General features: G+C 44.3%; 1 long non-coding RNA gene across 2 annotated transcripts; it reads right to left on the bottom strand.

The window, feature by feature from the left end:
- Positions 1–57,352: 57,352 nt before the first annotated feature.
- On the bottom strand, positions 57,353–123,537 carry LOC129542394 (uncharacterized). Of its 2 annotated transcripts, none has more exons than XR_008683060.2 (3): positions 123,164–123,537; positions 104,647–104,744; positions 57,353–58,193 (listed from the first exon to the last, which is right to left on the bottom strand). It is a non-coding gene; the product is annotated as an uncharacterized LOC129542394 (long non-coding RNA). The 2 variants fall into 2 exon arrangements; XR_008683061.2 differs by lacking the exon at positions 57,353–58,193 and adding an exon at positions 103,079–103,215.
- Between the last annotated feature and the right edge of the window lie 20,642 nt (positions 123,538–144,179).

Genomic DNA, 144,179 nt, shown 5'->3' with positions numbered 1-144,179 from the left:
ATTCAGATTTCCTTTAGGGTTGACTGGTTTGATCTCCTTGCTGTCCACGGGATTCTCAAGAGTCTTCACCAGCACCACAGTTCGAAAGCACCAGTTCTTCAGCTCTCAACCTTCTTTATGGTCCAACTCTCACATTCATACAGAAAGATGTATATTACACGTACAATAGATAAATATAATTAATACTACTGTGTATTCCATATGAAAGTTAAGAGAGTAAATCCTAAGAGTTCTCATCACAAGGGAAAAAATTTTTTTTTTAAATTTCTTTAATTTTGTATCCATATGAAATGATGGACCTTCACTAAACATTATGGTGATGATTATTTCATAGAGTATGTAATGTCAAAATGTGCTGTACACCTTAAACTTATATAGCACTTAAGTCAATTATATCTCAATAAAACTGGAAGGGAAAAAAAAAAACTCAGTATATTACATACCAAGTGGGGGAAGTTTTCGGCAAGTAGTAGGTATATAACTTCAGCTAGTCCAGGGACATTGGGATGGTGGGCAGGGTTGGGGGCATTAGTGGTTATGACCATGAGATTTTCTTTAGGGTGCAGCAGAGGGTGCTTTTAAGAGCCATGCTCTCGGTGAAGGCCCAGCCAGCTGGTAATGGAAGGACTAATGACAGTACTAATCACAGCTTGTCTTTACGGCAACACTTTCATGTTGAAGAATCCTCAGGCTTTCTCCAGCCACTGGCTAAAGCCAGGAGCTGACCCACCTCTGCCCTAATAGTACTAGTTCTTTTTTTTTTTTTTATAGATTACCTTTCATCCTGGCATCAGGCAGAACTTAATAATCATGGTCTCTGTCTCCAGCCCTGCCTGAGCCTGTGGTTTAGGGACCATGTTGTTAACCTTAATTTTTTTTTTTTTTCTGCCCCAGGGGAGAAACTGTGGCACCAGAGAAGAAGGGGACTTATAAACAGAGTCTAGCCCCTCTCGGATCTGCTCTTTGGATACCAAGGCAGCTAATCTAACTCATAGGTGCCCTCCTGGGAGAAGTGACTTGGTTAGGCAACCAATTGCCCATTTTTGGTACATACATCAGCTACACACATCGTGATGACTTTTTTTTTTTTTTAAGAGGTTGAAATGACTTAATTAATTGCTTACCTGTTGATTGATCTTTGTCCTTATGGTAGATACAAAATTCCATGAGAGGGGCTTTCCTAGTGGTCCAGTGGTTAAGAATCCACCTTGCAATGCAGGAGACTTGGGTTCGATCCCTGGCTGGGGAACTAAGATCCCACAGACCTTGGGGGAACAAAGCCCCCACGGTGCAACTACTGAAGCCAGGGAGCCACAACCAGAGAGACCGTGCACCCCAAGGAAAGATCTTGCACAGTGCAATGAAGACCCACTGCGACCAAATAAATAAACATAAATATCAAAAGTAAAGTAAAATTTCATGAGATCAGGGACCTCATTTCTCTTGTTTACCTCTGGGTGCCTCCATACCTGGAACAGTGACCAGCACATAACAGGTATTTAATGAGTTCCCGGATTCATAAACAAATCAATGTCATATAGAGCTTGCTCCGGGCCAACCCATTGACCATGGAGAGGCTTCAAGGAGGAGATGGGCAGTGAAGGATGAGTTCTCCAATGAGACAGAGGCGCTCATCCTGGGCAGATCATAAAGACGATCTAAAGGTGTGGAGGAGGGACCTCCCTGGTGTTTCAGTGATTAAGAATCTGCTTGCTAATGCCGGGGACAAGGGTTTGATTCCTGGTTTAGGAAGATTCCATATGCTGAGCAGAAACCAAGCCTGCGTGCCGAAACTACTGAAGCCCCCATGCTCTAGAGCCCATGCTCGGCAACAAGAGAAGCCATCGCAACGAGAAGCCTGCACAGCGCAAGGAAGAGTAGCCCCTGTTCACCGCAACTAGAGAAAGTTCTCATGCAGCAACAAAGACCCAGGGCAGCCAAAAGTAAAGAAATAAATAAACTTAACAAGCAAACAAAAACTAACCGGTTGTCTGCAACCTTCATGAAACTTTCATCATTCTCCCCAAGTGGAGGTCCACACTTGCCTCGTCTCAGTAGCCACTTGCTCACATCACTTCTTCTTTCCACTTTCATGCTGGATTTTTAAACAATGGTTGGAAACTTTTCCAAATTTCATTGTCTCTCAAAAAGTATATTTTGTGTGTACTTTTCAGGTACCTAAACCATAGGCATTTAATGAAAAATAAAAAATATCTTCTTCACCTTTCATTTCTTGGAGCCGATCTCCAAGGTCATTGACCAAACACCTCTCTGCCATGCAGCATGGTGGAAAGAGATGGGATTCGCAAATTCTGGCGTTATCGTTGCTTGGTGTTTGACTTTAGGCAGGTTCATTTTCCTCCCTAGGTCAATGGGTCATCATTGGTTTTCTCAGGTTCATTTTCCTCCCTGGATCTCAGTTCCTCCATCTGTAAAATGAAGGAATTGGGTCATCATTGGTTTTCTTAAGTGTGTTTTATGGAATGCTTATTCTGGTAGATACTCCATCAAAAAAAGGAGGAGGTTGTTGGTCTCATATATTGAGCAAAACAGTGCATCCTCTATTCCCTCACTGAAGATTGATGAAGATCATTTGTGTGTTAAAGGCTCTGAGAGATGCTGTAGTTAAGGTTGTTGTTTAGTCACTCAGTTGTGTCTGACTCTACTACCCCGTGGACTGTAGCCCACCAGGCTCCTCTGTCCATGGGATTTCCCAGGCAAGAATACTGGAGTGGGCTGCCATTTCCTTCTCCAGGGGACCTTCCTGACCCAGGGATCAAACCCATGTCTCCTGCTTTGGCACGCATTGGCATGTGGATTCTTTACTGCTGGGCCATCCGAACCCTGTTTGATTTTTTAAGTCACTGTTACTCCAGTGATGGGACAGATAGAATCAATGCTGACAGAATTCTGAAATCTTATAGCACTCTGGCTTAGAGATTCTCTGGATTTGTCTAGAGCATTCTTTAGGTTTGAACCACCTGAGGTTCCAGGAGCAGTTGCACTGTAGTTGGTTGAGTCTTTTGCCTGCATTTTCCACAGGGAATAGACTGACCTTGGGGATCTCAGTCTCTCCCCAGACCCCTCAAACTCACCACCAACTGCAAAGAACATCTAGGCTCAAGAAGGAAGGTGCAGTTACCTCGCATAGTCCTGTTCCAGGATGTCCTGGTCTCCCTCTTTGCATCTCGAATATGAATGTCCTTATCAACCCAGATCTCAGGTTATGGTTCTGCCACCCCCATCCCTCCCTGACAGTGAGAGGTCATGTTCCAAAATGAAGTTTTCTTCAACAGAGCTCCAGCCTGACACCCCATCCATATTATTCCCAACATCTGATAAGAGCTTTCCTTTCACAGACACCTCAATCTCCAGGCTGTTACGTGGAAAATGATTCCGTGGTGAATCATGTTGGAATGATAAAGAAAATACAACACATTTAGACAATTTTTACAAGACTTTTTGGGGACTTTACTGTGCTCATGCCTCCTGTGAATCTCTAAGGGGGTATCAAGAAGGCAGGGTTGATCATGGAGCATGTCGCTCCCTCGTAGAGTACGAAAAAGCACTAGGTTCATAAATGTCCATTTTTGGAAATTCTGCCTTGTCAGGTTTCTTTAAATCTGTAATGCCTATTTCTTTTGTCTTTACACTTTTTTTATCCACCAGTACAAAAACTTGCTGAGACTCAGGAAGTCTCATAATCCTGTTGTATTGATGCTACAACACAGGGCTATTTGTTCACAAAACCACTTTTTGTTTTTGTTTTTTTTTTTTGCTGTGTCACACAGCATGTGGGGTCTTGTTTCCCCGATCAGGGCTTGCCCCATGTAGTGGAAACTCAGAGTCTTAACCACTGAACTACCAGACAGCTCCCAAAACCACTTATTAAATATGTCTTCAGTGAGTCAAGTTCAATGCTCCTATTCACTATGTGGTATGCCTATCTACATATCCATCCATCTTTGATCTGTCATTTGATCCATAGCCACGTATTATCAAAATATCTTTCTTCTTTGGAGAAATTCCAAAATAGGTGGGAAATAGCTCCTGTCTCCCTCTACAAAATCACCGGGAGAGGATGTCCTCTTTCCATTCCCTAGAAACTGGGATGTGCCAAGAGGTTAGTGCTGGGCCTAATAGATATCTGCCTAGGACAAAAGTCTTGGAGGAACATTGAAACTGTTTAGCAGTTGTCCTGGGGGCAGTGAGCAGTGGTGGTGATGTGGAGAGTAGGGCTCTTGCTGTGCTGAAGCGCTGGAATTTCAGCCTCCTAGCCTCCCTTGTCTCCTGCCCGCCAGGCTTCCTGCAGATTCTATGAGTGACCCACTATCCTGAATATTTATTTTCCGCTTCAGTTGAAGTTAGTTGTTTGGAACCAAGAATCCTGACCACTCTCGTCAAATCCTTGCCTGTCTCCATCTGTCTCCCCATCCATCCACCAGTTATTCATCCGTTGCTCTAACACAGCAGACAGTGAGCTAGGCACTAGGGTTATGCAAAGGTGCAAAGGTGAATAAACCAACAGTAACAGGAAGTAGCAGCAAACGGATGCCCTATTTAAACAAGGGAATTTGAAGAGAGAATTTCACAAAGGAACAGTGAACAAAGGCTACGTTTAGGAAAAGGAATGGTTTGGTACCCTGGAACGGGACATATTACCACTCCTAGGCATGAAGGGGTGAGGGGAGGCAAGGCGTTTTCAGAGTCCAGAGACAGTGTGTAGAGAGGCTTCCTGGCAGCAGCTGTGGCCTTGAGTGAGGGACACAGGCAACCTGTGATGACCTGGCATGGAAAGGACCAGAGGATAAACACCTTGTCCACACACACCGCCCTCCCTCTGATCTCATGCCAGAGCCAGAGAAAACACTGAGTTGGCCCATACGGGTCAGCCTCCTGGGCACAGAGCAGGTGGGAGAAAGGCAGAGGGTAGATCTGGACGGCCAGACAGAAGACACTGAGCACAACAACATCACTTTTCCTCTCAGATTTTTCATGTAGATTCTTAGTTACCTGGTCTCCTGAACACTTATTTTCCCCCTCACTTAGGGTCAGTTGTTTGCAATCAAGAATCTGGCAGGTACAAGTAAAGATCCCATATGCCACATCTCAGGCCTGCTGCTGCTGCTGTGTCGCTTCAGTTGTGTCTGACTCTGTGCGACCCCATAGGTGGCAGCCCACCAGGCTCATCCATCCATGGGATTTTCCAGGCAAGAACACTGGAGTGGGTTGCCATTGCCTTCTCCGCATCTGAGGTCTGGCACAGCCTAAATAAATAAGTACTAAAAAAAAAGAGAGAGAGAGAATTTGGCAACCATATCCATCCAAACATTATCCATCCATCCACCCATCCACTCATCCATCCAAATATCTATCTAAATGTCATCTATCCGTCTATCCATCCAAACCATCCAATATATCCATCATCCATCCATCTATCCATGCATCCATCCAAACCATCCAATATATCCAACATCCATCCATCTATCCATCCAACCATCCATCCATTCAAATGTCTATCCAAGCATCACCCACCCACTCATCCAGTATATCCAACATCTAGCCATCCATCCATTTACTACCAGTGTGTTTATACTATGCTCAGATGAAAGTCAGAGTATTAATGACCTATGAGATGTCCTGTGACTTGCAGAACACCCCTCCCCTGTTGCCCGTCTGTTTGTCTCCCTCTCCTCTTGTCCTAGTTTCCTCTACTCTGGACACACAGCTTGCCATGCTGTTCTCCAGAGAAGTCCCGCCTCCGCACCTTCACTCGTGATGTTCCCTCTTCATGGAACACTCTATCCTTACCTGTCCCCCCGGCTGCCTCCCTTCCTCCTCCCGCGTTTTTACTCAAATGTCACCTCCCCTGTCCGCCTTTCATCAAATGGCACCCCCTCTTCATCTCTCTCCCTTATTTTCCTTCTTAACACATTTCACCATCTCACAGACTCTGTATTACTTATCTTTCTTGTTTTATTGCCTGCCTTCCACTCCCATCCCACAACCTCCCAGTGGAATATACATTCTACAGTGAAGAGATTTTTGAAGTTTAGTTTATTGTGGTGTCCCAGAGACTCCCTGCCACACAGAACGTGTTTGATAAATATTTGTGGAATATAACTATCTGTATCTCTATCTGAGTAAGTGAAAGTCCCTCAGTTGTGTCTGACTCTTTGTGACCCCATGGATTATACAGTCTGTGGACCCAGAACACTGGAGTAGGTAGCCTTTCCCTTCTCCAGGGCTTCTTCCCTGGAAGATGAGCATGTATTCATTATATATATATATATATTATGTATGTATAAAATAGATAATCAACAAGGCCCTACTCTGTAGCACAGGGTACTACTCAATACTCTGTGATAACCTGTATGGGAATGAATCTGGAAAAGAAGAGATATATGAATATGTATAAAGTGAAGAGGAACTAAAAAGCCTCTTGATGGAAGTGAAAGAGGAGAGTGAAAAGGAACTAAGATCCTGGCATCCGGTCCCATCACTTCATGGGAAATAGATGGGAAAACAGTGGAAACAGTGTCAGACTTTATTTTTTTGGGCTCCAAAATCACTGCAGATGCTGATTGCAACCAGGAAATTAAAAGACACTCCTTGGAAGGAAAGTTATGACCTACCTAGACAGCATATTAAAAAGCAGAGAAATTACTTTGCCAACAAAGGTCTGTCTAGTCAAGGCTATGGTTTTTCCTGTGGTCATGTATGGATGTGAGAGTTGGACTGTGAAGAAAGCTGATCGCTGAAGAATTGATGCTTTTGAACTGTGGTGTTGGAGAAGACTCTTGAGAGTCCCTTGTACTGCAAGGAGATCCAACCAGTCCATCCTAAAGGAGATCAGTCCTGGGTGTTCATTGGAAGGACTGATGTTGAAGCTGCAACTCCAAAGCTTTGGCCACCTCATGCGACGAGTTGACTCACTGGAAAAGACTCTGATGCTGGGAGGGATTGGGGGCAGGAGGAGAAGGGGAGGACAGAGGATGAGATGGTTGGATGGCATCACCGACTCGATGGACATGAGTTTGAGTAAACTCCGGGAGTTGGTGATGGACAGGAAGGCCTGGTGTGCTGTGATTCATGGGGTCGCAAACAGTCGGACATGACTGAGTGACTGAACTGAGCTGAACTCACTTTTGCTGTACTTCTGAAACTAACACCATGTAAATAAACTACATTCCAATATAAAAAATATTTTTTTAATTGGTTGAATAAATGAATGAAGATATGGATGCAGCTCTGTGAAAGTTTCAGATTTTCCAGGACTTCCCTGATGGTCTAGTGGCTGAGACTCTGTGAGTTCCCAAAGCGGGGATCCCTGGGTTCGATACCTCCTTAGGGAAATAGATCCCGCAAGCTGCAAATAAGATCTGGTTGTGCTGCTGTGCTTCATCGCTCAGTCATGTCTAACTCTTTGTGACCCCATGGACTGTAGCCCACCAGGCTCCTCCACCCATGACATTCTCCCGGCAAGAGTACGAGAGTGGGTAGCCATTCCCTTCTCCAGGGGATCTTCCTGACACAGGGATTGAACCTGAATCTCCTACACTGCAGGCAGATTCTTTACCATCTGAGCCACCTGGGAAGTCCTAAGATCCAGCAGAACCAAATAAATATTAAAAAAAGAGAGAACATTTCAGATGTGCTTTTGGAGGGGAATTCAGCCAATCTGTGAGAGTTACTGCAGACTCAGTGCATCTCCTGTGCTTCCCAGGCTGAAACTGGAGTGAGAGTTAATATGCTACTTGTGCCCTTAGGAAGCGTCCTGAACTTTCCATGCATGCCGGGGACTTGGCTCTTAGTGACTCCTTGTCCTCCTTTGGAAAACCTGCAGGCAAGGGAGGGAAAAACTGAACACTTCACACATTGCATCTTCAAAGCACTTAATAAACACTCAAGTCATTAATTCCCTCGGCTCTCTGGGAAGCGGATTTTATTGTTTCTCTTCTGGCAACGAGGCGATGAGTGTGCTGGGGAATTCCGTCGTTTTCCCAGGACCATGGAGCGAGCTGTGAGTGGTGCCAGAATGGCATTGGCATCCTCTGAGTTTCTGGCCGGGAGGCCTGCTGTCTCCCTGTGGTGGGCAGAGGAGCGGAATTAGATGGGAAGCAGGACAGACTGCCTTAGAGGGTGTCCTCCAATTTTCAGAGGATTGTGGGAGCTGGGCGCCAGCGAGGTTGTACAGAAATGGGACTGCACCTGGACCCAGCTTTCCTCCAGGGTTCCAGGTCTAAGTCAAGGCTTAAGTGTAAACTTTACAAAGCCTGAGTATATGAACTCTCCCAATACAGTGGGTGCATGCTACGTCACTTCAGTTGCATCTCTTTGCAACCCTATGGACTGTAGCCCACCCGACTACATCCATGGGGTTTTCCAGGCAAGAATACTGGAGCAGGTTGCCATGCCCTCCTCCAGGGGATCTTTCAGACCCAGGGATCTAACCTGAATCTCTTACATCTCCTGCATTGGCAGGCGGGTTCTTTACCACTTCTGCAACCTGGAAAGCCCGAATCCCAGTGTAGACCATGACATGATGGGAACCAGATGCAGAACTGGCTTTTGTATGCCTGGCTCATCAGAGTACCTCCATAGACCTAATTCCTATGCTCCAGATTTTCCTTTATCTCTTCTCTAGCAGAACTTACCTGTCTGACTTCCCATACCATCAATACTCTACTCTCCAGGAGAATGGTTATCAAAGTACTTTATGTTAATAATATTGATGGGTGTTCCAGAGGAAATCCATATTCCTACAGGTATTATCTCCATGCTGATATTTTTCTATATATATGGACTAAAATTTGGGAGACCCGAGTTTTATTTTTGTAAATAAAAGTAAAAATAGTTGTGGCATGTGGGATCTTAGTTCCCTGACCGGGGCTCAAACCCAGGCCCCCTACATTGGGACTGCAGAGTCTTAGCCACCGGACCACCATGGAAGTCCTGAGATCTGAGTTTTAGGTTGTGCCAGTAACTTGCCAGCTATCAAGGTGGGTCTTCCTTTCCCAGCTATGGACTAAGTAAGAGTAAAGAATATAAATACTCACTATGTGTATCATCCTACTTACTGCCCACAATTCCTGAGACAGGAACTATTTTTCTTCCAGTTTTGCAGATGAGAAAACTGAGGCACAGAGAGGTTGAGAGATTCATCTCAGACTCAGAGCTGGAAGGTATCAGAATTGGGATTTTAATCCAGGCAGTCTTGGGTTCATAACACCTACAGTAAAGTGATTGATTTGAATCAGACATTGGGAACGACGTCAGCGAAAAAGTCAGTTCCATTGTAGCTTGCATTAAAATATCTTTCCTCACGAAATGTTGAGAAACGCTGACATAAATACATGTAACAACTGTTTATAAGAATTGGAATGCACCAGCACAGACAGAATTGGTGGGAATATGAAATGCTAGGGAGAAGTAAAGGAGATTCTTAAGTTGATCCTAGCCTTTTTCCTGAAGACTTTGCTAATTCCATGGTTATTTATGGAATAGAAAATGAGCAGAAACTGCCCATCTTGCTGGGCTGAGGATTCAAGAGGTTAGACTTTTCAGACTTCCAAAGTGGCTGGAAGCTGAGAAGCATATTGTAGAAAGGAGGGAACCACAGAGACATGAGCCCCAAATCTGATGGCTTCTCTTCATTTTACAAGCCATTGGTATTTTACAAAGACAATGACCGCAGCCTCCTGATGGTCTTTGTGATTCCATCTCTCCTCCTTTTCAAGTTTTCTCAGTGCAGTGCAGCCAGAGGCCTCTTTAAATAAAAACAGGAATCTTGGGATTTCCCTGCTGATTCGTGGTTTAGACTTTGCACTCTCAGACCAGGGGGCACAGGCTTGATCCCTGGTCTGGGAACTAAGATTCCACATGCTATGGCACAGCCAAGTGAAACAAAACAAATCAACCTTGAATCTTATTATATCCTACTAATTGCTCAAACTACCACACAATTGCACTCATCTCACACGCTAGTAAAGTCATGCTCAAAATTCTCCAAGCCAGGCCTCAGCAATATGTGAACCATGAACTCACAGATATTCAAGCAGGTTTTAGAAAAGGAAGAGGCACCAGAGATCAAATTGCCAACATCCGCTGGATCATGGAGAAAGCAAGAGAGTTCCAGAAAAACATCTATTTCTGCTTCATTGACTATGCCAAAGCCTTTGACTGTGTGGATCACAATACACTGTGGAAAATTCTGAAAGAGATGGGAATCCCAGACCACCTGACCTGCCTCTTGAGAAACCTGTATGCAGGTCAGGAAGCAACAGTCAGAACTGTACATGGAACAACAGACTGGTTCCAAATAGGAAGAGGGGTACGTCAAGGCTGTATATTGTCACCTTGCTTATTTAACTTCTATGCAGAGTACATCATGAGGAACGCTGGGCTGGAAGAAGCATAAGCTGGAATCAAGATTACTGGGAGAAATATCAATAACCTCAGATATGCAGATGACACTACCCTTATGGCAGAAAGTGAAGAGGAACTCAAAGGCCTCTTGATGAAAGTGAAAGAGGAGAGTGAAAAGGTTGGCTTGAAGCTCAACATTCAGAAAACAAAGATCATGGCATCTGGTCCCATCACTTCATGGGAAATGGATGGAAAAACAGTGGAAGGAAAGTTATGACCAACCTTGATAGTATATTAAAAAATAGAGACATTACTTTGCCAACAAAGTACCGTCTAGTCAAGGCTATGGTTTTTCCCGTGGTCATGTATGGATGTGAGAGTTGGACTGTGAAGAAGGCTGATCGCCGAAGAATTGATGCTTTTGAACTGTGGGGCTGGAGAAGACTCTTGAGAGTCCCTTGGACTGCAAGGAGATCCAACCAGTCCATTCTAAAGGAGATTAATCCTGGGTGTTCATTGGAAGGACTGATGCTAAAGCTGAAACTGCAATACTTTGGCCACCTCATGCGACGAGTTGACTTACTGGAAAAGAATCCAATGCTGGGAAAGGTTGGGGGTGGGAGGAGAAGGGGACGACCGAGAATGAGATGGCTGGATGGCATCACCGACTCTGTGGACATGAGTTTGAGTGAACTCTGGGAGTTGGTGATGGACAGGGAGGCCTGGCGTGCTGTGATTCATGGGGTCACAGAGAGTCGGACACGACTGAGCGACTGAACTGAATTGCCTCCCAGTATTCTTAGCCTATAATCCAAAGTCCTTTCCATGAACCACAGAGCACTGGATAATCTGACCACTGACTCACTGGCTCCTATCTCTCTTTTCTTGACCTTGACTCTGACCACTTTGCCTCCTTATTTCTCAAATACACAAACTCCTCTCTTCTTCCATGAAACCATGTATTTGCCCTTCTTTTTCCCCCTAGCACTGTTCCCTTAGATTTTCCACATGGCTTCTTGATGGTCTCTGCTCAAATGTCACCTAATCATCAGAGAGACTATCTCTGGACTACTTCACAAAAGGATCCTCGACCTTCACTCTATGCCTTTATTAATTTTTTTCCAGAGCCCTTATTCCTTTATATAATTGTTCCATAAATGTTCTATTGTATGAAAAAAAAAATCACCACTTATCGAGTGGCTTAAAGCAGCACACATTTAGGGACTTTCCTGATGGTCAAGTGGGTTTCCCTGGTGGCTCAGATGGTAAAGAAGCCCTGGGTTGGGAAGATCTCTTGGAGAAGGGAATGGCTGCCTACTGCAGTATTCTTGCCTGGAGAATCCCTTGGAGAGAGGAGCCTGGTAGGCTACAGTCCGCGGGGTTGCAAAGAGTCAGACATAATGAGAGACTAACACTTTACTTCACTTCCCTGATGGTCAAGTGGCTAAGACTCTGTGCTCTCAATGCAGAGGATTCAGGGTTTGATCGTTGGTCAGGAAACTAGATCTCACATGTCACAACTGAGAGTTCACATGCTGCAACTAAAGATCCTACATGCTTCAAAGAAGACTGAAGATCTTGCATGTCACACCTGAGACCTGGCACAGTCAGATAAATAAATATTTTTAAAAAACACACATTTCTTAGTTCATAGTTTCTTTGTGTCAAGAGTCTGAGTCTTCTTCTTTGGGTCTCAAAAGGCTGCTATCAGTGTGTTGTCTGGGCTGCATTCTCATCTGGGGGCTTGACTGGGTAAGGATCCACTTCCAAGCTCACTATGGTTATTGGAATTATTAATTTCCTTCTAGTCATAGGGACAGAAGCCCTGGGATTATTACTTAGTGTCAGCTGGAGGCCACCCAGCTCCTAGAGGCTGCCTGTAAGTTGACTGACACAACTGCTCCCTTCATCACACCAGGCAGGACAGCCTTCATAGTGAGTCAGCTAGAAAGATCGTCTTATGTGAAGGCACAGAAATAACAGCCCACCACTACTGCCACATTTTATTGGCTAGAAGCAAGTTGTGGGACTTCCCTGGGGATGTGGGTTCCATCTCTGGTCTCGGGGGACCCCACATGCTTCAGAGCAAATAAGCCCATGTACCATAACTATTGAGCCCACCTGCCTAGAACCTGTACTCCTCAACAAGAGAAGCGACTGCAAGACATCCACACACGGTAAGGAAGAGTAGCCCCTGCTCTGTAACTAGAGAAAACCCACACACAGCAGTGAAGACCCAGAACAGCCTTAAATAAAACAAATGAACTTTAAAAAAAAATTAAAAGGAAAAAAAAAAAACAAAAACAAGTCCCAAGTCCCATTCATACTAAAGTGGAGGGAATTTCACAAAGCTGTGAACACTGGGTAGCAGGAATGATGGAAGGGGGAATCTGTCCGTCACAATTATATTCTGTATTTCTTCATTTATTGGTATATTATATGTCCCACTAGTTAGGAACCTCCAAGAGTACAGGACTTTATGTGTCTTGTTGGTGACTCTATCTCCAGCACCTGGAAACATTATTGGCGCATAGTAAGTGCTTAAAATATATTTCTTGACTGAATAAATGAAATAAAGAAGTCCACCAGTTGTCTTGTAAAATGTAGTTTTCCAAGAAAACCAGCTTTCGGTTAATTAAGAGCTGTCATTCGAAGTGGCTAGAATCAGCAGATCTCACAAGCATATTCTGTTTTTTAATGTATCTGATCCAAAACACCAGAGAAAACATGCCCATTGTTAGTCTGGTTGGGTGTTGGAGACCTGCTTGGTGAGGAAGAGGGTGTGTGTATGAGGCTTTGGCCTCGGTTGGGATAAGTCAACCCCAAAGTCATCTGAAAGCTCATCATGGGGGCTGGTTTTGGCTTCAGAATGGCCTTTTCTCACTGTGACCTTTGTGATTAATACACCAGATTCATAAATACACATATGCATTATCCACACATCCATTTTTATATCAATAGAAAATTCATTCCAGATGTGTGTTGGAGGTGATAGGCTTTGTGCTGCTGACTTTTTATTTTCTGTTAGGTCTCAGCCCGGCCAGGCACACAGTCTATTGTTTTTATATCAAAAAAGGCAGGTCGTACCTGCTTAATAAGACGAAGGAATTTGCCGCAACCTGGGGGAACCGTAGGAATGTGGTTTTCAGATCCGATTAGAGAGATGCGGCAGGTCCCCAGGGTTCTCAGGTTCAGCTGCCTCAGCCTACAATGTCATGCATTGTCTCCCAGGCCTTGTGCTAAAAGATCCCGGTTTTTGTCACCTTTCTTTTGTAGCCTGTGTGTCCAGCCCCAGAGTACACCCAGAGGGGAATTTACCACCGAGCTTTCTGTTAGCTTTCTTGTTGTTCATTCGCTGAGTCATGTCTGACTTTTCGTGACTGTGTGGACTGCAGAACGCCAGGCTTCCCTGCCCTTAACCATATCCTGGAACTTGCTCAAACTCATGCCCATTGAGTTGGTGATGCCATCCAGCTATCTCATCCTTGGTTGCCCTCTTCTCCTCCTGCGCTCAATCTTTCCCAGCCAATGAGTTGGCTCTTTGCATCAGGTGGCCAAAGTATTAGAGCTTTGGCATCAGTCCTTCCAATGAATATTCAGGGTTCACTTTCTAGTAGTCAATTGTTTCCATCAATGTTCTTTGTGATGCCTCTTGTAGGGTTTTAGAAAAGGGAAGAGAAGTTCAAATCTCCCTCAAAGTTGAGGAGTCTTTACTCTTTGACTTTGGAGTGGCAGAGAGCTCTCTGGAGCATGGAATTCAGGGTCAGGATCCTGATCTGACCATTTACTTGCTGCGTGACCTCAGGCAAGCCCCTTGACCTCTCTGAGCCTCTGATGGCTCATCTGTATATTGTAGATCTTAACACTTCATATCTTTTGGTTTATTTACTTTTTTAAAACTTGTGGCTGCTCTAGATCTTTGTTGAGTCATGTGGGCATCTTTAGTGGTGTCACACGGGCTTAGTTGCGGTATACGGGGTCTTAGTTCCCTGGCCAGGGATCGAACCCAGGCCCCCTGCATTGAGAGCGCAAAGTCTTATCCACTGGGCCACCAGGGAAGCCCCGCTCTTGGCTTCTTTTGAAAATAAAATGAGATGATGGCCTGGAAAACTCTTAGCACAGGGTCTGGTACATAGCAAACTCCTAATAAGGGCTAATATTAGTACAACTACTATCAATATTATTATAATTTAACTTAAACCTGGGCCCTGCTCTGATTTCCCTCTGCAGGTTCATTGGTTTAGAAGTGAGTGTGAGCAAAATGCATTCTGGAAGTGTTCCCTTAAATTTTCTCTTGAAATATCCCTGTTCAGAGCCCTGGAAACAAAGACCATGTCCTAATATTCTGGAACCACATTAGTGACTTTGAACTCTAGGTACAATTATTATTATTATTTTTCTTTTCTCTTTGGAAGGGCCCTGCTGATTTAGGACAGCCCCAGATCAGAGGTGTAAAGTGAAATCCTGGGCTCTGGAGCCAAAGTTGACTCAAGTTTTCCCTTTGATGTGTGCCTTTCTCCTTGTGCTGGGTGGACCCCAGCTGGACACACGCTAGACACTCAATTAACACGTGTTGAGTGAGTGGCTGGAGGAGAGGGCGCTTAGCCAATAGTCATCCCGGAGGAGGTAATAATATGCTAATGACAATGACACTCACATGCATCATTTTCCTGGTGCTTGGGTTCTCTTGACCAGGCCACAGCCTGGTTGCTCTGTATGGGTCTTTCATTTACTTCTCACGGAATATTCTATGAGGGGGACGCAATGATGCCCTCTTAAGAGATCAGAACATTGAGATTTATCCTGACATCCCGTGATGGTAAAGGACTGAGTCTGGATTCAAGCCCAGGGGTCTGATTAAAGAGCTCCTGGGGACTTCTCTGGTGGTCCAGTGGTTAGGACGCCACACTTCCAAGGGGATTTGGTCTCTGGTTGGGGAATTAAGATTCCACATGTTATGTAGCGTGGCCAAAGAAAAGAGCTTTTTTTTTTTTTTTTTTTTACCTCTGTGTGCCACATCATAGGCCCCCTGACACAGTTGTCCAAACGTTCGAGCCTTGAGCTGGCCTCGTGTTGAAGTTCCCAGGGAGGTACTGTGCTTCCTTTCAGTCTGGAATGACCCGTGTAGAAACATGCAACCCGAACAGCCACGTTTCAATCCTCTCTCTTTTATAGAAAGGAAATAGATTAAAACAGATCATGCTCTTAAGGAATTCCGCCAAACCTTTAAAAAGAATGAGACAGATTTGAATCATTGAACAATTGTATAGGTGATGTATCTATGTTTCTATATACAAAGAGAAAAAAAGTTCTGTAAGAGACATAGTCGCCAATTTAAGAGATGGTTAGATTTTATGTGTATAATACATATTTTTATATAGCTTATGTATGGTTTTAAATGAAACAAGAAATCAGAGCATATTAAAGGGTATACAGTGAAGACACCTTCCTTCCCTTGTCCAGAAAGACTTGATCTCCCAAGGGGCAAGAAAAGCTTTCAATTCCTTGTGTGTCTTTTTAGAAAAAATTAATTATCAGAGGCTTTGATTAATAGGAGGGGAATTTTCCTTCAAGTGCATATCTGTTTTGCATCCATTGTTGAAGCTTTTGAGAGCTTGGTATAAAGAAAATTAAGGTGGTAAACAGCAATCATTTTGCTGAGGGTACAGGTTCAATCCCTAATCAGGAACTAAGATCCTGAAGCCCAAGACAGGCTGCACACACAGGAAAACAAAACAGGAGTAATCATCGAAGGACACAAACACTCCCCTTTCAGCCTTACCTTATGTCCCAGCTTCAGAAATAGACGCTCAGAGATGGTCCTCTACCTGGGGTATCTAGCTGAGTTCTCTGGTTCTCCAGGAGGTACGACAGTTGATCCTTCAACTCCAACAGAGGAGAAGATGGTGGGGAGGCCTTTAAGCTCTGGTCCCATCACCTTGATATTTCTCCATGGCAACCACCCTACCTCAAGTTATGAAGCATGGGCCCCATTGTTCCACTATTCCCATCTTCATTCCACCTTAATTACTAGTGGGGTTTCCATCCCAGACTTCATTTGCATTAATGAGCCAGGAAGACGTGCTTGTGGATAAAGAGACTCACTTTCCTCTGTTCCTTTCTTTGCCTGCCCTCTTGCGCTACAAGATACCTGTTTCTCTCATGGGCCTGGGTTCACATCTCAGTTGTCTGTGTGCGTGGGTCCTGTGAACCCTGTTCAAAGTTAGTCCCATGGAACCTCAGTTGGCTTACCTGCACACTGGGGAGAAAAGTTGGACCCACAGTTTAGCGCTGAAAAGTAAATACCTTCATAGTGCAGGGTCTGGTACACAGTAAGTGATTCTTAAAGGTCCTTATTAAGCAAGAACACCTAGGGATCTGGTTCACTTGGTTATTAGAGATTTGGTTATTGGAGTTGAACTGTTAATAGTGATTGAATTTTATTGTCAGTCTTGCCCTTTCTCTATCTACCTACCTACCTACCTTTCTATCCATCAACCCATTTATCCATCCATTCACTTCTCTGACCATTCATCCATCCATCTACCCATCCATCCATCCTTCTTATTATCTGTCTGTCTATTTACCTAACTTTCTATCCATCCATCCAATCCACCCATCCATCATTCTTTCTTTTCATCTATCTAATGATCTATCCATCCGTCTATCTTCTGTGTTCTGATTCGCTGACTTTTCTCCGTGACATCTACACCTGATGGCTGTCTGTCTCCATTGGTCACGTCCTCTCCTGCTTTTTCTCACCCCTAAACCTTTGTCTGTGCTGATCCCGCTGCCTTGAGTGCCTCTTCCTGTCCCCTCGCTTCTGGTTAACCCTGCTGAGATGTTACTCTCTCCAGGATTCTTATTTCATTCACCAAACCATCCACCCGGGCGGCTTCCATCCGTTCCGTTCTGTTCCGTTGCTCAGTCGTGTCCGACTCTATGCGACCCCGTGGACTGTAGCCTACCAGGCTTCTCCGTCCATGGGATTCTCCAGGCAAGAATACTGGAGTGGGTTACCGTTTCCTTCTCCAGGGGATCTTCACGACCCAGGGATTGAACCCGGGTCTCCCGCATTGGAGGCAGACGCTTTAACCTCTGAGCCACCAGGGAAGCTTAGTTTTTATCACATTGTATGGCAATCGCCCATTTCCTTATCTGTAATCCCCGCCCCCAGAACCTGAGCACCTGGAGAACGGGACCTGTGTCCTGTCCAGTGTTAACTCTCTCGTGGAGTGTATTGTCAACATAGAGGAGATCTGTGGACACATTCACGTAACACATTTATTGAGCAGCCACTCTGTGTCAAGCATTATAGTCACGAACCAAATGAGAGGATTCTTACCCTCAGAGAGCTTCTGTTCTAACGTGAGTGGCTGAACAGACACCAGGCTCTAGAACGCCTGCCCATCAGCATTGTGGAATGTCTTGTGGTGGTCCAGGCACCACTGTCATTTCCATCTCTGTGCACTTGGGCGTCCTCTTCCTGTGCTTCTAGTACCCTTTCTCTCCTCTCTGCTTAACTCCCAACCAGGGCTGGGGCAGAAATCACTGTGGTAGGTCCCTCTGTCGGTGATCCTCTTGTACCTTGAAAATTTCATCAAAGCAGGGTCTTGGGTGTGTGGGCACCTTTCAGAACATCGGCCCCCAGCGAACCAGGAGACTGTCTCTCACTTTCCCTCCAGCAGCTGTAGGATCCAGGTCCAGGCTGGGCAGATGAGAAGGCCGTTAGCAAACATACGCTAGAGAAGGAAAAGAATCATGTTCTCGGTCAATCTGCTTCTGGCCGAGGAAGGATTGTGTTTTTGAGGGCCCTTTTGCACAATTCTGATCTCATCCTCTGCTTGACGATGTGATTACTTTAACTCTCAGAGACTGCTGGGTGAGGCCTGGCCAGGCGCTCTGCGATTATCCAGAAACGTATTTCTAGAGAAGTGCCAAGTGACCTGCTGGGACTTGCAGGGTCCAGCGATGTTAAATAACATGTACTTTGTTTATTAACAACATTGATGGATTCTTCTGTTAAAAGAGCCATTCCTTCCCCACATAGAGAATGTTTAAATGAAGTTTTGTCCAAAAAACAAACATTTATGCCATAGATGCACAACTGGAAATCTTTTCGTGGGGTAAGGGGGGTTTATCCAGGCTTGAGGAGAGGTCAGAGATGGGTATGGAACAGGGAAACAGAAGAGAAAGAAAAATCTGGACAGGCTGCCTTCCTCCCAGGGCAGGACTTGGAAAGATCCCGTCTGTGGCTGTAATATTTTGCACAGTTGAGTCTGGTGAAGTCCCAGTTGGCTCTTCTGCAGAGTGACTGTGTTTCTGAAAAGGGGCATTCTGCCTAGAATGCATGGCTCCTAACTTCTGTCCAGTGGTCTTTCTCTACCCCATATGGCCTCTCAATCCAAGGGCATGATTCTAGACATAGCTTTTTTTTTGAATCAAAGACGGTGGTGGAAAAAAAAGTTCATTTTCTGAGAGTCACAGGTAAGCTTACTGGACTCTGCTTGCATGCTCTATAAAATTAAATCTAGTACAGGAGTAGCCAATTCAAATAAGTTCTAGGGCCAGACAGGTAGCACAAAGGAGTGATGCGGATCAAAGGTGCAACAGACAGGACTGGCAAGAAACAGAAGATGCTTTCCAGTTGGGTCGTCTGATGGAAGGTTCCTCAAGCAACTGCTTATAGGTGTCCGGGAAGGATGAAGGGAACTAAAGAGGTAGAAGAAAACCAAGAAGAATAGTGAGGGACTTCCCTGGTGATCCAGGGGTTAGGGCTGTGTTCCCAATGCGGGGGGCTTGAGTTCAATCCCTGATCAGGGAACTAGATCCCACATGCAACAACTAAGATCAGGCACAGCCAAATAAATAAAGAAAAAAGAAAAAAGGGGAATAGTGAGGTACCCTGAGACTAGTAACATTTGGGCACACTTACCTCCCCTAGGCTGAAAGGGAAGTTACTGGAGACGGTGATTCTATGGAAGAGGCCCTCAGAGGACTGGAGCCCTGACCTTGGGTAGAGTCTAGTGCAGGGCAGAGTCTAGATCGTGGGTAGATTGGAGTGTAGTCGAGTGCAGTCCGCCTTCCAAGACTCTCTGACACCACAGGGAGGTATATACGGGGGAGTATATACCACAGGTTCTCCACACCCATATTTCTTCCCCATTTCTCCTGTTGGCCAAGTCTAACTTGAAGCCAAAGAAGGGACCCACACAGATCCATCAAGATCCATCTCCAGGGGAACAGAGTAGGGTGGGGAAGGGTGGAGAGTGACTACAAAGGGACAGATGAAAGATCTTGAAGATGGTACGTAGGATGTTTCATTTCCGCAGGAAAAATGGATACCTTTTCCCCTGTAAATCATGGCCTTCTTTGCTCACCTTAATTTCTCTTATTCTCTAAAAGGGTAATGACAGCAACATCAACAACAACAAACTAACATCCACTGTGGGACTTCCCTGATAGTCCAGTGCTTAATATTGTGCTTCCACCACAGAGGGCGCAGGCGCAACCCCTGGTCAGGGAACTAAAATCCTGCGTGCCATGCAGCAAAACAAACAACAAAAGCCAGACCAAACAAGCAACAGAAGAACAAAACCACTCGAAACATCCATTGACCAACCCTTAGAGAGTTGTTGTGAGGATTAAATGAATCAGTTCATATAATGAGCTTAGAATATTTCATAATTATTTAGTCTCTCAGTCGTGTCTAACTCTTTTGTGACCCCATGGCCTGTCAGGCTCCTCTGTCCATGGGATAGCCAAGGAAGAATACTGGAGTGGGTTGCCATTTCCTTCTCTAGGGGATCTTCCTGACCTAGGGATTGAACCTAGAGAATCCTTAGTGGGTGGATTCTTTACCACTGAGCCACCTGGGAAGCCCTCAAGTAAGTGTTAAGTTTTGGTTTTGTTGTTACACCACCCTGATCCTTCTTGGTTTCTTTACTTTTGAAAGAGAGGTGGGTATGAACCCTATTTTCCGGTCCCTTTACTTCTTCTGTAAGTAAAACAACCCCAAGAAGTCAATGGTGAAGAGCAACAGGCTCTGATGCACGATGTGAGGATACACCAGGGAGTGGTGGGGACTGTGGCAAAGTCCAGCACCCCTTCTCAAGGGACCACCCAGCGCTCAGCTCCAGCCAAGATAACCTCATAGGGATGTAGGCTGAGGTTGCCAGAACTTTCACGGTTTCAAGAAAAGCTGAAAAATTGAAATTTTTCTGTGAAAGCGTCTGATTTTTCAGTGTTGGCGAGCAATTCAAAATTGTAAAAAAATATGTAGTCTGTGCCAACTCTCTGTGAGCCAAGTAAAACAGGTCTGGGGGCTGGATCCGGCTTACACATAGCCAGTTGTGGTCTTCTGCTAAGTTTATGCCCCATGGACCAGAGTAAGCTGTTGGCTTCTCCAAGGAGCGGGAGTGTGACCTTGGCTCTGGGCAGAAGGCTCTTTAATGAGGTCTGAACTGAAAGCTCAGAGATAGGACTAAAGCATCCTTGACCTAAAACATAAGAGCTGGAAAGATGCAGAGGAAGGGGACGACACTTAGCGGGCAGCAAGGGTGGGGTGGGGTTTTTCAAGAGAAGGACATGTGGGTTGAATTTTACTGGAAGCCTGATCAGTTTTGGTACCACGTTCTTACGCCAACTTCTGGTTTCATCTAGATGACTCCATGAAGTGATTTTCATTCTGTTCAGTATTTTTTTTTATTTTTTCCGAACGTCCTTTTGGGGGCAAGGAGAGTTAAAATCCAACTCCGTGATTTTACATAAATCAAGGAATTAACATCAGCACGCATCCCCTGATTCTTCTCCGGAGAAACTGGGTTTCAGGCGAGGCTGCCCCATGCTTCGAAGCTGTTCAACTTAATACACCCCTGGAGTGGGTTCAAGCTCTCTTCCTGCTTCCTTCCCTTAAAAGAAGAAAAAGAAAAGTGCCGTTTTGAATGCCCCATCTTGGAGAGACGGGAGCGCGCAGTTGTGAGTGGAAGCCCTCGCCCTGCCCACACATCTGCTATGCACATTGCCACGATGTGCTCTGCTTGTTCAACAGTGAACAAAATGATTTCCTCTCATTACTTCCGTGTTGCTTCAAAACCGCACTCGGAAAAATAAAACCCCGACGGGAGCTCCGCCAATCAAACCTCCTTGCTGGCCCCAACTTTTCCAATTTAGGGGCTTGGGGGTGGCCCGCAAGGGGGAGGCACGGGGGTGCAGGGAGCTGTGGTAACCTGCGGACGAGGGAACAGAGCTGTGGCTGTGATGGATTGCTGTCGCTTCCTGGGTGTCTTTGTGTGTGTCTGTGTGTATGGGTCCAGGGATCAGTTCAGTTCAGTCGCTCAGTCGTGGTCCAGGGATATGTCTATACAAATGTCTGTGTGGCTGTCTGGGTGTCTATGTCTGATTATCTGTTTGTTGTGTCAATTTATTGTATTTTTATTACTGTTTTCCAGCTTTATTGAGATATTACTGACATGTGCCCCGGGTTAGTTTAAGGTGTACCACGTGACGATTTGATGCCTGGGTGTGCTGGGAAATGATTACCACACTAAGGTTAGTTAGCACCTCCATCTCCTCATATAATTGCCTTTTTTTTTTTTTAATGTGTGATGATTAACACTTAAGATCCACTCTCTTAACTACTTTCAAGTATGTAATACAGCAGTGTTTTGTTTTGTTCTGTTTTTGGCCACGCCATGCGGCATGCAGGATCTTAGTTCCCCGACCAGGGATTGAACCTGTGCTCCCTGCATTGAGAGGAAGTCCTAATATAATATTGTTAAGTATAGTCACTGTGCTGTACGTTAGATCCTCAGGTTAGATCCACTCGTTCCTTTTCATATGCTGTATCCCTCTGAGGAATAAGGTCATTTTGTGGTGGTTCAGACGGTAAAGAATCCACTTGCAATGCGGGAGACCTGGGTTTGATCCCTCGGTTGGGAAGATCCCCTGGAGGAGGTTGCAGCAACCCACTCCAGTATTCTTGCCTGGAGAATCCCCAGGGACAGAGGAGCCTGTTGGGCTACAGTCCATGGGGTCGCAAAGAATTGGACCCGACTGAGTGACTTAGCACAGCGCAGCAACAGTGAATGAAGAAACAGAGGCTCAGATGGCTTAGATGTTTGTCCAAGGTCACATGGCTAGTAAGCCATAAACGTGGGATGCAAACATAGGTCCCTCTGGCTTCAGGGACAATACTTATTACCACTACAGTTTTGCTGTGGTAGGTATGTGGGTTCTAAGGGGCTGTGAAAGGGGCTGAGTATGAATAGAAGTGAGGTAGTCTTGGCTGAAAAATGAGGACTCTGGCCGTGGGCGAGGTCCTATGAACTCCTGCGTGTCCAGTACTCAAGCACCAGTGAAAGAAGACCAAGGAAGAGGAAGGCCCTTAGAGGCTGCTTGTGTATTTCCTTAGAACTTTAGAGACTTTCCCCTCTCCTTTCCAGAATGCACCATGGCACCTGCCATCTTGTTATGCTTTTGCAGAGTTAAGGATTATGGAGCTGGGAGTAGCAGCATGTGGAGACTTGAAGCTGCAGGAATCCTCAGTGAATTCTGATATCTTTTTTTTTTTTGACCCAATGAGAGGCCCGTGGGATTTTAGTTCCTGGACCAGGGATTGAATCCATGCTCCCTGTAGTGATAGCGTGGATTCGTAACTGCTGGACTGCCAGGGAAGTTTCATTCTGATAGAACTTCATCTGTCTCTCCAGGGGACAAACCACAGTGTTCACTTAGGCAGACAGATCTGTATTTCTTATGAATCACCAGGAATTAGGCAACAATTTCTTGCTTAGGCCTGAAAGGTTTTGAAATGGTAATCTGTCCTTTAGGAAGGGCTTGAAGCTACTTGAGGTGGTGAGCCTCCCATCCCTGGAGGGATACAAGCGGAGGCTGTACTGTTTCATGGAAGGGAGTCTTCTATTGGGTTAGATAATGAACTAAATGATCTTTGAAGTTCTTTTCAATGCCTGATTCCAAGTTTCTGAGACATTAAGGAGTTGGTTATATTCTAGGCAAAGCAACTGAAATATATAAGTATCTACCACTCCCTCTAGGTGAGTGATCACATCATCGTGAATATCTTGGTCGTGAAGATCTTTTTTGTACAGTTCTTCTGTGTATTCTTGCCACCTCTTCTTAGAGCCAGACATCTTGGAATGTGAAGTCAAGTGGGCCTTAGAAAGCATCACTACGAACAAAGCTAGTGGAGGTGATGGAATTCCAGTTGAGCTATTTCAAATCCTGAAAGATGATGCTGTGAAAGTGCTGCACTCAATAATGCCAGCAAATTTGGAAAACTCAGCAGTGGCCACAGGACTAGAAAAAGTCAGTCTTCATGCCGATCCCAAAGAAAGGCAATGCCAAAGAATGCTCAGACTATTGCACAATTGCACTCATCTCACATGCTAGTAAAGTCATGCTCAAAATTCTCCAAGCCAGGCTTCAGCAATACGTGAACCATGAACTTCCAGATGTTCAAGCTGTTTTTGGAAAAGGCAGAGGCACCAGAGATCAAATTGCCAACATCCGCTGGATCATGGAGAAAGCAAGAGAGTTCCAGAAAAACATCTATTTCTGCTTCATTGACTATGCCAAAGGCTTTGACTGTGTGGATCACAACAAACTGTGGAAAATTCTGAAAGAGATGGGAATACCAGACCACCTGACCTGACTCTTGAGAAACCTGTATGCAGGTCAGGAAGCAACAGTTAGAACTGGACATGGAACAATGGACTGGTTCCAAATAGGAAAAGGAGTACGTCAAGGTTGTATACTGTCACTCTGCTTATTTAACTTCTATGCAGAGTATATCATGAGGAATGCTGGGCTGGAGGAGGTACAGACTGGAATTAAGGTTGCTGGGAGAAATATCAATAACCTCAGATATGCAGATGACACCACCCTTATGGCAGAAAGTGAAGAGGAACTCAAAAGCCTCTTGATGAAAGTGAAAGAGGAGAGTGAAAAAGTTGGCTTAACGCTCAACATTCAGAAAACTAAGATCATGGCATCCGGTCCCATCACTTCATGGGAAATAGATGGGGAAACAGTGGAAACAGTGTCAGACTTTATTTGTTGAGGCTCCAAAATCACTACAGATGCTGATTGCAGCCATGAAATTAAAAGACGCTTACTCCTTGGAAGGAAAGTTATGACCAACCTAGATAGCATATTAAAAAGCAGAGAAATCACTTTGCCAACAAAGGTCTGTCTAGTCAAGGCTATGGTTTTTCCTGTGGTCATGTATGGTTGTGAGAGTTGAACTGTGAAGAAAGCTGATCGCCGAAGAATTGATGCTTTTGAACTGTGTGGTGTTGGAGAAGACTCTTGAGAGTCCCTTGGACTGCAAGGAGATCCAACCAGTCCATTCTAAAGGAGATCGATCCTGGGTGTTCATTGGAAGGGCTGATGCTAAAGCTGAAACTCCAATACTTTGGCTGCCTCATGTGACGAGTTGACTCACTGGAAAAACTCTGATGCTGGGAGGGATTGGGGGCAAGAGGAGAAGGGGACGACAGAGAATGAGATGGCTGGATGGCATCACCGACTCGATGGACATGAGTTTGAGTGAACTCCGGGAGTTGGTGATGGACAGGGAGGCCTGGTGTGCAGTGATTCATGGGGTCGCAGAGTCAGACACGACTGAGCGACTGAACTGAACTGAACTGAACCACTCCCTCTGAGGCTTAACCTCTCAAGAATCATTTGGCAAGGTGTATTTATTTATTTGGGCTTCTCTGGTGTCTTAGTCGATAAAGAATCTGCCTGAAATGCAGGGTTTGTCTGAAGAATTCATAGACAGAGGAGCCTGGCGGGCTATAGTCCATGGGCTCACAAAGAGTCAGACATGACTCAGGAACTAAGTACACACACACACACACACACACACACACACAGACACACATTTATTTATTTATTTATTACCTTGAATTTCAGTCATTCCTTTTTTTGATCTAAACTCAGGCACAGATGAAGAAGGCAATGGCAAGCCACTCCAGTACTCTTGCCTAGAAAATCGCATGGACAGAGGAGCCTGGTGGGCTGCAGTCCATGGGGTCACTACTAGTCGGACACGACTGAGCGACTTCACTTTCACTTTTCACTTTCACACATTGGAGAAGGAAATGGCAACCCACTCCAGTGTTCTTGCCTGGAGAATCCCAGGGACGGCAGAGCCTGGTGGGCTTCCATCTATGGGGTCACACAGAGTCGGACACGACTGAACGACTTAGCAGCAGCAGCAGCAGCAGCAGGCACAGAAGTTGGCATATTCAATTGACGAGGCATGTGATTTGCAGAGATACTCCAGTGGAGTGGTTGTGAGGTCAAGTTAAAATCCTGCCATACCATTCGCTGGCTGGATGACCTTGAGCAACTGACTAAACTTTTCTGAACCTCTATTTCCCCATCCGTAAAATGGGGTCAGTAATAGAACCTACCCCATAGGGTCGACTTGATGGTTGAATGAGATCTGCCCTGTAAAAGCCTTATCATAGTGCTTGACACACTAAATAAGTGATTCATACATACATAAAATATTATTATTATTTATTCAATAGCTATTAACTGAAAACCAGTTAGCTGTCAAACCTAGCAACATGTAGAAAGAAAAAAAGATCCTTCTGCTGTTGCAGAAAACCCTTATCTTCCTACACTAAGGTGGATCAATATGGACAGGAAATTCAAGACAACATGCACCTCCCTCATCTCAGTTTTCAAAAAGTCTTCCCACGAGGTCACATTTGGATGAAATCCAAGGCTTGGGTGATGCTTGGACCTTGATTTTTATCAGAATCGGCTTTTCCCAACTAGACTGCACTTGCTATTGATATAGAATATGGCGTTATTTATTACTTGTTGAATACCCACAGTCTGTTCAGCCCTTTACAAGAGATAAAGAAGATAAGTCCTGGGCCCCCCCCGGGGGTTTGCGATTTAAGTTCCTCAGACTCAAAGTGCACCAGCTCAGAAAGACTTTGGATGCCCTCGGCACACTGACTCTGAAGTCATTTATTCCTCCCATAAAGAAGATGATTAAGTGAGAGGCTGAGCTTGGATCTTTGCAGAGTTCTTCTAGATAGAAAAACACAGTAACAGCAGATGCTATTAAAAATTAATTAAAAAAAACCCTCTTTCTAAACTCAAAACCCTGGAAGAGGAAGTCATCACAAACCATGGAATAGAGGTGGTTTTGATTTCCTGTCCTCTTTTATAAGTCTCCAACTTTTTTTTTTTCAAGTCTCCAACTTTAAAACTTTACCATCGAGACTGTTTACCATGTGGAGGAGGGGAAGGGAGGATGACAGTTTTTTAAAGGTGGAGAAAGAAATACAAATGGATGCTGTTTTGCCTGGAAGTTTGGCATATTTATGGACATTCTTTTGGTTCCAGCAAAATATGCCAAGATCCTATTAAATTAAACCCTGGTTCTCTCACTGTGGTCCTTGCTCAGTGAAATCATGAAGTTACGTCCATAAAATACCACGAGTTCATCACTGTTCTATTTCCAGAAGGGAGGCCGATTCCCATGGACCCAATGAAAGAAGAGTCTGGATGTTTGGTAGCAAGGTAGTGAACTTGCTCCCATGTTGGTCGATTCTGCCCAGAGTTGCAGGGAACTTACACAGATGTGAAACATGAAGAGGTTTGTCTGAAATGGGAGCATCTTATCGTGATGTTGGTCCAATCCCTCATCCCAGAGAGAAACTTAAGAATTACTCTGGACCCTTAATCCCTCAGTTTTCCTCCGTCAATCACATCATGGCACTCTACATTCCAGGTAGCTCTCTAATCCATTCTGCTTACACCCTGGTCCAGGCCACCATCGTCTTTGTTTTCTTTTTGGGTGAGGGGTGGTTGAAGTATATTTATTATTGAAGTATAGTTGATTTACAATGTTTTAGGTGTATAGCAAAGTGATTCAGTAGTTATATATATATGTGTGTGTGTGTGTGTGTGACTTTCCAGATCCTTTTCCATTATAGGCTATTACAAGAAATTGAATCTAGCTTCCTCTGCTATACAGTAGGTCCCTGTTTATTTGTTTTATATATAGTAGTGTTCATTGGAAGGACTGATGCTGAAGCTGAAGCTCCAATACTTTGGCCACCTGATGCAAAGAGCCGATTCACTGGAAAAGACCCTGATATTGGGAAAGATTGATGGCAGGAGGAGAAGGGACTGACAGAGGGTGAGATGGTTGGCTGGCATCACAGCCTCAGTGGACATGAGTTTGCGCAAACTCCGGGGAAAGTGAAGGACAGGGAAGCCTGGCGTGCTGCAGTCCATGGGGTCGCAAAGAGTCGGACACGACTGAGCCATTGGACAACAACAACATATATGTGTATCTGTTAATCCCCAGTTCCCAACTTGTCTCCCACCTTTCCCTTTGGGTAACCATAAATGTGTCTTCTATGTCTGCATCATTATCTTTTATCTAGAAGACAGACCATTTCCCAACTAGCCTTCTTTTCTGCTGCTTGCTTAGATTCTCTCTCTCTCTTTTCATTCATTCTGCCTTTAAAAAAAAAAGTATTATTTGTTTATTTGGCTGAGCTGGATCCTAGGTGTGGCACTGGGGATCTTTAGTTGTGGCTTTCAAACTCAGTTGTGACATGCAGGATCTTCGTTCCCCAACCAGAGATTGAACCCATGCCCTCTGCATTGGGAGCACAGAGTCTTAACCACTGGACCACCAGGGAAATCCCTCTCTGACCCTCTGAACACAAAGTTAGGATTAGAGTTAGTTGTTCAGTTCAGTTCAGTTCAGTCGCTCAGTCGTGTCTGACTCTTTGCGACCCCATGAATCACAGCACGCCAGGCCTCCCTGTCCATCACCAACTCCCGGAGTTCACTCAAACTCATGTCCATCGAGTCGGTGATGCCATCCAGCCATCTCATTGTCTGTTGTCCCCGTCTCCTCCCACCTCCAATCCTTCCCAGCATCAGAGTCTTTTCCAGTGAGTCAACTCGTCTCATGAGGTGGCCAAAGTATTGGAGTTTCAGCTTTAGCATCAGTCCTCCCAATGAACACCCAGGATTGATCTCCTTTAGAATGGACTGGTTGGATCTCCTTGCAGTCCAAGGGACTCTCAAGAGTCTTCTCCAACACCACAGTTCAAAAGCATCAATTCTTCGGCGATCAGCTTTCTTCACAGTCCAACTCTCACATCCATACATGACCGCGGGAAAAACATAGCCTTGACTAGACGGACCTTGGTTGGCAAAGTAATGTCTCTGCTTTTTAATATGCTATCTAGATTGGTCATAAGTAAGTGGAAATGTTTGTGATGCCTTGGGAAGACTAAGAAAGTTGACAACTGCTAAGTGTATCTTTTTGTTCCCCACCTTCCCTCTCCATCACTCCAACTCCCTCATTTCTGCACCTGTAATCTGGAATGTTTATGTGATGGCTAGAGCTCCAGCAGCTGCTTTAAACTATGAGATAACTTGGAAATGGAGGACAAAGAGAGAAGGAGCATGCCTCTGCCTCCCTGAAATTTTGATGGAATTGCCATATTTCCCTGATTGCTCTCTTCAGGGATTCTTTGATGAGAAGAAAAAGTGAAATCTTAAGTGTTTAAGTGACCGTAGTTGGGCTTAAATACCTAGCTAATATACTTTGACGTCTTATTTCCTTTGACTTACCTCTCTTTCTATCCCCCAATGTGGCCCTCTCCTTTTGGTTAGAACAATCTAAGCACGTCCTTCCTTTTGTGATAATTTTCCCAGACTTTCATCTTGGTCTGATGTATCTGAGCTCTGATGTTGCAATGCACCTCTGTCCAAGATTTATTTTCATTTCCTGTATTTGACTTAATTTTTCAGTTTTGACACCTGCCTTCTATCTTTCTTCTGGAATACTTAGAGCTCAGAGAAAGGAGTGTTGATACTATTTTTAGAATGGGAACCAAATTCTCTTCTCTTTGACCTTTATCTGTTCATTTATCTGAGAGAAGCTTATTAACTTCCATTGTATGCTAGGAACTGTGCCAAGCACAGCCCTCCAGGGGTTTGTATTCTAATACCCTGAACAACATTACAACCATTTCTTTTGCTTACAAATTTCTAATTATTGACATATCATCTAGCGATCATCAACTTTCTGCCTGTCTATCCATCTGTCTGTTAAGACACTACATGTAGTAAAAGGGAGGTTTCAAACTAGAAATATATTTTAAACCAAAAACATAAATGACAAGGTGATTTAGGCAGGGGTTGGCAAACTAGGTCCCATGAGCCAAGTTCAGCCCCACCACCTGTTTTTGTAAGGCTTGAGAACGAAGAATGCTTTTTATGGTTTTCAGTGGTTGAAATTTTTTTTTAAAAATCAAGAGCAAAAGAAGATTAATATTTCGCAGCACCTGAAATTTATATGAAATTTAAATTGCGGTGTTATTAATGAAGTTTTATTGAGATACAGTCACATTTAGTCATTTAGCTATTGTCCTTGGCTGCTTTTGCGCTGCAATGGCAGAGTTGAGTAGTTGTGACAAAGACCGCAGGACCCACAAAGATGAAAATATTTACTCTCTGACCCTTTACAGGAAAATTTTGCTGGCCCCTGATTTAATAGAATCCCTTCCTGTCACATTAAGTGAGAAAATAATCACAGGATTTGGCAAAGTTAATAAGATGCCTGGTGATCTGTTGTTAGGGATTTTCATAGTAAGTTTTCCTCTCATCCTTTGATTTTCCACTTCCAAATTAAAACTTCCTAAGAAGCAATTCGATGAGACCAAGGTTCCTAGAACCTTCACCTGGAAAAATTCAAGGGAACTTCAGGGAGAGATATAATTCTCTCCAGGGTTGGGGAGGAGCAATGGCCGCGGGGACTCAAGGACTTACTGGCTTTCATCCTCTTTTTCTATAACCCAGGTCGCTCAAGCAAATCTTTGGGTTCACCAAGGTTGATGAGTTCAACAACACAGGAATATCTAATTGCTCAGTTCTAGGAGTGGGCCACGGAGGAAAGCCAGCCCTTGGTCAGCGCAGGGTGTACAGGCTCCCAGGGCAGCCTCAGAGGCTAAGTGTTGCAAGCACACTAGGTATTTGCAAAGTCAAAGTCCCCGATCCTAGCTTCGTTCCAAAGGAACTCGGTGTTTTTTCACTGTAATTGAAGTTGATTCGTTTTATATTTACCCTCTAAGGTCAGGGAGACCTGGATTCAACATCAATCCATCTGCTCTTCCCCTAAGCGTTTCTAATCCCTCCTCCATGGTGTAAATGGTTGATGATTTCTTCATCCTTTTTTCTTCCCAATTTTGTTCCTGTCACTGGGCCAACTCAGAGTAAACCTTCCCTAAGCATATGATATTCTTGTTCATCAGGTCTGCCCCTGGGTGAAATCAGCCAATTTCTTTCCTTTTTAATTGCTGTCATTATTTTGGTAACATCGTGCACAAGTAGAATCTATCACCCAGCATTTTTTTTTTTTTTTTCCTTTGAAGAATGGCATTGCCTCGAATCTAGTAAAACCAATGAATGGTCGGTACCCATCTCAGTTAATTAGTTTTCTTGGAACAATCTGTGTATGTCAAAGAAGGGAGAGAGCTGGGTAGGGGATACTTTGAGAGGATTATGGAGTGAGACACGTTTGCATTGTATTATTTATTACAGTGGGAGTTCTGATCTTCCCTGGTGGCTCAGTGGTAAAGAATCCACCTGCCAATACAGGGGACGGGGTTCGATCCCTGGTCCGGGAAGATCGCACATGCCAAGGAGCCACTAAGCCCATGCACCACAACTACTGAGCCTGTGTGCTAGAGCCTGAGAGCCACGACTACTGAAGCCTGAGCGCCTAGAGCCCCTGCCCTGCAACAAGAGAAGCCACTGCAGTGAGAAGCCTGCACACTGTACTAGAACAGCCCCCACTCTGCACAACCAGAGAGCCCGCAACTAGGGCAAGCCCACAAAGCAATGAAGCCCCAGTACAGCCAAAAGTAAATAAATCATAAATTTTTTAAAAATGGGGGTTCTGACCCCAGGGTTAAGCAATATTACACAATGTATGAATTCATTCTCCGTGTAAAAATTGAAATGAACAGAAAAATATTGAGTAAAATTTGCTATTTCTTTAATTCCCACCCCTGCCTCTTCTCCACCCTCAATGTAAAGACAAGAACATTTGGGTGTATATTTTTGAGCTCCTGTTTCTGTGATGGATTCTTTTCTTTGTGGGTTGCTTCTTATTTTGGGCTGTGATAAACAACACTGCTATGGACATGTTCATAAATATGCAAGTAGTTTTGCAGGACAGATTCTTAGAAATAAAAATGCTGAGTCCAAAAAATGTATATTTCATATTTTGATAGAGAACTGCCAATTTGCTTTCCAGCAAGACATTCCTAATTTAAACACCTGATTCACTTTGCTGTACAGTAGGAGCTAACACCACATTGTAAAGCAACTATACTCCAATCAAAATTCATTAAACATTTTTTACCCCTTATACAAAGAAAGATAGCTCATTATTTTTTAAGCTTATTGAAATACAATTAATGTGCAATAAAACATCCTTTATAGAATACATTTTGATGAATTTAACATGAATCCATCATGGAAATCAAGAAATAGAACATTTCCATTGCCTCATAATGTTCCCTTGTGTTCTTTTATAATCAAGTCCCTTCTCCCATCTCCAGCCCCCTGGTAACCACTGATCTGTTTTCTGTCCATTTAGATTGGACTTTTCCAGTGGGTCCTATAAATGGAAATTATTTTACATAATTTTTGGTGTCTGATTCTTACCACTTAATACAATGAATGCTCTTGAGATTCATCCATGTGTTGGTATATGTCAGTGGTTTGTTCCTTTTTATTGCTGTGTAATATCCCATTGTATGGATATACCATATTTGTTTAGTCATTCCTCAGTTGATGGGTACTTGGGTTCTTTCAATTTTTTGTGCTATTGTAAATAATTATGTTAAGCCTGGTGGACTGCTGTCTATGTGGTCACACAGAGTTGGACATGACTGAAGTGACTTAGCAGCAGCAGCATGTTAAAAATATTCATTTTTAGGTCACATTTTTAGGTGTGAAAATGTTTTAATTTCTCTTGGGTAAATACTTAGGAATGGAATATTCAGTTCAGTTCAGTTCAGTTCAGTCGCTCAGTCGTGTCTGACTCTTTGCGACCCCATGAATCACAGCACGCCAGGCCTCCCTGTCCATCACCAACTCCCGGAGTTCACTCAAACTCATGTCCATCGAGTCGGTGATGCCATCCAGCCATCTCATTGTCTGTCGTCCCCGTCTCCTTCCACCTCCAATCCTTCCCAGCGTCAGAGTCTTTTCCAGTGAGTCAACTCGTCGCCAAAAGGTGGCCAAAGTATTGGAGTTTCAGCTTTAGCATCAGTCCTTCCAATGAACACCCAGGATTGATCTCCCTTAGAATGGACTGGTTGGATCTCCTTGCAGTCCAAGGGACTCTCAAGAGTCTTCTCCAACACCACAGTTCAAAAGCATCAATTCTTCGGCAATCAGCTTTCTTCACAGTCCAACTCTCACATCCATACATGACCACAGGAAAAACCATAGCCTTGACTAGACGGACCTTGGTTGGCAAAGTAATGTCTCTGCTTTTCAATATGCTATCTAGGTTGGTCATAACTTTCCTTCCAAGGAGTAAGTGTCTTTGTCAGTCAGTCAGTCGTGTCTAGTTCTTTGCGAGCTTATGGACTGTAGCCTGCCAGGTTCCTCTGTCCATGGAATTCTCCATGCAAGAATACTGGAGTGGGTTGCCATGCCCTCCTCCAGGAGATCTTCCCTACCTAGGGATTGAACCCAAGTATCCTGCAGTGCAGGCAGATTATTAGAAAATGGTTACGTTTATAATAAGTGGTGAACTATTTTCTAAAGTGGCTGTACCATTTTGCATCCTCATTGTATTAGTTTATTGAGCTACCATGACAAAGTACCACAGACTGGGTGGCTTCAGCAACAGAAATTTATTGTTTCACAATTCTGGAGGCTAGAATCCAAGTCCAAGATCAAGGTGCTGGTAGGGCTGGTTTTTGCCGAGGCCTGCTATGGGGTAACACAGAGTCGGACACGACTGAAGTGACTTAGCAGCAGCAGCAGCAGCTTTCTCCATGGCTTGTAGGCTGTGTTCTCCCTATCACTTGACATGATCTTCCCTCTGTGTTTGTTCATGTCCTAGTCTCTTCTTATAAGGACACCAGTCATATTGGATTAGCCCCCATCCTAATGACCTCATTTCAACTCATTATTATTTTTTTTAATATTTATTTATTTGACTTTGCTGGGTCTTACTTGTGGCACGTGTGATTTTCTGTCTTCCTTGCAGCTTGCAGTATCTTTTTAGCTATGGCATGTGAATACATAGTTGAGGCATGTGGGATCTAGTTTCCTGACCAGGGGTCGAACCTGGGCCCCCTGCATTGGGAGCGAAGAGCCTTCACCACTGAATCACTAGGGAAATCCCTATTCAGTCACCTTTTTAAAGAACCTATCTCCAAATACCCTCCCATTCTGAGTTGCTGAGAGTTAGAACTTGAACATGTGAATTTCGGGGGACATAACTTAGTGCACTAGACTCATCAACAAGGTATGAGGGCTTCAGTCATTTCACATCCTTATCAACACTTGGACTCATCACTCTTTTAAATTTTTGTCATTCTGGTAGTATGTAGAACACATTGTTGTTTTCATGTGCCAGTTTTCTTTTTAAGCAAAGAAAAGCCCCGGGATGTCCCTGGCTATCCAGTGGTTAGGACTCCGTGATTTCACTGCAGGGAGCAAGGGTTCGATCCCTGGTTGGGGAACTAAAATCCAGCATGTGGCATGGCTCAGCCATGAAAAAAAAAAAAAAAAAACACCTCAGTTCTGTGGCTGAGTAGATCAGGGTCCTCATGGTAACCAACCAATATGCCAGCCATTCCAAAAGACTGTGTCACTATTTAGTGTCTAAGAAAGTATGGATGGCTCAATGCAAAACTTTGACCACTCTTTGCAAATGACCTTTGTCTGACTGATGTTGTGAGGTATTCAGACATTTTGAAAGTCAAGAGGAATTGTGAAAAGTCTTGAAGTCAGATGCAGCCAGCACTTGGCAGAGGCCGATGGTTTCCATTTTCTCAAGATAACCCTACAAAGGGAGATATGGCTAATGGGACACTCTAGAAAAACAGAACTAAATAAAATGAAGGACAGATTTATGATACAAATAAGCTGCTCTTTTGGTAGAGTGGGGCAAGGTAATTTATCAACTTATTGGATTGATTATGATCAAAGTTGCTTAACTTGACACAAATGTCATTGTAGATGAAATTGGACATTTTCCTGGGACACTGGGCTTCAACCAAGCAGAATGAATTGATAAGTGACATACTTCTTAATAATTAGCCTCTCAAGTGATGGAGGACATAAGTACATATATAGATATAATTCAGCCTATCTATCTATCTCCTCTAAGTGTATGGATATATGTAGATATTTATTTACTGATAGATGGATATCTTTTGTAATATAATCTATTCTGTTTGCGTAAATGGTTCCATTTCAGATTCAATGCACAATAATATTCATCCGTTTCTTCATCTTCCCGTTTTCCTCTCTCTGATCTATGCCTATACCCAAGCCCACAAAAGCACCTCTGATAGATGTAGAGTGATATTACAATTGATTGGCCTGCCCCTGATGGTGCATCCGTGTTTGGTCATGAGTGGGGAGGCTGAAAGGGGGACGGGGAATAGAATGACTCGGCCTACAAGACAGCTCCTCTTTGATGAACAATCAGACACAGATGTCAATAACAATTAGATTGTCTGTAAACTCCAGTCACTTAGGGCTCCCGGAGCCTGTCCACAGGGCCTGGATTGAAACCCTCAGCCTTGTGAACTCCAAATCAGGTTTGGCATCGGGAATGAAAAGCCATCAGCAGTAATAGTATTACGAAGCTGTTGGTCGAAGAAGTACAAAGGGCTTGGAATCGTGCTTGGGCTCTCGCATGCTGCAGGGCAAAGAATGAGCCATGGAAGCAATGAGATGAGAGGGAAGGCAAGATGGGGGCTGGGGGCACCGAGGGGCACCTGGGAATGAATGGGCACTTTGCTTACAAGCGTGGACTTCATTGCAGCAGTATCCTGAGTGTGTGTCCTGGCTTTGCCATTTGTAAGTTGTGTGACCTTGGACCTATGCTATCCCCGCCTCAGTTTTGTCATCATGAAATAGGGATGTCACAGGACCTAAAACCTAATATCATAAGAGGCATTATCTTATACGGTGGTTGTAATAAGTAATCATCCTAATGAATTACTATTATCGGCGGAGCCACAGGTGGTCAATAAAGTTAGCTTTTGAGTGTCTGACATGGGACTGTTTCATGCGTCATGGGTCATTTAATCTCCACCATGGCCCATTCTGAAGTGGAGCAGATATAATCATAGATGTCAAGCACTTAACCCAGTGCCTGGCATTGAATAAATCATGATTATCTTTATAAAACATCTCCATTGGGTGGTGCAGGGGACACTCAGGAAGGTGAAAACCAGGAAGTATTGCCCAGAATATGAAAGATTCTCATTTTCTCAGTCCCTGCTGAGGGGCCCATCTTTCAAGCAAGAGGGAGAGAGAAGTGGAGTGTCGCCGGAAGGAAGGCGTTCTTAACATCTGCTTCCTCAGCGTCTCATCCACGTGAATCAGGTGCTGCGTGTCTGAGGGAGGAAACTCGGGTGTGGGGAGAGCAGGAAGAAGTGGGACTCCAAGGACAAGCCCCCGATCCCTCTTGAAAGAAGAGGTGGGAAGATGGAAAAGAACCCTCCCAGTCCCTCTGACTTGGGTATCGAGGGCCGAGCCATGGATTCTCCTCTGGTATGTGCACAGTAGGAAGCATTCCTAGCTGTTCCAGGTAGAGGTTGACCTTGAATGATTTTAATTCCAGTGGCAAGTCTGCTTATTTTTTCCAGCTTGCTCTGCTTTTTCTCTAAGCTCATTTCCTGGCCTATCTCTTCCATCACTTCCTCCCCTGTTTTTTCCCAACTCAAACATTCTACACCCTTTAGATTGACCTGCTGACCCATCACATCAACAAAGAATGTGGATTCTGAGAAGACAGGCTTTGGTTCAAATTCTGTGTTGCTGGTTGTCTGTGTGAAGTGGGATGAGTGGCTTTGCGTTGCTAAGCCTGAGTTTTCTCATCTGTCAAAAGGCAGAAATTGTGCATTTCTCGTAGGGTTGTGGAGCTCTTGTGGGCTTATCTTATAGTTACCTACTGCTGTGTAACAAACCGCCCTGAATCTTAGTGGGTTAAAAGAGGGAGTTATCCAAGGACCTACCGTACAGTGCAGGGAACTCTGCTCAATGTTATGTGGCAGCCTAGATGTGAGGGGAGTTTGGGGAAGAATGGGTACATGGATGTATATGGCTGAGTCCCTTTGCTGTCCACCCGAAACTATAACAACATTGTTAATTGACTATGTGAAGTGAAAGTCACTCTGTCGTGTCTGACTCTTTGCGACCCCACGGATTACACAGCCCATGGAATTCTCCAGACCAGAATACTGGAGTGGGTAGCCATTTCCTTCTCCAGGGGATCTTCCCAACCCAGGGATCGGACCCAGGTCTCCTGCATTACAGGTGGATTCTTTACCTGCTGAGCCACCAGGGTATGCCAATATAAAATGAAATGTTTAAAAAAGCGTATCTGATTAAAAAAAAAAAGAGGAAGTTATACTGGTTTTCTAATAAATCTACAACTTGGGTCCAGCTCAGTGGGGGCAACCTCTAAGTTCCACTTGGTAACAGGTGGAAGGCTGGATGCTGTAATCAGCTGCAGGCTTGTCCATTCTTGTGTTTGGTGACTGGCCAGGCCTCTATTAGGACAGACAGCCAGAGCACTACATGTGGCATCTTCCTGTGGCTACTTGGCCTCCTTACAAGGTGGTGCTTAGGTTCTAAGGATGAGCATCCCAAGAGAGAGAAGACCAAGTGGAAGAAATACTTATTTCCTTTTATGATCTGACTTGGCTGCCTCAGAGGGTCACTGCTTCTACTTCCTGCTCATGGGGAAGTAAAGACATTTTCCCCCAGTTTCAGGGGAACAGAAAGACTCCACTGGCTGACGGGCGAGTGGCAAAATTCTGGAAAGGCATTAGGAACTGGCAACGTGCCGTGGTCTTTTTTGTGGAAATCCAAGGCGCCACAGTTAATATACACACCACTCTCTAATAGGAACCGGCACGTGGGGAGCTGATGTTATCTCAAGGTCAAGTTCTTTCTACAATCTGAAATTGTAGGATCCCAGAGGGCTGAGACCTCATCATTTTCTGTTACCCTGAACTGGGCAAGACCTAGAGGGGATATTTGGCAAGTGTTTGTTGAATGATCAATGCCTAATTTTCAATTGTTCAATTGAGTGGCTCTTAAACCTGGCCCCTGATCAAAATCACTGAGGAGGTAAGTTCAGATTATCCCCAAGCTCTGCACCTGACCTACTGAATCAGACTCTCTGAGGCTGGAGTTTGGGGACGAGTGCTTTTTAATGACCTTTTCCAGTGGTTCCCATGTAGCCAGGTGAGAACTAGCATTTCTAAGCCATAGGCTTAACTCAGGAGAATCTGATATTCCTACTAGGAAAGAAAGTGTTAGGCACCCAGTCATGTACCATTCTTTGCAACCCCATGGACTATAGCCCACCAGGCTCCTCTGTCCATGGGATTCTCTAACAATACTAGAGTGGGTTGCCATTCCCTTCTCAGGGGATCTTCCTGACCCAGGGATCAAACCTGGGTCTCCCATACTGCAGGCAGATTCTTTACAATCTGAGCCACCAGGGAAGCCCACTAGGAAAGAGCTGACCCATTTTATAGATGGACAAACTGAGGCTCAGGAGGTAAAGGGACTTGCCCAAAGGGACATAGTGAATTAGACTACCTTCTGAGAAGCAGCAGTGCAAGAACTCTAGGCACTGTGGCTCGTTGGTGAAGGTAATATTTTTTGATCAGAGGTTTGGTGGTAGTGGGGAGAAAGCTTTAGCGGTTCTTTAAGTGGGCAAATCTCAAATTTGGTTTTTCACTTGCTCACCTCCCTTTGATTCTTTTGCCACATTAGAGTAGCATATGAGGTTAACTCACATCCTATTTTCCTTTATTAAATAGACTCACTTTTAAAAAAATATTGTTTTAAATTTTTATTATTATTTATTCAGCTACACCGGATCTTAGTTGTGTCACACAGTATCTTTGTTGCATTATACAAGATCTTTTGATGCGTCACACAGATTCTCTAGTGTGCCCTGTGGGTTCAGTAGTAGTGACTCTGCAGCATGTGGGATCTTAGTTCACTGACCAGGGATCAAACCCGTGTCTCCTGCATTGGCAGGCGGATTCTGTACCACTGAGCCACCAGGAAAGCCCTATTTATTTTTTTTAAATTAAAAAAATTTTTTGGCTGTGCCATGCAGCATGTGGGATCTTAGTTCTCCAACCAGGGATCAAACCCACACCTCCTGCATTGAGAGCACGAAGACTTAATCACCGGACTATCAGGGAAGTCCCAGGATTTGCTGCTTTAAATAAGACCAATCAGCCAGTCCAGTCCAGGTTCCTGGTGCAAAGGACATGGGGAATCCGCTCCCCACCATCATTCAGGGGGCACCCAGGACTCCAAAGACTGGATGGGAAGTCCGGGGTCTTCATGGATTCAAGAACACACAGGAATCCTGAACCCAGGTGAGCCAAAAAACATGTTCTAGAAACAGTTTCTTGGATCAGGAGGAATGGAAGAGAGGAAATGTTTTCCAAAGTGGAATCGAGAGCGATGCGCTTCTCTGTTTGTTTGGTGATGAGTTCTGTGTGGTTCATACTCACGTATGGGAATAAATATTTTCCTTCCATTGTCATGGAAGAGGGAGGAGTATAGAGAACTAAAAGAACAGAGGGGGGTTGTGGGGGGCAGGGGAGATGGGATGGATCAAAAAAAAAAAAAAAAGCAAAAAATGTTACTGTGGATTTATAGAATCCTGGAAATAGTTTTAACATCCTTTCTGGCCTGGCTGCTGCTGTATTACCTTCAGGTGGCTGCCAATATCTGTGAAAAACTCATGCTCTTGGCTTGGGGGTTCAGAATACTGGGCGTATGTAGTTCTGAGAGAAGATGTCAAGGGACCCGTATGTTCTTTGGATTTTGTGTTATAGAATATCGGCAGCAATTTCAGAAGTGTTGCTATTTCAACCGGTTTGGTATTTCACACTGAGTTTTTTTTTTTTTAAATAGAGTCAGCTGAGCCCAGAGCATCGAAATACCCCTGGAAGGGCCAGCTATCCCTCCAAAAAGCCATGAGGTCGGCAGCAATTGTGTCTGCTGCTTGGAAGGGAACCAGTTCAAGCCGTTTTCAATTCACCGTGGAGAGTCTGTAGGAAAATCACGTTTTGTTGTAAAGGACACCAGCTCTTACAAAAAATCTTGTCTTCATATTTTTTTGGTGTGCTCCAAGTGTTGAACACGTAAATCTGGAAAACTGCTATTGCATGAAAAGTCAAGCTAAACTGCCCAATGGGGAGGGAGTGGGATACATTTTTATAAAGAATGCCATCCAGGGACTTTTTCCCTGGTGGTCCAGTGGCTGGGGCTCTGAGCTCCCAATGCAGGGGGCCTCGGGTTTGATCCCTGGTCAGGGAACTAGATCCCACATGTCACAACTAAGAGTTTGAGTGCCACAGCTAAAGATCCCGCATGCTGCAACTAAGACCCAGTGTAGTTAAACAGATAAATATTAAAAATAAATAAATAAATAAATAAAGAGCACCATCCACTCTCTGCCACAGATGGGACAGCAGTCTGGGGTCCCAGCACCATTCCAGATATTTCTGAGAGGTTATTTAATTCCATTCTCAACAACAGGAGATAGGCCTGTTATTTCCCCTTTATAGAGGCTAAAACTGAGATTCTGATGGATGAAGTGATGTCTCCTAGTTGAACAACTTGGAGGTGCTGACACTGAGATTTTAATCCATGCTGGTTTGACCCTTGAACCTTGTGATGAAGCAGGAACATTTTCATATTCTTACAAGACATATTGCTCTCATTCCCAAATGTGTTCCTTTGACAACTGTTTATTGAGCACTTACTATATACCTGGCACTGTCTCAGGCACTCCTGATGCAGAGTGAGCAAACCCAAATGCAGGTGGTAGAACCCTTTGCTTTTCTTGCATCCATTCCCATGGACGGTGCTCTAGAGAATTCACCTGGAAACAGGGTCCCTTTCTGCTTTCCTCTGCGGTAGCTGTTGTGCACTGGGCTTTAGCTGGGTGTTGGTTTAGTTGCTTCTTTTCATCAAATGTTGAACTCCAAGAAAGTGAAGGGCTGTATCCCAGAGTTTTGGAAACAGCATCTGCCCAACTCCGAGTAAACATGGGGCTCTGGACTTAGTATCGTCATATTTCACCCTCGGCCACAGTGATTGGTCCAGGCAGGAGCATGTGACTCAGACACAGCCAGTCAAATTGCTTCCCTAGGATTTTTTACAAGGGAACTGATAGGAAAGACTATGTTTGTGATGTTTACTCAGGTGTGGCTATAATTCCAGCTTCTTGGTGGGAGCTGGCTTTGAAAAAGCGGAGACAGAGGACTGCCAGGTCTGAGTCCTTGATTCTGGGCATCCCTAGAGCCTGTTTCCTGCCTGCCTTTTTCTGTGGTTCAACAGGATAATTACTGTCTCTCTACTTGCCTACTTTGATGAATGTCAGTTGGAGTTGATTTTCTGTCACTTACACCCAGAGTCCTGCTGAGTGTATCCTGAGTAATTATCATGACAAATAGGTGGAAAATAACTAGATACTGTGCTAAGGCCATTTATATCAGCAAGTGTGGGAATCAGGTCAGACTTAGGTGGGCAGGGGTAGTGGCACTGCTAGAGGGATTGAATATCACAGTAGGTGAAAGTCTGGGCTTTTAGAGACTAAAGGTCTTAGGTTTAAATTCAGGCTGCAGTTCCCGACTAGCTGGATAACACTGTGCAAGTTACTTAACCTTTCTGAGCTCATGACTGTGAATCTGGTCAGCAATGGAAAGGGCCCTGCAAGATGATATATGTCTGAGTCAGAATAGCTGGAGCCGGAAAGTATCTAAAATATCCCTGGATTCTCCTTTGTGCTGGACACTTGCCCCCATCACCTTTTACTTCACATTCATCAGCAACACTGGTTGAAAGTCCTCTCTGTTTGTAAGGCACTGGGGAACAGCATCAAATAAAATAGACAACACCCCAGCTCTTTTGGTGCTTACACTTACACGTTATGGGTGGACTTGTAGGTAACACTGCCTTGAGGCAGGAGATATTCTGGGTGCTGTGGGTGCATTTGGGAGGGACCTGAGAGTTCCAGAAAGGCTACCAAGGGAAAGTGATATGTAAGCGGAGATGTGAACAAAACGTGTAGAGATAGGCCAGGTAAGCAGGGAATTGAGGGAAAAAGCATGCTGCTGGTGGAGAAGCCAGCACAGGCAAAGGCTTAGAAGTGAGCCTAAGTGGGGCTCCTTTCAGGAAAGCGATGGTGAGCATGGCTGGAGTATGAAGCAGGCGGGGTTGGAAATGGGGCTGGAGAAGAACGTAGGAAGATGATGTCGAGTTTGGGGTCTTATGTTAAGATGTTAGGACTTTACCTTTAGAGCCATGGGAACCCTTAGAAGAGCTTATGCAAGATCCTTCCAGGTGTCCTCTGGGGGTCAGAGCAGAAGACAAATCAAGACTACAATCCTGGATCCAAGATGGAAAATTCTTAGGACTGCCCTGGCGGCCCAGTGATTAAGAATCTGCCTTGCAATGTGGGTTCAGTCCCTGGGTTGGGAGACTAAGACCCCACATTAGCCCAAGCCTGCAACTACTGAGCCCAAATGCCACAACTAGAGTCCCTGAGCCCCAAGTCTGAGTGTTGCAACTACGACCGAACACAGAGAAATACGTTAAAAAAAAAAAAAAAGATGGAAAAGTCTTGAAGAGTCCAGCCTCCCATTTTCCAGAGGGACAAACTGAGTTCCCAAGAGGCGAAGTGACAGGTCCGGTGCCACTAAGTTGGTGAGCAGAGGGGCTGGAACCAGAGTCCAGGTCTCTGGATCTCAAACCAGTGCTTTCTTCTGCCCCTGGAGTTCCTCCCCTCCAAGCGCCAACCTGGGCCAAATCCGGCCCCTCGTAGCTCTTCTGAACTCGAGAAATCTTCCATTCCTCACGTACACACAGCCACGCTGTCTCAGGAAGCTCGCAATAAATTTTTTTTTTCAGGCAACGCCTTGCTCCCATCCCTGCAAAACAATGTATTTATTATTGCTAAGCCTTTTCCATCTTTGAGGAGAAAATGCATACCACATGACTCCCCAAAGCCGAGCTGTCCCGGTTTACAAATACAGTACGTTAATAGCTTTGTAAACATTTATTCGGGATGACAGCTGAGGGAAACATGTGGCATTAATTAGAAGGCTCAGCAACTCAGCCTATTAAGAGGGAGTTTAAATCTGAATTAGCTGGCTTTGCTGAGACGAGAGGCTCTGGGGAAAAAAACTTCGCTCTAATGCGTCCTGACTCTGTGGATGTGGGTGTGTGTTGAGGTCCACGGGAGTCTCTTAGGGAGGAAGCCTGTGTCATGGTGAGACGATCTCGGAGTCATGGGGCTGGAAAATGATCAGGGTTAGCCTCCCCAATGACCTGCCCTCCTGGCTTGTCCTGAAACTCACTGTGGCTTCAGAGGATAGGAGCATGCCAGTGCAGGAGACATAAGAGATGCGGGTTTGATCCCTGGGTTGGGAAGATCCCCTGAAGGAGGAAATGGCAACCCACTCCACTATTCTTGCCTGGAGAATCCCATGGACAGAGGAGCCTGGTGGGCTACAGTCCCTGGGGTCGCAAAGAGCAGGACATGACTTAGCAACTGAGCGCGCATGTTCCGCACAGAGTTCTCCCCTCAGAGCATCCCGATTGTCTCTGCCTCATGGTACCCATGAGCCTCCTCAGTAAACTGGGTGCTCAGGGAGCCCAGAAGTTGGCCACTTCCTCCTTGTCTAGCAAGGCTTGGTTTAAAGTAGATACTGGAAGGGGTGATTTAATCTCAGCCTCAAGTTCATTAAAGGTTGCAAATTTTGATGTTTGAGATTATCCCCCAATGGTTGTATATCTGCACATGGAAGTGTCCTGAGAACATTGAAAGGAGGTGACATTTGTCTCATGACTCTGAACTTATGTCCTATGCTTGGAACTTATCTCCTGTTGATATATGAACATCCTTTTATTATTTATTTTTTAAATAAATCTTTCAATTGGGCTATTCATGAATAATCCAATGACATTGTTTTGCTACACCTGGAATGGTGTTCAATATGTTCATTTGTTACATGCATTAAGCATTAACTCACACCCCGGTTTGTGTGTGATACTGTTTTGACTTTTCTTCATCTGTAAATGTTCCCAAGAACTTCTAAATACAGAAGGGACTCAGGTCTGCTGTGAACTCTTAGAATCTGGATGGTACTCTGTGACTGTATGTTGAGTGCATCTATAGAAGAAGGAATGACCTCGGGAAGTCATGTATCTTCTCTGGGGCTCAGTTTTATCATCTGTAAAATGGGACGGTAGACACGGAAGGAGGGCTGGGTAGTCTAGGGCTGAGGATGCAATGAGTTGACTCACAGCATGCTATGCAGTTCTGGTTTCTTTTTTTTTCTTCTTCTTTTTTTTGCAGTCTTTAGTTTCTTTCATTTATTTATTTGGCTGTGCTGGGTCTTAATTGAGGCACATGGGATCTTTAGTTGTGGCACGTGGGATCTAGTTCCCTGACCAAGGATCAAACCTGGGCCTCCTGCATTGGGAGCTCAGAGTTTAACCACTGGACCACCAGGGAAGTCCTTACACAGTTCAGGCTTCTGCTTTGTTGCCTCTGCCCTCTGGCCCCTCTGCCCTGATGCCATCACCTTTGTCTCCCTGCTCACCCCTTCCTGGTTGAGCCAGGCTCCCATCTTCCCAAAACTCAAAGCAAAGCCTCACCTGGTATCTGACTTGGCTGGATGACCCAGAAGCTGATCTGATCCTCTTCCGTTTTGGCTTCATCTCCAAGCCACAACCTTCTCCCTCTCTTCTCCACTCACTGCGCAGGCACTGGAAATTCGAAGAATTGGTGGTTTTCAAAGATTTTTTTTTTTTCCTCCTAGGTAACAAGATTGATAACACAAAGAGTGTCTGTTTTGCAGACACTCTGGAAGTGGCCCTGGATGAAGTGGGGGTCAGGATCTTTCCTCTCCCTCTCTGGATTCTGGGATGTTGTAGAGCCTTGATATTATCCGTATTCTCATTTAATGGATAGAGAGCCAGTGGTCTGAGAGGGGCAGTGCCTCGCTGGGCTGAGAAGTGGCAGAGCTGGGGCTAGAACATGGCTCTTTTCACTGCATCTTGTCTAAGAGTGCAAGAGTTTAGAAGAGCCTAGAAGTAACTCTGGTAGGGATCATGGGAGATATATACAGGTAGATAGAGGGTAAGAGTGGGTGGCCAGGAGTTAGACTTTCTGGATTCCCATCTTGCCCTCAGCATTTAGAAACCGTGTGCCTGGGCTAGTCCAGTCACCGTGCATGGCTGATGGCTACCATATTGGGTCACATGGCTCTTGAACCCAGGCTGGAACCTAGGAGTACCTGGTTTACAATTCTAGCTCTGTTGCTCATTTGCTATGAAATTTGGACAAGTTACTTAATTTCTCTAAAGCTCAGTATCTTTACCTGTAGAGTGAGGCTTGAAATTGAAGTCACGGCACCTGTCCAGATCATAGTCTCTGAAGCCACCAAGGTCCCCACCTCTGAAACACGGTCTATCACAGGCCGCATCAGGAAGATGGTGACGCCTTCCAGAGACTCTTCAGGCATTTTCTGACAGTTCACTGAGCACTCACCCCATCCCTGGGTCAAGGTAAAGAGGGGGCTCACGCGGATTCTTTGTTGTTGATTCTCTGCCATGTGGACCGCAAGTGTTTTTGCTTGGTCCTTGGAGTGTGCCGTTTCCTGTCGGCTGGCTGGCTGCATGGAGGGTGAGGCAGGGGATGGGGGTGGGCTGGGAGGGAAGAGATGGGCGCAGAGGCCGCCCAGCCTCCCCAGCACTCACAGTCTGTCCATCTGATAACAAAGGCCAAGTTCTGGGTCTCTCTTGGCCTTTCAGGTATAGATAATAAACAGTAGCTAAACGCAAGGACAGAGAAGCCAGTGAATGGAGGACAAGGCCAACCCACGCCAGGGAAATAACTGAGACTAGCGGGCTGTACGGAGAAGGCAACGGCAGCCACTCCAGTACTCTTGCCTGGAAAATCCCATGGATGGAGGAGCCTGGTAGGCTGCAGTCCGTGGGGTCACTAAGGGTCGGACACGACTGAGCGACTTCATTTTCACTTTTCACTTTCACACATTGGAGAAGGAAATGGCAACCCACTCCAGTGTTCTTGCCTGGAGAATCCCAGGGATGGGGGAGCCTGGTGGGCTGCCGTCTATGGGGTCACACAGAGTCGGACACGACTGAAGTGACTTAGCAGCAGCAGCAGCAGCAGCAGCGGGTTGTAGGTCTGAAGGGCAGCTTTTATAAACCCTCCCTGGCCTTTTCCTTGCCTTTCCCGCCGCCCCACCCTCTTTGTTTTCTTCCCTCCCCCTCCCCCCTCCCCGCAGTGTAGGAAGGAGGAGGTTGCTTTATTTATTCTGCGTGTTTAGGCATTTCTGTGGGTCCTCGTTGTAAGCACTTCACAGTCTCCTCTACCCCAACACCCTCCAGCATCCCATGGATCCCTGCAGATAAGAGTTAAGATTTAGAAGTCTTCAATCTTTCCCCAAAGAAAGCAGGGATGTTTCTCAGAGTTTGGAAGATCTCCCAGGTTTGCCAGACTCACAGTGAAGTGGGCATCTCAGAGCAGTGCAGGGAGTGGGAAGCTCGGAGATGTCTCTCCAGAGCTGACTTGGACCACAATCCACCCGTCACACTTTCCTGCTGATGGGAGAGTGACCTTGAGAAAAAAAAATGAGAAAGCGAAGGAAAAGGGCTACTTCTAGACTAGTGCTCTTTCTAGATGGTTCTTGGTTTGATAAAATGGCAGAACTGAGTTTTCCTTCCATTTTCTCTGCCAGGGCTTAGCTTTTCCAAGTATGTCCACAGCAGATTCATGTGTTGGCTCTCTGCTTTCCCAACTCCTTGATGCTAAAGAGGAAGGGTTGGGTGTTCCCTGGTGGTCCAGTGGTTAAGGCACCAAGTTTTCACTGCTGAGAGCCCTGATTCAGTATCTGGTCAGGAACCTAAGATCCCACAAGCCATGCATGTATAAATGCTAAGCCACTTCAGTCATGTCTGACTCTTTGTGACCCCATGGACTGTAGCCCACCAGGCTCCTCTGTCCATGGGGATTCTCCAGGCAAGAATACTAGAGTGGGTTGCCAGCCCCTCCTCCAGGGGATCTTTCTGACCCAGGGATCGAACCCACATCTCTTATGTCTCCTGCATTGACAGGTGGGTTCTACAGCATGGTCAAAAAAAAAAAGGGACTTCCTTGGCAGTCCAGTGGTTAAGACTCTGCCTTCCAATGCAGGTGGTGTGAGTTTGATCTCTCGTCGGGGAGCCAAGATCCCACATGCCTTGCAGCCAAGAAAAACCAGACCATAAAACAGAAGCAGTATTGTAACAAATTCAATAAAGACTTAAAAAATGGTCTATATCAAAAAAATCTTTAAAAACAAATGAAAAGGAATAGAGAGGAAGGGTCATGTTGAAGAGAATGTTTGAAGCACACAGGAGAGCAGATAATTTCATAGGACATGCACCAGACGAGCAGAGGTCCTGACTCCAGTTCAGATCCTGCTGCTGACTGCAGTGTGACTAGGGTCAAAGACATCACCCCATTCCTGGCCTCCATTTCTTCATCTCTAAACTGGTAAAAGAGTATTTCTCCGACGTGGAAAGATAACACTCCGTCTCTATTTAGTAATGTCGAACCCTGTGTATTTGCAGATGACGCAGGCCTCCTCTTCAGTTTTCTTTCCCCTGTAACTTGGGAGCTTTGAGGTTCTCCTTTGTGGTAGGATGGAAAGACCAAAAGTAATGGCCGTGTAAAGGGCTCTTGGTTAAAAGATGGTAGGAGAGATGTGGAAAGTGTTGTGAACAATCACAGCTCAGACCACATCGTTCACGGCCAGGTTCCTAGCTGGGTTCATGGCCGGGTTGATAGCTGGGTTCATAGCCAGGTTCACGGTCAAGTTCATGGCCGCATTCTGCAGTTTGCCTCCAAGTCCTACTCTTTAAAAGAAGAAATCATTATCGGAGCTGCCAAATCAATATTAAAACCAGTGACTTATGAAAGGACCTGGCAGTCAGCACAGGGAATCTTTTTGCACCTCTTAATTTTGCAGAAGGAAAGGGGCATCTGATCCGGGGCTGGTCTTTCAGTAACACCAAACCCAGAGATGGAAAAAGAGTTTTCCCCAGTCAACTGGTCTCATTTCTCGAAGTCTGAGATGATTCACATTGGAAATGTTCCAATGAGGAGGAAGGATCAGAAACTCTGGTTCCCTGTCTTCTATGTGGGAAAAGATGCCCACATGACTGAGTGAAATAAGATGAACTTACAGAAAACAAGAGCTTTCAGCAATCCAGTGATGCTCAGTAAACCCATCCTGTTTTTTGTTTTTGTTTTCTTTCGTAAGCGACACTTTACTCAGAACCCTCAGACGCTGCCAATGGGAGGGCATGTCGATCAATCTTTCTGGAGGGCACATTCTTTAAAAAAAAACCGGATATGCTGTTGGTCTCAGGAATCCCACTTCTGGGAGATTATCCTGAGGATGTGGTTGGAGAAGTATCTTGAGGTGTGAAGATGAGATGGTGATGTCACGGCAGCATCGCTGATGGCAATGAAAAACCAGAAACTCCCTAAACGCCCGCAGAAGGAGAGGACGGCTTGTGAAATTACTCTGTAATCTCTCGCTGGAAGATGAAGCAGCTGTTAGAAATTATTTCCTCCTCTTTCTCTTCTTCCCTTCCTCCTTCTTTTCTTCCTTTTTTTTCCTTTTAGTCTTTCCTTTTACAAATATTTGTTGAGTGCCTAGTCTGTCCCAGACGCTGTGTCCAAGTGAACTCAGTGTAATAGCTAAGTGGACAGGCATGGAAAGATGTTTATGATGCATTAAGTAATAAACACACAATAAAATAAAATAAAAGGCTAGTTTCATGGACTTATTACATGATCCTACTCTTGTAAGTATGTATATATATATATATTTTTTTTTTTTTTTCTTTTTTTTGGTTGTGCCATGTGGCATGTGGGATCTTAGTTCCCTGACACGGGATTGAACACATACCCCTGCAGTGGAAGCGCAGAGTCCTAGCCACTGGACGACCAGGGAAGTCCCCTATATATTTATATGATAGGATATGAAATAGAATGTTTGAAAAGGCATGCACCAAAATATCACTGGTCAGTTTTCTCTAGAAGTTGAGATAATGAATGACCATGATCTCTTTAAATCTTTTATGTTATCTCTTTGTTAAATTGCTTATGGTGAGATTACGTTTCTTAGGTCATTCAAGTTCACTGAGGTTCTGCATGATTTGGCCTCAAACCTGCCCATTGTCTCCCGACCCCCAGCCTGTCCCACCCTTGCCACATAACGTCTCTGTCGCTTAAACGTGTCAGGTTTGTCCTGACCTCAGGGCCCTTGCCCGTGAGGTTCACTCTGCCTGGAATACTCTTTCCTCAGGTCATTGCCAGCTCCTTCTACTTATTTCAGTCTCTACTTAAATACCCCTTCCTTAGAGAGAATATCCCTGCTCACCGAACTAAAATTAGCCTGCCCTGCACATTTTATTACATTTCCCCATTTTAGTGACTTCACAGTGCTTATAAATCCGAAATCCTCTGGATTTTTCTCTAACCTAATTTCTCTCTTTTCCACTTGAATGTAAGTTTTCTATGCACAATTGTGTTGTTGTGCAGTCACTCGGTCATGTCCGACTTTGACCCCATAGACTGAAGCATGCCAGGCTTCCCTGTCCTCCACTGCTTCCTTGTCCTTCACCATGTCCTGGAGTTTGCTGTAACTCACAGGGATCTTGTGTACTTGGTTTCTGGAAGAAAACTTGACCTATAGCAAGAAATCAATAAATATTTGTGGAGTGAACAAATTCTGGCAAATATATGTATTCTAAAAATAATTATTTTTAACAGTCCTCCTTTGTTGCTTACCAGAAACATGTAGGAAAGTGGTAACTTACAGCTGGAAGACTCTTTCTACTCAGCCAGTGTACTGTTTCTGACCTTGCAAGTGACCTTGTGTTGCAAGGTACCTGTACCACCGAGCATGCCGTGCCCAAGAGTTGGCATCTACCCATCTGGAAGGAGGCACTTGAATCCTCACCCACATATGGTACCCCAGTGCCTCGTCTATAGCTTTGGAGCTTTAGTCTCCCAAGTTGTAACTCTTGCTCTGTGGGTATATTTGCGGTGTGACATCTCTTAAGTTTTAGAACCTCTCTGGGCTGCAGTTTTCCCCTGTGTGTAGTGATCTTATCCGTTTCCAGCTCTATCAGGATGATACAGCCTCAGTAAGCTAAAGTCACACCATCCGTGCCCTTTCACAGCTGTTTTATTCCTAATTGGGCATCATTATTCCCATTGTAAGCCTCTCAGACCAGGCTAGGATAGCAGAAAGGGAAAAGAATAATATTATTTGAGCAACTCCTGAATGAATGCTATGTTAACTTCATGACAACATCCTACGGCTTGGTTATGCCCATCTTACTATTGTTTAGTTGCAGAGTTGTGTCTGACTCTTTTGCAATCCCGTGGACTGTAGCCCGCCAGTCTCCTCTGACCATGGGATTTCCCAGGCAAAAATACTGGAGTGGGTTGCCATACCCTTCTCCAGGGAATCTTCCTGACCCAGGGATCAAACCCATATCTCCTGCATTGCAGGAGGATTCTTTACTGCTGAGCCACCAGGGAAGCCCTATGCCCATCTTAGAGATAAGGAAAATGGAGGTAATGTCTTGCCCAGGGACTCAGAATGAGCAAAGGTCAAGGAAAGACTTGACTCTATATCTATTACTATGATAACATTGAGACAGGCCACCTCCAAGTTATAATAACACACAATTCTTAATGGATGCTAATTTCCTTGACGACCAAGCTAGGTTGCTGAGCAACAGAGACTGACAAAGCCCTAAACAGCCAGCTCCCTCTATATCTGCTAGAATTATTTTTCTATTAATTCTAATAACAAAGGAAAAGATTTAAGGAAAAAAATTTGCAATAATCCATGTCTTAGGCAGCCTTGGGCAGATATTGAATCAAAACCCTTCTGTGAATCAAGTCAGTTTGTTTACTTATCATCAGAGTTCATCCAGCTTAGTTCTAAGAGGGGAGTTATAGTTCGAAGGAGGCCAACTCTGGGGAGGCTAGCGCTATTGGCATTGAACCGGAGGCCCAGATCTTTCATTGCAAGGTCAAGGGTTCTTGGTCTCAGAAGACAGTGAGCGCTAGCCTTTATTTTTATTTGCCTATTTATTTATATTGGGGTGAAATTGACATAACATAAAATTAACCGTTAAAATATTTTTCCTAGTTTTTTTATTGGATTATAATTGCTTTAAAATGTTGTGTTAGTTTCTGCTGTATCACAAAATGAATCAGCTATATATATATATATATATATCCCCTCCTTCCTACCACCACATTCCACCCCTCTAGGCCCTCACAGAGCACCAAACTGAGCTCCCTGTTTTCAACTCCTTTGGGCATATACCCAGGAGTGGAATTGGTGGGCCACATGGGGAGGAGCCTGGTGGGCTATAGTCCATGGGGTCACAAACAGTCAGACACAACTGAGCGACTGATACATGCACACACACACACACACACGGCGATGCTATGCTTAACTTTTTGAGGATCTGCTACATCGCTTTCCAGAGTGACTGCTACACCTTCCATTCCCATATACAAGCATCCCAATTTCTCCACATCTTCACCAGCTTGTCATGTTTTATTTTCTTACCTACAACCATCCTAATGGGTGTGAAGTGGTGTCTTATTATGGTCGTGATGTGTATTTCCGTAGTGCATAGTAATGTGGAGCATCATTTCATGTGCTTATTGGCCATTTGTGTATCTTCTTTGTGGAAATGTTCATTCAAAAGTCCCTGGCCCAACTGCTAATCAGGTTGTTCGTGTTTTTGTTGTCAGGCTCTAAGCTTTCCTGACCTCATCAGCTGTGTTGCTGCGGGGCCTATTGGTGAAGCTGCCAGATGCAAAGGAGACCTGCCTAGATAATCCCCGGACAAAACAGACTCAGGAAATGAAGAGAGGCTGCCTGGGTGAGTCTAACATTTTGAGTTTGGCCAAACTTGCAAAAAGTTAAGAAGCCTGCCCTTTATAGAATGCTAGAAAGACTTCTGCAATTCTGGCTAAACAAAAAAACCACTCTCATCCGAGGACACAAGCAGTTCTCATTATGAGAACATTCTACACCCTTAAGTCCCTTTAATCACTTCTAACACTCTCTCTTTATCTCTCATATGGAAACAATATGCCCTATTTTCCATACGCTGTAATTATCCCCTTTGATAAAACCATGTGCAGAAACATGTACAACATGCCAAGTATTATCCACCTGGCCCATTTACATAGACTTCCCCCTCCCTTTAGACTTTGCTTCATGTATTTTTACAGCCATATTACACAGCCTCAGTCAGAGACACAGTGAACGGAAAATGTAGCGTGATTCCAAATTTCTCCCTCTCCTTTCATCTTCTGCTTCTTGCCTGTAATTCCATTAACCCGTCACACCAAGCAAACAAAACTTTGGAGCCAGGGAGATCTCTCAACACCTCTGATGGAGGGTGTAGGTCTCATTCTGTCTTGGCACCGGAAAGTCCTTGGAAGTCTGGGAGGAAGACTCATCTTAGTTCACCTCCAGCCATGCCATGAGGCTGGAGTGAGGCTCCCGGCACCGACCTTATTGGAAAATGAATTCCAGTCTCTGGAGTTTGATCTGTGCTGCTAGACTCTTGAGTCTTTTCGGAAAGCCGTGGATTGCAGTGACAAGACCTCTGGTTTTGGAATTATGAGGCTCTATGCTAAATCATGAGTCTACTATTTTAATGTATTTGGGACCTGGGATGAATGAATCATTCTTGGACCCAGGTTCTTGGTCTTTAAAATGGTGATAAAAATCCATGCCCACTCTACAGTGTTTGTGTATTATAATGATGGCCAGTCTTTTATTTCATTTTTTTAAAGATTATTATTATTATTATTTGGATGTGGATCATTTTTAAAGTCTTTCCCTTCTCCAGGGGATCTTCCTAACCCAGGGATTGAACCCAGGTCTCCTGTACTGCAGGTAGATTCTTTACCAGCTGAGCCATCAGTGAAACCCTTTTTAAAAGTCTTTATTGAATTCACGATAGTATTGCTTCTGTTTTATGTTTTGTTTTTTTATTGGCCATGAGGCATGTGGGAGCTTAGCTCCCCAACCAGGGATCAAGCCCACACCCCTGCATTGGAAAGCAAAATCTTAACCTCTGGACCAGAAGGGAAGTCCCATGATGGCCAGTCTTGATCAAGTACTTATGTGCTGAGCACTGGATGAAATGTTTCATAATTTGAAAATGTAACTCTTGCCGCAGCTTTACCCACATGTCCCTTTCAGATCCCTTTTACAGATGGGGAGACTGAGACTTAGGGACATTACTTTAACTTGGCCAGATGGACAAAGCTGGCCCTTGGGGGAACGGGGATGAGCACCCCGTCTGCTTGGTGTCACTATCCTCTGTGGCCGCCTCTCTCTCTGGTAACATAAAGTATGTCCCCTTCCTGGAGGGGTTCAGCCCATGGTAGCTGGGAAGCTCAGAGTTCTGAGCACGTAGTAAATGGGCTCTGTTTACCCCTTTCCTTCCCTTTCTTCCTCAGAATGAATCTTCCATCGGGGGCCTTTCTTGAAGACCGAAGTTCAGGAGGGCAAGGCAGAGTTCTGTATGGGATTTGCTTAACGTTGCCAAAGGCTTTCAAAGGTTTCGGGGGTCTACAAAGCCCCTGAAGAATTTGGCTTGGAGCAGTTTTCCCCTTCGTTTCTAAATCCACGAGCAGATTAGGCAAAATGGAATCCGTATGTTTCTGATTCATTTACACTTAACTCATCAAAATGTTCCTTTTTATGAGCTATTTGATGTCCAGAAAGCCTTTTGAGTAGATTTTATAAGCCTTTTAAAGACTTTGCTCTTAGAAACAGGCGGTTGCATTTTGCCAAGAATAAACAAACTTGAACCTCAAAAGTGCTGAGCTCGCCAAGGATCCTGATGCCAGAGGGCAAATTTGCGAAGTCACCCCTTCCTCACTCCTGACACCTTCTTGCATTTCTTCAGCTTGCCCCCCTGCCCCCCAATCTTGGCCTCTCTGCTTTACTTGCAGAACTTTTTTATCCCAGTTCCAAACATTTGCACTTCCTTGCAACATACTTCTTTTGTAGCCACTTATCCTAGCTGGGGCAGCCCCCAAGCATTTCTTCCCTACCTACCTGGGTGCAATTGAGAACACATGAAAAGATGCAGTTAATCCCCAGTAGCTTGGAAATCAGTTCTGATATGCTTAGAAGCTCCCACTGACAACAGTGTGTAGCTGGAATAAAATAGCCTTGTTTTGCTTTCCTTGTGTTTCTTTTTTTAAGGTGGTGGTTGTTGTTCAGTCACTAAGTCGTGTCTGACTCTTTGCAGCCCCATGGACTGCCGCGTGCCAGGCTTCCCTGTCCCTCACCATCTCCTGGAGTTTGCTCAAACTCATGTCCATTGAGTCGGTGATGCCCATCCAACCATCTCACCCTCTGTCAGCCCCTTCTCCTGCCCTCAATCTTTCCCAGCATCAGGGTCTTTTCCAGTGAGTCAGCTCTTCGAATCAGGTGGACAAAGTATTGGGGCTTCAGCTTCAGTATCAGTCCTTCCAGTGAATATTCAGGGTTGATTTCCCTTACGATTGACTGGTTTGATCTCCTTGCGATCCAAGGGACCTTCAGGAGTCTTATCCAGCAACACAGTTCGAGAGCCTCAATTTTTCAGTTTTCAGCCTTTATGGTCCACCTCTCACATCCGTATATGACTACTGGGAAAAAGCTTTGACTCTACAGACCTTTGCCTTTCATTTATGGAGGTGATACTGGATATATGTATAGAAGAGTGGTGTGCAATTTCCTTTGGAGAGTAAATAAAGATTTATGAAAGAATATATTTTTGGGGGCTCCAAAATCACTGCGGATGCTGATTGCAGCCATGAAATTAAAAGACGCTTACTCCTTGGAAGGAAAGTTATGACCAGCCTAGATAGCATATTAAAAAACAGAGACATTACTTTGCCAACAAAGGTCCGTCTAGTCAAGGCTATTGTTTTTCCAGTGGTCATGTATGGATGTGAGAGTTGGACTGTGAAGAAAGCTGATCACTGAAGAATTGATGCTTTTGAACTGTGGTGCTGGATAAGACTCTTGAGAGTCCCTTGGACTGCAAGGAGATCCAACCAGTCCATTCTAGAGGAGATCAATCCTGGGTGTTCATTGGAAGGACTGATGCTAAAGCTGAAATGCAATACTTTGGCCACCTCATGCGACGAGTTGACTCACTGGAAAAGAGTCTGATGTTAGGAGGGATTGGGGGTAGGAGGAGACGGGGACGACAGAGAATGAGATGGCTGGATGGCATCAGCGACTCGATGGACATGCATTTGAGTGAATTCCGGGAGTTGGTGATGAACAGGGAGGCCTGGCGTGCTATGGTTCATGGGGTCGCAAAGAGTCGGACACGACTAAGTGACTGAACTAACTAACTAATCAATAGTAAGCAAATGATTATAGAGATGCTGAAGTTGGCAAAACTTTTGAAGGTAGTATCCAAAGGATTGATGTTTGGGAGACATACATCAAATTCATTTTACAGGTGATGAAATTGAGTCTTAGCAAAAAGTCACAGGTTCAAGAGATAGGCCAGGGTCAAGTTTAGACCTCAAGTGTACTGGTGAGCTTTGGTTGTTCAGATCATGTCCTGGATGGTATTTTCTTGGACATCTTTCATGTGTTTAGTGGTTTTGTTCTGGGCCTGGGCCATGCCTCCAAATGGCCACCACCCTCTACCAGTGGAGGGAGGAGGGAGTGAATAAGCAAGTGAAGGAATGAATGAAATATATGCCGGCTTCTTTCCAAATCCTGACTTGAGGAAAGAAAGATATCTTAGAAGGGACCAGGCCAGGCTAAACTAGATCCTAAGTGCATGTTAACTGCTCCAAAATATAGAGGTGCTTTTAGTCTTAGATCAATGGTTGTCAACTGATGGGTGTTTTGGGGACACTCTCTTGCCTGGGGATGTTTGGAAATTTCTGGAGATGTTATTTTAAAAAAAATTTATTTTATTTATTTGGCTGTTCGGAGTCTTAGCTGTGGCACACAGGATCTTCAATCTTCCTTGTGGCATATGGAATCAATTGATAGTTCCCAGACCAGGGATCCAACCTGGGCCCCATGTATTGGAAGCATGGAGTCCTAGCCACTGGACTACTAGGGGATGTTATTAGTTGTCATCATGGAGGGGGTGTTTGGATCTGGCGGATATGTCATGGATGCTTCTAAATATTCTATAGTGCACAGAGCATCCCCCAGAATGAAGAATTATCCAGAATGTTAATAGGGCCCAGGCTGAGAAACTGTTTTAAGTAACTGATGGAATCATGAAGGCTTGAAAATAGAGAGGATCTGAGGATATTTTGAAGAGTCTAGTTTTGCTGAGAAATACCTTTTTTTTCTTACTGGCTGGCTGTCATGTTTGAGCTTGCTCACATTTTAGTTTGCTGACTGGTGCAGGGATGTCTTTATAAACAAAGATATTGATCGACAACAGCAGTATCATAATCTCTGTTCATCACTGTGATAGTCCAAAAGCATATTTGACTCCTGTATCCACAGTTTATAACCTCAACTGCCTGATAGAAGCCATGTGGATTTCTACAAGTGTTTTCTCTTTCTTTGGTTTTGTTCTTAAATTTTTATTGTTTTTTGGCCATACCACATGGCATGTGGGACCCTTCGTTCCTCAACCAGAGATTGAACCCTTGCCCCCCTGCAGTGGAAGCATTGAGTCTTAACCACTGGACTGCCAGAGAAGTCCCTGTTTTGTTTTTATAAGGGAGTATCTGTGATGAAATATTTCTGGATAACTTTGAAATTATTTTGCCTGTTAGTGCTTTGCATGCTGGCTAGAAACTTAAAGACAATTAGGTACCTACATCAAAGAACCTCAGAGACAATAGTATTGGTCTCCTTGCATGTTTATCTCTTGCACCAAGCCATATGCATCTAGAGAGCAGGGGTTATATTCTTTTCATGGCTATTCCCTCAGCACCTGATATCTTGTCAGTCATCTAAGAAGGGCTGAGTGAATATTATTTAAATTAATGTATCATATTTCTTGGGCTTCCGTGGCAGCTCAGCTGGTAAAAAATCCACCTGTAATACAGGAGACCTCGATTGGATTCCTGGGTTGGGAAGATCCCCTGGAGAAGGGATAGGCTACCCTCTCCAAGATTCATGGCCTTTCCTGGTGACTCAGATGGTAAAGAACCCGCCTGCAATGTAGGAGACCTGGGTTTGATCCCTGGTTGTAAAGATCCCCTGGAGAAGGGAATGGCAGCCCACTCCAGTATTCTTGCCTGGAGGATCCCCATGGACAGAAGAGCCTGGCAGGCTATAGTCCATGGGGTCTCAAAGAGTTGGCCATGACTGAGCGACTAAGCATAGTATAACACATCATATTTCTTTTTATTTTTTCTTTATTTTTATTTTAATTAATTTATTTTAATTGGAGGCTAATTACACTATTATAGTAGTTTTTGCCATACATTGACATGAGTCAGCCATGGGTGTACATGTGTCCCCCATCCTGAACCCACCTCCCACCTCCCTCCCCTTCCCATCCTTCAGGGTTGCCCCAGTGCACTGGCTTTGAGTGCCCTGTTTCATGCATCGAGCTTGGACTGGTGATCTGTTTCACATATGGTAATATACATGTTTCAATGCTATTCTCTCAAATCATCCCACCCTCGTCTTCTCCCACAGAGTCCAAAAGTCTGTTCTTTATATCTGTGTCTCTTTTGCTGTCTCGCATATAGGGTCATCGCTACCATCTTTCTAAATTCCATTTATATGCGTTAATATGCTGTATTGGTGTTTTTCTTTCTGACTTACTTCATTCTGTATAACAGGCTCCAGTTTCATCCACCTCATTAGAACTGATTCAAATGCATTCTTTTTAATGGCTGAGTAATACTCCATTGTGTATAAGTACCACAGCTTTCTTATCCATTCATCTGCAGATGGACATCTAGGTTGCTTCCATGCCCTGGCTATTATAAACAGTGCTGCGATGAACATTGGAGTACATGTGTCTCTTTCAATTCTGGTTTCCTTGGTGTGTATGCCTAGCAGTGGGATTGCTGGGTCATATGGCAGTTCTATTTCCAGTTTTTTAAGGAATCTCCACACTGTTCTCCATAGTGGCTGCACTAGTTTGCATTCCCACCAACAGTGTAAGAGGGTCCCCTTTCTCTGCACCCTCTCCAGCATTTATTGCTTGTAGATATTTTGATAGCAGCCATTCTGACCAGGGTGAGACGATACCTCACTGTGGTTTTGATTTGCGTTTCTCTGATAATGAGTGAGCACATCAGATTTCTTAAGCTCACATTCTGTGTCGATACTGGGGTGTGATTTTCTCTCTTTTAAGAAAACTGATGTCCAGGAGGGTTAAGTTACTTATTCAGGTTCATACAACTGGATCTGTGGAAGAAGACACCAAGAAGTATTATTGATGGAAGTTAGCTGCCTTTGCACCCCATTGAAAAAGACTATGTTCTATGCGCCACAGACATATAGAACAAATGTATGGATAATAAGGGGGAGAGGAGCGGTGGAATGGATTGGGAGATTGGGATTTACATATACACACCATCAGTAACTAATGAGAACCTACTGTATCAGCATTGAGCCTACTCAGTGCTCTGTGGTGACCTAAATGGGAGGAAAATCCAAAAAAGAGGGGCTAGATGTAAGCATCTAGCTGATTTGCTTTGCTGTACAGGAGAAACCAACACAACATTGTAAAGCTACCATACTCCAACAAAAATTAATTACAAAATAAAAAAATAATAAAAAGATAAAGTCAATGAATAAACAACCAAAAAGAAAAAAAAAAGAGTAAGTGTCTTGTTAAAAGTTTTGTGACACTGAGTTCTCTGCTGCCAGTTAGAATACTTATCCATCATAATAAATGAAAATCTTAACAGTGAGAGAAAACAAAAGGACAGAAAAGCAGAAGAGTGTCACCCAGAGCACTGACTTTTTAAAAAGTATTAATTTGCTTATTTTTAAGTGGAGGGTAATTGCTTTACAATAGTGTGTTGGTTTCTTCAAACATCAACATGAATCAGCCACAGGCATACCCAGGGCCCCTCTGGCCTGAATCTCCCGCCCCACCCCACGCCTCTAGGTTGTTACAGAGCCTTGGTCTGAGCTCCCTGAGTCATGCAGCAGATTCCCACTGGCTATCTTTTACATCTGGTGATCGGCATGTTTCCATGCTGCTCTCTCCATGACATCCCAGCCTCTGCAGGGCATTGACTTTGAGGGGCCCGAGTCCTGGATCATTCTGAGTGTCTTTGGGGGAAATGAAGAATCTCCATCTCTTCATCCCTAAAAGGGATACCCTCAGAGTACTTGGCTCAGAAGCTTGTCCTGAAGTGATATGTGTAAAACCCAGGTGCTGGGTAGGTAGGAAGAACTATGTGACAGTGCAAGCTCTTGTAATATGTATGTGTGTGTGTGTGAGAGACTTTTTATTTTTTTAAAGGAACGACATTTTGCCTCGTGAAGACTAATAGGAAAAGAGCAGTCGAGTGAAGAAAGAGAGAAAGCCAACTTTCCTTCCCCTCTAATACTGTGAAAAATTAGCTCTTTTGCTTAAGAGCCCACAGACCCTTGAGGAAAGTAAGACATAAAACATGAGCAGAGGGCAGATGCTGGGAAAATGCCATCTTTTTATTGGCACTATTAGAGGGAAATATATGAACTGTATAATACCATCATAAATACAGTTATTTGTAACGTCAAAGTAACAATGCTGGCCACAGTGCTTGTCTCTGTCATTGCCTCTCCTTGAAATGCTTCATAACCAAGCATAAAATCACAGGAAAATGTGAATAATATTTTCATTCATTAGGGGTTCATAATGATATATTAGTAATGTTATTTTGTGTTCTTTAGTACGAGGTTCTTTGCTTCTCTGCAAGCATATTAATTCCTCTTTTTGTCTAAGCAGCAAAGCTTTTTCATTTAAAAACATTTTTAGAAGAATGAGGTGCTGGAGTGCATATCTTGACAAACCATCAAATGGCTGTCACTCCCTCCCCTTCCCCCATTCCAGTTGGCATGGGAACCTACCATTCCCACCAAGGAAGCCGGCTGAGAGGAAGCCATAACTTATTGGAACAGAAAATTATCAAAGTTTGCTTTGAAAAGGAAAAAAAATTGTTAGTGAACTTTGCTCTTTTGTTTTTCTCTCTTTTTCTGCATGTTATACACACACACACACATATGATGTTCAGACATCTGGTCAGCTCAGCATTTCATAGACACAATGCATGCATCTCAGAACATCTGGTTGACCCAGAGAAGAAGCTATACACACATATACCACTTCACCCCACTCTTCTAAACAACACATTAAGGGATGTCTGAGTTCCTGAGAGATGCTGTGTGTTGATCAGGTAATAATTTCTAAGAATAGGGATAATACTCTAAAATCTTTGGATTAAAATTATTTGTTTGCCTCCATTTAAAAAGTTTAATGTGTGTTTGTGCCCTGTGACCAAATCTGTTTTGGATTTCATTCTAAGCTGGAGCAGACTATGATATTTCCCCCTAACCTCAAGGTTTCTTTATTCTAGGAGAGGAGTTTGGTGAATTATTTTAGCTTGTGGGGGGAAATCATTTTTTCTTTAAGTTTTCAGTAAAGACCAGAATTGAACTATTGTTTTCATGAATGGGGAGGTGGGATGGGACTTGGTGGCAATTGTGTGTGTGTGACTTGGGAGTGAATTTTTTGTTTGGTTTTGTTTTAATTTTTATTTGTTTATTTTCTAGTCATGCCGTGCAGCTTATGGGATCTTAGTTTCCAGACCAGACGTAGAACCCGAGCCCTGGCAGTGAAAGCTCAGAGTCCTAGCCACTGGACTGCCAAGGAATTTCCGAGAAGTGAGTTTTTAATACCAGAACATTTACATTTGAAGCAAAAAAAGAAAGGAAGCACGTTTCCCTTTCTGTCTCCCCTTCTGCCTTATATGAGAGGTATACATATTGACTCTATAACGTTTGGAAAAATAGGCAAAGTAGGAAGAAAAAAAAAATCGGCTATAATCTAACAGCCCTCTCTAACAGAGAGATCACCATTGGCAAACATTTTGATTTATTTCCTTCAGGTTGAGATAATGCTGTACATACAATTTCAAGTCATTTTTCATGTACTGTCACATCATAAGCATTTTCTCCTGTCATTAAATATTCATTAGAGTCATAATTTAAAATGTTTTTGAAATGCATGATTATACTACGATTTTACTTAAGCATTTTTAATTGATGGATATTTAGCTTTAAAACAACTTTATGATAAACATCACTGTGATGACCATCTTCATGCATAAATAATTGCCTCTGCAGTGAATTAAAAAAACAAAGAAGTTAAGAATGGCTGGTGCATAGAATGGAAGGGTTGAGTGAATGGGCTTCCCTGGTGGTCCAGTGGCTAAGACTCTGTACTCCCAACGTAGGAGGCCTGGGTTTGATCCCTGGTCAGGGAACTAGATCCCACATGCTACAGCTAAGAGTTCCCATGCCACAACTAAGACCTTGCACAGTCAAATAAATTAATTAATTAAAAAAGAAGAAGAAGAATGTAAGGCATGAGACCAGAGTTGGAGTTGCATAGATAGACAAAAAGTAGATCTTGCCAACCTCTGTATCCTACGCTGAGGGCTTGTTATTCAAATATAAGAATACTAGTAATGAGGACTTCCCTGGTGGTCCAGTGGTTAAGACTCTGCACTTCCACTGCAGCGTGTGCAGGTTCCACCCCAGTCCAGCAAGTTCCATAAGCCGCCTGGGTGGCCAAAAAAAAAAAGAATAGTAATAATGATGATGAAGATGAATAATGATGATGAACAAAATAAGTATAATTTAATAAGTCTTTACCGTTCACCAGATACTTTTCCAAGTAGCTTTTCTTTATTAACTCATTTCTTCGTGACAACCACCCTGAGCCATAGGTGCAGAGTGCTAAACCAAAGCACAGACAAGGTGAGCCGTCTGGCCAAGGTCATAAGGCTGGTAAGAAACTGGAGGGTGGAGCTGACGTGGTTCCTCATGTTGGCCAGTTAATTTATAGCAGTAGAAGCCATGAGAAAACCATAATTCAAAAAGACACATGTACCCCGGTGTTCATTGCAGCATTATTTACAGTAGCCAGAAATTGGAAGGCACCTAAATGTCTATCAACGGATGAATGAATAAATAAGATGTGGTATATATATACAATGGAATATTACTCAGCCACAAAAAGGAATGAAATTGGGTCATTTTTAGTGACATGGATGGACTTAGAGTCTCATACAGAGTGAAGTAAATCAGACAGAGGGAAACAAATACTGGATATTAAGGCATATGTATGAAATCTAGAAATCTAGAAAGATGGTACAGATAAGTCTGTTTGCAAGGAGGGATAGAGATGCAGATGTAGAGAATGGACATGTGGACACAGTTCGGGGAAGGGGAGGGTGAGACGGATTGGGAGAGTAGGATTGACGTAGGTACACTACCATGTGTGAAATAGCTAGTGGGAACCTGCTGTCTGGCACAGGGAGCTCAGCTTGGTGCTCTGTGATGACTCAGAGGGGTGGGGTGGGGGAGGCTGAGAGAGAGATTGAAGAAGCAAGGGCTGTATGTACACACATTGCTGATTCATTTCATTCTATGACAGAGACTAACAGCATCGTACAGCAGTTGTCCTCCAATAAAAGAAAACTGAAAAAAATTTATAGCCTTAGGGAGCCATGGAAAGATTTTTGGAAGGGAGGTAGGGGCACAATGGATGAATCTGCATATTTAAAAGGCATGCTCTGTCTGCAGTGCGGAGAAGGGATGAAGGCCAGAGTGGAAGCAGTGAGACCAAAGCCAAGGGCAAGATGGACATGGTGAAAGCCGGTGAGAATGGAGAGAAGCGAATGGATTTGAGGACTGTTGGGGAGTATGGGTTGGTAGGACTTAGATCTGAAGAGAGAGGGACAGGAGCTTCGAGATGGCTTTGCAGACTTGGGCAGCTGGGTGGAGGGTGGGGCCGTGTGTTGAGAGCAGGGGCGGTTGGATGACCTGCCCCTGGTCCCTCACCTTCTCAGTGGAGGAGGGCAGGGTCTTGAGACTGAAGGCAGGAATCTATGGGTCTGGAGACAGTCTGAGAGAAGCAGGCTGTGCTTTTCAATCAGTGGAGGAGTGGAAAACAGAGTCAGAATTTGAAGATGGAGTCCAAACAACACACACAGGAATACGCTATCGAGTACTCCGTCATGTCATGTCATGTCATGTCGAGTACGGCATCGCTTCCCTAGAGGGGCTGGGCTACAGAACCGGGGTACAGCAAGAGGTGCCTCATATTCATAACCCTCTGCAGAGCCCCTGGGAACCCCCTATATATGAAGAAAAGCAAGGCGACGGGAAGAGAGGGAGGGTCAGGAGGCGGTCACTTCATTCATTGCCTGACTCCGGGCAGCCACTCAGACAGAGGTGACTAAGTCCATGCAGGGGCTTCTGTAAATGGCCTGACTGAGGCCTGGGGGTCTGTTTATTTTGAGGAGACAGGTAATGAAGACAGGTTAGGCCTTTAAATGTAAATCCAGTTGAGTAAGTTGTTTTTTTAGGGAGTAGTTTGCACAAACGAGGTGACAAAGTAGGAGGGAAAATCTGGGTTTTAGTGAGTTTTTTGGTGGTTCAAAACAAAAAATTGGGGTTTTGACAATTCTACATTTGAAAAGCAATACTTTCATTATTATTATTATTTTCTTTTTTGTCTGGTGATAATGGGAACACGGCTTTGCCTCCTTGAACATTTATTTATTCATAAAATGAGGATAGTATGGTTACCCCAAATGATATCATGTCAAATGCAGGACTTACCATATATCAGATATGTCAATGTGAGCCCTATTTTTTTTCTCCCACAATCTTTTTTTTTAAAATCATAACTCATTAATTTTTCAAATTTTTTAAAATTTTTATTTATTTTAAAATTCTGGTGTGTTGGGTCTTTGTCATGGAGTAGGAGTTTCCCTAGTTGTGGTACCCAAGCTTTCTAGGTGTGGTGTGCAGGCTTCGTTGCCCCGTTGGCATCTCAGTTCTCCTACTAGGAATTGAAACTACATCCCCTGCATTGGAAGGCAGATTCTTAGCCACTAGACCACCGGGGAAGTCCCTCTTCTACAATCTTGACTTAACATTCTTCTCCAACTTGAAGACCTTGAGTCTCCTCTCAGTGTTGCCAGCCTTGTAATTTTGTAGTCCATAAAATGAGGGTTGGCTCCTGCCAGGCTGGTGGATTATCTAGTAGTCATGTAGCTCTTTATAATGCGCCAAGTACTTTCCATAAGTATTCTCATTTAACACTCCTTATCACAGCTCTGTCACTTAGGTGTTATGAACATTCCCATGTAATTGATGAAGAAACTGAGTCTCAGAGAGGCAAAATGACCAACCTAAGCTCCAGAAAATGTGCCATGGGGACTTGGACCCTGGTCTCTTAAGCTTGGCTTGCTCTTTGTATAACCCATCCTTCTCTTCTGCAGTCCTAGGAGGGAGGGAAGCCCTTTGCAAACTGTCTCCAGTTTAAAAATAAAGTACTGTGTTTTCCATGACGACAGCTGTCTCTGGCTTGGGATTGGACTCTACCAGCCAGGATTTCACTCTTATTCCTTCTCTCATGCTGGCAATGACTCTGGGATCGCAGACATGCCAGCTCTCACCTAGCCAGGGATGGAACCTCTATCTCATTCCCTCCATCAGTCCTTTCTTTCTGGCCTCGCAACCTCCATCCCTCCATAAATGTATCTGGGCCTGCAGGACTATTTGTGTTTACATCTGATGGCAAGCAGCAGGCATCTGAGGCAGAGTTGCTGATATTGAAAACAAAACCCAGAAAACCAAAGTCAGTATATCCTGAAAGGACACGAGTGACTTTTAAAAAGGAAGGACAGGTAGTTGGTACAATCATGGCTGTGCATATGTTTTGTTTTTGATTAAAAAAAAATTTTTTTAGCCTTCAATAGCTTAATTTTTTTTTCTTTTTTACTAAGCTTTTTATTTTGTACCAGGAAGCAACAGTCAGAACTGTACATGGAACAACAGACTGGTTCCAAATAGGAAAAGGAGTACGTCAAGGCTGTATATTGTCACCTTGCTTATTTAACTTCTATGCAGAGTACATCATGAGGAACGCTAGGCTGGAAGAAGCACAAGCTGGAATCAAGACTGCTGGGAGAAATATCAATAACCTCAGATATGCAGATGACACTACCCTTATGGCAGAAAGTGAAGAGGAACTCAAAAGCCTCTTGATGAAAGTGAAAGAGGAGAGTGAAAAGGTTGCCTTGAAGCTCTACATTCAGAAAACAAAGATCATGGCATCTGGTCCCATCACTTCATGGGAAATAGATGGAAAAACAGTGGAAACAGTGTCAGATTTTATTTTTTTTGGGCTCCAAATTCACTGCAGATGCTGATTGCAGCCATGAAATTAAAAGACGCTTACTCCTTGGAAGGAAAGTTATGACCAACCTTGATAGTATATTAAAAAGCAGAGACATTACTTTGCCAACAAAGGTCCGTCTAGTCAAGGCTATGGTTTTTCCCGTGGTCATGTAGGATGTGAGAGTTGGACTGTGAAGAAAGCTGATCACCAAAGAATTGATGCTTTTGAACTGTGGTGTTGGAGAAGACTCTTGAGAGTCCCTTGGACTGCAAGGAGATCCAACCAGTCCATTCTAAAGGAGATCAATCCTGGATGTTCATTGGAAGGACTGATGCTAAAGCTGAAACTGCAATACTTTGGCCACCTCATGCGATGAGTTGACTCACTGGAAAAGACTCTGATGCTAGGAAAGGTTGGGGGCGGGAGGAGAAGGGGACGACAGAGAATGAGATGGCTGGATGGCATCACTGACTCTGTGGACATGAGTTTGGGTGAACTCTGGGAGTTGGTGATGGACAGGGAGGCCTGGCGTGCTGTGATTCATGGGGTCGCGGAGAGTTGGACACGACTGAGCGACTGAACTGAACTGAACTGATGGCTGATTAACAATGTTGTGATCGTTTCAGATGAACAAGCAAAGGGACTCAGCCATATGTATACATGTATCCATTCTCCTCTAAACTCCCTCCCATCCAAGCTGCCACACAGACTCACAGAGAAAGAACTTATGGTTCTTGGGGTGGGGGTGGGGGAAGATTTGGGGGAGAGTTTAGGTAGGAAGTTTGGGATGGACGTGTACACACTTCTGTATTTAAAATGGATGACCAACAAGCCCCTACTATAGAGCACAGGGAACTCTGCTCAATGTTATGTGTTTGCTTTTTGTTTTCTTGGAGTCAGGCGATTCTGCGGCAGAGTCTGAGCTTTGCTCTTCACAGCTGTGTGACTTTGTGCAACTGTCTTAACTTCTCTGAGACTCACCTTTCCCCGGCACTAGGTCAGAATCTACAGGCTAGCAAAGATTTTCCACTCTTGTTCGCTGCTGTATCCCCAGGTCCAAGAATACTGCCTGAAACATAGTAGTTGTTCTGAAAATATTTGTTGAATGAATCCACCAAACAAAGTGAGCAAAGTTCCTTCCCGGGGGCTCTTAAGAGGACGTAGAGAGAAGAGGCCTGTGCAGTGCTTAGCTTAGCTTCTGGCCCACCGGGAGCTGCTCATTCATACGAGCTGCTCTTATGATGGGTGCTGTCCTCTTTGGAAGTGGAACAACTTGGTTCCATTATAAAAACAAGGTTGGAAACGTATGACTGCTCAGAATAAGGTGCTCTGCTGCCAGTCACTTTGGATGAGGGAGGAAACTGTCTGCTGATGATCAGAAACAAGAGTTCTTGTGAAAGAAGGGAGAGGTCACATTCAGTCACCTCCAGCTCTCGTGGCTGAATCACCTCTGCCCCAAGTTCAAGGGAGTTTAGGAGACGTTTTCCAAGTGCATGAAGGAAGAGGTAGGACTGGAGAAGCTCTTGGCTGGAGGCGCCATGTGGTTAGAGGAGTGACTTGTAGTGAAGGAAACCTGGGAGGGTGGTAATGAAAGACCCCATTGCACTTTGTAGAGGAATCCTGGGCATTTGGAGTTGGTGTTCAGCCAATGGTCAGTTTGGGTCATTGGGCTGTGATGACCTTGGGGTCCCTGTTGGGATTTCAGGAGACAGAATTCTGTCTCGTGTCTACTGAAAGCCGTCAGCTTCTGTGCAAAGAGACCATGTGGCAACCTCAGGTTTTTTTACTGGGACAGTCAGTTGTGTTGGTGAACTAAACCAATGCTTGATGGTCACATGACATGGCTTTCCCAACATGATACCACAGTCCAGTGGTCCATCATAGTCCAACTTAACACCCCTAAATGAACACAGCGTTGCACACCAATGTGTCTTCTGAAATCATGTCACGTCCAACATGGCACCAGGGGTCAAGGTAATAGATGGCAATACAAGATTCCATGCCAGTATTCCACTCTGATATTACAACACCAACCAACAATGTCTTCAACCCTGCCCAGCGCAACACAGAGTCTCATTCAAATCCAATGGAACTCATAAATCACTCTTCACCCCCTCATGGCTCCCCAAGACAACTATGGCTCAACAAACCCCCGAGCTGTCCAGTGCTGATTCAGCGAAGCATAATTGGCCCAGAGAAATAGAAAGAGAACACCAAATAGAATGATTTCTTTGGAAAACCCAGCCTCACTCCTAACCAAACTCTGTGGCAATGTAGGACTGGGGTTTTCCCAGCCTTGGGGGAATGAAGAAACCCAAATCTATCCTTTCAAACTTGCCAACATGCAATATTTCCTCTGACTTTGACCATTGTCTCCCCTTTATCTTGTTCCCTCAGCCACCATTAGGCTTGGCTAACCATGGTTGGGATATTGGTGCCAGATTGGGTGTTGGACACAGCTCTGAGAGAGAGAGAGAAAGTGGAGGGAGCGTGCCAGGCCCTGGGAAGTGCTGTGGATGGCAATTCTCAGCCTCGCTCGAAAGGGGGCTTTCCACTGGCAGCTTTGTGTGGTCTGCTTGTCCATCCAAGACAAACCTCAAACCCAACACGCGATTTGGCAGACACGGGGCAAAAAAGAGAGAGAGAGAACAAAGTTTGCTCCCTTTTTCAAAACGTGGACCCAGGGATCCCAGGCTGTGTTCCACTTCTCTTGGTCTTTTTCCTTTTTAAACAAACCGCCTGGCTTTTAAGATCTTCAAAATCCCATTAAAGGCTTTTACCCCTTCATATATTGGAGGCGTTTGATGAAAGGAGGTAAGGGAAGGAAAGAGATAATGGGGCCTCAGAGAACAGAGACCAGAGGCCTTAATTTCGCCTGTCTCCCCTGCCGGTAATGGTGTTGGATGTAAACACTCCTCTGGTGAACGCTGGAGCGTGATTACAGGATGGCTGGGGAGAGAGGAAGTGTTTGCAAACCACAGGGAGGAATGTCGCCTTTGAAGGCGTTTGGCATTTATTTTTTGCCCCCACCCCCGTCCCTCTCCCCAGCCCCCAACAACCCCAACCCTAGTACTTTTCTCCACGGCTTTCTTCTCTGGGTTCCTTGTACTGTAAACACAGTGACAGAAATTAGATGTGGGTAGATCTGTTAAACATTTTAAGTCGAAGTGGGCTTGGCAGTTGTCTCTCTCCGCGGGATATGCGAGACGCAGCTAATAACTCCGTAATGGGTCTTTTGTTTTTGTCTGGGGACCAGTGGGAGGGAAGCGGAGGGGCCGGGGCTGAGGAAGGGGCTGCAGGATGGAAAGGGGAGGGGGCGGCCAGCTGCTGTTATGGAAGCCACCCAAGCTTCCGATGCCGTGGGGCCAAGGAGGCAGAGCAAGCTCTCAGCCCTCTGTGCATTCTAGAAGGCTGGCCAGTGACCACCGCTCAGTCTGCCTGCTCTCTGCCCTTCATGGTGGGGGCATACTCACTGGCCTCCTGGTCACAGAGTGTCTTTTCTTGACAGCTTCGTGCTGCAAACCTCTACTGCTGTCTTGCCTCTTCATTTGTTCCATCCGTGAAATTCCCAGTTACGTCAATGGGGGTTCCATATGCAAAGCACGTGTGATCTGTGAGACTGAGGAGCTACACCAGGGAGCTAAAGTGTTGGCCTGGTGGGTTTTCTGCCGACATGTTTTGCTGTCTGAAAACCTCTGCTTGGGATCAAGTTCATGTTCTTAATTCTGGTCAGATGGTTGGAATGGGAGCCTAGAAACCCACAGCTGGAAGCTCCATCCAGTGATCACTTAATTAATTCAACTAATACGTGACAGAGTGCATGCTATGTGGCAAGTGGGGCAAGATGTTGGGGATGTGACGGGGAATAAGACCAGTTTGTCAATTTTGCATTCTTGAGGAGCTGGAGTCTAGTGTGTGGTATCAATTTCTTATTTCACAATAAGAAATTTTCACCAGTGGTAGGAGGTACAAGGAAAGAGGAAGCCATAGGGTATAAAATGGGGTGCCTAATCTAGACTGGGGCATGGGGGAGGTTCAGTGGTCCGGTCTTTATCTTTAACGGGATGAAAGTTTAATGCAGAGATTTGTAACCTGAAGTCTAAGGGTTTTTGGTTTTCAAGGGTTCCATGAATTCCAGTGCATCTACCATTCTCTAAACTATCCAGAGTAGATGTTTCCATCTCTTCCTAGACCTTTCCAAGGATGGAAATAGCACACCTTTTCACAAAGCCCCTCCTGGCCACAAGCCAAGCATCATTTTTAGTGTGTGTGTGTGTTCGTCACTCAGTCATATCTGACTATTTGTGACCCCATGGACTGTAGCCCACCAGGCTCCTCTATCCATGGGAATTCTCCAGGCAAAAATACTGGAGCGGGTAGCCATTCCCTTCTCCAGGGAATCTTCCCAACCAGGGAGCGAACCCAGGTCTCCTGCCTCTCCTGCATTGCAGGCAGATTCTTTACTGTCTGAACCACCAGGGTGCTTTATCATAATATCCACAATTCACAATAGTGGAAACATTTATTGGATGTCTACTTAAAATAAAAAGCTCCTGATGCTGGGAAATAAAGTAAAAAGATGCTGATGCTAGAAAAGATTGAAGGCAAAAGGAGAAGGGGATGGCAGAGGATGAGATGGTTAGATAGCATCACTGACTCAACAGACATGAATTGGAGCAAACTCTGGAAGATAGTGGAGGACAGAGGAGCCTGGAGTGCTGCAGTCCACAGGGTCACAGAATTGGACACAACTTAGCAACTAAACAACAACAACTTTAAATAAGTTTCTGTGCTAAGTAGGCTTGTTACCTTACATGATATGCCTTTTCATTGGAGACTTTAATAGAGGAATTGCAGCTCAGAGAGGTTAAGTCAGTTCTCCAAGGTTACACAGCTACCAAGTGATGAAATCAGGGTTCCAACCCAGGTCTTCAAACTCTTAGGCCATTATTCTTCCCAAGAAATATCCTATCTTTCATAGCCCTTTTGGTCCGTCGGTAGCTGAAACTGCAATACTTTGGCTACCTCATGCGATGAGTTGACTCACTGGAAAAGACTCTGATGCTGGGAAAGGTTGGGGGTGGGAGGAGAAGGGGACGACAGAGAATGAGATGGCTGGATGGCATCACCGACTCTATGGACATGAGTTTGAGTGAACTCCGGGAGTTGGTGATGGACAGGGAGGCCTGGCGTGCTGTGATTCATGGGGTCGTGGAGAGTCGGACACGACTGAGCGACTGAACTGAACTGAACTGTCTTTCATGTAGGATTATAAATCCCTCAAAGTCAAGGAATATATTCTTTAACTGCTTTGTAATCAACATCCTCAAAAAAATAGACATATACTTTATTGTATGGATGGCTCTGATCTGTCACTGGGGTTACTTAATTCTTCCTTATGTGCAATTATAATCCCTCCTCTATTTTTGTTCATTATAATTCCATGTGTTGTGGGCCATCCAGTCATAAACCATGAGCACCCAGCTTTTATCTTCCTTGGATTTTTGCCCATGGTTGTTTTTTTCTCTTTCAGTTTTTCTCAGGACTATCACCTCCCTGACGATTTCTGCTCCTCTAGTATATTTCACTGGATACTCTACTGACCATCTGCACAGAACTGGACAAGGCGATTCCAAAGGAGCTATTGTAGAATTTTCCAAAGGGGTTAACATTAAAAAGAGATATTTTCTAGTATTAGCAGAGCTGAAATGAAAACTGCTCATGGGCTACAAGGGCTCCTGGGGTCTCTTGCTTTGTCCAGAGAATTGATGCTCTTAAAACAGTTCTCTATACGGTTTTTCCATAAGCTTCAATCGGAATCCAAAAGACTTTCTGCTAAAATAAAAGCCCCCTGTGATTATACTTAGTATTTTTTAATATTAAAATGTATTTAATATTTATTGTGCTTGTGCTCAGTTGCTTCAGTCATGTCTGACTGTGATGCCATGGCCTATAGCCCACCAGGCTCCTCTGTGTGTGGGATTTTCCAGGCAAGCATACTGAAGTGGGTTGCCATTTCCTTCTCCAGGGCATCTTTCCAACTCAGGGATTGAACCTGTGTCTCCTGCATCTCCTGCATCACAGGCAGATTCTTTACCGCTGAGCCACTGGGGAAGACCTTAATATTTATTAAGCATTATTATGTATTTATTTAAGTATTAAGTATTTGTCTGATATTTAGTAAATATTTCTATGGCTTTCACAGCACTAAAGATGAGGTTCAAAGATAAATGGATTATTAATTACAGTGAGGTGTTATGCTAAATGCTTCTCGCTAAAATACTGTGATCTCTTGATTTTCACAATGATTATGTAGGGTAAGCACTATTTTTATGCCCATGTTATAGATGAGGAAATCAAGGCTTCGAGAAATGGAGGAACTTGCTTGAGAACAGACGGTTGGTCTGGCCACAGAGTCTGTGCCCTTTTTAACATTTAAAAAATTTTTGTATTAATTAGTTAGTGAATTTAATTGTATTAATAGCTGCAATGTGTCTCCACTGCATCACAAGTGCTTCTCTCTAGCTGTGGTGCAGCATGTGGGATCTTAGTTTTCCAACCAGGGATCAAACCCATGTCCCCTGTGTTGGAAGACAGATTCTTAACCGCTGGCCCAGGGAAATCCCAAGTCTGTCGTCTTCATGGCATTGTGCCTGGTTGTCTGTCACCTTCTGATTTTTCAATCTAGTGGGGGAGACACACTAACAAATGGATGCCATATGATAACATATATGTTCTTGATCAGGGGTGTTATAAGGTGCTGGGCTGGGAGGGATTGGAGGAGAAAACACTCTAATTTGCCCAGGGAAACAGGGGAAGGCTTTTATTTTTTAGAGGTGGTGTCAACTTGGAGACTCTTAGAGTCACAAGACAGAGGAGAGAGACATCATTCCAGGTGTGGGTGCAGATGAGCCGCTTTTTACAGCAAGTGAAAAGGTAAAGAAACTAGAAAGAAACGACACATAAGGGAAAACAGCATCAGACTTGCATTACTGTGAGAATCACGGGGCGAAGACGCTGAACAGGCCAGGCAGATGGAGAAGGGAGTTTTACCTCAAGTGTTTTGGGCTCATCTCTGCCCAAATGGCAATGCTTTCAAGGGAGTGAACACTGACTCAAAAAGAAAGGGCCATCACCCCGAGCTTCTTTTCCCGACATTTTACTTCCAGCCCCTACCCACTGTTTAAAAGCAGCATCTGCAGAAAGCAGAGGCCTCTGCAATTCATATGAGCCTGTCTCCCACCCTGAGAACACATCATTTATTTCCTATAAGTGCCTGTCTCCCTCTTCCTCAAATATGCTCAGGGTTACAACTTTCTCTGCATCCTGGGGGAGTTGCCCACTCTACACAGCCATTACTCACTCCATAAAGGCTGTCTCCAAACCCGCTTCTCAGCCCTTCTCTCCTGACCCTTTGCAACTGACCAGTGAAGGGCGAGAAGGCCGCCCCTCTGCGTTCGCAGCAGCCGCCATCTTGGATTTCATCTGGAAATGGATGATGACGCTGGGGGAAAGTCTCCTTTCCTTCTCTCTCCTTTTCTCGGCTGGAAGTCAGTATAATTTATTTAGGGGCCTTCCTACTTCTTTTCTACACATCCAACCAGGAGAAGGGAGATTTATTTCCTTCTAACCTAATTATAACATTGATTTCATGCCCACATCTTGTGGTGCTGAGGTGGATCAGGGGTGGATCAGAAGCTGAATACGTGGGTCAGAAGCTTCTCAGTATGACTACAACTTCATTTAACCTCTCTGGGTGTTATTTTTCTCCTTGGCAAAATGAAGACATGATTTCTGCTCAATTTATTTCTGTCACGTTCAGTGAGGTAGAGGGGATAGGTATACAAAAACATCTCATATGCTGTAAGGCAAGCTACACATAGAAAGTATCAAGAAGCATATAGGAGCAGAAGCAAAATCAGTGATCATGAAGGTATTTGGATATTGAGTCTAAGAATCCTTAGACCATATTGCACGGGCTTGTATTGTTATCTCCTCTATTTGCTAACTGTGTAGTCTTGGGCAAGTTGCTTAGCCTGTCTGTTCTCTGGTTTCCTCAACTGAAAAAAGATGATGGCGGCTTCCTCAAAAGGTCCTTATAACAAGACACGAACACAGAGTGCTCAGAGAACCTCCTGGCACATCATAAGCAGGGTATAAATGTGTTCTTGTTACTATTATTATTGTCGGTATTATTACAAGTACAACTTGTTTCTACTTTTGTATGTAGAAATCTGGACTTCGGCATACAAAAGCTCACATTCTGTAATTTTATTCTCGTTTATGATAAAAACGAATAATATCAAGAACTTGGTGGTAAATGGACCCCTCTAACCTCACTGACTCAATGGACATGAATTTGAGCAAACTCCGAGAGATAGTGAAGGACAGGGGAGCCTGGCGTGTTGCAGTCCGTGGGGTCGCAAAGAGTCGGGCACGACTGAGCAACAATAGCAGCAACAACTTCCACAAAGACTGTTATTTACAAAAAGGGGGTTTGCGACTAGGGCCTTATCACACCAGGCTCTTTCTAGATTCTTTGTCACGTGGCTTTAAGGTCTGTAGAGAGTGGAAATTGAAGCAATGCATTTTAATACAGTTCAGTTATACGCTCTTAATAGGTAGTTGATAGATCCTGTTCACACATTCATGGTGAGAAGCCCCCTTTGTGGTTTTTGTGTTCTTTTTTATTCATTAGAACCCTGTTAGCAATAGCTCTGATAAAGTTTGCTGATAAGATTCAGACTTGGACTCGTGATGAACTCTAACACATTGAGAACTCTGGTTCTTGGGGGCCATGCACTGCTTAACTATCACTATATTTAACTTCACCCCAGGGATAGTGAAACTTTAAAAAAATGAAAAAGAGGCAAAATGTATGAAAGAGATTAAGGCCCGGTATGAAAACTATTTTTATAGGCAGTTTGGCCTCAGCTTTGAAGTTCAATAGGGAGTGATGTATTGCTATCAGCTTGGATTTCACACCTATTCAATTCTGTAGCCAGGTAGTGATGAACAACCTCCTTCGGGTATAGAAGAATGAAACAAAATTAAGGCAAGCTGTGAAACGGTCTCCTTGCTGCAATTTCATCTCTGGGAGAGATTTGGATTTTCCAGAGTGTGTTTAAACTTTTTCTTTTTTTACTTTAAATTAGAATGATGGTGTGAGAGTATTAAAAAAATTTTTGCAAAAATAAAAGAAAAAACCGGTCACTCCTAATGCTTACACCCAGACAAAAATGTTTTCATTTCTACACACTACTTGCTAGTCTTGATCCATAGGCAGACTTAGAACTACAGTGTTGTATGTAGAATTTACTTTTAAATGAGCTTCCCCGCCCCCCACATTCTTAATTAGACCGCTTATCCTCCTTTCTACCTCACTTTCCAAGTGAAAAAACAAACAAATGTGAAATGTCAGCATTATTATCTTGCTTGGAGCGTGACAGTTACTGCATCCTGTCTGCGACAGTGTCCTTTCTCAAATGGTACCCAGCTCGTGGGGTATGGCTTTACATTGTTGTCGTCCAAGGTTTTAAAACAGAGCAAGCGCTCTGTGGTGTTTCTTTAACAAATGGTGTTAATTCAGATTCTTTGCCCGTGTGGGAAGCCATCGTGCCCAAGATTGGAAATGAAGTTTTTTGTTGGTCTTCCGGTCTTACAGGGTGCATCATCCAACGTCCTAGATCCAGCTCAGACCCAGTGGGGTACCCAGCCTGCCCTGAGGTTGCCCTGGGAGCAAGGTCACCGCTGTCAGCCCCTGACTCAGGAATTACTCAGGGCTCCCCTTCCTTCGCCCCATGTGTCCCTTGGACATGCCAAGCTTGTTCTGATCTCAGGACTTGTACTTCTGCCACCCTCGCTGCCTGTCATCCCCTTCCTAGCTCTTGTATGTGTGGGCTCAGTCGCTCAGTTGTGTCCGACTCTTTGCAATCTCTTTGTAGCCCGCCAGGCTCCTCTATCCATGGAATTTTCAAGACAAGAATACTGGAGCGGGTTGCCATTTCCTTCTTCAGGGGATCTTTCCAACCCAGGGATCGAACCCACGTCTCTTATGTCTTCTGCATTGGCGGGCAGGATTTCTTTACCACTGGCACCACCTGGGAAGCAGCTCTTGTATGGCCAACTATTTTTCATCACCTGGGTCTTTGCTGCAATATCACTTCTTCGGAGGCCCTCCCTGGAGTGAGAGGGAGGTGACACCCCACCTGGTCACCATTCTCTGCCACCATCGCCCTATTGTGCCCTCCACAGTGCTTGCAACTCTCTCCATTAACCCCGCTTGTTTATTTGTGAATGTCTGAGCATCTGCCTGCGCCCCAGCCCCTACATTTGATGCCTTCTGTACATCCACATTGGACACCATGCCTGGCCAGGGTAGGTTTTCAGTTAACGAATGCCCAGCGTATGAATGAGAGTGTAGCTCACTCAGATCTCCGATCCTACCTGTTCCATTTCAACCTTCCTCCATTAAAAAAACAAAAAAGATGTTTTATTTTTTAGAGTAGTTTTAGGTTCATAGCAAAAGAGCAAAAAGTACAGAGGATTCCCCTAGGTTCCTTGCTCCCCTCCTTCCTACACACAGCCTTCCCACCATCTACATCCCCACCAGAGTGGGGTGTTTGTGATAATCAGTGAACCTATACTGACATGTCACTATCACCCAGGGTTTCCATTTTGGCTTAAACCTGTTGTACATTCTGTAGGTTTTGGCCAATGCATCATGACCTGTATCTATCATTGTAGTATCATTTCACTGCCCTGAAACTCCTGTGTGCTTGGCCTGTGCTCCCTCAACTACCTTTTAATGTCCCTTTAGCTTTTACTCTGGCTGCGGCAGCAATGGGACACTAAGCTGTCACTCCAGTACCAACAGTTATTAGTGTTTATGTTAGGCTACTGGGCTTCTCAACTGGCACAGTGGTAAAGAATCCACCTACCAGTGCAGGAGACGTGTGCTCGATCCCTGGGTTGGGTAGATCCTCTGGAGAAGGAAATTGCAACCCACTCCAGTATTCTTACCTGGAGAATTCCATGGACAGAGAAGCCTGGTGGGCTCTACGGTTCATGGGGTCACAAAAAGTTGGACATGACTGAGCACACTCACATGTTATGCTACTAGTTATTAGCATAAACTAGTAGCAAGCAGCGGAGAAGGTGATGGCACCCCACTCCAGTACTCTTGCCTGGAAAATCCCATGGACGGAGGAGACTGGTAGGCTTCAGTCCATGGGGTCTCGAAGAGTCGGACACGACTGAGCGACTTCACTCTCACTTTTCACTTTCCTGCGTTGGAGAAGGAAATGGCCACCCACTCCAGTGTTCTTGCCTGGAGAATCCCAGGGATGGGGGAGCCTGGTGGGCTGCTGTCTCTGGGGTCGCACAGAGTCGGACACGACTGAAGCGACTTAGCAGCAGCAGCAGCAGCGGTAGCCGCAGACCTTGCAATAAAGACACTGCAAGCATTGTCTTATTTCGTTCTCGTAACAGTCTTCTGTTATGTGTCAGGACACTTTCCCCCTCTTTCTGCTTTCCTGCTTCTCATGCACTGCTCTCATAATCACATCCCAGCTGACCTTGCTGTTTACCTTCTTCTCCTTAGCAGCTTCCTTTGTCTTTCACATCTTTTCCCCATTGTTTTTAGCTGCTCCTTTTGGCTTTGAGTTTTCTTTTTTTCAATGTGTACCATCTTTCAAAGTCTTTGCTGAATTTGTTACGATATTGCTTCTGTTGTTTATGTTCTGGTTTTCTGGACGCGAGGCATGTGGGATCGTTGCTTCTCCACCAGGGATGGAACCCAAAACCTCGGTATTGGAAGGTGAGGTACTAACCACTGGACTGCCAGGGGAGTCCCGTGACTTTGCTTTTCTGCTTTCAGTTCCTTTAGTACTCCACTGGCTCTGAAGATCTGCCTGGAGAGATTTCCTAGACCAGTTCTTGAAGGTAGTGGAGCAAGGGATCTTTTTATAAACTCAATATAGTTTAATGATCATTTATTGAAATCTGCCCTGTGAAGGTGCTGGTGATCTGGGTCTCTTCTGAAACTTATGTGGCCTTTACCTTCTCCCTTCCCTCCCTCCTTCCATGCTCCATGGAGTCTGGGAACTGCTGATGCATGTGGTTCTCTGGAAATGGGGATATGGGAGATGGGAGGTGGCTGCTGTGAGCACCCAGGGGACGGGCACTCGCTGCACAGAGAAATGGGAGAGAGAAGGAGCCTATTTTTAAGAGTCTGAGTGGAAAGTTCACTGTGTACAGTGATCAAGAGGAAGGTGTCCCAAGCCACCATGCACTTCACTGTCGCCTGGATAGAAAATGTCTGAAACCAGCCCTGGGGCATGAGCATTTGTCCTGGAGAAGAGCTTCCACCTTGCCCTTGTTTTTGACTGCTTAAAACTAGCTGGAATGAATGGATAAGGAAGCTGTGGTACATATACGCAATGGAATATTACTCAACTATAAAAAGGAACGCGTTTGAGTCAGTTCTAATGAGGTGGAGGAACATAGAGCCTATTATACAGGGTGAAGTAAGTCAGAAAGAGGAGGACAGATACTGTGCATTAACGCATATATGGAATCTAGAAGGATGGTACCAGTGATCCATGTGCAGGGCAGCAAAGGAGACACAGATGTAAAGAACAGACTTTTGGACTCAGTGGGAGAAGGAGAGGGTGAGATGATTTGAGAGAATAGCATTGAAGCATATACATTACCTTATGTAAAATAGGAAATTACTGAGTTTGATGCATGAAGCAGGGCACCCAAAGCTGGTGCTCTATGACAACCTGGAGGGGTAGGGTGGGGAGGCAGGTGGTGGGGGGTTCAGGATGGAGGGGACCTATGGCCGATTCATGTTGATGTGTGGCAGAAAACCATCACAATACTGTAGTTATCTCTAATCAAATAAATAAATTTTAAAAAGTTATAATGTAAGAAACCGAAAAATATAAACAACTCATTGGAGCACGTATGGGTCCTTGCATTAGGGGTGTGTGTGTGAATTGATACCAAATGAACCCCTCTTTCCTCTCAACAGCTGCCCTTTAGAATCTCCTCATGGTGGAATCATTCCCAGAGTTCCCCTCTTTACTCATGTCTGTGGGCTTGATCAAACCTTACCTGATCTCCCTTAACTGTTCCTAAAACTCTGTTCCTCAGATTTACCACTCGTGCCCCATACCACAGAACTTGTACCAGGAGCACTGTATCTCCCTGCCCCTCAGTTGCATGCTTAAAGCTCAAGCGAGGTTCCCAGACATCAAATTCCAGTAGAAATCTCATTTTTCCACCTGTCCCCAGTTGGCTCTATCTCTGCTGTCCTCTGAGTCCTGCCCCAGCCCTCTGTAAGGCACTGTGTACTCTCCAGTTCACGTTTGGGGGAATGGAGGCGTATGGAGGTTACGCATCTTCCCTGTAGTCACACAACATGTGAACGGCCAAGTCACAGTCCCCAAAGCCAAATCTGTCTGAATCCAAAACCTCTTTGTTCCACTGTGTCTTCTACGAGACTCTCCAGGCGGTGGGGAAACTGAGTGCCTAGCTGTCCCCCTCCTGGACTTTACTTCCTTCCTCCCAAATAGAGCCTGCCATTTGGTTGAGGATTGAACCACCAACTCATTGCTCAACTGACATCATGGGGTGTTTTTTTCTTCATCTGTAAAATGGGCTTAATAATAGCAGGGGTGTTGTGGGACAGATTAATTAATGTTTGGACAAGTTCTTTGTGATTCCTTGGATGAAAGATGCTACGGCAATGCCAAGGGCTGTTCAGAGGCCTGTGCTATGCCGTACCTAATTTAGTCTTCTTCCCTCTTGAGGTTCCACGGTGATTGTTGACTCAGGAAATATTTACCAGGGCAGGCGAAACCCCAAAAGCAAGTCTAACTAGTGATGGCAGAGGGAATGGCTCATGATGTCTTTGCGAGGATTTGTGGCCTCATTCCAGTTTTCAAAATTAATTAATTTATGTTCTTATTTTTGGCTGCGCTGGGTTTTCCTTGCAGCACGTGGCCTCTTCGTTGTCGTGTGCAGGCTACTGTGTAGTTGCAGTGCAAGGCTTTCTCATTGTGGTCCTTCTCATTATTTATTTATTTATTTGGTTGTTTCAGGTCTTAGTTGTGGCACGTGGGACCACTGTTGGGGGGTGCAGGGTTCTCTCTAGTTGCAGTGTGTGCGATTAGTTGCTTTGAGGCGTGTGGGATCTTAGTTCCCAGAGCAGGGAACGAGCCTGTGTCCCCTGCATTGGGAGGTGGATTCTTAGCCACTGGACCACCAGGGAAATCCCAGTCTCATTCCTTGTTGGTGGTCTGTCCTTCCATGTTGGGATCCCACTGATGCACAGCCCTTGGCTGGGGCTTAAGGATTTAAGAGGAGGGGCATAATAGGATGGGCTAAGGATACCCAGAATGGCTTCACCCCAACACAGTACTCTTGCCTCAGTTGGAAAGTTGATGATGGTCAACAGTTTAGGTATCCCAAGATCTTGGAGATCAAGCAAATGCGAAACAGAAAATATTCAATAGCTGCCTACAAAGGAAATGAACGGGTGATGGATGGGCTTCCCTGGAGGTTCAGTGGTAAAGAATCTGCCTGCAATGTAGGAGTCACAGGAGACACAGGTTTGATCCCTGGGTCAGGAAGATCCCCTGGAAGCGGGCATGGCAACCCACTCCAGTAGTCTTGCCTGGAGAATCCCATGGACAGAGAAGCTTGGTAGGCTACCATCCATAAGGTTGCAAAGAGTCAGACACAGCTGAAGCAACTTAGCATGCTTGTGTGGGTGATAGGTAGATTTTACACAGCCATGTCTACCAAGTCTCAGAAAGGCATAATCTGTATAACTGAAAGTCAAAAAGCAATCCCTCCCTCGTGGCTCTGCTTCTCTTTTCATTGATTCTGCTTCTCTTTTCATTACTCTTTTCAATGACATGCATGATTGCTTCAAGTTTTAATCTTTTATCAATTTGTATTGGAGTATAGTCACTTTACAATATTGTGTTAGTTTCTGCTGTACAGCAAAGCGAATCAGTTATACATATACATATGTTCCCTCTTTTTTGGATTTCCTTCCCATTTAGGTTACCGCAGAGCCTTGGGTAGAGTTCCCTGTGCTGCACAGTAGGTTCTCATTAATTATCCATTTTATATAGTGGTTGTATATATAAGGTGGTTTTTATATGCAGATGATTGTTTTTTAATCAATATTTAATTTTAGAATCATTTCACATTAATAGCAGAAAATTTGTGACGATAGTACAGAGGGTTCCTATAGACCCCACACCCAGTATTAACGTCTTATGTGAGTGTGATACCTTTGTTTCGATTAATGAACCATTTTCTGTCCCAAGATTCCACCTAGGATACCACATTACATTTAGTCACCATGTGTCCTTAGACTGTCCTTGGATGTGACGGTTTTCCAGACTTTCCTTGTTTTTCATGATCTTGACAGTTCTGAGGAGTACCGCTCAGGCGTTTTGTAGAATGCCCCTCAGTGTGAGTCTGCTGGATGTTTTTCTTGTGATTAGACTAGGGGTATGGATTTTGGGTGATGAAGGCCTTGCAAAATGTGAATTGCTGTTCTCATCACAACCTATCAAGACCGCATCTATACATGTTTTTAAGGCTACGCATTTATTACTGTTGATGTGAAGTTTTATTCTGTGACTTAGGTAGTGTTTGTCAGGAGCTGATAATTTTTAAAGTTTATTTTAATATCATGGAACATTTCAAAACTATGGAGAAGGATGAATGAATGGACGAATAAATGGGAGGATGGATAGATGGATGAGTAAAGGATGGAAGGAAGAGATGAGGGACAGACAGACTGAATGGATAGATAAATGAGTGATGAGTCAGTGAATGACAATAGTGGTAATCAGGGGCCCCTCCAACGCAGTTCCTTATGATCAGGAAATGATATAGTTTAACTACTCCTTCAGTATATGTTTTAAACTTCCTTAGGACTTGTTTGGGAAGTTTCTCTCTAGCCCTTAGCTCTGTGCTTACCAAATACCTAAATGAAAGCAGGAAAGGAGCCTTTTTTTTTTTTTAATACTTGAAGGAAGATAGATTGTCCACATTGAACTTAGAAAAAGTCATCTGTCCTCCAGCCGTACTTGATGGTTTAACTCATACATCTGAATGCCCTAGTCATTTTCATCAGACTTGTTTTTCTGGTATAAAGCTTTATTTTCATGCTCGCATGAAAGTCCAATCCAGTATTTTCATCAATCTAGCTATTTCATTAGCCAACTCAAAGGTTATTGGTAAGAGGCCCTTTTGCTGGATAAGCAAAGCCCTTCACCTAATCAAGGCCCTATGGGGATTTTTCCCAGGAACTAGGAAGACTAGCTTAATAAGGATGCTGCAGAATACAGAAGGGATCCAGGAACACCGGCTCTAGACCTTAGTTCTGCAGAGTGGAATGGCCTGCCTAGGTCTTAGTTTCTTCATCTGGGAAATTGAAATAAACACCTTTGTTTCACAGAATCTGTGAAAGAAAATATATTTGTGGGCTATAAAGTCTTGTAGGAATGGAAAATAAAATATTTGGAGAGCTTCTAGATGGTAGTGGGTACTTCGTCTTGGTTATGGTTTTAGTCCGCAGCCCTTTGTACAGTGCCGGCACATGGCAGGGTGTCAGTCGAGGCTTGCCAGATGAATTGAATGAGTGAATGGAGATGGGCGGATGAGTGGATGGATGAATAAAGGGGTGGAAGAGGGACTGATGGAGTGACGGACGAATGAATGGGTGGATGGAGGGATGGGGAATGAATGATGCGTGAATGAATGACGAAAAGTGGTAATCAGGGCCCCTCCAACAAATGAATCTTTTCTTTCCTGTTCCTTGTGATCAGAGGAAGGCAATCATCCCAAATTTGGCTTCTGCCTTACAACTGTTTTGTGGCCTTGAGCCAGCCAGCTAACCTCTCAGTTGCCTGGCTCATAAAAGAACGATAATGACACCTTTGAGGGGTGGGGCTGATGGTGTAGTGGATGTTGAGAAAATTAATTGGGTGGTGGTAAATGGCTTTGAAAGCGCCAGATGAAAGGTGCTGCAGAGGTGAGCTGTTATTACCCATGTTACCTGGGGTTTCCTCTGCCCCCTTCTGCCTCCCCCAAGAATGGCTTCTCTCCTGGTGCCCCAGAAGCGAGTTTTCCTTGGAGAGGGAGCCTGCCTTTCATTGGACTGACTCTTCCCTGGGGTCATTTGGCAGAAGGCTCCCAGGTGAAAGAGAGCTATAATCCCAGAAACCTGGCTGTCCTGCTTTATTTCCTTCCAGAAGGATTGATTTTCCCAGATGCCAACCAGGCCCTGCAGTGCACGGCAGCCTGAAAACAGACTCTTTTTCCTCTTCCTGGAATGATAAAAGAGGGACGTCCCTCCAGATACTAATTTTAAGGGTCCCACTTGTTGGCACGACCTCAGCACTAGAGGCCAGGTATGTAGCATCTGGTGTCCAGAGAGACCTGGGAATTCACTGACATCCAAGAGTTTTGCAGGCTCCCTCCTTTCCATAGGTGGCATCCCAGGTTGAAGGCATGGACTACATGTATCTTTCAGTTTATGTTTTTCTCACAGAGGACAAAGGTCCCAGGCTTTGGGGTTGGGAGATGGTTTAGATCTGCAATTGTGTGCCCTTGGACAAGTTGCGTAACCTCTCTGGAAATTTCTGAATTTTGAAACACATCTGGTTCTGGGGTTTGGGATTAGGGATGGTGGGCCCATATTCTTTTTTATGGTTACCTCTTATTTCTGGCAAGCATTTAAGAGTGGATAAAGTGAGTTAATTTAAACAAACAAAAACAGCAAGTAAATAATAATAAGAGAAGTGCTCAGATCTGGCTTAAATTGTCGAGCGGTACAGAAGGGACGAAAGTTCAGGAAAAGCTGTCCTGAGGGGGATTTTCCATCCCTTTAATGACCCGTTCACGCTTTTCTCTTGTTCCCTTCCTTATGCCGCTCCGTGATCACCAAGCCGCCCTCTTATTGCCTCCAAACTCAGACCATCTCTGCATGGATGGTGAGTTAATGAACAATCCTGTCTAACCCATAAAACCAGACGGGGCGCCAGGAGCTCATTTGACATTCCCGACACTTTTGAGAGACCAACTTCGAGGTTGCCGAGGACCCCTCGCAGGAAGACGTTCCCTGGAGATGTGGGGTTGGGGAAGGAACTGTGACTCTCAGGGTTCAGGGTCCCAAGGATGGTCTTGGGGTGAAGGCTGTGGCTTCTAGACCAGGCTCGCTAGAGGGCTGTGTTCTGAAAGGGGCTGCTTCAAGCCTTTCAAGGGGTAATCTCCCTGGCCTTAAGTAGTTCTTAAAACACCAAACAACATTAGTGCCCACAAATGAGGGACATTTAAACCTAAACCCGATTACAGCCAAGAGTGGCGAGGCGGCCAAGGTGCTATAAAGAAATGATGTTATTATGTCCAAGGGATGCCATTAAAACTCTGTTTACAAACCAAATGTGCCAGAGAATGGGTCAGGGAAAGAATTATTAGCAACAGAGCTATTTGATCTCTTTTATGATCCAATGAGTCATATTGCTCCATGCTCTAGAAGGTGAATAATGAAAACCTCAAGCCTGTTGATTTATAAACAGGCCCAGAATTCCCTGTTCTTTAACCTCAAATGCCCTCTTAAGTGTGACTTACCCTAAATCACACGTGACATCCGATGCCACCGGGCCTCTCCCTCCACCCCCCCCCATAAGAGGTAACTGAAGAGGTGATTGGCGTAGAGGGTGCGTAAAATTCCCGTTCACGATAATGGATAGCTGGGGGAAGGGTCAATGGCCAGGGCTTAGAGCCATGACTTTGTTTCTACATGCCCCTCTCTGCAGGGCTTGCAGTTCCAAAGCCGTCTTTGTTCACGCTCCAGGATTCTCCACAGACCAAGTAAAGTGAGGCTTGGGGTGCACATAACCCTTTGTCCGAGTGGCCACAGTCTTGCCTCTCTGCCCCACCCCCACTCCCCAAAAGATGTTCTGAGGAGTAGGACCAGTGAAGTGTTCCACCTGAACTCCACCCATTACTGAATGCAACCTTGGGAAGTTTCCTTGGGGTCTCTGAGTCTCAGTTTCCACCTCTGTACAATGACACAGCCATCTTCAAGTGCTTCCTTACTATATGAAGATGCTTTGCACATGCTATGAGCCAGCTTAGTCCAAACCTCATAATAACTAACAGACTAACTTAATCATGACTTGGTTATGCGGTAGACACTGCTTTAAGAACTTCGCATCTATTCATGTATTTCATCCTCACAAGATCTCCGTGAGGTAGTGCTGAGAACCTGGATCCTACAGACGCCCCTGTGACGCCCCAGTCTGAGCGGTTAATTTGGGAGATTGCAAGAGGCTGTGTAGGGAGGTAAGAAAGTAAGACTAGAAAGGGAAGAAGTTGGGCAAGCCACCCCCTTGCTCAGTAATATCAGTATCTCTACAGCGGGCAACTGGGGTGAAGTTTCCATGGGGGATCTTCAGGAAGATAGCGTTGGACACACCCCAGTGGTCTCACTGGAGAGGCAGGAAGTTGGGGGTAGTTATGTCAACTCCAGCCCATCCTAGTGGATGGAGGGCTCCTCCAGGGGTCTTAACTCCTGGTACCCCTCACCTGTGCCATGTGCAGGCCAAGTGGGTCCCTGGGACTAAGGAAATTCCGTGGGCAGAGAATTGCAGGTGCTTGCAGTTGGACGCATTGGGTTGACCTGCATGGGAGTGGTGTGGAGAGGGTATGGGTGTGTCCCCATCGTGTCTACCACAGGTCCGAGCCAGGGATAAGAAGACTGGGCCACAGAGAGCTGGGAATATTCCCAAAGCTTCTCCAGCTGGTAGGAGGGGGAAGTGTTAGTCGCTCAGTCATGTCCGACTCTTTGCAACCACATGGACTGTAGCCTGCCAGGCTCCTCTGTGCATGGGATTCTCCAGGCAAGAAAACTAGCGTGCCATTTCCTTCTCCAGGGGAATTTCTAGACACAGGGCAGGAGAGGGGAGCCTGCATCTATATCCCCTGGTGGATATTTTTTGTCTTTTTTTAAAGATTTTTTTTTTTTTTTAACGTGGACCATTTTTAAAGTCTTTTATTGAACTTGTTACGATATTGCTTCTGTTTTATGTTTTGGTTTTCTGATCATGAGGCATGTGGAATCTTAACTCCCCAAGCAGGGATTGAATCTGCACCCTTTGCTTTCAGAGTCGAAGTCTTAACCCCTGGATTGCCAAGGAGGTCCCCAGTGGTGGTCTTAGATTTAAAAAATTTTTTGGCTGCACCATGCAGTATGAGAGATCTTAGTTCCTCAACCAGAGATTGAACCCATGACCCCTGCAGTGGAAGTGTGGAGTCCTAACCTCTGGACCACCAGGGAATTCTTTCTCCTCGTGGTCTGATTTCAGGGTCCACAGTGAAAGTTCCTGGGCTACACATTACAACCCTTTGAGGAAGGTATCACTATCCCATTTATAAATGCAGCATCCGAAGTTTAAAGGGGTGAACTAACTTGGTCCCACAGCACATTGGCCACTGATCTAGGATTGCAGTTTGGCCCCCGTTGACTTCAAAGTCAAGGTCAGCTTCAGCACACCCACTACCTTTTGCCTGCCAGGGGAACCCCCGAATTGTTCTGAATTAGAGCAGTGCCCCAGAGTCTCCAACCAAAGGCTCAGGCTACAAGGATGCGAAGAAGGTTCACGCTGTCTCGTTTCCTTAAGGGTAACCTCGTGGCTGGAGGTCCACCTCCAGGCTGTCTCCAAGGGACTGACTCATAGCTCTAGTCTCTTTCAGTCTGGTTCTGGCCCCTAGAGACTGCCGGATTCAGCTCGGTCTTGATTCCATCTCCCGTTGTCCCCCAGGTTATCTGCCTTCATGCTTTGGGGGCATGTCAAAAATTCTGCACCTTTGAGTTGGAACTGGCATGAAAAGCTGTAATTATATATCCTAAAATGGAATCTTGGAGGCCTTTAAGCAGAAATTCAACTCTCCCCTTCCTCCTCCTCCCCCCCTCCTCCCCTTCAAAGAATGATACAGAGGCTTTGAAAGTCCCACTGGGCTGGCAGGCACCCTGGCAGAGAGTTGCATTAGGAAACCACACGGTGCTTGTAGACACTCTCGGCACGCTGTGGTTTTCTAGTCCACTTTGCTAGACTGTGCCCATTGCTGTTCCCGGAGTAGTCTGTCATTGTACTTAAAACTCACATCACAACCCGAGTCAGCCCATCACCCTGCGGAGCCAACGGCCTGGCTGTTCTCATGCAAAGCCAGCAAAAACAGACTGCCTGGTGGACTTGGAAAACACACAGGCTCCCAAGCCTCTTCTTTCTTGCAGAAATAATAAATGATAGCAGCATTAAGACCGACTGGGGCCAGGTGATGACAAGAAGAAAAAGGAAAAAAAAAAAAAGAAACCCAGTATCTTCCAAGCTGGGGACTGGGAGATCAGGCCTGGCTTGGGCACACATTTCCTGGGTGACCTTGGGTTTTGTGCCTTCCTATCTCTGGGTCTCCTCTGTTTTCTCATTAGTGAGATGGAAATAGTGGGTGAAAAATCAATCTCAACCTCTTTTCCAAAATTTGGGTATCGTATTTGTTTCCTGGGGCTCCTGTGACAAAGAACCACATACTGGGGGACTGCAAAGAACTGAAATGTATGCTCTCCCAGTGTGGAGGCTATAGTCTGGGGTCGAGGGGTCGGAGGACGGTGCCCCCTCCCAGGGCTCCAGGGAACGATCCTCCCGTGCCTCTTCCAGCTTCCCGTGGCGGCTGCCCATCCTCATCACTGCTCAGTTGGCAGCCGCACCTCAATCTCTGCTCCCGTCTTCTCACGCCTTCTTGCCTTGTGTCCAAAGTTCCCTGCTCTTATAGGGACACCCGTCGTATTGAGTTACAGCCCATCCCACTTGAGTATGACCTCGTCTTGACCTGATTGTATCTGCCAAGACCCTATTTCATAGGCTCCAGGGGTTAGGACATCAACATGTAGTTTTTGGATGACACAATTCAACTCATAACAGGTATCACTGAGTGTTCTCTTACCGAATAGAATTTAAGGAGGCTCACTTTATTTTTTTTTTGCGTGGCATGTGGGATCTTAATTCCCCAGCCAGGGATCAAACCCATGCCGCCCACCCGCCCCCCCCCCCCCCCCACAGTGGAAGCTTGGAGTCCTAACCACTGGACCACTGGGGAAATGCCTAGGGAGATTCATTTTTGAATTTTGAGCTAGGAAATGTTCATGGCTTGACCTTAGTGGGGAAGAAATTGAGGAAACAAGAGCAGGGACCAGGATTCATCAGGGCTGAGATTAAGGTAGGATGTGTGGCTCCCTGACAGTTTGTTAAAATATCAGGGGACTGACCCATTGCCCTGAGATGTCCCTGCCCATGCATTCCTCTGTCCCTTGGCTGCCATGGGGGCAAAGTGATTTGTCCAGGGTTTTTCCATTGCTGGAGTTTCTGATTGGTTTTGCGACTCTGCTGAGCAATACAGGGGATCCACTGTGATGTCAGGACACCCTCAGTGAAAACCTTGACCACGTTGGCTGAGTCTCATCTTCCACCATATGCTGGTGGCTGTCCCATAGATCATAACCTCCACAAGGGTGGGGATGTCTGTTTGTCTTGCTCACTCATGTAGTTCCTGGCTCAGGGAATTAGGGGTCAGATCACATAACACATGCATGAATGCTCAGTCGCTAAGTCATGCCCAACTCTTGTGACCCCATGGATTGTAGCCCATCAGGCTCCTCTCTCCATGGGATTCTCTAGGCAAGAATACTGGAGTGGGTTGCCATGTCCTTCCCTGGGGGATCTTTCCGATCCAGGGATGGAACCTGTGTCTCCCACGTCTCCTGATTTGGCAGGCAAATTCTTTACAACTGAGCAACCATATGGGAAGTCCATGTCACATAATAGGTGCTCAATAAATATTTGTTGAATGAATACACAAGATCTTTGACAAATGCGATGACAAATGTTAGCAAAGGAAGCCTTAAGAAAGAATCTGTCTGCACCAAAATACTCTCTTGAAATGTTCAGAGTTTCTTAATTTGGTATCCATGCATCCCAGGAATAGCTATCTGGGAACCTGGAGTCCTCTAATATTCTTGTAGCCATTAACCTTGTCCTCATTTTCCAGAGGAGCCTAATGACACTAAAAGAGGTTGAATTCTTTCTCAAAGGCACATAGAAAATAAGTGGCAGAAGCTAAAACCCTGGTCACACCTGACTAGCAGGGCTGATCTGTTTCCTATTCCACGCTCTAAGAGAATCATAATTTGCTCCAAGGCTCATGCATGATCACATACTTCTTTGTGTGATTGTGTAAGTAATGCCTGTCACCTCCACTAGACTGGGAGCTCTGTAGTTTTTAAATTAATTAACTTAAAATATTTATTTGCTTATTAATTTGACTGTGTTGTCAAGTCTTGATTGTGGCATTTGGTATCTTTTGTTTTGGCCCTCAGGCTTAATTGCCCCAAGGCATGTGGGATCTTAGTTCCCTGACAGGGATTGAACCCGCACCCTCTGCAATGGAAGGCAAAGTCTTAACCACTGGACCACCAGGGAAGTCCCTAGGAAATGCCTACAACTGTTGGTGGCACAGAGTAGGTGTGTGCTATCGGCATCTACCGAGATGGGCCCCATGATCTTTGCCTTCTGGGGTTCATGCTCATGGGTTGTCCCTGGATACACAAGTTGACCTATGGGTCCAGTAGTGTATTGTGAAAATAACTAGGGTTTGCAATATAAGAGACGCTGCAACTTCCAACCTCTTCTCTCTTGGGTCCCTTCAGGGAGCACCTGGCACTCAACAAAGATGTGTCTTTTCATAGACTATACCAGGGCATCCCTGGTAGCTCAGATGGTAAAGAATCTACCTGTAATACAGGAGAGGTGAGTTCTATCCCTGGGTCAGGAAGATTCCCCTGGAGAAGGGAATGGCAACCTACTCCAGTATTCTTGCCTAGAGAATTCCATGGGCAGAGGAGCCTGGTGGGTTACAATCTATGGGGTTGCAAAGAGTCAGAGACAACTGAGCGACTAACACCCACACCCACACACACACATGCCTAGTGAAAGTGCAGACTATGCCTCTGTACTCTTTTTGGAGGTTCCATCCTATCTGGCAGGGCTTGACCTTGTGTTGTGTGTCTTCATTGCCCTGCCTGCAACCCCCAACTTTCCTTCTCTTGAGCTGATGTAGTGAACTTGAACTCCATGGGGTCGTGCAGCTGCCAGGGCACAGACCCTGCCTCCCCACCGTCAGCACATGTCTGCCTTGCTTGGAGAGGTGAGACTGACATTGGAACTTCACATTTCTTCCAGTCTCTGCTCTCCAGGCCAGGGAGACCTCTTGAAGAACTCATTCTTTGCCCCTCGGTTGGCCAAGAAAACTATTCTTGCTCCAGTTTTGGGACTAAGAAATCAGTCCTGGGCCAAACTATAACCCAAGTTCACCGTTCACCTCCCTTGGGACATCTAACATGTCACTTAGCCTCTCTGAGCCTCAGTTTTCCCATCTGTAGAAAGGGAACCATTGTGGTTCTTACCTTCTAGTAAGCGCTGAAGCCAGACAGTTTCTAGCACCATGCTTGACACTAGTAAAAGCTTTATAAGCACCGTGCGGGTTACTGCTGTTCCTGCTTTTATTATTTGACGTGCTAAATGATACCTCTTCTTCCTGGAAGTTTCAGTTCTCATGGAAAGGATGCTCTCCATGAGAGACAAATCTGTTTTCCTTCCCACACATACTGTACACACTGCTCCCTTGAACTTCAAAGAGAACCCCCACCCCTCACCCCCGCCAGGAAGCTCAACTTGTTATAAGTACAGCAGGAGAAATATGGGCGCTGCTGCCACAGCCTGGGAGCAGCTGTTTGATATCACACCGGGGTGGCCAAGACTTCAGGACGGGCCTGTTTACTCCTCATAGATAATATCTGGAATGAACCGCGGGGAAGGACGCTCAGGGTCAACCTTCACCTTTGTAGTTGTTTAAATATCGATTATAATGCATCTGAGGCTGAGCTGGACGAGGGTGAGGAGTGAGCGATGTGTTTGCAGACCTTCCATCCGTCCACTTGCAAACTTCATTTAGAGAATCTTAAATCTCTTAACTGGGCAGGAGATTCCCAGCACTTGTTTTTCCAGTTAAGAAAGAGTTAAGCAACTCCTCGTTAAGGACTGATTGTTGAAAACTCTAAGATGCTAGAGGCCTCCCCCATCTTAATTACATTTGCCAGGGAACATATAAGACAAGATGGAGCTTTCTCGATGATTTAGAATGGGAGCAGGATGGTAATTGGATTTCAGGAAATAAGGAGTCCACGGACAGAGATGTTTGGGAAGAAACTTGTTTTTAAAAATGCAATGATTTTTCTTAACTGCAGAACTTCCCAGAGTCTCTCAGATGTTCATGTGCATCTTGTGATTTTTTCCCCCTGAGATGGATCCAGTAGGTCACATTTCTGCAAACTCTTTTGGACCATGGAGTCTTCAACTTATGCAGTATATTGTGAGACCAGCATTCTATGGAACACTTTGGTCAAGGCTACGGTGTGAAATAAAACAGGCAAAGGACTTAGAACAGGGCATACAGCCCTGTTTATGCCCTTGGTAAATACCAAATATTGTTGTTAATATTATAGAGGGGGTTGAACTTCAAAGGCACCTCCAAGTCTAAAAATCCATGATTCTAGTTATAGTGCTATCACACAAAGAAATGATTCTAGTTACAGTGTTACCACAAAATAAGTGGGCTTGTTGGCTTGGGAAAAATGAAAAAAAAAATCAAATAATTAGTAAGGCAAATCAACCTCCAAAAAACACTCTAGGTTACTCGTTTCAGCATTTGGAAGAAAGGCATTGTCTTGGGAAGGTGACATAGTTCGGTGAAATATGGGTTGGATCCATGTCCAACTTGGACCTGCATGAGCCAGGGCCATATGGAAACCACCTCATTGCTTAGGTCCTGGGCTTCCTAACTGTCAAATATAAACAAGAGATGAAAATATCCCCTTGCCACTTGTAGCGTGGTCCACAGAGATTAGCAGCGTTGACACTGCCTGGGAGTTCTTCCCTTTCTTGGAGAGTGTTCAACCTACCTACTACTTCCAGGTTCTGTTTGGAGACTTGGTAAAGTGGCCACTTGCTTGGCCAGATGTGACGACACAATTTGGAATTCCAGGTTAAGAGGGCAGTTCCTGTTTTAGGGAGAGGACTGGTGCTGATTGTAAGGTACATCTGTGGTTCTGGCTCTCTGTGAAAAAAACCTCATCAACCTGGAAGACTAACTCTGGGTTTCCTGTCACCTCCATGATCCTTTGCTCTTTCTCTCTTTCTCTCTTCTCTTTTCCGTAATAAAACAGAAATGTAATCAGACTCTGGAATGTGCCTTGGCGGAAGGAATAAACTCAGGCAGCTTAGTTTATTAGCTGTTTCCATGGGAGAGAACTCTCGGGGCCAAACAGATATTTACAAATATTGAAATACTGTGCTGATCCCCAGTAGTGTCTGGAGATAAATAGCTTCTCAGAGAGGTGGTACTTTTTTTTTTTTTCCTGTACCCTCTCCTCCATCCCATTTATCTATTCTGCTTTCAGCTGGATCATCCAACACGGAGAAGGTCTCCGGAAGAAAATTCTTCCCTGTCTTTGCAAATTCAGGACCCGAGGGCATGGAGTTTAGTACTTCAGGGGATGAGACTATCAGTGGGTTTTGAAAGATGAATGTTTGGTTACTTTCAGTGATTTAACCAGCTGGGAGCCTTTGTGAGCAGAGGTGAGCATCCTGTAAGAGGTGTTCTCAGCCAAAGCGCTCCTCAGAGTGGTCAGAGGACCAAATTCAGGGATTATGTTAGCATCCTCCTCCTCTGAGTATGTATTCATTCAACAAATATGCATTGACTCTCCTACACATACAAGGCAATGTATTCAGCAGTGGAGTTACCATGTTGTATCCATGAGGGTCTGGACTGAAAGTAGACATCATGAAAGGTCCTTCAAGCAGAGAGCATTTAATGCAGGGGATTCAATTCCTAGGGGATGGAAGAGTCAAGGAGGCAAACGGGGAAATGAGGCAACTCAGAGATTACCAAGAGCAGGAAGTCATTACTCTCTTTAGGGAAAATGGACAGAAAGAGAAGCTTGTGTTGTGAGAGCCCAAGTGCCAGGACCTCCATGTGGAGCCAAGGTTGGTTAGCTGCTGCCAAAGCAGGATGGATGAGTGGAGTGAGAAATACCGTGGCTTCTTTCTCCTCCTTCTCTCCAGCCTGCCACCATTGACTGAGCCTACCAGGAAACCGGAAAGCAAAGCAGCTTGGGAAATGTAGTTCTCTGTGATTTGGAGCTGCTCATGTCTGGCACAGGTGGTAGATGGGACCTGCATAGTCCCTACTCTCTTGGAAGGATGTGGGTGCTGACTATTGCCTGGCCCTACCCATACTCTTGACACCCATTTCCCAAATTAAAACTGAATCTAAAGGGTAAGAAACCAGTCTTCTAATTTTTTTTTAATCTGAAAATATGGGGATTTGCCAAGGAGAAAGCAAGTTCACATTTCAGAAGGAAATCCACTTAGTGGATGAGCAAAAATGTGGCTGAAGGTGTCCACAGTGGCATCACCTTCACTTCTGATCCCCAGACTGAACTCAGTGTCAGGTCTTCTTCCAGCCCTGAAAACATCTTGCCCTGTAGTTAAGAACTAACATTTTGTGGATGCTGGGTGTGTCTTGGTCCTAGAGGCTTTCCATGCATTATCTCGTTATGCCTTATATCATTAAAACTTATGCCAATCCCATGAGGTAGCTAGGCTTATTACACCCAATTTATAGATTAGCAATCCACAGCTTAGCTAAGCAAATCACTTTCACTTATCCCATTGTCAGGAAGTGGAAGAGCTGAATTTGGAGAAAGTTAACCTTATTTCAGAACCCATTTTCTTTTTTTAAACTTTTTATTTTTTATCTGAGTGTAGCTAATTAACAATGTCATGTTAGTTTCAGACGTACAGCAAAATGATTATTATACATATACCTGTGTCTATTCTTTCCGAATCCATATTCTCTTTTTTTTTAACTTTTTGTTTTATATTGAAATATAGCCAATTAACAATGCTGTGATGGTTTCAGGTGATCGGTGAAGGGACTCAGCCATACATATACATGTATTCATTCTCCCCCAAACTCTTCTCCCGTTCAGGCTGCCTCCTAACATTGAGCAGAGTTCCCTGTGCTGTACAGTAGGACCTTGTTGGTTATCTGCTTGAAATGTAGCAGGTTGTACATGTTGATCCCAAACTCCTTGACTATCCTTTACCCCTACCCTTCCCATGAGTCAGAGTCCTGTGTTCCAAGCCTTGTCTCAACACCGTCTCTCATGTCTTGTGCATAGGAGATGCGTAATGATGGTGTGTTTGTGTGGCAGAGAAAAGGAGAATGCTACTACCTTGCGTAGGACATAGTTCAGCTGCTTGAGGAGCAATTCCCGATACCTATGGCTTAAATGAGGTAGATACTTCATTCTTGTGCACATAAAAAACTGTGCTGGCTGCTACGACAACTCTGAACCTTGGAGTTTTTTCCCCCTCGGGTTTCTTCTTTTTTCTTTATCATCCTTCAGGTGTTTTCACTGTCAACACTTTTTTAGGTAGTTTAGCACCAAGTCTATAGTCTAGCCTGTAAAACGAGGACAATGAAGATGGAAAAGAAATGCCCCTTCTCCTTAAGGGCTTGGCTGGAAAATTGCACACATTTGTCTCCATCTCCATGGTTATAAATTCCCACCTAGTTGCAAGGGAGCTAGGAAAAACCCACCTAAAATCCAGTCGTTCTATCAATATAGTAGAAAAGAAAAACTGGTATTGGAAGATAACTGTGGTTCTCCTTTCTTCTTTAATTTTCTGATTGCAAAATTTTACCATGATTCATCTCAGCTCATGTACGAATCTTCAGTTCAGTTCAGTTCAGTTCAGTCGCTCAGTCGTGTCCGACTCTTTGCAACCCCATGAATCACAGCACGCCAGGCCTCCCTGTCCATCACCAACTCCCGGAGTTCACTCAACCTCATGTCCATCGAGTCAGTGATGCCATCCAGCCATCTCATTCTCTGTCGTCCCCGTCTCCTCCCGCCCCCAATCCCTCCTAGCATCAGATTCTTTTCCAGTGAGTCAACTCGTCGCATGAGGTGGCCAAAGTATTGGAGTTTCAGCTTTAGCATCAGTCCTTCTAATGAACACCTAGGATTGATCTCCTCTAGAATGGACTGGTTGGATCTCCTTGCAGTCCAAGGGACTCTCAAGAGTCTTCTCCAGCACCACAGTTCAAAAGCATCAATTCTTCGGCGATCAGCTTTCTTCACGAATCTTCAACATAGGCTAATTTTGTCTGCAATTTACACACGAGGTGACGGAGGACAAAAGAGGTGAAATTATTTGCTCTAGGTCACCAACTGTGTCAATTATGTGGGGAATGAGGTTTTCATGGAAATTAATTTTATAAGTGGCCATCCACTTATGAATTCTTCTTTATATTATAAATGGCTTTTTGCTTCCAGATATAACCTCGTTACTGTGTTAGAGTTGGATAATAAATTCTTATGTAATGAAGACCCCATGCCTATAAACACCCTTTTGTTTTGTGCTCAGAGCTGTTCAACTATTAAGAATTATTACTGAGAATATTACCAAACTCAATTTTTGGACATTTACACAATTCCAGCAAGTCTGAGCTAAGTACTTCATATGAAACAATAAAAAAAAAATTAGTGTCAGAGCTCAAGTGTCTGGAGGATTTAGTTAAGAATATTTGTTTTTGTGGACAGAAACTTAGTCTAGCTCACGCCAAGAGGATTAAGTGTAGCATACACCAGATCGTATCCTGTGTACTCAAGGGTTAGAAATAAAGTTTAGGAGATCTCATTAACTGGGAATTCATTGTCTGAGCTCATGTTGTACAGAGTTATGCAGAGAATCAAACGTTGTCATGATATGGTAAATAACCAATAAGCTCATTGTGCATGCTAAGTTACTGCTGTTGTGCCCAACTCTTTGTGACGCCATGGACTATAGCCTGCCAGGCTCCTCTGTCCATGGAGATTCTCCAGGCAAGAATACTGGAGTGGGTAGCCATGCCCTCCTCCAGAGGATCTTCCCAACCCAGGGATCAAACCTGTGTCTCTTATGTCTCATGCATTGGCAGATGGGTTCTTTACCATTAACCACCACCTGGGAAGCCCATAAGCTCATCACTTATGCACATAGTCCCTCCTTCCACTTCACACAAGCCTAATTGTCCACCAGGGCACCAACATCTTTGTGGGGCACCCCCCCAAAGGTTGCCGGATGCTAGAGATATCCGACAGTATGATGCAAATATGATGCAAACGCTTGCAAAGTGGAATTGCAAATCTTGCAAAAGATGCAGGTTTTCATAAAATGGATGAAAATCTTGCTGGAGAGCGGCTCTAATTACAAGCAAAGCATTTGATGAATGAGCGTGTAGTAGCATCAGGCCAGTTGACACGACAGGTGCTTCAAAAGAGAGTGATTTGTGAATCAAAGGATTAAGAGAGTCTCTTTGGAAAATTGATGGAGCCCTCCAGTATTTCTGAAAACTTATCTTCTTTATGCTCCTGCTGCAGAAAGCTATATGTGAAGGGAATGTGTCACCTTAACTATCTATCTACCTATCTATCTGTACAGATAGTCTCTGAAGACGTGCCAAAACTTGATTCAAGCTTCGTTTGTTCTAAGAACAAACGAACAAGCACATTTGACATTACAGCTGGACTGTTGTTAGAGATGATAAAATAAAACCTGTTTTGATGATTCTCGGTTTGAAGAGTTTTCAACCCCCAAGGATCCCTTGCATGTTTTATTAGATTGTGGAGTTGATTGACTGTACCTTCTTGCAAGGTGGGAATGGAGATCTTGACTTGCCTGTCAATCGTATAGATTTAGATGGCTGGAAGGGACACAAGGAAGTAGTATGTGATGGGGGAACAGCAGTTCCTGGCAGCTTGTCTGGGCACTAGAGTAATAAGCATGTTTCTGCTGATGATAACAAAAACAATAACAAACATTAATTGGGTCGTTATTATGTTCTAGGCAGGGAGCCAAATACTTTGCATGGGTTATGTCATTCCATCTTCAGATAACTCTGTAGGTAATTACGGTTTTATCCCCTTTTAACAGTTGAAGTGATAAGGATTTAGCAGAGTTCAATGCTCTGCCACTCATGTTCAAGATTTAGTCCTTTGGGAGACTAAATTATCCCCTTTTTTAGTTGTAGTAAGAACATTGAATATGACATTGAACAACTTTTTAAGTGTACGATACTGTATTGTTGACTACAGATAGGATGTTATGCAGCAGATTCCTAGAACTTATTCATCTTGGATAACTGAACATTTATACCCATTAAACAGCATCTCAGGGACTTCCCTGGTGGTCCAGTGGCTGAGATTCTGTGCTCCCAATGCAGGGGACTCAGGTTTGGTCCCTAGTCGGGGAACTGGATCCCACATTCCACATGTAAAAGTTTGCATACCACAACTAAAGATCCTGCACGCAGCAAAGATTAAAGATCCCGTGTGCCTCATGTAAGACCTGGCACAGTCAAATAAATTAAAAAAAAAGAAAACCCTCCCCATTCCCCATTCCCTCCAGCCCACGGCACCTAGCATGCTACTCTCTACTTCCAAGTGGCTATGTTAGATACCTTATTTAAGTGCAATCATACAGGATTCATCTTTTGGGGACTGGTTTATTTCACTTAGTGTAATGTCCTTCAGGTTCATCCATGTTTCCCTTTAAGGGAAAGGATTTCCTTCTTCCTTTTTTAAGGCTAGATAATATTTCATTGTATGTATATAGCACATTTTCTTTATGCTAAATTCCCTTTTGATTCCTGAAAGTTGATCAAAAATAGGAAAGTAACTGGGAGACCTGGTAGAGTGAGTTTGAGACCCTAATCAAGCAGAATTCACATCTTAGCTTCCTACTAATCTTGGGGAAGTGACTTAATCTACATCATATATTTCCATTACTTTTTTGTGTGTGTTGATAACATTTAAGATCTATACTCTTGACAACTTTCAAGTATTGGGTTGGCCAAAAATTTCATTTGGGTTTTTCCATAGCATTTTACATCTTACAGAAAAGCCCAAATGAACATTTTGGCCAACCCAATATACAGTCCAGGATTATGAACTATAACCACTTTGTTGCACATTAGATCCCAAGAACTTATTCATATTATAACTAGAGGTTTGTGCCCTTAGAATACATTTTTAAAAATAATTTTATTTATTTCTTTATTTTTGACTGTGCTGGGTCTTTGTTGTTGCCCTAACTTTTCTCTAGTTGCAGAGAGTAGGGGCTACTCTCTAGTTGCGGTGCCTAGGGCACAAGCTCTAGGGCACTTGGGTCTCAGGAGTTGTGGCACGTGGGCTCAGCTGTTGCAGCTCCCGGGCTCTAGAGCACAGGCTTAATAGTTGTGGAGCATGGGATTAGTTGCTCCTTGGCATGTGGGATCCTCCCTGACCAGGAATTGAATCCATGTCCCCAGCATTGGCAGGCGGATTCTTTACTAACTGCTAAGTCACTTCAGTCGTTTCTGACTCTGTGTGACCCCATAGACGGAAGCCCACCAGGGATTCTCCAGGCAAGAACACTGGAGTGGGTTGCCATTTCCTTCTCCAATGTGTGAAAGTGAAAAGTGAAAGTGAAGTCGCTCAGTCGTTTCCGACCCTTAGCGACCCCACGGACTGCAGCCTACCAGGCTCCTCCATCCATGGGATTTTCTAGGCAAGAGTACTGGAGTGGCTTGCCATTGCCTTCTCTACTGAGCCACCAGGAAAGCCCCAGAATAATTTTGAAGACTTTCTTAGAAACTTGTAACCAAGTCTAACCAAATCTCCCCACCTCTCACCGCCACTGTGTTTTGCACACAATAACTCTGATATGCACTGCACTTTGCACAATAGAAAGAAATTTGTACCTTTACTCTCTTATGTCAGACTCACAGTGACTCTGCAATATAGAAATGAATGATTAACGCCATTCTCAGATATAGAAAGTGAAGCTCAGAGAGGTTGAGTGACTGGCTTAAGGTCACATAGCTGGTAAACCTTATTCCCCACAGCAGTAATATTACTCCCAACCCTAAACTGTCGCTCTGCCTTCCTAGCCTGGTCTCAGCATCCCACAGTCGTCATAAGCTTGCCGATGCGTGTCTTACAGTCCTGTTGATAGAGACAGTCATTTTTTTATTCGTGCATATTTCCCTATCAGTTGAAAAGTTAGCAATGTGAATAAAGTGATGGTTAAGTTCAGGCTACAGTCCACAGGGTCGTAGAGAGTCGGGTATGACGGAAGCGACCTAGCATGCACGCACTCACAGGTTGGTTTTATCAGTAAGTATACCCTTAGGTCACTTAGATGCCAGGCTGTCAGGAAAAGCTAGCCAGGTCTCTGCAAGCTCAACGATCCCACTGTTGATGGTTTCCTTATGTATCACCCAAGCATGGCAAATGCAGTTACCCAATGACATCTGCGCCCAAACTTGAACTTATTTACAGTAACTCCACCTGCTTCTCCAGTAAGGAGGTCCTGCGTAATTGAGTGGACCGGGCGGGAATTAGATCTGGGTCCATGATCTATACAGCCTGCCCATAGCTTAATCTATGTCAATTATTTCCACTGATCGCTGTTCTGTAGCAAAATTGAACCATGTGGCTTTTGGAAGGCCAAGAGAAGGGGCAGCAGCCAATACATTCAGAAGAGGGTCCTCAGGATAGCACGACTCGTCAGTTCTAAGACGAGAATAGCTTTGGGAGTGGGCTTGGCTATTTTTTTCCCATAAACTCCAAAAGCTCTTTTCCCGGCACCCTGGGCATCTTCTTCTCCAGGAAGCTTTTCCTTCCCCTCCTAACAGTATCCACCCTGTTTTGAGATATTCTTTACTTGTCTGTCTCTCTGACTGGCATTTCCTGGACATCAGGATTGTGTCTTGTTTATTTCTGTATCGCTAGTATGTCATCCAGTGCTGGGCACATGGCAGACACAGAGGGATTGCTAAATTGTTGAACTGGAGGTAACGGGAAAAAAAAAGAAAGGAGAAGAATGTCTCACTCCACCCTAAGGCTCCGTGGCCTTCCTCCCCATAGGCTACCTCTTCCTTCTCACTAATGTCAGCGGAGGGTAAAGCATGGTTTGTTGTAAATAATGCGTTTGGCATTCTGGAATTGAGACAGGATGTGAGAGTAACCTGAAATGGCTCGAAATAAACTTCTTTTTAAAAAATTGAAGTATAATTGATTTGCAAAGTTGAGTTACAGGTGAGTGGCAGAGTGATTCACTTATGCATATATATATCTATTCTTTTTCAGATTCTTTTCCACTATAGGCTAGTATATTAAATATAATTCCCCATGCTGTACAGTAGGGCCTTGTTTATCTCTTTTATATATAGTGGTGTGTATCTGTTAATCCCCAATTGCAAATTTATCCCTCCCCTCTACAAATTCTCAACTAGTATCCAAAGCTTTCTTTTCTTTTCTTTCTTTCTCCTCCCTCCCCTTCCCTCCTTTCCTCTCTCTCTTTCTCTAGGACCCTGAATATTACATTTGATCATATTTTTCTTTTGAAGGGTCCCCTTGTATAATTAACACATAGAAGGTTCTGAGAAGCCCTATCATAATAAAGAAACTAGAATCATTTTCTTCAACTCAATATTTTACTGATTATTTTGACCCTGGGACCATTTTTTTTTTTATAGTCCCTTCCTCCTCCCTCGACAAAGTTCCTCTAGAAGTGTTCCCTCACACTCCTTCTTTTATGGTGGAGGGTTGTACGTCAGGCCGGATGAGGGGGGATTGATTTCTTTGGAGACCTTTATTGTAATAGTATCTTATAATATTACATTATTGTAAACATGTAGTTGACAATTCATCCCTGGGTTCTTTCATTCACGTATTCTCAGACTCATGCTGTATTTTTCATGACTGTTTTGGGCAGCAAGTGGCAGAAACCCAACTAAAGAAGAGGAAAAAAAGGGAACTTCCCCGGCAGTCCAGCAGTTAGGCTTCCATGCTTCCACTGCAGGGGGCCTGGGTTCAATTCATGTGGGAGTATGTGCTGCCCCACTAACCCCGCCCCCCCAAAAAAAGAAGGAAAAAGAACCAAAATTAATTTGTTGGATCATCTGACTGTGAAGTTCAGAGATGGACCTGGTTTTAGGACTATAAAGACTCTATGAATTGCCCTTTCTCTCTTTTTATTTTTTTCTTTCTTTCCATTTTTAGCTCCATTTCTCCTTCTATTTATACTGGTCTCATTTTCTTCTACAGCAACTGAATTTCCTTCTTTGGTGAGGGAGTGGAGAAGGAGAGGTGTGGTCAGAGGCAGTTTCAAGCTGATATTATCCTAACTTGGTCACTCCAGAGTGAAAAGCTCTTTTTTTCTCTAGTATCTTTGTAAAAACTCCAGGCAAGGAATATGGTTGGTTGGTTTGTGTTTACCCCTCCTCCTTTTTATGCCACTCATTCTGGTCATTGGGATGAGAGTCTACGATACCCAGTTTGAGTGGCATGCCTACACCTGTGGACAGGAGGCTGGGATAGTTTGTGATTTTCAGCCCATCAAAACCTCACAGAATGGGTTCCTCAAAGAAACAGAGAATGTTGTTTCTAGAAGACAGCTGGATGTGGAGTACCAGGTAGACAGAAATAAGATTCCATTATACCTTCTTCTACTATCACCTTGTAATCTTGGACTTTTGTTTAGCAGCCATTCAAGAATTCATATTATATGCAAGATGGCAGAGATAATCATTTGGTCCCTAGAGGGGCCATACTAAATTAGGGTGTCTCATTTGGGGGGCATGAAATGAACCAATATTACTTACATCCGAAGATTAACTATCTCATAGAATTGAGGCCTGTTAGGAGAAGGGAGAACGTTAAGTATGTTACAACCTAACCCTTTTTGGAAATGCTCTTCAGGTTAGTGCAACAGTTTACCACCTTGGGGGTGCCCAATATGGGTTTTCAGCTACTTATCATTCCCACAATCCCCTCCCCTGAAGATTGAATGACCTTCTTCCGTGGTGGTACCTACCTGGACAGCTACATTAATCAGGGTTCTTTGGGGTCTGAGGAATCTATGCTCACTCAAATAGATCCGAGTTAAAAGGATTTTTATTGTAAGCTTATTCTCAATAATAGGGAATATTATTATCATTATTGATAACAGACTATAATACAAGAAGGAAAAGGGTACTTTGAGGGATCTGGAGCTGAGAACTGGGAAGTAAAGGCCATCATTCCTCCTCCTGCGGGGGCGGGTGACCCTGTGGTCCCTCTCATCTTTGCTCCCTTTTGGAGTCTTCTCCATTCTCATTTAAAAATAAAAATAAATTGTTTTTTCATTCTTTTTCGATTTTTTCCCCTATTTAGATTATTATATGTTGAGCAGAATTCCCTGTGCTCTACAGTAGGTCCTTGTTGGTTAACTGTTTTAAATACACACTGCTGGTGGCTCAGATAGTAAATATCTGCCTGCAATGTGGAGACCTGGTTTCGATCCTTGGGTTGGGAGGATCCCTGGAGGAGGGCATGGTAACCTACTCCAGTATTCTTGCCTGGAGAATCCCCAAGGACAGAGGAGTCTGGCGGGCTGCAGTCCATGGGGTCTGAGTCAGACATGACTGAGTGACTAAGTAGGAGCAGGAGGAACATATTTAAGAGAGATAACACATTCTCCTTCTTGCCCCGACCTGTCACTGCTGGGGGTGGCTAGGCCTATGGCTTCATCACTCCCGTCATGACCTCTCTACTCCTGGTGACCCCCATCAACTAGCAGGTTGGTTTACTGATTCTAAATTCTTGGAGCAGGATTTATGGCTGAATCATGTCTTGGTGGACAGAGCCTTATCTAACAGCATATGGATGGTCTCCTGTAGATCAGGTTACCTCCTCTGGACCAGCCTGGGGCTGGGAGCACCAGACCCACAGGCTTCTCACTGAGGGCTCTGGACCAGGATACATCTCCAGCCTCTTTCTTACCCCAGACAATTCGAGTAAGACACTGGGCTAGTGTGACCCACATTTTTAATAAAATAAAGACACCATGGCAACCAAAAATATCTTTAGACATTGTCAAGTATCCTCCGGAGAACTAAATTATCTTCCCCAGTTGAGAAACCACGTCCTAGAGTAAGAAGATGACAAAATAGGTGCTGACTCAGTTTCGGCCGAGACCACAGATTTCAAAGGACCTCCGTGTTTCAAAGCAAAATGCTAAATCACCTTAGCGAGATTTTCAAAAGAAGTATCTAAAAACCAAATGATTGTCCCAGTGGCGTAAACCCATGGATGCTTCAGGGCGAGCCTCCTTCACCCCCACTTCCAGCCCAAGTCTTGACTTCTCTGATTTCTCCTTCCCACTCGTTCTTGGCCTGTTCAGGAAGGGGATGGCAGTGTCCGTGGTCCACTCATTTATCATCTTAGTCATTTTGTTTTTCACTCCACAGGCTACCCTGTCCCTATCTAATCAGGGGGCTGCTTCCTGTTTTTGTTCACTGCCATTCGTCCTGCGGGAGCGATTTTTATCATCAAACAATATGAAAATAGAATGCTAGGAATTGGCACCCCTCTCCTGTTGGGAGGCCATGGGCCTGGCCAGTTGGCTTGGGCAGAAGATACGGAAACAGCAGGAGACCCAGCCATGTATTGTGTGCGGGACAAATACCAAAGCATGCCTCTAGTTCCCTTCACATGCAGGCCCCTCAAAAAAAGAAAAATAATGATGCAATTTGTTTAAACCTAAAGACATGTATTTACAAGCACTTCATGATCCTTCTTCCTGGGGAGCGGGGGGCAGTTTTCATAGTTTGATGAATGGGTTCCTTCTGCCATCCGGAATGTGCACAAAGTGGGCATTCCCATTCAAGGGTGGGTCTTAGCTTCCTCCCTGGTCAATGTCTGCCGCCGGGAAGGAGCCATGGTTCTCAGTGCTGTGGGAGAATGGCAGCATATGGGTGAGATATCGGGGTGAATATCAATGACATGATGTTCTCAAAAAAGCAGGTTTCTCTATAGGTTCATCAGTTTTTGCCATTGGATGAACTTAGGGGACTCATGATCTGCCTGGTGGGAGGAAAGGTGAAGTGTTGGGCGTGGGCTCATGGGTCAAGCACCTACAGGGTGCCCAACATCAGTTGTTATTTTTGTTTAGTTCCTCAGTTGTGTCTGACTTTTTGCATCCCCATGGACTCTACCCCACCAGGCTCCTTCCTCTGTCCATGGGATTCTCCAGGCAAGAATATTGGAATGAGTTGCGTTTTCTGCTCCAGGGGATCTTCCTGACCCAGGGATCAAACTCGTGTCTCCTGCTTGGCAGGAGGATTCTTTACTGCTGAGCCACCAGGGCGGCCCACCGTGTATCAATAAAGCTGCTTCAAGGGAAGAGCAAGAATCAGAAGATCAAGAAGGAGAAAGCATGGTCACTATGTTCCTTTAAAAAAGGTTACCACTTCCTTAAAATAATCAGCCACATTTCTATTTCTTTTGCACATTCATTGATAAACCCTGCTTCTTCTCCTCTTTTTTTTCCCATTAAAAAAAAAAAAAGACCCGAATTCAACACCCCAACGATCCCATTAATTATACATCATTACAAATCTGACCTGTGGTTGTAAATATGTGGCTTGCATGCCTTTATTCTCCGTCCCAGACCCACAGCAGACATTGCTGATCAATCATGACATTCTTTCTCCCATTTGTTGCTGTGGCTTTAGAATCATTCCTAGAACATCCTTCCAAAGTAAAAAACATCCCCTCCTATCCCTCTTGGAAGATCCCTTTCCTCCAGAAACTATCATAAGCTCAACAGGCAGCAAATCGGTTGAACTGATTCACGCACATGCCAACAGCTCTTAACCTTTTCCTCTCTGGTGGCTTAGTCAGGAAAGAATCCACCTGCAATGCAGGAGACCCAGGTTCAGTCCTGGGTTAGGAAGATCCTCCGGAAAAGGAAATGGCAACCCATTTCAGTATTCTTGCCTGGGAAGTCCCATGGACCGAGGACAGAGGAACCTAGTGGGCTACAGTCCCTGGGGTCACGAGAGTTGGACATGACTCAGCCGCTGAGCCACCAGAGTTGCCAAATAAAATACAGGACACTCAGTGCAACTAGAATTTCAGATAAATATCTAAGAACTTTTACTTTAAGTATATCCTCACGTATTGCACAGGACGTTCTTATACTTAAAAATAGTTATTGTTCTTCTGAAATTCAGATTTTCCTGGGAGTCCTATATTTTTAATTGTGAAATCCATGTCCACTACCTAACACCCACTTCTAGAAACAGAGTTGGAAGGCTCTAACCTGTATAAATCTGTAAGGTCATCATTTCAGGCCCGAACCAAGAAGAGGTGAGACTTACAATAGTAGACCTTGGGAGGGGAACTGCTTTGCCGCCAGCTATGGTGGGAGGTGAGAGTCTTCTTTGTCTTGATATTACACTCCATCTTCCTACTCAGCCTATAAAACAAATAGTGGATACTGAGACATATTGGGCTCACAAAACTCAGTAGTTTTGCACAGTTAGACCCTTCGGCATTGCCTTGGGAGTGGGAGTTGGCTAGACAACCTGATTCTAGCCAACCAAGGCTCCCCGGAACCGGTTGTTTTTGATGATGTGGAGTTTTAGCTCGAGGGCATAGTGGGAAGGATCAGAGAGGAGAAACAGAGGCAGAGTCCCTGAGGGATCTGATTTCTGTGCAGGATTTAAGATGTTGAAAGCCAGGATTAAAACACTCCACCGTGGCTTCATTGGCTATATTCACAGCACTTTCTCCGACAGAGCTGGTCTTCACCGAGCACATCCAGGCATGGCCTCCCTACTTGTTTCCAGCAGGCAGACATTTCAATGGAGTCACCACGCTCTGCAAGATGTGACCTATTTTATGGACCACCCTTGATTTCAAAGGGTGCCAAGGTGGCAGATGGGCACGGAGAGTTGAGAACAAGTTTTCTGCCTCACCAGTAGTCCCCCAATTTTCTGCACATTTGAGTCACGTGCAGAGATTTTACCAGTCCTGCTGTCCTGATGTCATGGCTCAGACCCATCAGATCAGAAGGTCTGGGGATGGGGACCAGGCATTGTTAGATGATCTCCAGGAGATTCCCATGTGCAGCCACGTTTGCGAACCACCAGTCTATGCTCAATGTGCTTCTCCTGCTCCAGCCAATGAGATCTCAGCTAGACATCCATGGATCTGACGGGGCGGGTGGCGGTGGCGGTGGCGGGGGGATATGGAAAGTCACCCTGCCTTGTCCGTCCAGGGGGAGGAAGAGGGAGGGGGGTCCCCTCAGGATAGAGTGGCGTTGTTTTGTATCAGTTTCTGGCTTTCTAGCTTGGCTGGGTTGGCAGAACAAAGAAGGCTTCATGCGGGACAAAAGCACACTGTTTCTCCTAATGAGGAACAGTTGAGAGGCCTGGTGACAGCGCCCCATCAGTGAGGGACAGAGGGCGGCAGAAGAGAGAGGCTGTCGGGCCGCCTAATGAAGACCAGTTGAGAGGTGCCGGGCAGACACCAGACGCAGCTTTCTTTGTGAGGCCCCAACACTCACCCCCCAACCTCCCCTGTCTCAAGAGGCTTGGCCCTGCTTCCAGAGACAGAGACAGCCTTAGATTCATCTGTCACGGTGACGGGTCCTGACCTCATGACCTCTTGAGCCGTGCCCTCCGGCCCCTGGATTTGACCTTTCCAAAGAGCCCCCGGTCCTCAGCCAGAAGGTCCCTATTGACTACCTGCTAGTGGCCACCTGCTGAAGCAGCCCCTGAGAAATGAAAGCCAGCAAATGGTCCACCCGGGACCCTTTGAGGCTTTGCTGGGTGGAGTGCTGTGTGCGGAGCCCCTGAACCAATCTCTCTAATTGTGTTGCAAGATGCCTTTCTACTTCTTTTTAAGGGCTTGGAGCTTTGTTGAACTTGGGGGCTTGTAAAGAACAGCACCGTGAGACCGAGAAAGAGACAGAGTTGTTGGGAGGAACTCTGAAGTCCTCCTGCTTGCCTGAGGGTCTGGGTGGGAAGAGGGAAGCAAGTGCAGGCAGGTGATCTGGAAGGATGTTCCTCTCACAGGGCACTGGCTTCTAGAAACACAGCCACTCCGCAGTCTTTATTGGAACAGTGTGCATCACTCCATAAACAGGCTGGTGTTTATCCAGACCCTTGAGTCCTTCCCTCAGTCATTGTAGAGATTGTCCCACATGGAACTGCCATTTTTTTTTTTTTTTTGTGGTTAAGATGGTCAAACATTGGCAATTTCATAGCATTTAAGCTAATGAGGGGGCTTCCTTGATAGCTCAGCTGGTAAAGAATCCACCTGCAATGCAGGAGACCTGGGTTCGATTTCTGGGTTGGGAAGATCCCCTGGAGAAGGGAAAGACCCACTCCAGTATTCTGGCCTGGAGAATTCCATGGACTTCCATGGGGTCACAAAGAGTCAGACACAACTGAGCAATTTTCAGTTTCAAGCTAATGAATGAAATTGGATAAATTGGATCTTCTCTAAAAAAAGAAGTGATGATATAACAGTTACCTATTACCCCCCATGATTATATTCTTTGCAACCAAAGATGGAGAAGCTGTATACAGTTAGTGAAAACAAGACCAGGAGCTGACTGTGGCTCAGATCATGAACTCCTTATTGCGAAGTTCAGACTTAAATTGAAGAAAGTAGGGAAAACCACTAGACCATTCAGATATGACCTCAATCAAATCCCTTATGATTATACAGTGGAAGTGAGAAATAGATTTAAGGGACTAGATCTGATTGATAGAGTGCCTGATGAACTCTGGACGGAGGTTCGTGACATTGTACAGGAGACAGGGACCAAGACCATCCCCATGGAAAAGAAATGCAAAAGAGCGAAATGGCTGTCTGAGGAGGCCTTACAAATAGCTGTGAAAAGAAGAGAGGCGAAAAGCAAAAGAGAAAAGGAAAGATATAAGCATCTGAATGCAGAGTTCCAAAGAATAGCAAGGAGAGATAAGAAAGCCTTCCTCAGTGATCAATGCAAAGAAATAGAGGAAAACAACAGAATAGGAAAAACAAGAGATCTCTTCCAGAAAATTAGAGATTCCAAGGGAACATTTCATGCAAAGATGGGCTCGATAAAGGACAGAAATGGTATGGACCTAACAGAAGCAGAAGATATTAAGAAGAGGTGGCAGGAATACACAGAAGAACTGTACAAAAAAGATCTTCACGACCAAGATAGTCACGATAACGTGATCACTGACCTAGAGCCAGACATCTTGGAATGTGAAGTCAAGTGGGCCTTAGAAAGCATCACTACGAACAAAACTAGTGGAGGTGATGGAATTCCAGTTGAGCTATTTCAAGTCTTGAAAGATGATGCTGTGAAAGTGCTGCACTCAATATGCCAGCAGATTTGGAAAACTCAGCATTGGCCACAGGACTGGAAGAAGTCAGTCTTCATTCCAATCCCAAAGAAAGGCAATGCCAAAGAATGCTCAAACTACCGCACAACTGCACTCATCTCACACGCTAGTAAAGTCATGCTCAAAATTCTCCAAGCCAGGCTTCAGCAGTATGTAAACTGTGAACTCCCAGATGTTCAAGCAGGTTTTAGAAAAGGCAGAGGCACCAGAGATCAAATTGCCAACATCCGCTGGATCATGGAGAAAGCAAGAGAGTTTCAGAAAAACATCTATTTCTGCTTTATTGACTATGCCAAAGCCTTTGACTGTGTCGATCACAATAAACTGTGGAACATTCTGAAAGAGATGGGAATCCCAGACCACCTGACCTGCCTCTTGAGAAACCTGTATGCAGGTCAGGAAGCAACTGTTAGAACTGGACATGGAACAACAGACTGGTTCCAAATAGGAAAAGGTGTACGTCAAGGTTGTATATTGTCACCTTGCTTATTTAACTTCTATGCAGAGTACATCATGAGGAACGCTGGGCTGGAAGAAGCACAAGCTGGAATCAAGATTGCCGGGAGAAATATCAATAACCTCAGATATGCAGATGACACTACCCTTATGGCAGAAAGTGAAGAGGAACTCAAAAGCCTCTTGATGAAAGTGAAAGAGGAGAGTGAAAAGGTTGGCTTGAAGCTCAACATTCAGAAAACTAAGATCATGGCATCTGGTCCCATCACTTCATGGGAAATAGATGGAAAAACAGTGGAAACAGTGTCAGACTTTGTTTTTTTGGGCTCCAAAATCACTGCAGATGCTGATTGCAGCCATGAAATTAAAAGACGCTTGCTCCTTGGAAGGAAAGTTATGACCAACCTTGATAGTATATTAAAAAGCAGAGACATTACTTTGCCAACCAAGGTCCGTCTAGTCAAGGCAATGGTTTTTCCCGTGGTCATGTATGGATGTGAGAGTTGGACTGTGAAGAAGGCTGACCGCCGAAGAATCGATGCTTTTGAACTGTGGTGTTGGAGAAGACTCTTGAGAGTCCCTTATACTGCAAGGAGATCCAACCAGTCCATTCTAGAGGAGATCAATCCTGGATGTTCATTGGAGGGACTGATGCTAAAGCTGAAACTGCAATACTTTGGCCACCTCATGCGACGAGTTGACTCACTGGAAAAGACTCTGATGCTGGGAAAGGTTGGGGGCGGGAGGAGAAGGGGACGACGGAGAATGAGATGGCTGGATGGCATCACCGACTCTGTGGACATGAGTTTGAGTGAACTCCGGGAGTTGGTGATGGACAGGGAGGCCTGGCGTGCTGTGATTCATGGGGTCGCGGAGAGTCGGACACGACTGAGCGACTGAACTGAACTGAACTGATTACCCCCCAAATTAGAGGCTTAAAAGGGCAAACATTTATCATCTGAGAGTTTCTGTCAGTTAGGACTTTGGGTTGCTTAGCTGGGTGAGTCTGGCTCAAGTTCTCTTTCGGGGGTGTTGTCAAGATGTCAGCTGGGGCTGCAGTTTCATGTGAAGGCTTGACTATGGTCAGAGGAGCCACTTCCAAGATGGTTCATTCACATGGCTGTTGGCAGGAGTTTTCTTGCCACAAGTGGACCCCTCCACGGAGCTGCTTGAGTATCTTCATAACATGGCAGCTGGCTTCCTTCCAAATGAATGATCCGAGAGACAGTGTGATGAGGAAGCAGTATGACCTTGTCTAGCTTTGGAAGTCACCCTCTGATGCTTCCACAATATCCTATTGGTTATGAAAGCCAGCCATATTCAACAGAGAAGGGGAGCATACAAGTATGTGAATGGCAAAGGCCAAGAGTCTTGGGGGCCCATCTTGGAGGTTGGCTATCACAGAGGGACCTTGTTTCCTACCTTCCTCTGCAATGTAATGATTTACTGCTCCCCTGGTCACTTCCTGTCCCCACTTCCTGATGCATCTTCACGGTATTTGAAGGTTTAATCTCTCTGTCAGCTCTCTTCCTGCCTCCACTATGCTAAATGGGAGTCTGGGTTACCCAAGAGCTTTTAAAACTTGTAGCTGGAGAAGTAGCAGGAATAGACAGGGTTGGCAAGCATGGACATCCTTTTCTGTTCAGCTGCCAGGATTTTTGTGCCCAAATCCTCTTTTAAGAGAATTTCAAATCTGACAAAGAGGAGGATTGGTATGGCATTTATTGTGTGATTAATTTATCAAATATAGTTAAGCCTCCCAAGAAACTCTAGCTTACACATTTTCCCACCAGCAGGCACAGAACAAGGTAGTGAAAGACACTAATATTTATTGGGTGTTTACTCTGTGCTGGACCCTTGACTGAAGGCTTTGCCTGCCTTATCTCATTTAGTTCTCATCATAACCCTGGACTGTCGTCAGTACTATTATCTTAGTTTATAGAAAATGAGATTCAGAAAAGTTGGACTTGTCCACTGTCACATGGCTGTTTGGAGCGGTAGGATCTGAAAGCCCGTGCATGACTTTGGAGTCTGAGCTTAGAACCGTGATAATGAACCAGTTTGAATGAAGGGGCGGGAGGCTGAATTGGATGACCCTTCACATCCATTCCATACTATGACTCAGTGATTTCAGACTTTGGTTCCTGCTGTGTCATGGCAGATGAGCTTCTCCAGATGAGCTGACTCTGAGATGGAGATTAGCATGCAGGAAGTTTATTAAGGAGACAACTTGGGGCCAATAACTGTAAAGGGAGGGTAGGAAACCAAGATTAGGTGGAGGAAGAAATTGAGCTTTGACATGAGCCCAGGAAGGGCCTCAGCCAGCCCACAGGGCATCTGGAGCTCAGATGGGTCCTTCACAGATGTCCCAGGTTGGGGTGAGGAGTCTGGTCTCTTATACCCTGATGTTAGTTACCTAGTGTGGGCTCTAGACCCTCTTCCATCTTGGAAATATCCAAAGAGGGCTGACTGCAGAGGACCATCTTTCAGCATCACTCCCAAGCAACAGTGACAATAAAATCCTTCCTTTATGAAGGGGGATCTAGGGGCTATGTCCCAGTGTTTGGTGTCAGTTTCTAGTATAACTAAGAAAGTTCAAGTGAATAGAGCCAGATTCACAGATGCACATACAGGCACATACATATACACACATGCACTTGTAACGGGCAATTCTAGGCAGCAGTAAAAAATAAATTCAGCTATAAGAACTCATTTGTGTGTTCAGAAGAAAGGGCAACATACATTTGAGAGCTTTGCAAGAATTTCTGTCCTTTGCAGTGTCCCACTATCTGTGTTAAATCCATCCACTTCTGCCCTTAGCATAGATATACCCAGTCACCAAACAAAATATCTGTGTACAACACTGCTATGTTTAAAATGGATACCCAACAAGGTCCTACTGAGTAGCACAGGGAACTCTGCTCAATGTTATATGGCAGCCTGGATGGGAGGGGAGTTTGGGGGAGAATGGATAGATGTACATGTATGGCTGAGTTTCTTCACTGTTCACCTGCAACTATCACAACATTGTTAATTGGTTAAACCTCAAAGAAAATAAAAAGTTAAAAAAAAGAATATATACATGGTACATAATGCAGCAACATATATGAAACACACACCTACTTACAGACACAATTTATTCACACACTACACTAACAAGTACCTGCAATATCCACACATGTGTTTGTAGATATTCACAGCATGTATATGCCCATTCAGGGCTTCCCAAGAGGCTCAGTGGGTAAAGAATCCGCCTGCAATGCAGGAGATGCAGGAGATATGGGTTCAGTCCTTGGGTCAGGAAGATCCCCTGGAGGAGGGCATGGCAATCCACTCCAGTATTCTTGCCTGGAGAATCCTGTGGACAGAGGAGCCTGGAGGGCTATTGTCCATAAAGTTGCAAAGAGTCTGACACGACTGAAATGACTGAGTGTGCCTGCACATATGCCCATTTAAACACAATACACAGCTGCATGCCCCCAACAAACATACAGATGGTGGGGTTGGTCTGAAGTCAGTGAGAAATAGCTCTTAAAGATGAAATTATCTTTTTATAAAAATAAGAATATAGTTGATTTACAATGTTGTATTCGTTTTAGGTGTATAACAAAGTGATTCAGTTATACATATATATAGTTATACATATACATATGTAAATATGTATATATATTCTTTTTCAGATTCTTTTCCCTTGTAGGTTATCACAAGACATTGAGTGCAGTTCCCTGTGCTTATCTATTTTACACATAGTAGTATGTATATGTTAATCCCAAACTCTTATCCAAAATTATCTTTGACAAATTGATTAAATTACCACATTTTGAGAGACACAGGGGAACTAGATCAGTTTGGGGAACAACAGAAGCACATTTCACACCTGAAGCCCTCCCTGGGTGATAAGATGTTCATGGAGTAAAATGGGCGCATAGAGTTCAGTTTGTATTATTTACTTTATCCCTGTATGTCTCTGTGTCGTCTCTCTCCTTTCCCTTATGTCTCATCCTCTCTCTCAGTAGTTGAATTAGTGTCAGATGAGGATGAGATGGCTAGATAGCATCACTGATTCAATGGCCATGAACTTGAGCAAACTCTGGGAGATAGTGGGGGACAGAGGAGCCTGGTGTATTGCAGTCCATGGGGTTGCAAAGAGTCGGACATGACTGAGCAACTGAACAACAACAAAATAGACACATGATGTTTCTGCACAACATCATGTTATCTACACACACACACACACCAGCGATGGAAGAGAATTCCAGTAAAGACGGAAAGTCAAGAATTCCTGCCTTTCTGAGCCCACACTAGCGAATCAGTGGAGAAGCACCCATAGCTGTGGACCAAAGGTCTGCCGTTGTCCTCATCACCTTCGTATCAGGGTGCTGTGTCTACCAGCCTCACTGTCAAAAAGAGGGCAACGTGGAAAGAGATGACTAGACAGGTCTGGCAAAGGTCTCTGGAGTGATTGGCAGTCGGTCTCTTATCACGGGAGCAAACACTTTGTAAGTTTGGAGGGCCCCCATCAGATCTTGTAAGGTTACCTCTCACCATCACCCATACTTGGAACAGAGCTTTCTCTTTCTGTTCTTTTCCTTAAGCAGTCCACTCCTTCTCTCCCTTTCCCACTGCCCTGAACCTTCTCTCTCTCTGCCTGTTCGCCTTACATTGCTTTGAACTGACCATTCCTGTTCCCACCTGTCCGAGATCAACCCTCTTCTCTCTGGAAGACCCATCCTGATGGTGGGCTGCCCATCTGTGAGTTCACCCTTCGTTTCTCATCCAAGGTTTCCTTCTGTTCCCAAGTCCCATTTCAGCATCCCCCTTCTGCATTCCCACAGCCCATAACTCTCAGGCCAGGGGATTAACGTGGTGATTTATCTGCAAAATTCCTTGAGTGAGAGAAGAGGAGGGAGGAAAGCCCAGAGAGACCTTTGTCCCTGAATATTGAGTGGCGATTCTGTACATTTAGCAAATGATAAAATAAGCTCTGGGGGTCTGGAATGGGGGGAGGTGACTGGATGGTTTGAGTCCAGTTAGAGGGTATTGTCAGTCTGGAAAGTTCCAAGATTTCCTCTCCATCCTCTGCCCAACCTGTATGTATAGCCTGGTCTGTTTTTGTTAGCAACGTAACTTTCAGATATACATCCCCCTTCTGCATTCTTATATCCCATAACTCTCAGGCCAACTCATCTACCTTCTTTCAAGATCCCTCAGCCCCATGGAAATACCTGGTGGTTCCATTAGTAACCACTTGACCATACTTATAAACAGTCATGGACAAAAAGACCAAATAAACTGTCTTCTTGTATCACTGATCAAGGAAGGGGTAAGGAAAAAAATAGGAAGAAGGGATAGAAACAGAAAGTGTGATTGGGACTTCCTTGGTTATCCAGGAGTTAAGAATCCATCTTCCAATGCAGAGGACGAGGGTTCAATCCCTGGTCAGGGAACAAAGACCCCACATACCATGGAGCAACTAAACCTGCATGCCACAACTAAGACCCAGTTCAGCCCCAACTAAAATAAAAAATATATATATTCTTTAAAGTGTGATCAAAGTCTCTTTCCCACCCAGCTTTGGCCGTGATGGTTGCCATTTGTGATGAATATCCCTAAAGATTTCCACAAGGATAACTCCATTCACTACCTGCTGTTGGTCCTGCCGTAGGTGCCTTTTCTACTTGTTGGGAAGTGCTAATGCAGCAGCATACCTTCTCTTCTGGCTGTCTTAGGATCCCATGCCATCTGTAAGTCAACCAGCCTAGACCAGAGGCATAGTTTGTTGATGTAACATAAAAAAAAAGGAGCCCAAAGAATGTTTCCTTTTTATTTCTCTTTAGTTCTTCTCTTAATAATGGCATTTCAAGGATGGAGGAGGTGGCAATGCCCCTAAGATATGGTAAAAATGCATAGGGAATGCTTGGAGGGAGATTGTGGCACCTGAATTGTGTGGTTCCTGTATTAATGTATATGTAGAGAATCTAGAAAAATGGTACAGATGAACCTATTTGTAGGGAAGGAACAGAGATGCAGACAAAGAGAACTGAAGTGTGGACATCGGGAGGGGACAGGAGGGTGGGGTGAACCAGGAGAATAGGATTGACATATATTTACACACTACCATGTGTAAACTAGACAGCTAGTGGGAACTTGCTGTAGTGCGGGGAGCTTAGCTTGGTGCTCTGTGATGGCCTAGAGGGGTGGGGTGGGGAAGGGTGGGAGGGAGGCTTATGAGGGAGGGGTTATATGTATACATATAGCTGATTCACTTCATTGTACAGTAGAAACTAACACAATATTGTAAGGCAACTATACCCCAATTAAAAAAAATAACAAATGTACCAACATTGGTTTCTTACCTTGTGATAAAGGTACCAAGGTTGAGTTAGGTGACAACAGTAGGGGAAACTGGTGAGGGGGACATAGAGAATGCTCTGCATTATCTTTTCAACTTTTCTGTAAATCTAAAATGATTATAAAATGTAAAATGTAACATAAAAGCATTTGCGTGCATTGGTATCAATAAAAAAAGGCACCACATAGAGACCCGGAGAAGGCAATGGCAAGCCACTCCAGTACTCTTGCCTGGAAAATCCCATGGACAGAGGAGCCTGATGGGCTGCAGTCCATGGGGTTGCTGCTAGTCGGACACCACTGAGCGACTTCACTTTCACTTTTCACTTTCACACATTGGAGAAGGAAATGGCAACCCACTCCAGTGTTCTTGCCTGGAGAATCCCAGGGATGGGGGAGCCTGGTGGACTTCCGTCTATGGGGTCGCACAGAGTTGGACACGACTGAAGTGACTTAGCAGCAGCAGCAGCAAGAAAAGGTAAAGATCCCCTAGCGAAGGGAATGGCTCCCACTCTAGTATTCTTGCCTGGAGAATTCCATGGACAGAGGAGCCTGGTGGGACTACAGTCCATGGGATTGCAAAGAGTCAGACAGGACTGAGTGACTCACACACACACAAACACACAAGAAAAGGTAAAGTGGATTTATTGGGAGGAGGGCTGAGACTGCCCAAATCACCTGTGAGAACAGGGTTATTCTGTTACTGCTGTCATCTATCCAGAGGCTGGGGAGCTGGGGAGGCTGAGACAATGAAAGAGTACAAATAAACATGTGAGAGCAGAGAAATTGGTAAGGTGGTGATGGAAACACCCTCTCCCTCCCCCAGGCATCTTTGCTTCCTTCCAGCTGTTGGCTAAAAAAGACTTGAGGGTGACATTCTATATTGAAGCTCAGCGTTCACTAAAGAGTCCTTGCCCCAGCTATTCAAATCCCCCACGGTTTACCCCTCTCACCACTTAAAGCACTCCCCCAGTGCCCTTATTGCTTCTTTTTTCAAAAGGGTGTCAACAGCCATTGGAGATCAATACACATTAGTCCATCTGTTTTCACTTTGAGGCGCTACATTCAGCATATGTCTTGCAGTTCTTCTGATTGATTACTTTGAGCACCTCCATATTGCTTCTGAGTCAGAGTTCATTCTCTTGCCTTTTCTGCAGTCGAAATTTCATTTGTAACCCACCAAATTTTTCATCAGATTTCTGGTAGAACACTGCTTTTCTTTGATGTTGCCCAGAACAGAGAAGAAGGTAGCATGCTCCAATCTTAAAAGCTCAAACCAGGAATATGTTCCGTGGTCCGTGACTTGGTTCAGCCTTTTGGGTACCACTAGTGGAGCCTGGTGGGCTGCCATCTATGGGGTCGCACAGAGTTGGACACGACTGAAGCGACTTAGCAGCAGCAGCAGCAACAGCAGGATCATAAAGTCCATCCCAATGTACATCCATTTATTCACACGAGTCTGCAGAGCTGTTTTACTTTTTCAAACCAGATGCTAAAGCAACTAGCTGCATTTGGAAAATGAACTTGTGTATAATGAAATCGGAAGGAGACTAATTCAGGTGTGGCCCCAACCCCCATCCTGGGCCAATGCATTACTAGTTTTGTTTCTTTTTTTTTTTTTTTGCCTCATAGCATATGTGATGTTTGTTCCCTGACCAGGGATCAAACCCAGGGCCATTGGATTGGAAGCACGGTCTCTAACTTTAGTCTTCACTGGACCAGCAGAGAAGTCCCACGTTGTGAGTTATAGACGAGCCAACTCTGGAGGGCACCAGCAACTGTGTTCTGATAAATGATATTTTAAATAGAAAATATAACAGCATTTGTAATAGGGACTGTCTCTTAGTGCTCTAGCCAATAATTCCTCACATCTGATATGAGGTCAGATGACTGGGAACTGGGATATTTCCATGGTTGAGGTTATGAATGCAAAAGTACAAATTACTGAAGGCTGACCAAAACCACATCATGAAACCCCTAATTACCCATGTCCACTGAGAGAGGCATTTTAGCACAGATAATACAAAAATGAGTACCCAAGGTGTCATTTATCTTTGGTTTTGGATTATGTGCAATGACTGCTTATTTTTGCATCAGATTTTCCGTATTCAGTATTGTTATGATTATCATTATTAATTTTACATAAAATCATAATATTTCAGAATTGCAGAGCTGGAAAGAATTTGGGGATTTGATAGTTTCAGGATTTTCAGACTGTGTTCAGTGAGGGTCCAGAGTTCTGGAGAGGATCCCTGGGAAGTAAGGGGAGGGAAAACAGGATGCAGGTCTCCCACAGATCACAAAACTGAGTCCCACAGAAAGGGTGAGAACTTTCTAGCTGATTGGTGCTGGAGTTGCCCAGACCTGTGATCTTCTCTCACTGCAAAGAGAGAAATTCTTTTTTTATTCATCTTTCGGATTTGGCTTATTAAAATAATGTTCATCAAGTTGTTCTTATTGGTTAATAAGAATTTGTTTTTCTTTTTACACAAGTAGCTCTTTTTAGCATTATTATATTTTACTTAAAATTTTTTTTTTTGGCCACACCATGCAGCATATGGGATCTTAGTTCCCTGAACAGGGATCAAACCTGTGCCCCCTGCATTGGAAGCCTGGAGTCTTAACCACTGGACCACCAAGAAAGCCCAGGAGAAAAGTGGATTTAAGGCAGGAACCGAGGAAAAAAGAAGGAAACGAATACGTATTTTCTTCCTTATATCAGACCCTTTAGATAATTCATTTCCTTAAATCTTTGAAACAATCCAGCGATTCTGGGATTATCACCTGCCTGCATGTTATAGATAGGAACAGTGGAACTTCAAGAAATGACAGAGTTTCTTGCCTAACGTAGAATAATCTGACAGTGTCAGAGAGTGGATGTCATGGTGCTTGTGCCAACTCAAGAGTCTGATCTTCCCGAGAGGGAACATGAAGAAAAAGAACAGCCCAGAGAGGTGGCTCAATCCAATCCAGTGACAATGGTGGCACATGAAAGTCCAGGATGGATCTGTCAGCTGTGGCTCTGTGAGCGTCTTGGTAAACAGAATGCACTGGCTGCCCAAAGTGGTTTCCTTTGCTTTCCTTGTCTTTTCTTTTTTTTCAAGATTTTTTTTTTTTTTTTGGATGTGGGCAATTTTAAAAGTCTTTATTGAATTTGTTGCTTTTTCTTTCTTTTTTAAAAAATGTTTTGGCTTAATGGCTGCAGGGCAGGTGGAATCTTAGCTCCCAGACCAGGGATTGAAGCAGTATCCCCTGCCCTGGAAGGTGAAGCCTTATAATCCCTGGACCGCCAGACAGGTCCCTTGCTCATCTTCTTTACAGACCAACAGAGCCCCCAGCAGAGATAAAACTCGCTATGTACCAACCCTAAATTTACCCAGCTAAGGAGCATCCAAAGACTAGTAAATTTCCTATCTCCCAATTTGGCTGGGAATGTTTTTCTTAGATAATCACCCTATTTTTTTTTTTTTCACTTCTTTTTCTTTTTCTCCCCTTGTAGCCCTTGGCATACTTCCATGCCACCCAGAGAATACAATAGAAGCGATATAAGATTTTCCCCTGAAGCCAAATTCCTTGGGTGTTAAAGTTGCATTGTTTTAAAAAGGTTGATGATGGCTTAGCCTCAGAAAAATGAATAGGACACTATTCTTTGCTTCTTGCTGGGGAGGCGCCTGTGGGGTGGTGTCACCTGTCACTGGGAGACACAGAAAGTCACGTTGTTACTCTTTGAATGGCATCTCTGTAAGAGTCACTGACCTTGTTTTTGAGGTCCTGCCTCTTGTCTAGCAGGTTGCAGCCTTTTTTTTTTTTTTCTTAAAGGCTCTGTTCCAGATTTCCTTTGTGAATGCCACCTTCTGAGATTTGGGTATCTAAGAGACCTCTTTCTAGTGGCTTCCATGATTTCATCTTTCTGCCAGTTTCTCCTAAGAAAATGAGCTTCACCTAGTAGAATGATTTCTGATTCTGCCTAGCAGCTTTCACAGAAACAGGTGGCAGAGTGGATGAGGACACATCTTTTCTCTTTTCACCTGGATCAGAAATTTGGGGCTAAGGAAACCATGAACTTTTTGGTTTATCTGTTACCTTCTGTGAACTCTCAGTAAATGAGAACTAGCGTTATACAAACCAAGAAAATGATGTTGATTGTGAAGAATCTGATAAAGTTTTTTTAAAAGCACTACTGCTCAACAAAAGGCCAGAATTAAAATTGTGGAGGAGAAAATTCTATAATCCTCCCTGGTGATGCCCTTCGATTCATGTGTAATCCTCATAGGTATTTGGTCTTGAATATTACAGATATTTATGGATTACCTGGTACATGTTAGGGCTTCCGTGGTGGCCCATACAGTAAAGACTCTTCTTGCAACGTGGGAGACCCGGGTTTGATCCCTGGGTTGTGAAGATCCCCTGGAGAAGGGAATGGCTACCCACTCCAGTATTCTTGCCTGGAGAATTCCACGGACAGAGGAGCCTAGCGAGGTACATAGGATTGCAAAGAGTCAGACATGATTGAGTGACTAACACATACCCACTACATATTCGATTCAGTTAGTCACTCAGTTGTGTTTGACTCACTGCGACCCCATGGACTGCAGCACACCAGGCTTCCCTGTCCGTCACAACTCCAGCACTACTCACAGTAGCCAAGACATGGAAACAACCTAAATGTCCATCAGGTGAATGGGTAAAGAAGATGTGGTACATATATACAATGGAGTGCTCAGTTCAGTTCAGTCAGGTCTGACTCTTTGCGACCCCATGGACTGCAGCACACCAGGTTTCCCTGTCCATCAGCAACTCCCAGAGCTTGCTCAAACTCATGTCCATTGAGTTGGTGATGCCATCCAACCATCTCATCCTCTGTTGTCCACTTCTTCTCCTGCCTTCAATCTTTCCTAGCATCAGGGTCTTTTCAAATGAGTCAGTTCTTCGTATCAGGTGGCCAAAGTATTGGAGTTTCAGCTTCAACATCAGTCCTTCCAATGAATATTCAGGACTGATTTCCCTTAAGATTGACTGGTTTGATCTCCTTGCAGTCCAAGGGATGCTCAAGAGTCTTCTCCAACACCACAGTTTGAAAGCATCAGTTCTTCGGCGCTCAGCTTTCTTGATGGTCCAACTCTCACATCCATACATGACTACTGGAAAAACAATAGCTTTAAATAGATGGACCTTTTTCAGCAAAGTGATGTCTCTGCTTTTTAATATGCTGTCATAGCTTTTCTTTCAAGGAGCAAGCATCTTTTAATTTCATGGCTACAGTCACCATCTACAGTGATTTTGGAGCCCAAGAAAATAAAGTCTGTAACTGTTTCCATTGTTCGCTGTCTATTTGCCATGAAGTGACGGGACCAGATGCCATGATCTTAGGTTTTTTAATGTTGGGTTTTAAGCCAGCTTTTTCACTCTCCTCTTTCACTTTCATCAAGAGGCTCTTTAGTTCCTCTTCGCTTTCTGTCATAAGGGTGGTGTCATCTGCATATCTAAGGTTATTGATATTTCTCCTTGCAATCTTGATTCCAGCTCGTGCTTCATCCAGCTTGGCATTTCACATGATGTACCCAGGCCTGGCGTGCTGTGATTCATGGGGTCGCGGAGAGTCAGACAAGACTGAGCAACTGAACTGAACTGAACTGAACTGAACCCTGTGTATAAGTTAGATAAGCTGGGTTGCAATATACAGGCTTGATGTACTCCTTTCCCAATTTGGCACCAGCCCCTTGTTCCATGCCCGTTTTACTGTTACTTCTTAACTTGCATACAGATTTCACTACCTACTAGGCAGCGTGATAGAAGTACATGAGCAAACCATACAGACATTGTTTCTTAGGGAATTGGGAAGTTGACAGGTCATTGGGAAGGATAAACATCAAGAGAGTATTTAATAAATAGAGTCCAATGAAGAAGGGTGTATCATTGGAAGGGAGCTTGTAAGAGGGAGTCTTAACTTTGGGGATCAGGGAAAACGCCCTGTGTGAAGTAACTCCGAATTCCTCGGCACCATGTCCTATTTCTCCAGTCTGCTAGACCCAAGCTTAAGTGGTGTCATCTGAAAGTTTAATTCTCTAACCTAGAAGATTCCATGACCACGATAAACCCTGTTAGCTCCGGATCATCCATCATATCTTGACACTCAGAGGTGATGTCAAATCTCTGATAACAAATCTTCTTTGAAGTTTGCTTTCCATCCTAACATGATTGTTGAGTCTAGATGTATCCTTCTATTCTTTGTGCGAGTATTCAGTGATGGAGGGAGGCATGTGTCCTTTTTTTTTTTTCTGTAGAAAAAATCTCAGATCTTCATTACAAAATGATAGCTATGATGTAGCCTATTAACTACTCTGTCTCGTAGTAGGTTTAGGAGCTATTAGAATCTCTTAACAGTTTTCTCACATTTCTACAGACTTATGAGAAGAAAGGGAGAAGGAAATGGCAACGCACTCCAGTATTCTTGCCTGGAGAATCCCAGGGATGGGGGAGCCTGGTGGGCTGCCATCTATGGGGTCGGACAGAGTCGGACACCACTGAAGTGACTTAGCAGTGGCAGCAGCAGCAACATGAGAAGAAAAGATGGAGACTTTTATCATCACTGTTATCAAAAAAGAAAAATAAAAAGACTTAGCTCCTCATTCTCTAAAACATTTAAGAGTTTGAATAGTCATAATTAGGTTATTTTAAAACCAAGAATTAGTTGATTATGACCAAATGTGTCCCAGGTATCATATGACAAACATTTGTATCAAACATCGTATGTTTTTAGGAAAGGTGCCTCTTTGTTTTTATACTTTAATTCTTTAATTTGTGAAACCAGAAGGTGAACTAGAAGATAAACTCAAAGTTCATTTCTACTCCTAAAATTTGTAATTGATGTCTTAGACCTTAAAACATCTTATGATATTCAGATTTTATAAGGTCTAGCCCATGGTGCGGGGTTGGGCTTCCCTGGTAGCTCACTGATAAAAAATCCACCTGCAATGCAAGAGATCCTGGTTCCATTCCTGGGTCGGGAAGATCCCCTGGAGGAGGGCATAGCAACCCACTCCAGTATTCTTGCCTGGAGAATCCCCACGGACAGAAGAGCCTGGCAGGCTACAGTCCATGGGGTCACAGAGAGTCAAACTTGACTAACCACAGCACAGCACAGCCCATAAGGACTTCCAACATGGTCTTTGCTATCTAACACCAGTTAAAGCAACTGGGTGAACTTTGAAACATGACCCGAAATAGAGCTGCAGAGAAAATCCTTCAGCTCTGAGGTAGGTACCATCTTGTTTTCGAAGACTGGGGTAGTCTCTGATCATCTGGAGTGTGAGAATATTCTGGAAGCCAGTTTGAGAGATTGGCAAGGCGATGTAGAACAAGAGAGATGAGAATCTGCCAGTGAATGTGCAAATAATGGACTGATTATATCAATGAGTGGCGGGATGGATGAGGAAGTCTTCATCTCTGACCAGGGGGGTGATTCAACCTCCCAAGTGGACCTCAGTGAGGAAATCCATCTCTACTAAAATAGACTGAGTGCTGTAAATGGTAGAAGCTCTAGGTTCAAGTCCTGCACCCTCCTGCCATCTACACTTACTTGCTACATGGTTTTGATGGGTTTAAATAACCTCTTTGACCTTCAGATTATTCAACTGGTAAATTTTTTTTGGTGTGAGGATGCAATGAGATCCTACATTTATGAATTATTGGCTTATATGTAAGCGTGCAAGCTCCATCGTGTGCTACTCTTTGCAACCTTTTGGACTGTAGTCCACAAGGCTCCTCTGTCCATGGGATTTTCCAGGCAGGAATACTGGAATGTGTTGCCGTTTCCTCTTCCAGGGGATATTCCTGACCCAGGGATCAAATCCACGTCTCTTACATTGGCAGGCAGATTCTTGACCACTGAGCCACCAGGAAAGCCCTCACTGGCTCATAGGGCATGCTCAATAGGAGTGATGACTCTGATTAGAATAATGATTTCTTTACCCAATTCGCTGAAAAGCAGTTGGTCCCTTTGATAGTAAAAGTAACCAAGCAGCTAGTGTTTGCATTGCAGTCTATAATTTGGAGAGTTTTTCTCATGTCTCCCAACAGTGTTTTGCCTTTTCATTTCCTCCAATCTCTTCTTCACCTCTCTTTGGAACTTCCGCACATGCTGCTCCCTTCACCTGAGATACTCTTCCCTCAGTTCTTCTACACGGTATACTCCTATTTTTTATTTTATTTTTCAATTTTATTTTATGGCCACATCAGGCAGCATTCGGGATCTTAATTCCCTGACCAGGGATGGAACTTGGACTCCCTGCAATGGAAATGTGGAGTCTTAACCACTGGGCCACAGGGGAAGTCCCAGTATACTTCTACTTTTATTTTCAGGGTAAGTAGCTCTATCTTTCTCCAGGCTTCCTCTCCTGCCCTCCCCCATCGAGCCTAGATTGCCACGCTCACTGGTCTCCTGCACCCTATACTCACCCGTCCACGCGTGCTCAGTCGCTCAGTTGTGGCTTTTTGTGACCCCCATGGTCTGCAGCCCACCAGGCTCCTCTGTCCTGGATGTTATCCCAGGCAAGAATACTGGAGTGGGATGCCATGCCCTCCTCCAGGGGATCGTCCCCGACCCAGGAATTGAACCCACGTCTCCTGCATTGGTAGGTGGATTCTTTATTGTTGAGCCACCAGGGAAGCCCTCTATACTCACCCACCTCACTTCTCAACTGCCTCACTGTTGGATCCTCAGCACCCAGCCCAGTTTGGAAACAGTCCAGACTCTCAACACACATCTGCTGGTTGAATGAAGAGGGCGCAGATGAACAGGAGTTCTAGGCACCACAGCGAGAGTGTCGGGAAGCGATGACAAAATGGCGGCCGCAGATTGGTCAGACGGGGAGCCGAGACTGCCTGGCCTGCTGACTTCTGTCGTGTCAGCTCTCCGGTGGGCCCTCCAGTTAAGGCTCCACTGCAAATCCTGAGCTGTCTTGCCCTTGCAAGTGGAGCGAGTCCCCTGGCCCACCCAGAGGAGGCCAGCTTCCTCCAACTCTCTTTGTCTGCAGCCTCCCCCCGACCCCTTTCCATTCTGGGGCTCTGTCTGCTTGTGGAGTCAGGCGGGGACTGTCTGCACCTTCTGCGGAGACAGCAAGGGAACATGACGTTTCACTCTGGCCCCAGCCCCAAGCGTCATTGGTGTTGGCTGGCGATCAAAGCCGCTGTTCCATTTTTAACCTTCGTCAGGCCCCACCTCACCCTGAGCGTGTGTTCCCGACATTTCATTGTGTGCCAGGGGGATAAACAAAACCCACCCCCTGAGTCCAGGGGAGGATGCCTTCGGGGGAGCTCTGAACCCGGCCGAGGCAGATAAGTGACTTTTCCACCCGGAGCCCCCCTTGAGTGCTGTGGTTTTTCCTGAGCTTACATGACACCACAGTAAGGGAGATGGATGGCTTTATTTTTGTGCAGAACAAATCTACAGATGGTGACCCCCGACCAAAAAAAAAAAAAAAAAAAGCAGAGGCCGGGAGGAGGGTCAGAGAAGTCTATCTTAGATTTTCCTCTTTCTGTCTCCAGTCTCCGAACTCCCGTCTCCTGAGTCTCCTGTAAATGCCACCAGCGTCTCCATTGGTGATTATTGGGGATATTGACAAGAGATAATTTGATTTGATTTTCAAATGAATCCAGATACAAATGAATATATGTTTTTAGAATTTTCAAGCAATTAAGAATAAATAAGAGGAAGAAAGGGCTTCCTTGGTGCTCAGCAGTAAAGAAACTGCCTGCAAAGCAGGAGCCGCAGGAGACATGGGTTCGATCCCTGGATTGGAAAGATTTCCCCTGGAGGAGGACATGGCAACCCACTCCAGTATTCTGGCCTGGAGAATTCCACAGATGGAGGATCCTGGCGGGCTGCAGTCCACAGTGGGGTCACAAAGAATCAAATACAACTTAGCAGCCAAACAGCAAATAATACTCTACCATCTAGAACTATGGTATAAAAAGTAGAGTGCACACTATACATACAAACAGGATCAGACTCTTCACAGTGTTTCACAAACTGCTTCTTTCCACATCCTAGATGTCTTTCCATGTGTGTGAATTTAGAACAAATTCATCGCATTTCACAGCTGCCAAGTAGCCATTTGTGTAGCTCTGTTATCACTTACTTAACCAGTCCAAGAGAGCTGGTTTGAAATCCTCACCTTAAAGCAGGCTCATACTTTATTTTTATTCTAATGACGTTCCCTCTCTGCTGTCTTGACCCAGCTGAGGTCTTAGTTTTCTGCTTCCTCGATTGCAGCCTTGTCAGCACTAAGATGGTGGATGCACACTGGCAGAAATCCATTTGGATTTCTCTGTTATGCTTTAGCTTGGGATAAAGCAGCCCATTTTCCTTGGGCTTCACCCCCCCTAACATGTTTCCACATTTGTTTCTTTGTGGTGGCAATTATTACATCAGACTTTCAAGGGATGGGGTCTGGAGATTTATAGTTTCTTTCTTTTTTTTTTTTTTAAGATTTTTTTTGATGTGGACCATTTTTAAATTATTGGATTTGTTACAATATTGCTTCTGTTTTATGTTTTGGTTTTTTTGACCGCGAGGCATGTGGGATCGTAACTCCCTGACCAGGGATGGAACTCCCACCTCTTGCATTGGATGGTGAAGTCCTAACTACTGGATCACCAGGGAAGTCCCCATAGATTCTAAAGAGCCCTTTGTGCGTTCTGATGGACTTCTGGAACCAAGAAACGTGAAAAGGCACGGAAAGAAATGACCTCTGTTGTCCAAAAGGACCAAGATCTCATTCTATCTCTGACTTTGGGAAAGCGACTTTTCAGTTCAGTTTAGTTTAGTCACTCAGTTGTGTCCGACTCTTTGTGACCCCATGGACTGCAGCATGCCAGGCTTCTCTGTCCATCACCAACTCCTGAAGTTCACTCAAATTCATGTCCATTGAGTTGGTGATGCCATCCAACCATCTCATCCTCTGTTGTCCGCTTCTTCTCCTGCCTTCAATCCTTCCCAGCATCAGGGTCTTTTCAAATGAGTCAGTTTTTCGCATCAGGTGGCCCAAGTATTGGAGTTTCAGCTTTAGCATCAGTCCTTCCAATGAATATTCAGGACTGATTTCCTTTAGGATTGACTGGTTGTACCTCCTTGAAGTCCAAGGGACTTTCAAGGTTCTTCTCTTTTGAACCACAGTTCAAAAGCATCAGTTAGGCTCTCGGCTTTCTTTATGGTCCAGCTCTCACATCCATACATGACTACTGGAAAAACCATAGCTTCGACTAGATGGACCTTTATTGGCAGGGTAATGTCTCTGTGTTTTACCTTGCAGGAAAACACAGTTTCCTTGTCTGCAAAATTGGGAAAATTATAACCGAAGTGACTTTGCAGGATTATTCTGAAGATGAAAGTAAGTGTGACGGACACAATTGTTGCTTAATAATGCCAGCTTTTCTTATTTTCTGAGAAGTGTTGGAAGTAGGAGATGGTCCATTTCTGGGTTTGAATCTGAGCCTCACCTCTTTTCAGATAACTGGATAACTAACTAACCCCTGTGAGTTTCCATTTCCTCATCTGTAAATTGGAGCTGAAATAGTCATCAAATATCATTGTCAGATATATTGAAGACTTCCCTGACAGTCTGGTGATTAAGACTCCAAGCTTCTAATTTAAGGGACTCGGGTTTGATCCCTGGTTGGGGAGCTAAAGTCCCACATACCTTGTGGCACAGCCAAAAAACAATTTAGAATATATTGTATAACACAGGGAATATAGCCGGGATTTTATAAAACTATAAATTGAGCATAACCTTTAATAATTGTGAATCACTATTTTGTACTCCTGTAACTGACATATCATACAGCAACTATATTCCAATAAAACATTCTATCACAAAGCTTACAAGTAATGTACATAAAGGACCTCATTCAGGCACTCAAATGGTAGCTGTTCTTACAGTTTGCTTAATTCTAATTCTTCTGTTTTCATTCTAGGCAGGGATTGAATTGTCTACTGTTCCCACACCTGTGGCCATGCTTTCAGGGCTTTCTTGCTTGAAGAAGATGCTTATTTATATGTAGAAAATATGGAGACAAAAGTCAGCAACTTCATTCTAATCCTCCCTTTCCTATTTACTTCTCATATGACCTTGGACAAGGCACTTGGCCTCTTACTTTTGTTATTTCTAAATTGTGCCATTATTTGTAATACAAACAACACCATGTTTCCTTGATACTTAACAGTTTATGAATCATCTTCATAGTCCTTATTCTAGACCAACTTCCTGGCCAGTGGGTTGAAGATCATAAATACACATTCAGGACATCAACGTTCTATCAAATTTGGAACTCCTCTAAAAAATAAATTTTTGTTTTTTTAGGAAGCAAGTTTGGGTAGAGGGGTGGGAATGGGTGTTAAGGTTTCCTGGGCTACTCGAAGTGTTTATGTCTTCATTCATTTGATAAACATTGTGTAATTGCTTGTAATGTGCTCATTCCTGTACTATGATTTGAGGATAAAAGAAGACATTATTATCATTACTCTTGGGAGTTTCTTTGTCGAATGGGAAAGATGTACCTGGAAACATTTAATATACTGGAGAGGCAGCAGGTAGTTTGATTGAGGTATGTTGTGGGGGAAAGTGGAGGAGTGAATGCTTAATCCTGCTTGGAAGGCTGGGGGTTAGGGTTGGTGTTAAGAAGAGGTTTTAAGACAACGATATCCTTGAATTCGTTGTCAATAATATGAATCCATTGGATCAAGATGTGATTGATGGGCATGATGGGGTCAGGAAGAGAGCTTAAATCTTCCCCAGTGGCTCAAATGGTAAAGAATCTGCCTCTGATGCAGGAGACCCAGGTTCGATCCCTGGGTTGGGAAGATCCCCTGGAAGAGGGCATGGCAACCTGCTCCAGTATTCTTGCCTGGAGAATTCCATGGACAGAAGAGCCTACTGGGCTACAGTCTTTGGGGTCACAAAGAGCCGGACACGACTGAGTGACTTTCACTTTCATTGAATGTTTGAAGTCTTATAGGCAGGATCCATTATGGCATCTTCAAGATACACCAAGAAGCCTATGGAACAATATATGAGAGCAGGAGATGAAGTCAGAGTAGTCAGTGGGGCAGAGCTTGAGAGCCCCATGCTCCCTAATAGGGGACCTATCTCTTCTGAGGACAGTGGTGGGCTTCACATGGGCGGGCCACATGGTGGCCCCAGCTGTGTTTCTCAATGATGAGAGTTGGTAGTGACCCAGTTTGGGTTCTCCAAAGTGCAGACCCTGAGGCAAGGATTTGGGTGGAAGGTATTTCTCTGGGGCGTGAGCCCAGGAAGCACTGGGAGGGGGTGGGGAAGTGAGTCGGAGTAGGAGAGAAAGCCAAGGAGAGGTGCCCTGTACGGCAGAGGAGGTTCCATGCCTCCAAGTCTTTGAGAGACATTGCGGAGGTCTCGGGCTTTTCCACAGTGGCTGAGAAAGCTGGGTGTTTATCCATCAGCTCCTCCCATCACAGGATGGGGGATGCTCCTGGGCATCCACTCCCTGGCCCTTCCTGTATGTCCCTCCTGGGCTGAGCATGCTCTAAGTCAGAGAACACTCTTGGACAGAGTGATAGGATGGTTCAGGTAGGAAGCCAGGTATAAGGGCTGTCACTGAAGCTTCAGGCAGTTTCTTCTTTTTTTTTTAGAGTAATCAATCAAAGAAATTTATTTATTTCTTTATACTTTTTATTGAGAGCACCATTTTTTAAAAATTGAAGCATAGTTGATTTACAATGTTCTGTTAGCTTCAAGTGTAAAGCAGTGACTCTATCATAAGTGTGTGTGTGTGTATTTTTTTATAGACTCTTTCCCCTTATAGCTTATAAGATACTGAGTATAGTTCCATGTGCTATATAGTAGGTCCTGTTGGTTATCTATTTTGCATATAGTAGTGTGTATCTGCTAATCCCAAACTCCTAATTTATCCTTTCCCCCTTTCCCCTTTGGTAACCATAAGCTTGCTTTCTATGTCTATGAGTATATTTCAGTTTTGTAAATAAGTTCCTTTCTATCATTTTTTCAGATTCCACATAGAAGCAATATCACATGATATGTGTCTCTCTCTCTGACTCACCTCACTTAGTGTGATAATCTCTGTGTCCATCCACGTTGCTGCAGATGGCATTATTTCACTCTTTTCTATGGCCGCATAGTATTTCATTGTATATGTATGCTACATCTTCTTTATCTATTCATCTGTTGATGGACCTCAAGGTTGTTTCCATGCCTTGGCTGTTGTAAACAGTGCTGCAATGAACATTGGGGTGCATGTATCTTTTTGAATTATAGTTTTCTCTGACTGTATAGCCAGGAGTGGGATCATTGGATCATATGGTAACTGTCCTTTTGGTTTTCTAAGGAATCTCCATACTGTGAAAAGAAACACTAAATCCTGATGGCATCATCTGAGTATCAGGATCCAATCACGCGTAAAGGCAGACAGCTCTGCTCCTAGACTTTTTTTTTATGTGAGTCAATACATTATTTTTATTTCCTTAAGTCCATTTGAGTTGAATTTCTCTCCCTTGCAAACATAAAAACCCCAATTAATAATGTCTTTGGGCCATAGCAGGATCTCTTTATCTAGGGGATATCTAAGATACTAGGATATTGAACCATCCAAATAATTATAACTAAAACCTCAGCAACAGTTTATTGAAGGCTTTCATATAGCACAAAACTAACTACATCCAGAGGCACTATTATCAATCCCATTTTATAGATAGATAAGTCGAGACTCAGAAAGGTTAAGCAACTTGCCCAAAGTCACACAGCTGGTGAGCGACTAGCAACCACACTCTCGTTTCTGTTTCCTGACTCTGCCTTGTCAACGTCAGCTTCCCACGGTTCCGGCCTGAAGCATTGGAAGTCCCCTACCGAATAGCCTGAGATGAGTTGAACTTTGCTAAACACTCACAGAGCATCTGTAGTGTCACTTCATTACCAAGGTGTTAGCGGAGGTCAACAAACAGACAAGAGAAAGGTCGTGCTCTCGCTCAGAGCTTTTAGCTCTTCTTCCCTCCCAGCCAGTCTGCTAGCGTGCCAGCGTGGCTGGGAAAATGGCCTGTCACCAGATACTCTGTTCATCTCTGGGTTTCTGTATACAATCTTATTTCCTGTCCTGATTGGAACCTCCATTAGGGGGGCCGTAACAAAGTCTGCCCTATAAAGTATATACACATAAATGCTGTCTCCGGGGCCCCCAGAATCCAGACTATCAGGTGTACTTATCCAAGTATCTCCTAAAGCTTTGAAACATTAATCCTATTTGCTCCTAAATTCTGCATAACCTCATGCAAAAAGCAAAGAAAGAGCCCTGGTCTTGTGGCTTTCGGAGATGAAAGATTATGATAGCACTGAGTGGTGCCCAGCCATTGAAAGTCTAACAGCCATTTAACTAAGCCGCTGCACCTGATAGATACAGTTAGATACCAGGGAGTGTCCTCAATCTGACACTGAAATCAGAGCTATTAAAACCATTTAAATAGTAAAAAAAAAAAAGAAAAAATTCTGAGTCCATCCAGTGTTAAAGGTCTGCTAATAGTTTTAAGGGCTGCTTAGCACAGGGAACTCTGCTCAGTTCTCTGTGATAACCCAAATGGGAAAAGAATTTGATAAAGAATAGATAAATGTGTTGGGCTTCCCAGGTGGCTCAATGGTAAAGAACCCACCTGCCAGTGCAGGAGACATAAGAGACACTGGAGGAAGGCATGGCAACCCACTCCAATATTCTGAGCAGGAGAATCCCATGGACAGAAGAGCCTGGTGGGCTACAGTCCATGGGGTCACACAGAGTCGAACACGACTGAAGCAGCTTAGCACACACACTTGCAAATACATGTGTTCAGTTCAGTTCAGTTGCTCAGTCGTGTCCGACTCTCCGCGACCCCATGAATCACAGCACGCCAGGCCTCCCTGTCCATCACCAACTCCCGGAGTTCACTCAAACTCATGTCCACAGAGTCGGTGATGCCATCCAGCCATCTCATTCTCGGTCGTCCCCTTCTCCTCCCGCCCCCAACCCTTCCCAGCATCAGAGTCTTTTCCAGTGAGTCAACTCGTCGCCCTAGGTACAACAAAATCACTTTGCTGTATACCTGAAACTAACACGTTTTAAATCAACTATATTCTGATATAAAATAAAACTTAAAAACAAACCAAAACCCAAATCAAAGAAAGCCCACTCTTCTTCTGTTCCTCAGTTTGGTTTTAATTGTTTTCTGAACTCTGCTCAAGCAAGAAGAAAGGTGGAGTGTGGAAAGGGCATACCTCTGTAAAAATGGGGATGTAGTGATGAACTGAGACCCAGCTGATCTCTCGCAGGAGGCTGCAGGGTTTTCTGTGACCTAGAGATTGAATTAAGGGGCTGGGATTTTCCCCATGTTTGTTCTCAGGACAAGGGCAACCAGAGGTAAAAAAAAAATTACAGAGAGGGTTTAGATGATTCAGAAGCTGGAGTTAAATTCTCACCTATGCCACTGGTTGGCCTTGAACAAGTTCTTCTCTTTCTCTGAGCCTCAGTTTCCTCTTCTGCTGTAACCAAATTGGACCAGTAGCTCCAAAAGGCCATTGTTGAACCCCCGTGTTAGAATCACCAGGGGGGAAGACATTAAACGCAGTTTCCCAAGCACTAGCGTGATGGAATCAGAATCTCCCACCCAAGTGCTATGAACCTATATTTTTAGCAGGCTTCTTCAGGTGATTCTGAATCAAAGTCAAGTATGGAAATCACCCGAGTAGCTCGGCCTATGGTCCCTCCTGGCTTTAGCATTCTCCTAGGATGTTTTCCGGAGAAGGCAATGGCAAGCCACTCCAGTACTCTTGCCTAGAAAATCCCATGGATGGAGCAGCCTGGTAGGCTGCAGTCCGTGGGGTCGCTAAGGGTCGGACACAACTGAGCTTTTCACTTTCACACATTGGAGAAGGAAATGGCAACCCACTCCAGTGTTCTTGCCTGGAGAATCCCAGGGACGGGGGAGCCTGGTGGGCTTCCATCTATGGGGTCACACAGAGTCGGACTCGACTGAAGTGACTTAGCAGCAGCAGCAGCAGGATGTTTTCGGGACAAATGTCTGGGCATTCTATTCTCTGTTACAAGAGAGACAGGGGTTCTTGGGGGCCCTGAGTGAAACAACGCGATCAGCTTTCTCAAACCAGCCACATGGGAAATAAGCTGGAGGATCTAGAGACTTCGGGTTTATCATTTAAAGAAGAACTCAAGGACTTCCCTGGTGGTCCAGTGGTTAAGAATCCACTTGCCAATGCAGGGGACATGAGTTCAATCTCTAATTAGGGAAGATTCCACATACTGTCAGGCAACTAAGCCTGTGGCACTGCCACTGCCGAGCCCGTGCTCTAGAGCGCATGCTCCACAAGGAGACGACTGCGTAGGGCAACCAGAGTAGCCCCTGATCGCCATAACTAGAGAAAACCCCCCACGCAGCAACGAAGACCCAGCACAACCAAAAATAAATAAAGAAAGAACTCAGCCCCATTTCTAGATTAGCTAGACAAAGGCACTAGATGTCAATACTTGTGCACTTACTCTGGGCTACACACATCACATGGATTACTCTTTTCAAACTCCCCATCCTAGAAGTTAGATGCTAACACTTAACAACCTTATATTACATTTGAGGGTCTGAAGGCTGAGTCATTTCCTCCAAATTCCAGAGCTAAGAACTGTGGCAACTATAATAACAAACCCTAATAGTCTAATTCCTGATGCTGAGCATCTCATAACCATGCCCTCCGGTTGCTACTGCTGTCACGACCACTTGTGATTGATTTAGCATCTGCCCTGGTGGCTCAGACGGTAAAGAATCCACCTGAGATCAATCCCTGGATCAGGAAGATCCCCTGGAGAAGGAAATGGCAACCCACTCCAGTATTTTTGCCTGGAGAATCCCATGGAGAGAGGAGCCTAGCCGGCTAAAATTCATGGGGTCTCAAAGAGTCGGACACGACTGAGCAACTAACACTTTGGCACGTGCCTGAAATCCTGCAAAGTATGCTTATTGACTCATTATGAAAACCTTGTTGATAACAGTTTTTTTTTTCTTCTCATTTTAAGGATTAAGAAATTAAGGCTAAGAGTGCTTTTCTCTATTGTACCTAGACTTACATAGAAGTTGGCCTTAAATATATACACTTGGTGGAGAAAGTCCACCCATTACATAGACGTCGAGAGGGATGCATGTACATATGTGTGTTTGTGTCTGTAGCCCGATTACCAAACAACCCTTTGTGTTTAAAGGGATGGACTTTGCATTGTCCAGAACAGTCGACAGGGTGCAGACTCCAGTCTTTAATTCCCTTTTTGTAAGAAGTGTTGTCCAAATAAAATAAACAGAACTTGTAATGGCTCATTGTGTTGCTGGCCTGAGCCATCTCACACGTCCGGCCTCTGTCATCCCATCTGGAAGCTGCCCCTTCACTAAAAGGAGCCGGGGACATTAACAGTGGGATATATATATTTTTAATTATAGAAAGGGATTGTTTAGACTGATCTCAGGACCATAACATGGAATCATAGAGCGATAGGTTGAGACTGATTTTGCTAGACCAAGAAAGGACTGATTTCATGATGGTTTTGGTGACTGCTTCTCCATCACTTTTAACATTAATGCTGAGACATATAGTGGAATGGGAAGTAGTGGGGTTTGATCACTCTTGGCTTCAGTTTACCATGACCAGAGCTCATGTCAGGTTTGTTTAGTGTGTAACAAACTTTTGTTTTGTGCAAAGACTGAAAATGGGGGACAGGAAAGTGTGCTGGGCTGAGTCCGGGCTTTTGTTCTCTGTGCCAACAGAAGGTAGGTGACTGCTTGCCACCGTGGAAATCTCAGTCTGTCCATCTGTACAATAGGATGACTGGATGGGCAGATTCCCAAAGTCTGGCTGTTTTTGGCTGGAAACCTGGGGGTACAGTAAATGCAGCCACAGTCATCACACCTGGTTTGCAGGCAGATGCAGTCGAGTGCCTAGAGTACAGGACATGGATTAAAAAACCTGCCTCTAGCCTGGATGGGAGGGGAGTTTGGGGGAGAATGGATACATGTATATGCATGGCTGAGTCCCTTTGCTGTCCACCTGAAACTATCACAACATTGTTAATCGGCTATACTCCCAAATAAAAAGTTAAAGTAGTTAAAATAAAAAAGACCTGCCTTTGCCACCATCCAGCTGGATGACCTTGGGTAAGTCACTTTACCTCCCTGAGCTGTTTCCTCATGGCATGGGGCTTACAGAAAGAAATTTCTCAAAGTGCGACTGGAATACTTTCTGGATGAACAAACCCTGGGGTGCTTGTTAACAACTTAAATCCCTGGATCCCATCCCAGATCTGCTGAATCTGAATCTCTTGGAGGGGAGAGGGGAGGAAGGGGAAATGCATTTCAGCAAAGACCCCAAGGTGATTCTTAAGCACATTGACATCAGATAATGTGTTACAGCGCCTCACAAATTTTGAATGAAGGCTCCAGGCATGATTGATGACTTTTATGAACTCATGCTCTAAAAAAATCACCTACTTGGCTCCACTGAGCAGTGTCTTATTGCACCTGTAGATTTTTTCTTTATTTGTGAATATATGTGTGTGTGGGTGCACACACACACACATATATCTTAAACTTTGTTTACTGAACACTGATCCTATACCAAATTTAACATATAGAGCCTCACTTATTCTTACAAGCACCTTAGGAACGAAGGACTATTTACTTTTTACTTGAATGGTTGTTCGTATTTTTTAGGTATTTGACTGTGCCAGGTCTTCGTTGCAGCGTGCAAACTCTTAGTCGTGGTGTGTGGGACCTAGTTCCCTGACCAGGGATAGAAGCCAGGTCCCCTGCATCGGGAGATCAGAGTCTTAGCCACTGGACCACCAGGGAAGTACCAGAACTAAGGACTATTTAAAGTAAGGAAAGTGACCTTCAAGGAGATTAAAAAGCTTGTTTGGGACTGTGCCCTATGTAAGATATGGAGCTGGATGTGAACCCAGATACATCTGACTCCAAAGCCTATTTAATAGACAACCTCCTGCTCTTTCTTAACCAGGGCTACCATGATGAACTTCTCCAGGTGTGGGGGACACTGTTCATGTAGAAAATAACATAAACAGTGCCCTCCGTCCTCCAGAGTTCTGAATCAAGGATGTCCCGCAACCCTCTATTCCTCTTCTCTGCATCTTTCCCTCGTCTTCTTTCAGTTTAGCTAAAATCGCCTTAATTCTGGCTAGAATAATCCAGTCCTGAGTGATAACATTTTTATTTTCTACTCCATCTTCACATGTGACATTAGCAACTGTCATGCTTGTGGGGATGGACTGAGAGTTATCCCTCCCTCCCTCCCACCCCCACATTTTTTAGGTTGTAATTCTTTTGTTCCAGTTATCTATGGCTGCATAACAAACTGCCTAAAACTCAGTAGCTTGAAAACAATTTTTTTTACATTTTTAAAATATTTTGCAGATTGGGAATGTGGGCAGGGCTCAGCTGGGTAATTCTTCTGTTCCTTGCAGCATTAACAGAAGTCACTTGGGGTGGTCTAGAGCAGAGGTCAGAAAACTATGGCCTGTAGGCCAAATCCAGCCTGGCAACTGTCTTTGTAAATAAAGTTTTATTGGAACACAGCCATGCCCATTCTTTTTTTTTATCTTTTCAGATTTCACACTTTAATTTCTATTTTTCCAGTTTCAAAGGTAAAATAAAATACATATGTAAAACAGAGATAATAAAATTGTTGCACATGTTCTTCATCTGGAAAATCTGTGGAAATATTCTTTGTTTAAAACTTTGAGAGCATTCCTTCAGAGAATTTTCTTTGGGGATACACACATTTATTTCAATGAAATAGAGAGACAATACTAAAAATATATTTATTATTCTGCATGTATTTTTCTAATTCACAGGCTTACAACATTTGCAGGCTGCACTTTTTACTTAGCAATAAACTCTGAACATGTTTTAGGTCAATATATATATTTGTACATCATTTGATGAATCACTCACTTTTCAGTAAGATTGCTTCCAATTTTAGGATTTTTTTTCTGTCCACAAGTTATATATCATGCCCATTCTTTTATATACTGTCTGTGATGGCCTTCATGCTATAAGAGTAGAGTAGGAATACCAGATACTGGGATGGCCTGCAGAGCCTTCAGTATTTGCTATCTGGCATTTTGTAGAGAAAGTGTTCTGATCTCTGATCTGGAGGGACAGAGCAGGGGGTGTCCAAAACAGTTTCATTCACTTCTCTGGGGCCTTGGAGGGTCTGGCTGGCAGAGTGGCTCAGTCAGAATTGCTAACGGAACTACCTACAAGTGGTTTCTCCCCAACACAGAGAAATGAACTGCTTCCATGGCAGCTAAGGCATAGAAAGAATGTTCCAAGGGGTCCAAGTGTAACTCAGAAGGCCTCCTAAGACCTAGTCTCGGACTAGTCTTGGAAATCTGAGAACATCCTTTGTGCCAGATTCTATTGATCAGAAAGTTTACTAGAACCAGTACAGATTCCAAGGAAAGGAATTAGTCACCTCTCAGTGAGAAGAGTAGCAAATAATTTATGACCATCTTGAATCCACCACACATCATTTTTGAAAAGCTTTTCTAAAACATCTGCATCTCCTTTCTCGCCTTCCTTGGTAGCTCAGATGGTAAAGTGTCTGTCTGCAATGAGGGAGACCTGGGTTGGATCCCTGGGTCAGGAAAGATCCCTGGGTCAGGAAGAGCCCCTGGAGAAGGAACTGGCAACCCACTCCAGTATTCTTGCCTGGAAAATCCCATGGACGGAGGAGCCTGGCGGGTTACAGTCAATGGGGTGGCAAAGAGTCGGACACGACTGAGCGACTAACACTTTTACTTTCTTGACTTGGACGATGATGATCACAGTTGAAATATTCCTTTGTTGCTTAAATATCTAGGGGACACTTGAGTGGGACAAGGGTCAGCATTTATTTAATAAACATTCACTGCACTCCTAGGACGCACTATACACTCCTCTAGGTATTAAGAACACAGCAGTGGCAGAAAAACGTGGCCTATATCCTCACAGTACTTACAATCTAGTGCATATAGATGAAAAAGATGCAGGAGGTACTGGAAATTAAGTCGAATATGCTCTGACTCCTCCTTTGACTAAATTTTTGAATCCACCTTTACTTATTTTTCTAATCCATTCTTTTTTTCCCCTAAAAGTGAAATAAGAAAAAAGAGTTATGGTTAACTGAAAGTTCAGTGAGTCAGAATTCTGGTTCCATACCTTTTCGTTTTTTATAGTGTCTATGTGTAGATGATCTTTTGTCATTTGTATACCTGATAGTTTTACTGACAACCTTCATTTCATCGGTATTTCTTTCTTTTTTTAATCCATAAATATGCTTATTGCACCACTGTTTATAATACTCAAAAGACACCTAAATGTCTATCAGATATAATCTATTAAATAATTGAACCATCAGTTCTACACAACAGAATGTTATACAAATAATACATCTATATTTAAGGGCAAAGAAAAATGTATCCATTCTATATTAAATGAGAAAAGATTACTAAACAGAGTATATAATATGGTCCACTGTTTATTAACAAAATACTGGAATGTATAGAAAAAAAGTCTCTCTATATATACATGAATTTAAAAAGTTTTTAATTGAAGTAGAATTTTTATATATGTTACAGGTGTACCATACTGTGATTCACAATTTTTAAAGGTTATGCTTCTTTTATATTTTTCTAAAAATATCGGCTGTATTCCCCATGTTCTTCAATACATCTTTGTAGCTTATATTATACATAAGAATTCATACCTCTTAGTCCTTTCCCCCTATATTGCCCCTACCCCCTTCCTTCTCACTGGTAATCACTAGTTTGTTCTGTATATCAACCATAGATTTTCTTTTTCTTTTTTCTAATTCTGCCATAAGGATTCTAAATTGTCACCCTTTGTGTTCTAAGTACCGTGGTGGTGATGAACAGAATCCCATTTCTCACTGCCTTTCAATTGAAATTCAGACATAGCGGTGGTTCAGTCATGATGTTTCACCTTCATGGCTACACGTCCAAATGCCTCTTGGGAATCTAGAATGAGAAGGATGGATTCTGAACCTCCCCGCAAGAGTCTAGTTGATGCTGTGCATTTGTTCACTGGCCCGTCTCTAACATGGAAGGTTCTCCTTGTATCTGTTAGTTTGGCCCACAGGAATTTCCTGACAGTCTTGACCTGTTGGCCCCTTGGGAGCTGATGCTCAATCTGTGTCACATCCTGGTGCCTCAGTGGCCAGGGGTCTCTGAAAGAATAGAAGCTTTATTAGTCTTTTCCCACATCTATCACATTTCCATCAAATCTCTTCCCTCGGACCTTTCATTGTTGGTTATCAATGGCTTCATTGTAGTGAGAGGCTCTCATTACCTGTAAGTTCCTTTCTGCTCACCTTTCTTTTTTCCCCTTAGCTCTGGAAGTGGAAGTTTCTGTGTGTGTGTTTTAGTGAAACTACCTGTATGTCCATTGATCTATTTTCATTGAGTATGTAATGCTTAGGAGGTAGTATCAATATTTATATATATAGTTTTTGGAGGGGGGTGTAAATAGAATCTTTAAAGAAACAATTTTAGTGAGGTGTAATTGATATACAGAAAGCTGTGCATATATAATATATACCACTTGGTGATATTGGAGATAAGTAAGTATATGCCCATGAAACCATCTCTACCTGTACAACATAAACCTATCCATCACTACAAAAGTTCTTTCCTTCCTTCCCTCCTCCCCCCCTCTTTCTTTTTTTCTTTCCTTGATTGTTCATAAGATAATGACACAAGACCTACTCTCTTAGCAAATTTTCAAGTGTGCAATTCAGCACTGTGAACTATGGACACTGCTGTATGCAGAACTCTAGGATGTATTCATCCTGCATAACTGAGCCTTTGCACCCTTTGACCAGCTCCTCTCTGTTGAGCCCCTGGCAGCCTCTGTTCTACTCCTTTTCTATGAGATTCCTCATATAAGTGATACCATACTGTATTTGTCTTTCCGTGTTTGGCTTATTTCACTTTGTGTCATGTCCTCCAGATTCACCCATGTTGTCACACATGGTAGACTTTCCTTCCTTTTTTAAGGCTGAATAATATTCTTATGTATGTAAATACCACATTTTCTTTATCCATTCACCAGCTGATAGACATTTAGGCTGCTTTCATGTGTTGGCTGTTGTGAATAATGCTGTAAGGAATGCAGATACGGCTTAGAGATCCTGATTCCAGTTTCTTTGGATGAATATCTAGGAGTGGAATTGCTGGCTCATATGGCAGTTCTATGCTTAATTGTTTGAGGAACTTCCATACTGTTTTTCACTTGTTTGGTGGCTTCACCAAATTCCATTCCCATCAACAGCATACAAGGGTTCTCTCTCTCCAGATTCTTGCCAACGTTTACTAATTTTTGTTCTTGTTTTTTTTTGATAATAGTCAAAGGAAAATTATCTAATAGGTCCAAGGTGATGTCTCCTTGTGGTTTTGATTTCCCTGCTGAGCATACTTTCCTGTACCTTTTGGTCATCTATATGTATCTCTTTTTTTGGGAGAAATGTCTATTTGGTTCCTTTGCTAATTTTTGAATTGGGTTGTTTCTTTGCTGTTGAGTTGTAGGAGTTCCTTGTATGTTTCAGACAATAATCTTCTATCAGATCTACATTTGGCAAATATTTTCTCCTATTCCATAGCTTGTTTCTTCAGCTGATGATTTCCTTTGCTCTGCAGAAACTTTTGAGTTTGATGCCATTTCACTTGTTTATTTTTGCTTTTGCTGCCTCTACGTCCAGTGAATAATTCTGTTAGGAGGTGACACTTCCCTTGAATCTTCTCCTTAAATTCTCATATCAAACTTTGTGTTAGAACCATGTTAACGAGCTTATTTTCCAGAGTCAGGTAACATAGGGGTTGGTGCTGTCATTTACCCTGTGACTATTGAGAAACGTGTTCCATCTCTGAATATTTGATTTCTGTAAAATGGGGGTGATATTACTGAGCTCAAAGATTTACCGTGAGAATTAAGAAGGCTTATTATAGAAAGCATTCAATAAATATAATCAATAATTATTATTTACTACCTCCCTTCCTAATTTTCAGAAAAGGTCACAGAGGCTCAGAAAGATGCAGTTGCAAACTCAAGGTCACATAGCTTATGAGAACAGAGCTGAGATTTTAGCACAGGTCGAGGCTTGATTTTATTTTTTTTTAATACAACTTAAAGTATTTATTTTTGGCGGCACGGGGTCTTCATGGCTGTGGGAGTGGGGGCTCCTTTTCGTTGCGGTGCGTGGGCTTCTCGTTGTGGTGGCTTCTCCTGTGACAAAGCACAGGCCTCTGGAGCGCAGGCCCAGCAGCTGTGGCACCCGGGCTTCGTTGCTGTGCAGCATGTGGGATCCTCTCGGACCAGGGATCAAAGCCGGGTCCCCTGCATTGCCTGGCGGATTCTTATCCACTATGCCACCGGAGAAGTGCAAAATAAATATTTTTATTGGGCTGTGCTTGGTCCTACTTGCAACACCCGGGATCTTCTTTTTTTTTTTTTTATTTCTAAAAAAGAATTTTATTAAAAAAGCACAAATGCAAAGAAATGAACAGAGGAAAATTTATGCGTCGAACCTGGACTGGTCACTTATGATAATATACATGCTACAATTCCATTCTCTCCAATCATTCCACCTTCACCCTCTCCCACAGAGTCCCAAAGACTGTTCTAAATGCCTATGTCTCTTTTGCAGTCTCTTATACAGGATTCAGGTTACCATTTTTCCCATATATGGAATTTAGAAAAACGGGATCTTCAATCTTCACTGTGGCCTGCGGGATCTAGTTCCCTGACCAGGGATCAAACTTGGGCTTTGAGAATGTGGAGTCCTAGCCACTGGACCACCAGGAAAGTGCCAGCCTGGCGGCTTTAGTATGAGTTCTTTCGCAAGGTTCTACCAACGCCTAACACCCACTAATGCACACAAGGCCCTTGGTATGTGCAGAACAAATCATGGTGGAGGCAACATCCCTCCTGCCTTTTTTTTCCTTCTCATTTTATTTCCTGTTGGGGGAGATTCTTTCCCCTTTATATGACCTTTCTTCTCTTTGGTGATTCTTCTAACATGGAGCAAAACACACACACACACAAGCAAACTAAACAGGGTCCACATTTGCAATCAAGAAAACACTTCACAGATGTCTTCAACTTGGACAGAGCACAACAATCAAAACAGATAAACAATCCCTGGCTAATATTGCCCAAGACTTGGAAAGCCTGAATGCTTTCTGGAAAACCAGGGTGGACTGGCCCGGGATTGTTCCTGTCTACAAGAGTAACTCCACGTGAGCGGTCTCAGCTGGGTCTGGAGACCCTCTCTTCAGTTTCCACATATGTGTGACCGTGGGTGGGAGCTGGGAACATTTCAACTCACAAAATCTGGCAGTTGTATTTTTTTGACATGTGCGTGGTTGACAGGATTAATTGTGAATAACTGGAGACCGCTGACCTCATCTGGGGAGGTAATGATATGAAAGGACTGAGTTGAGCAGCCTGGGGTTCCATTTGCAAAATGTGTTTTTTACCCTCTTTGAATTCAAACCGAATGCAAATAGAAGGAACTAGCGCACATAAGAAAGAAACCTACCATTTTCATATACCTTTAGCTCTGACTTAAGACTTCTACTCTCATCTCTTGAACTCCTTCTCACCCATTGCCTTGTTAATCCTTAAAACACACTGTTGATTTTGAGGGTGAGAAAAGCAAGGTCCTAGGACAGATTGCTTTACAGCATTGCAAAGTAGTGATGTGGATGGACCTAGAATCTGTCATACAGCGTGAAGTAAATCAGAAAGGGAAAAACAAATATCGTATATTAATGCATATATATGGAATCTAGAAAGACGGTACTGATGAACCTATTTGCAGGGCAGGAAGAGAGACACAAACTTAGAGAAAAGACTTGTGGCACAGTGTGGGAAGGAGGGGATGGAACAATTTAAGAGAGCAGCATTGACATATATATTTACGCTGCTGCTGCTGCTAAGTCACTTCAGTCGTGTCCGACTCTGTGCGACCCCATAGACAGCAGCCCACCAGGCTCCCCCGTCCCTGGGATTCTCCAGGCAAGAACACTGGAGTGGGTTGCTATTTCCTTCTCCAATGTGTGAAAGTGAAAAGTGAAAGTGAAGTGGCTCAGTCGTGTCCGACCCTTAGCGACCCCATGGACTGCAGCCTACCAGGCTCCTCCGTCCATGGGATTTTCCAGGCAAGAGTAGTGGAGTGTCTTGCCATTGCCTTCTCTGATATTTATGCTACCATGTGTAAAATAGATTGCTAGTGGGAAGCTGCTGTGAACACAGGGAGCTCAGCTCAGTGCTCTGTGATGACTTAGAGGGATGGAATGTGGCCCGGGAGAGTGAGGCTCAAGAGGGAGGGGATATATGTATACATATAGTATAGCAGAAACTAACACAATATTGTAAAGCAATTATACTTTAATTAAAAATAAATTAATGGGTTATTCCTCAGTTCAAAATAAAAAGTTAAAAAATAAAGTATATGGGAGAAAAGAATTAAAAAGTTATATATATATATATAATCATAAAATAAAATATTGCAGAAAAAATATCTTCCCAAATGCTTTGCACACAGAGCAATATTAAACACTATAGTTGCTAATGGAGGAAGAACCTCATTACCTGGTTTTATAGTAGCTAAATATTAAGCATTAATCACAGTATAGTTTAGCGCATTAAGTTCATGAGAGTCTGGCAGGTTTGTGTTTGACCCCAGTCTCAACTGTATGAACTTAAGCAATTGCTTAACTTCTATGATCTTCAGTTTCCTCCTGTGAAATGCCATTAGTAACAATCCCTGCCTTTAGGGTTGTAGGGAGGTTTTTTTTTTTAAACCACAACGCATGGCATGTAGGATCTTAATTCTCTGACCAGGGATTGAACCTGTGTCCCTGCAGTGAAAGCATGGAGTCTTAACCACGGGACCATCAGAGAAGTTCCAGGATTGTTGGGATGTTTGATATGAGTTATGTAAAATTCTTGGACTTCCCTAGTGGTTCAGACCGTAAAGAATCCACCTGCAATACAGGAGACCTAGATTTGATCCCTGGGTTGGGAAGATCTCCCAACCCAGAGAAGGGGATGGCAGCCCACTCCAGAATTCTTGCCTGGAAAATCCCATGGACAGAGGAGCCTGGTGGGCTACAGTCCTTGAAGTCTCAAAGAGTTGGACATGACTGAGTGACTGAGCATGCATGCATACAACAAAACTTCACAGTGAGTCTCTAGACTAATGCCTTTATTTTTTTTTCTGAAGGTTTCCCACAACCTAGTTGGAGATTATAAGCGACTTCTCTCTCTCTGAATAATTCCAGTCTACTTGGTTCAATGTACCAAGGTTCATGGTAGAGTGTTTAAGACAAAGCCATGCTTGGGTTTCTTTGAAGGACAGCAAGGAGTAACTTACTGACTTTATTCCCATTTAGGATGGTTTAAAAACACACAAGCGAATGTTCTCTTCCAAACATCAAACGACGGCTGCAAAAACACAGGCTGGAAAAAAAAATCCCATCATCCAATTTTTTGGCCACAACAAACAACAGTTTACGAGAAGCACAATAGATTCAAGAGACACGGCAGCATTCCTTAGCGTCTAATGTCAGTTGACAATCAGCAGGAGAACCACAATAAACAAGCAGCTGCAGGCAGAGCAGGAAAGTCACAAACCCACACCATACGGTGGGGCTGCCACTGCTGTTGGCCAGCGAGTCACCTTCGGTCCCCCTGACCTCACAGAGGACCAGGCACAGCCGTGTGACTCTGAGATAGCATTGGCTCTGACGGAACCCTGCTATCCCTCCAGCATCCCATAGCGTGAGAGAGGGCACACATCCATTGCATATGGTCTTCTCAATCCACTGGCATCTCAGCCATGAACCGTTCCCTCCAGATCACCTAAACCACGTTGCCCAAACTTTGTTCTCATCCCAAGAGATGGTCCTTAACGACCTAGTTCCAAGGTCAAGGAAGACTCAAAATGCTACCTACATCATCATCATCAGGGACTCAGGTGCCTTCTAATTTCCTGTACTGTGAAACCTAGAGCATCACTTGCATTTGGGGCAGTGGGGAGAGGAAGACAGAAGAGAAACCCCCTCCCTCTCAGAAACTTCCTAGAAGTAAAATCATTCCTTTAGATCACTGTTCATTTAAAATGAACAAATAGATCATTCTTTTAAAGTTTGTTGACCTAAACTAGGGCCCACGGTTTCTCCGGATTATAGGAAGGCTGGAAGAAGTGGACTTTTACCTGGGGCATAACTACACTATTAAAAGTTAGGACACTAAGACAGAGGATGAGATGTTGGGATTGGGGCGGGGAGCATCTGGAACCCTGCTGTGCCACCACGATCCACTTCTCATGAAACACTGAACACAATAATGACTGACATTTAACATTTTTTCTTTGCTTATTATGTATCAGGCACTAGAGTGAGCACTCTGCATCTCTTACCTTGTGAGTCCTCAAAACTGATGAAGTTAGTACTCGTATTTTACAGATGAGGAAATCAAGCCTCAGAGAGGTTAAATGATTTTTCCAAAGATACCCAGCTGGAAATTAGTGCAGTTTTCTGCACTAATTCAATTTCATCTT

Source organism: Moschus berezovskii, chromosome 19 (assembly GCF_049115385.1).
Source record: "Moschus berezovskii isolate FMDL1 chromosome 19, NW_MosBer_1.0, whole genome shotgun sequence".
NCBI classification, from domain to species: domain Eukaryota; kingdom Metazoa; phylum Chordata; class Mammalia; order Artiodactyla; family Moschidae; genus Moschus; species Moschus berezovskii.
This window is presented reverse-complemented; position numbering and strand designations above follow the sequence as displayed.